At 43.3% G+C, this 144,179-nt stretch overlaps 4 protein-coding genes across 6 annotated transcripts; 3 read left to right on the top strand and 1 right to left on the bottom strand.

Annotated features, from left to right (window-relative positions):
• Positions 1-11,578: 11,578 nt before the first annotated feature.
• On the bottom strand, positions 11,579-60,841 carry LOC112223482 (wings apart-like protein homolog). The gene is made up of 20 exons (XM_024386516.2): positions 60,547-60,841; positions 58,653-59,146; positions 49,970-50,687; positions 49,339-49,682; positions 46,328-46,452; positions 41,048-41,140; positions 39,934-40,101; positions 38,149-38,285; positions 37,867-37,978; positions 37,503-37,736; positions 33,507-33,618; positions 27,752-27,849; positions 27,266-27,342; positions 20,961-21,139; positions 20,537-20,652; positions 20,172-20,336; positions 17,987-18,206; positions 17,693-17,781; positions 14,507-14,602; positions 11,579-13,866 (listed from the first exon to the last, which is right to left on the bottom strand). The coding sequence occupies exons 2-20, from the start codon at positions 59,122-59,124 to the stop codon at positions 13,801-13,803; spliced, it is 3,621 nt and encodes a 1,206-aa protein (XP_024242284.1). The 5' UTR covers positions 59,125-59,146; positions 60,547-60,841; the 3' UTR covers positions 11,579-13,800.
• A 23,901-nt stretch (positions 60,842-84,742) lies between these two features.
• Positions 84,743-88,493, top strand: LOC121840662. The gene is made up of 6 exons (XM_042305220.1): positions 84,743-85,262; positions 85,356-85,413; positions 85,746-85,902; positions 86,657-86,750; positions 87,186-87,268; positions 88,324-88,493. Exons 1-6 carry the CDS (start codon positions 85,141-85,143, stop codon positions 88,491-88,493), a joined length of 684 nt encoding a protein of 227 aa, XP_042161154.1. The 5' UTR covers positions 84,743-85,140.
• Positions 88,494-93,309: 4,816 nt separating this feature from the next.
• Positions 93,310-95,889, top strand: LOC121840661 (BTB/POZ domain-containing protein 16-like). The gene is made up of 6 exons (XM_042305219.1): positions 93,310-93,475; positions 93,677-93,788; positions 94,876-94,945; positions 95,158-95,288; positions 95,373-95,492; positions 95,712-95,889. The coding sequence occupies exons 1-6, from the start codon at positions 93,310-93,312 to the stop codon at positions 95,809-95,811; spliced, it is 699 nt and encodes a 232-aa protein (XP_042161153.1). The 3' UTR covers positions 95,812-95,889.
• Positions 95,890-104,488: 8,599 nt separating this feature from the next.
• Positions 104,489-143,616, top strand: LOC112223484 (pleckstrin homology domain-containing family A member 1-like). 3 transcript variants are annotated; one of them, XM_042305470.1, is made up of 13 exons: positions 104,489-104,637; positions 122,534-122,707; positions 125,039-125,095; positions 125,234-125,279; positions 127,071-127,168; positions 128,708-128,830; positions 129,791-129,931; positions 130,445-130,513; positions 137,999-138,063; positions 138,404-138,467; positions 138,637-138,726; positions 139,451-139,491; positions 141,593-141,969. In XM_042305470.1, the coding sequence occupies exons 2-13, from the start codon at positions 122,567-122,569 to the stop codon at positions 141,834-141,836; spliced, it is 1,179 nt and encodes a 392-aa protein (XP_042161404.1). In that variant the 5' UTR covers positions 104,489-104,637; positions 122,534-122,566; the 3' UTR covers positions 141,837-141,969. The 3 variants fall into 3 exon arrangements, with proteins under 3 accessions (XP_042161404.1, XP_042161403.1, XP_042161402.1); XM_042305469.1 differs by having other exon boundaries at positions 139,451-139,521; XM_042305468.1 differs by lacking the exon at positions 139,451-139,491 and having other exon boundaries at positions 141,593-143,616.
• Positions 143,617-144,179: the final 563 nt, after the last annotated feature.

The following is a 144,179-nucleotide window of genomic DNA, read 5'->3' as shown; positions in this document are numbered from 1 at the left end:
GGATATGCACAAACGTACATAATGCTGTGTTCATAACCAAGTGGGAAGGTGGTAATTAAAAGTGGTGAAGTCGTAAATACCAGCTGGATGCATTCACGTACTTTGAACTCATTGAGAAACGCTAATAGCCAACCAGCTGCGTAAACCAAAAACTAAAGGTACAGCTGTCATTATTGTAAACAAATTATAGTGTTTAAAAAAACATGCTTTTTTTTGGTAAAAATAAATGTAACTGCCAAAAACACTGTCAATGAGGTCATTTCCTTAGTAGGGTCCGTCAGAGGTCTGCATGTGGGAGAAGCTCAGAGATGATAGACAAGTTTCCCACTAGTAATTACCAGTTATAGGGCTGTTCAAGACTATTTTTCCCAGTCGTGTGTGGTAAATACCACCTTCCCACTTGAATGCAGCATAAATAAGGCTACAAATACATACACATACAGAGCCTTCAGAAAGTATTTATACCCCTTGACTTATTCCACCATTTGTTGTTGCTTTTTTCTCACCCTCTTACACACATTACCCTGTAATGAAAAAGTGAAAACATGTTTCTTTAAAAAAAAAGCTCGTTTATTGAAAATGAAATACTGAAATATATCATTTACATGAGTATTCACACCCATTTGCTATGACCCTCAAACCCTCAAAACCCCAAATTGAGCTCAGGTGCATCCAATTTCCTTTGATCATCCTTGAAATGTTGGTACATCTTGATTGAAGTCCATCTGTGGCCAATTCAATGATTTGGACATGTTTTAGAAAGAAACACACCTGTCTATATAAGGTCCAACGGTTGACATTGCAGGTCAGAGCAGAAACTATACCATGAAGTCCAAGGAACCGTCCGTAAATCTCCGAGACATAATTGTGATGAGGCGTATATCTGAGGAAGGGTATAAATCTATTTCTAGAGTGTTGAAAGTTTCCAAGAGCACAGTGGTCTCCATGATTGAGAAAGTCTGACTGGAGTTGACCGTCCGACCAAACTGAGCAACAATGCTAGAAGGACCTTGGTCAGGGAGGTGATTAAGAACCCAATGGCAACTCTGACAGAACTACAGAGTTCCTTCGCTGAGATGGGAGAACCTGCCAGCAGTAAAGTTTCTACAGCACTTCACCAAGTTGAGCTTGAGTGGCCAGACAGAAGCCACTCCTGAGAAAAAGGCACATCACAGCATGCCTGAAGTTTGCAAAAAGGCACATGAAAGACTCTGACATCAAACAAATGTGAATTTGGCCTGAATGCAAATGCTATGGTTTGGAGAAACCAGGCACCCATCTAACACCATCCCTACCGTGAAGCATGGTGGTGGCAGCATCAGGCTATGGGAATGCTTTTCAGTGGCAGGGACTGGAAGACTGGTAAGGATAGAGAGAACAATGAATGGAGCCAAACACAGGTGAATCCTTGATGAGAACCTGCTTCAGAGTGCAAACAACCTTAGGCTGGGGGGGCGAAGATTTACGTTCCAACAGGACAATGACCCCAAGCATACAGCCAAAGCAATGCTGGAATGGCTTCATAACAAGAATGTGAAAGTGCTTGAGTTGCCCAGCCAAAGCCCAGACTTCAATCCCATTGAAAATCTGTAAAAGGACTTGAAGATTGCTGAGAAAACCTGCAAGAAAATATTTGAGAAGATTTCCAAAACCAGATGTGCAAAACTGATGCAGACATACCCAAGATGACTCATCGCTGCCAAAGGTGCTTCTGCAAAGTATTGACTCAAGGGTGGAAATCCTTATTTAAATGAGATATTTCTGTATTTCATTTTCAATCAATTTTCAAATATTTCTAAAAACATCTTTTCACTTTGTCATTATAGGGTATTGTGTGTAGATGGGTGAGAAAAAAATATATAAACGTAATCCATTTTGAATTCAGGCTATAACATAACAGAATATGGGAATAAGTCAAGTGATATGAATACTTTCTGAAGGCACTTAGGCTGTTAGGCGCCGTTAGGTATCAATTGCTTCATAATACCATTAATCCACATTGTTAATAATACATGGTCACTGCCATAATAATCGTTTGAAAGCAAGCAGAAATTTGATCCCAGTGGATGATGTACAGACTTGAAAATTGCTTTTGCAAATTAACGACTCCTTGATGCAGCCTAAAGTAGATACAATACAGTAATCCTATATGTTTCTCAGGAGTAGGCAGAGAGGAAGAGAGGCAGAGAGAGAGAAAGTCAAAGAAAATAGTTAGGTGGAAAGAGAGAAGGGAAAGGAAGAGAGAGAGGTGGGAAGAGAGAGAGAGAGAAACCAGTGCATGCAGCAGAGAGAAAGAAGCAGAGCTCTGGTGGAAAGAGAAAACATTGATCCCCAATTTAATTGGCTTCACACCACCAGTGTGTCTTATGCCCACAGGCTAATAAATAAACCCTCCAATCTGGCAACCGCTGGCTCTCAGTATGCAGTGTTCTCCATTTATAATACATAATGTTATTTTTTATTTTAAATACAGATCTCTTCTATAAACTACAAATAGAAATGTGTTTTCAAACTAGCCTTGACTTCTTTGTGCATAAAAATATCAAAGTCTGGTTTTCAAAACGTGAAATGTCTCTTAATCTTCTTCATTTGGTTTTCAAAGAAAACCTATTTTAGTATCAATAAAAGGTATTTGATAAATGCATGGAAGTGAAAACAAGAGCTAGTAACATAAGCATTTCACTGCACCTGCGATAAAATCTGCTAAATATCTGTACCTGACAAACATTTTTTATTTGATTTGTGAAGTCTCTACTGTGTAAGTAAGACCTTCAACTGGCAATGTCATTTTTATTTCTCTCTCTCTCTCTCTCTCTCTGAATTGTTCTCTCTTTCCCCAAAGGTTGTCATAACAGTTGAGTTTCATGATGTTCTGAGAGAACCGAGGTGCTTTTCTACCTTCAGAGTATTCTCATCCTCACCTCTACTGTTAAAATAATTATGCCCTTTCGAAAAGTGCATAAATAAAAATGTTTTCATGTAGGCCTACCAGATCTTGGAATTTTAACAGCAATACTGAGAAAAATCTCCAGTATTCTGATTTGAAACCCTGTATCCAAGCCATTGGTTGCATCCCAAATGGCACTCCATTCCCTATTTAGTGCACTACGTTTGACCAGGGCCATTGGAACTGGTTAAAAGCAGTGAACTATATGGGGAATAGGGTCCCATTTGTGGCTAATCCATCTTTTAGAATATTCATGAGAGTCATCCCATTCAATCCCTATTTCTTTGGCACACTGATAGCTCAGTAGTTGATATTTGTTAGAGGGGTGTTTCACACATCAAGCTCACAGATAGCAACAGGAGGGAATCAGTGGAGCCGCTGAGGGAAGGACGACTCATCGCTGGACTGGAGTCACTGAAATGGTATCAACCACATATAAACCACAAGTCCATTGACTAAATTCCAGACATCATTATGAGCTGTCCTCTCCTCACCAGCCTCCACAGGAGGGAATACTGTGCATGTGTGTCCTCTGCTTAGCCTAATGCCCTAAAATTCAACTCTGGACATCAAAGCTAGTGCCCCAGTGTTTTTTTTAGTGTTCCCCTCTAACCAGCGACTGATTTAGACCTGGGACACCAGGTGGGTGCAATTAATTATCAGGTAGAACAGAAAACCAACAGGCTCTGGACCTCGTAGGGTCAGAGTTGAATACCACTGGTCTATATATTCTAGTCACCCAAACTCTTCTGGCCTGCTATATTGAACACGGTAATGATAGAAAGAGATATTGACAAAATTCAGAGAGAGGGAACTGTTAGATGTAATAAAAGGCTTTCATACAAAATGCATTTGCTTGGATCGCCTCCCATCTGTACCAGTCTGATTGGGCTTCATTCACTGCGGTGAAGATGGATAAAAGCACATCTCATTTCCCAGCGCGGAGGACTTGGCCAAGGCCAGCCAAACTGTTTCTTAGAAGCTGTTTCAAAGTGTAAGTCCTGGCCTCTGCACACAATTTAGCGTAATTTAACTTTGATTTAGTTAGTTCAATGGATGGGCTTTGCCAAAACAGAGTCAGATACTGTATGTTCAAATATACTGGATGGAGGGATGCAGTGATATGGATTGGTAAAAAAGGAAGATTGCACATTAGATTGAACCTACTGACTGTGCAGGTGCAGTTATAAAACACATGAACTCTGTAGCCAATATTTAAACACTATTATAAACTGGGTGGTTCGAGCCCTGAATGCTGATTGACTGACAGCCGTGGTATATCAGAGCATATACCACAGGTATGACAAATAATATTCATTTTATTATGTTGGTAATCAATTTATAATAGCAATAAGGCACCTTGGGGTTTGTGGTATATGGCCAATATACCACGGCTAAGGGCTATATCCAGGCACTCTGCGTTGCGTTGTGCATATGAACAATCCTTAGCCATGGTATATTGGCCATATACCACACAGCTCTGGCCTTATTGCTTAATTATAGTGTACCATAGACTCCACACAGACAGAGCACTGATTACTTGACATTGCACATTCACTTAAGAGGCTAACCTATTACCACTATTTTGTGGGCTTTTGTGGGATGTTGTGTCATGGTCCCCTGGAGAATTTAGTCTAGTTACTGGTTTGTCCCGGGAACACCACCTGATGGTTGCAAAGAACCCCCCCATTTTTATTCTGTTTTATACTGTTGCCAAGCCCATCATCAAGACCCTTATTGGTAAACCACTGATCGAGTCACAGCTCTTTGTCTTTTGGCAATGCTAGGGAAACCCACACGCAATGCTTTTAACATAGTGTTTTCAATTGACATATTTGACATACATGATTACATTGTGTATGTTCATTCATACATAAACTGTTATTTTATAGTGTCCTCGCCTGGGATTTGAACTCACAACTTCTTTGTTGTCTGATCTTCCTGCTACGTATCAATTACTTATTTCACCTATTGGCGTTGCACTTCAATGTAAATCTCAGATCTGTTAAAAAAATACCCTGAAGAAAAACTACTATATTTATCATAGTGATTTAGGAGTTAGCTCAAAATCGAATAACATCCAACAACATTACGAAACTATACTGAAAATCCAAATGCTGAAATAAGTCAATTAAATCAATAGAGAATAGTCAGATTAATTTATAATTAAAATAGCAGGGCAGATGGCACTATTTCGCTAAGTGCAGAGATATATTATAGGTAATGAACGTGCAGGGGACTTCTGTAATTCGACAGACTTTGTGACACAGCAGAAATCTCAGCATACACCAAATCCCAAGGACGTGAGATCAAACCCCTAGGTGGGGTCATATTGAAAAGTCAGTACAAAGTGATCATGTCGAGTGTAATCATTTCATTTCGCTGAACATACCATTTCATTACTTATAATGGTTTGCGTGACAAACACATCCAGGGGACCATAACACAGTGTCCCAAGAAAGTTCAGGGGGCATACGTCCTACAAAACGCCCTCGGGGACATCCCCAGGACAACCGTGAACGAGACAAAAGGGGACAATGACACAATATCCTAACAATGTTCAGGGGACCATGACACAACGTCCCAAGTACATCCACGGGACAAACCGGGACCTATAAAAAGTCCTGAGAACATCCTAAAAATGTCCTGACATGGTCCTCAGTGATGTCCTGATTACTTACAGGGAACTACACAAAGGTCCCCCAGAGAACGTTCCCTTGGGACCATCACGCAACGTCCTAAGGAGTAGTAGAATGAAAGTCCTGAGAACGTCCTAAAAAAAGTCCTGACACGGTCCTCAGTGACATCCTGCGAATACAGGGAACGACACAAAGGTCCCCCAGAGAACGTTCCCTTGGGGCCATCACGCAACGTTCTTAGAACATTCCCAGAACATCAGTGGGATAATGTCATGCCGAAACACAAGGTTTTCCTGTTTGCTGGGAACACTACAGCCAAACTACACCATCTTTACGCAACTGCAGAAGAATAAAAAACAGGAAGTAGTTGGTTGTTGTTAGCTAGCTACTATTTTTGACAATCCCTAATGTGACATCTTACATCCTTTGTCATCCCGTCTTTCATAGCCCTTATGCTGGCATTATCTGTTTAACTTTCCTTTATGTTTTATAACTACTTTGATGCTTAACTGTTTACTATCCCCATTGAAATGTAGCTATAAAGCTTCTGTTTTTGTCATGTTAGCTAAAAGGTATATGTGCTTGTAGGATGTTCATAATGGTATACTTACCCATTCTACTTACCTCTTTTGACCTGTGCACCTTTGTTGTAAACTTGCATTCATAGACTGTAGAAACCGCATTCATAGGTTGTAGCAACCTCATGATGGGTAAAAGGAAATGTTTGTATCATGTAGTAGCCTACACCCACCAAAGTTACATTGAGCTGGGTGAATGGAATATGAATGACACTCATTCAATATGCTGTAATAGAAATGAGGCCATGCTCATAAAGACAAAATATATCCTCCTTCCTCATCTTAATCCTCATTCTTCATTCAGTTTTGACGTATCTTCAGCAGTGGCGGACGGTGCGTCCACCACTGCTGAAGATATGTCAAAACTGAATGAAGACAAGGCCTCAAAGGGATTAACAAAAAAGTGCAAATATGTCATTTAATATGCCATTAATAACACATTTTAAAAAATGCAATTACTTTTGTATTAGCTTATTATTTGTTTGATTATATAACTACAGTTAGAAACTTGAGGAAATAACATGTTCACTAGTCTAGTAGTGACGCAGTAGTGGAACAAGATGTTAATAGTGATTTTGGTAACATTTTATTTGGATAGTCCATCTGTAGAACCTTTACAGACTATCAGTAACATTTAAACGAGGGCCTCCCGAGTGGCGCAGTGGTCTAAAGCACTGCATCGCAATCCTAGACGCATTACTACAGATCCGGGTTCGCAATCGGGATACCCATGAGGCTACGCACAATTGGCCCAGCATCGTCCAGGTTAGGGGAGGTTTTGGCCGGCTGGGATGTCCTTGTCCCATTGCGCTCTAGCGACTCCTTGTGGCAGCTGGGCACATGCAAGCTGACTTCGATCACTAGCTGTCCGGTGTTTCCGCTGACACATTGGTGCGGCTGGCTTCCGGGTTAAGTGAGCAGTGTGTCAAGTAGCAGTGCAGCTTTGCAGGGTCGTGTTTTGGAGGACGCATGGCTCTCGACCTTCGCTTCTCCCGAGTCCGTACAGGGGTTGCAGCGATGGGACAAAACTGTAACTACCAATTGAGGAGAAAAAGAGGTAAAAAGTCCCACACAAAAAAATAATATTTAAACAAACTATCTCCTAGCCCTAACCTTAAATTAAATAGAAAGGAGAACCACTTACAATGTAACACACAGCAATTGTATGTTCTTATGGAAAAGTTAATCAAATAGTTACAAGTGACAGAAGTGAGAAACTGTAAAGCAATTCAAATAGCACCCTAAAGTGGTTATGCACTAAGTGGAAAAATCATGTTGATTAACTCATTTAATTTCCATGTAACTTGAAAATGAGACAGAATGTCCACAGTCCATGATTAGGATCAAATTAGAAGGATTGGAAAGGTAAACGTTTTATGATAGCCAGACATTCTTGGTACCCACATAGCCTATGCACCATCTCTCCCTCAGTGACTGTAGACTAATTTGATAACGTTTTTAGGAAGGTACATTTTTGTTTTTATTGTATTGTTGTCGATTTAATAAATAAAATAAAAATACAAAGTTTGGACACACCTACTCATTCAGGGGTTTTTCTCTATGTCAATATTTACCAGGGTGATTGAGCTTTATGGATAAGAGCCAATTTATGCTTGATCCAAAAATGTGGTAGAGGCGCGGTACGGATAGTGTGACGGAATATTGTGTAGCCTCTGGAGGCACGCGAAGGCTCAATTGAGCTCAGTACCGCCTCACTGTGCTTCTCTTAAATTGTGTAACAATGTGGAGGGCTCCATATAGCTTGTATTGACATGACTGGTTGACGGTAGGTGGGGGCGGGAGGTCCTGTATAAACACAAACTCACTTCCTTGACAACAGCTCTGCACAACTAAACGCAAGTATGAGTGATTGCCCTGACCGCTACAGAGGCCATATCACCGTAAATGCCTTACGGCCAATGCAGATGTCGGATTGACCACGCAGAACCTTTTATGGTGGTGCACATCTGTCTGTGCCTAGATGATGGTTTTGACTAGATGGGATGCTGCTAATGTCACAAGTGACTTTTCCTAGCATGTTTGGATAATTTACGCAGTAGGTTAGAGAATTAACGTAGCAGGTTAGAATAATTAGTTTAAGGTTAGGACAAGGGTTAAGGTTTGCTAAAATTATAGGTGACGTCTAGAAGGGTTGTTGCTAATGTGAAAGTGACGAGACCCTAGATGATGGCGAGGGCTTGCTACCGCAGCCAGCACCGTAGCCTCAAACAGGTGCAAGGTTAGAAATCAACTCGGCGCCGGATTATAGACGGAATGTAGTTTACAATATTTTGACACTATTTTATACAAAATTATCAAGCAATAGCCTGGCTAGCCAATATTTTAGGAATATACTATATAATGACCAGTGGTGGAAGAAGTACCCAATTGTCATACTTGAGTAAAAGTATAGATGCGTTAATAGAAAATTACTCAAGTAAAAGTGAGTTACCCAGTAAAATAGTACTTGAAGTAAAAGTTTAAAAGTATTTGGTTTTAAATATACTTAAGTATCAAATGGAAATGGAATTGATCAAATGTACTTAAGTATCAAAAGTAAAAGTATAAATCATTTCAAATGACTTATGTTAAGCAAACCAGGCGGCACCATTTCTTGTTTTTTAAATGTATGGATAACCAGGGGCACACTCCAACAGTCAGACATAATTTACAAACAAAGCATTTGTGTTTAGTGAGTCTGCCAGATCCGAGGCAGGGATATACTCTTTACATGTGCTTGAATTTGACCATTTTCCTGTCCTTCTAAGCATTCAAAATGTAAGGGGTACTTTAATGTGTCAGGGGAAATGTATGAAAAATGTACATTCTTTTCTTTGGGAATGTAGTAAAGTAAGTTGTCATGAAATAAAAATAGTAAAGTAAAGTACAGATACCAAAAAAAAAGTCCTTAAGTAGTACTTGAAAGTATTTTTTACTTAAGTACTTTACATCACTGATGATGACCATGGGTTCTGTTTCCTCTGCTGTTATGAACTAAGTGTATTTCCAATAGGCCTAGATGAATGCCCTCTTTTTCTTCTCCCAGTAAAATGCTAATTAGGTTTAAGATTAGGCTAATTTGTGAAAATGACGGATATAGTGATGTTTTACTTCTTCGCTAAAAGCAATGGTTTATTAGCAATCTACCATGATTAATCAAATAAACATGCCGCAATTATTTTCCGTCTTAAATCAGATAGGCCTACTAATTTCATCATGTAAATTGTTTTAGGCCTATTAAAATCCGTATATTAGGAATAACTCGAATAGTTTGATCATAATTTCCAGGTAAATCCCTTTTCATTAGAATGCGCTGGTTTCATTACTTTACTCGATGCGCAGCCGAATTTAATGATTTCTGACAAGTGTGTGCCTCTCTCCAACACTTGGCTCGTGCGTCCGGTTTGCGTCTTTTGTTGGTGATGGCAAACACTGAAAAGAAGAAGCTTTTCCCCTTTTACCCTCCACCGCTAATCGCGTCAGTGAAATTTGGTCTCATTTCTTCTTGTCTTGCTCTGACAGGCATGTATGCACTCCAATTTACCCTCGTCATGGGGGGGGGGGCTCTAATCTACTCGTCCGGCGGGGTTTGATCGCAGGCCTGCCTCCTCGGTTCAATGAGACGCTTCATTAAGTTTAATATGAGGAGTGTGCCAACAACTGTCAGGACCTCCTACCACGTGTTGCTGGAGCTCGCCAACTATCCAACTCTGAGACCACTCTACAATATGTGTGTATTATTCATTTACAGATTTTTGAAGAGGCAGTTGCCAGAGTAAGGAAGGCGTGGGTTACCGCAGTGCTGATGTGCGCAGAGAAAATAGGGCCCACATCGCTTTAGTGGACAGCGCTAAATCGGATGAGATTATACACATTGCGTTTGTGGCCTGCCTGTCCGTTATCCTACTGTTCATTTAGCTTTTTACATAAATAAGTATAAATACATGTGACCCAAGGTTTTCCCTCTCTCTCTCTTTTGTGAGCATAAGGCTACACCCTTGAATTAAATGATCCAGCCTACAAATCCATTTGTGACTATGTAAATTAAGGCCTATGATTTCTCCTAAAAGTCTACTATTTCATAAAATCTATATTTTCCCATGGTTGCAATTATGAAAGCGTTGTTTTTGGGATTTGGGGGGGAGATATTAGCATATAGGATCAATCTTAATAAAACTACTAGACAACGAGCTCTAAAAAAGTGGCCTGATCGCTCTTCTGCCCAGAGCCAGGCCAAGCCCCATGCGCACAGCGATCACTCAGATGGACCTAATCCACTTTTGATGAACTTGGTTAATAAGACTTCCTGCTGACATTATCAAAGGGATCTAACTCTATTCATTACGCGCACACGACCCTTGCCACGCCCATAGCATCCTCACAAGCTCTGGCGTTTGTCAATAAATTCTCCCCCCACACCAGAAACTTTTTTTAAGCCACGGGTCTGGAAGTTCAGTAACGTCTGCACTGTTGAATCTATACCCTAGTCAGGACAATGCAACGCCGCAAAAGTCTATTTGCGCCATACATCTCCAGAAACGCAGACACTGTTGCGGATTTGAAAGTGCATCCTATAGACCTGCCACATGGAGCTCTTGTGCAGACCAGTTGGATAGAGGAGAGAGTAGAGCGGAGGAGCGAATGTGACACGTGCGCTATTGGGGAACTCAGGTTGCCAGGGCTCGGATACATCGAACAGGACAAGAGCACCATCGACAGAGCGCAAAGGCGGCGGCGCATGGCTGCAAACGCCCGGGAGAGGAGGAGGATGCTCGGCCTCAATGTTGCCTTCGACCGGCTCAGGAGCGTTATCCCTAACCTGGAGAGCGACAAGAAGCTGTCCAAATCAGAGACTCTTCAGATGGCGCAGATATACATATCGACGCTCAGCGACTTGTTGCAGGACAGACCCTCGGTAGCGGAATTCAGCACCACTGAATTTGAGAGCACGGGGAAGGTGGACACGGCCCCAACGGGAAGGCCAACAATGAACTCCACAGAAGACGCAACTGTAAAGCTACCTGGGCCAGGTACATACAATATATGTAGAGACAGTGGAAACGTGATGCGCGCGCCTTTCGAAGAACAGAAGACAGAGCTGCGAGGGTTTATGAACCTGTGGGAGAGAACTAGTGGCACAAAATAACTGATTGTATTTGTTTGTGTTTACTAATGTATTTTTTTTTCATACAAAACATGTTGATTCTTGTTTGAAACCTTATGTAGATTATCTGGCTGAAGTAAAAACATATTTACGCATCAATATGAGCTTTATATAAAGGCGTCTGCTTATTTCGCATGTCTGAAAGTTATAGGGGCAGTTTGTGCTCTGTAAAAACGGGCAATAGATTATTCCAAAACATGATACAAACGTACAGAAGTGTACAAAAATACAAAAAATATCAGACACGGTATACTGAAAGTAGCAATTTTTATTCTAGTTAAAATTATATACAGGTAACCAAAGACATTCTTGAAATTGGTACAAAGATCATGTTCCTGCATTTGGCTTTGTATACCTTTTTAATCTGACTTTCAAATAACTGAGAAATGCTGTATAAAATAAAAATAGGATTGGATTCAGAAAAGTAGTCTACAGTTTCTAATTTCCAATAGGCAATATTTACAAATGTATTTACATTATTCCATTCATTTCCAGATTTGTGAATAAAGCTCTTGTAAACTTTAGAAGTGTTGAAATAGCTTAGAAAGTACTGATGAGGGTGTGTGTCTTAGCACAGCCATGAGAAACAAAACGACACGGAAATACACACCAAATGAGAATAAATGCAATTTTAGAAAATGTAAATCTTAGCCTCAACAACCACAACATCCAAGGTAGGATAAAATGATTAGTTTTATGGGAGAAATCTATGGGAAACAGCATATGACCAATGCAGTAGCTGACACTGTTCTAAAGCCGATAGCAGTCCTAATCTAGCCTGAAATTAACAAAACTGAGAGCACCGGTTATGATGGAGTAAGGGTACAGCAACCACTAGAGGCTTGGTTCATGAATAGTCATCTTATCAGTTCTAGTGCTTAATTTAAAAAGTTTGAAATGCTACAAATATGGTAGGCTTCCAGTCCTGTTGATTTATTATGTTGAAATTAACTGAGAAAACCTCAATAAAGCAATTGAAACATTGCAGAGAAAAGGGGACTGTTTTTTTATTTATTCAAAGATAGAAGTGTTGCTGGCGAGATTGGAAACCAACAATTTGTGAAGTGTTCTACAGCCTTCAATTGGTAGGTGAAGCACTGTGGTCATTCAGACTAAGAGGCTCTCCCGTCCAAATTCAAAGGCACAAACATCCATACTTTCCTGTTGGCCATAACTAATAATGATGGGGTTAAGAATAAGCTCAATTATGTAGTTCTCGTACGTTAGTGAACACTACAGATGGAGACCATTTCAGGTCTGTCCTTGAAGAGCTAGAATCTCTGATAATATTGACTTGGACAGACCGAGAGGTGAGGGACTGACCAAACTAACAATTCTGTCTCACCCTCACCTCTTTGTGCACTTTGAAAGAGAACTCAAATCTATTCGAACTGGACAAAACACTGGTTGAATAAACGTCGTTGCCACATCATTTCAACAACAACAAAATGTATGTGATGATGATGAATCAACGTGGAAAACTGATTGGATTTGCAAAAACTCATCAACGTATTTAATCTATTGTTCACCCAACTTTGAACCTAAATCTAACGACCTAGTGAAATCTTTTTGATTTCACATTAGTTAATAACTCAACCAAATGTAACAGATATGCGTTAACGTCTGTGCCTGGTGGGTTCGACACCCCCCACTCAACTACAAAAAGAGGTTTTTAGAACACAAAAAAGAACAGTCGTGAAAGCAATACAATGGCATCAGTGCAGCGGGTCAATGGGGCTCTGGAGGCTTTCAGCATTTCAAAGAAGGCTGAGAGCTCTGGCTCCTATTCCAGTTCTGTGGGTCACTGCCCAACTCTTTCTATGGATTCAGAGGGGGGAATTCAGGCACTTCGATGACAATTGAAAGTTAACAGAAGAAGAAGGCAGGGAAAGAGCCATCTTTTACAGCAGACAGAAAACAAAACCCAAAACAAAGGAGGAAATTATGTCACAGTCTGGCCCTTCCACAAAAACATGTCCAGGCAGATAGCTGAAATAAGGAGGGGAAATATTGATTTGGAATACAATGAGTTTTTATATAAATGTACAACCTGAATAGCACAAGTGGGGAAATCAATTAAAGAAAAAAAATCATATTGAATGAATATCAATGAGTCAATCATAAATTATATTTTCACGAGGGAACATAAAAACCCAACGTTGAGAACAAAGTCAAGAATTTAACGGGAGTTTTTATTTATTTACTTCTCTGGTTATTCCACGCAGACGTCATAATAATAGGAGAGGTGGAATGCTGAAACAGTGCTTCAGGCCTCACGTGTGTGAGGGGAGACCATCACAGTTTGTATAGTGAACGTGGGGATGACAATGATGATGATGGGTGGTCGTTATTAGCAGGCTGTGTGGGTGGTCTCTGGGGTAGGGTCCACCCAACTGTCCTGGTCTCTGTGTGAGGCGAGCAGTAAGTCCCCAGTGTGACCAGTGTGGGCCCTTTCTGCAGAGCCAGGCCTCTCTAACAGTGCTCTAGATAGTCAATGACCCGAGAGATGGACTTCTGCCCTGCGGTGCCCACATCACACTATGGAGAGAGGGGGGCAAGAGGGTGAAAGAGAGAGGGTGAGTTGGTGAGTGAGAGGGAGAGAGCAGAAGTCAGTTACCACACACTGAAGCACTCTCCACACAACATCCCTATTTAAACATAAGGCTATATGAACCAGAGAGGGATACTACTCATGAGCCTGTACAAGTTCAATGACACAATGAAGAAGCCACAATAAAGATATTTAAAAACAGACATTTTGCCTCCCGAGTGGCACAGTGGTTTAAGGCACTGCATCGCAGTGCTTGAGGCATCACTACAGACCCGTTACGTCCGGGTTAGGGGAGGGTTTGGCTGGCCGAGATTTGCTTGTCCCATCGCACTCTAGTGGCTCCTTATGGCAAGCCGACTTCGGTCGCCAGCTGGATGGCGTTTCCTCCGACACATTGGTGCGGCTGGCTTCCGGGTGAAACAAGCAGTGTGTCAAGAAGCAGTGTGGCTTGGCAGGGTCGTGTTTCGGAGGACACATGGCTCTCGATCTTCGCATCTCCCGAGTTTGTAGGGGAGTTGCAGCAATGGGACAAGACTAACTACAAATTGGATATCACGAAATTGGGGAGAAAAAGGAGTTTAAAAAAAGTTATAAAAACTGACATTTTTTTTATGAGAGGGAACTTACTGTAAGATTCATGAAATTGAGGAACTTCTTGAGCATTTCTGTCATTATTGAGAAATCTCCTTTGGGCAGGCTTTCCCTCACAGTAGTCACATTCATCTGAAAGAGAAGACTATGAATCAGCATTGAAACCTTTGTTAGTTCTACTCATGTCCAATCTCTGATGATATTCAGTCACAACAGGCAGATATAGAATGTCAGCCAACAGTAATTCTAGTGATAAACTAATCTCCATGTCCAAATCATCTCTTCGAGGGAAGACGCACCAGAACCATAGTCACCATAACCAAGGATAGTCGTGCGCAGTGGATTACATGCTGAGTGTCAACGAACAGTGGTGATACAACATGTAGAATCGTTGAGAAAAGAAAATGATGGCCGATGTTCTGTGGTCAGAGGCGCTAGAATGGCCGGTCCACTCAGCCATCCATCTCTCTGATGCGGTTCCTCCATTAAAAGCCGTATTCAGTTAGTTTAGGCTAAAATTTAGGAATTCAGTCATTGGAACTTGTCCAGTCCTTCTAGTGTACCCAACTAGTTATTTTGTTTGATGTATGTTTTTGTTTTATTACAGATGACAGAGGTAGTAGCGAGTAAAAGTTGGAGAGTGCTGAAAGAACAATGAGCCGGGTTTGGACCCATTCTGGCAGCAGTATGTATTCTACAGGCAGTGCCATGGACCGCTAGACCAGCCAGGCCACAGTCATTTTGTTTTAAGACAAAAGTCTTGTTTAAAGTCTGAGGCGTGACCTTTACAAGATAGAACACAGAGCCCTGTCCAGATAAAAGCTACAGCCTGGGACTGGTATAGGTTTATCAGAGAGGGATAACGTCCATGGCACATCAATCACAACCTAACTTCCCTATGGGAGACTCAGCGAGAGTGTGTCCATTACTGCAGATGTACTGAGCTCTCAGGGCATCATTGGATCGCTAATAACATCTTCAAAAGAGAAATAGCCATTAAAGCCAGAATAACATTATCACAGCTTTTATTTTCCTTTTCCACAGTCGGGCCGTGAAACTTTTAAGATGGCAATTTTGAAGGAAACCATTGATGGTCCCTGAGAGAGGCTTTAAAATGACACAGATGACGGATGTTTATTGCAGACGTTCGAACGAGCCATCGCAGACGAGTCAACTTGTCTAAATGGTGATGTGGGTATTTGAAGTGAACATTGGGTATATGAGGAAACAACAGTCTAGTTTAACATGCATAATGGGGTGACCTCGGCACTAGCTATGCTGTACACAATGGATTAGTTTGCCTTACCTACGTTAAGATAAATGGCCAAAATGTAATGTACAGTGCATTCAGAAAGTGTTTAGACCCCTTGACTTTTTCTTTTCCACATTTCGTGACATTACAGCATTATTCTCAAATGGATTATTTCCGCCCTCAATCTACACAATACCCCATAATGACAAAACAAAAACCGGTTTTAGAAATTTTGGCTAATGTATTAGAAGAAAAAAAAATATCACAAGTATTCAGACCCTTTACTCAGTACTTTGTTTAAGCACCTTTGGCAGCGATTATAGCATTGTAGCAAGTCTTCTTGGGTATGACGCTACCAGCTTGGCACACCTGTATTTGGGGAGTTGGTCCCATTCTTCTCTGCAAATCCTCTCAGGCTCTGTCAGGTTGGATGGGGAGCATCGCTGCACAGCTATTTTCAGGACTCTCCAGAGATGTTCAATCGGGTTCAAGTCCAGGACACTCTAGGACCTTGAGACTCGTCCTGAAGCCACTCCTGCGTTGTCTTAGCTGTGTGCTCAGGGTCGTTGTCCTGTTGGAAGGTGAACCTTCGCCTTAGTCTGAGGTCCTGAGCAGTCTCAAGCAGGTTTTCATCAAGGATATCTGTACTTTGCTCCGTTCATCTTTCCCTCAATCCTGACAAGTCTCCCAGTCCCCGCCACTAAAAAATATCCCCACAGCATGATGCCGCCACCACCATGCTTCACTTTAGGGATGGTGCCAGGTTTCCTCCAGACATGACGCTTGGCATTCAGGCCAAAGAGTTCAATCTTGGTTTCATCAGACCAGAGAATCTTGTTTCTTATGGTCTGAGTCCTTTAGGTGCCTTTTGGAAAACTCCAAGTGGGCTGTCATGTGCTTTTTACTGAGGAGTGGCTTCCGTCCGGTCACTCTACCATAAAGGCCTGGTTGGTGGAGTGCTGCAGAGATGGTTGTCCTTCTGGAAGGTTCTCCCATCTCCACAAAGGAACTCTGGAGCTCTGTCAGAGTGACCACCGGGTTCTTGGTCACCTCCCTGACCAAGGCCCTTCTCCCCAGATTGCTCAGTTTAGCCGGGTGGCCAGCTCTAAGAATAGTCTTGGTGGTTCCAAACTTCTTCCATTTAAGAATGATAGAGACCACTATGTTCTTGGGGACCTTCAATGCTGCAGACATGTCTTGGTATCCTTCCCCAGATCTGTGCCTCGACACAATCCTGTCTGGGAGCTCTACGGACAATTCCTTCAACCTCATGGCTTGGTTTTTGCTCTGACATGACCTATATAGACAGGTGTGTCTTTCCAAATCATGTCCAATCCATAGAATTTATCACTGGTGGACTCCAATCAAGTTGTAGAAACATCAGAAGGATGCTCACCGGAAACAGGATGCTCACTCATAGCAAAGTGTCTGAATACTTATGTAATTAAGTTTTGTTTAGAATTTTTTATAAATGTATAAAAATGTATACAAACCTGTTTTCAATGTCATTATGGGGTATTGTGTGTAGATTGATGAGGAAAACAAATCATTTAATCCATTTTAGAATACGGCTCTAAACTTAAAATGTGCAAAAAGGGAAGGGGTCTGAATACTTCCCGAATGCACTGTAAACTGTAGCCTAAAGTCCGCATGTCTAATGAACAAGCCCAAACTAGGTCTATACAACCCATTATGTGATTCAACATGAAGTTGCTGCATCGGTTCAGGGTTAGACAGTTGTGTCGAGAACGGATCAATGATTTCACTGTTATTATCGACATTCGTAATGTTTCTTTATTCATCTCTCATCTCACCTATTGCTTGTGTTTTTATCATTTAAATGATTTTCTGTAAAGTGTGTTCCTGATTTGAACTACAATTTAAATAACAGTTTATTTGATTATGTAGAGCAGCCATGCCACTCAGAGCTGGCAGTGTGAGTGTCAGGAGTGCAAGGAGTGTCCCCTTACCGGACTCCCCTGACAGAGACAGCCCAGTAGCAGTGCTGTGTAGGAGGCCACTATGCTGTCCTCCATGTGCTTCCCAGCATGCTGAAGAGCTGCAGCAGGAAGGGATGGAGGGAGAAGGGAGAAAGTGTCAGTCACCAAAATATTCATAGAATAACTAATACAGCTCCTAACCTATAATCCAAACATGGGTTCCTCTGAATCGCTTTTCAGAGTTACCTAAATGCCATTATGCATCTATTACATTACACTCAGTTAGTTATTATTTTGCGTTTATTTAACCAAGTAGGTCATTACCTTTGGTAAGGTCTATCTCCTCGTTCTCTTCCTCTTTCTTGGCCTTCTCTTTCTCGCTGACGGCATTGGCGTTGTTGTTCTCTGAGGCCACCCATTGGATCTCGCCACCAGACTCCTGCCACTCGCCGCTCTGGTCCAGCTTGGGCTTGGGCACATCATTGATGAAGTCATCCGTCTCCGCCTCAGCCGCTATGGCCGCTTGCTCCCGCTGGAGGAAGAGCTGAGGGCACAAACACAAATCGGGTCAGAAAAGGTCACACGTACATGTAAATCAGTAATCAACCCACCCATTAAAAAAATCCAATCAAATGTTATTTGTCACATGCACCAAATTCAACAGGTGTAGACTTCACCACAAAATACTTACTTACGAGCACTTTCCCAACAATGCAGAGTTAAAAAGTTTTTAAAAATGTAGAAAAAGGAATAGTAACAATAATGAGGCTATATACGGTGGGGCAAAAAAGTATTTAGTCAGCCACCAATTGTGCAAGTTCTCCCACTTAAAAAGATGAGGCCTGTAATTTTCATCATAGGTACACTTCAACTATGACAGACAAAATGAGAAAAAAAATCCAGAAAATCACATTGTAGGATTTTTAATGAATTTATTTGCAAATTATGGTGTTATTGACCAAATACTTCATCTCAATACTATGTTATATACCCTTTGTTGGCAATGACAGAGGTCAAACGTTTTCTGTAAGTCTTCACAAGGTTTTCACACACTGTTGCTGGTATTTTGGCCCATTTCTCCATGCAGATCTCCTCTAGACCAGGCTGTGTGTGTTGGAGTGTCAGTGTAGTATCTGAGCGTGGGTAGAGTTCAGTGAGTGTGCATAGAGCCATTGCAAGAAAGATAAAAAGGGGGTCAAAGCAAATAGTCTATGTAAGGGATAATCAACGAGGGGCTAGGAGTTCTCTGGAAAATAATGAACAGCGTGGAAGGTGTGTTCCACGACGAGCTAGCGGAGTGGAACTGACCTCCCACAGAGATGCATTATTTTCCAGACAACGCAGAGCCCCAAGCTGATTATCCCTTTTATACCATGGCTATAACTTAACACATTTACTGCTGTTAATGTGTTTATTTTGCAGGTAGACGTGTTCAACATCCACTGAAGTAGCTAGCAAGTTTACTAGATAGCGACAGTAGTTGCCTAGACAACCAAAACCAGCACTAGCTATTATGAAAATCTAATTCAACAATGTTTTCAATTTGACTTTTGCTTTTCAAAAGCAGCTCAAACAGAGCATAGCCATTGAATTCTACCGTGCAAATAAACCATGTGTTATACGGAAATAATGCACATCAAGCCAATCAATATTCAACAATGCCATGGTATAAATCCATTTATAAACTGGGTGGTTCGAGCCCTGAAGGCTAATTGGCTTACAGCCGTGTTATATCAGGGGTATAACAAAACAATATTTGCGTATGTAACCAGTTTATAATAGTAATAAGGCACTCTGGATCTTCCTGTGGCGGTCCTCATGAGAGCCAGTTTCATCGTAGCACAGTTGGTTTTGGCGACTGCACTTAAAGACCATTGAAATGTTCCGTATTGACTGACCTTCATGTCTTAAAGTAATGATGAACCGTCGTTTCTCTTTGCTTATTTGAGCTGTTCTTGCCCTAATATGGACTTGGCCTTTTACCAAATAGGGCCATCTTCAGTATACCACCCCTACCTTGTCACAACACAACTGATTGGCTCAAATGTATTAAGGAAAGAAATTCCACAAATTAACTTTTAACAAGGCACAGCTGTTAATTGAAAATCATTCCAGTTGACTAACGCATGATGCTGGTTGAGAGAATTCCAAGAGTGTGCAAAGCTGTCATCAAGGCCAAGGGTGGTAACTTTGAAGAATCTCAAATATAAAATATATTTTGACTTGTTCAACACATTTTTGGTTACTACAGAATTCCAAGTGTGTTATTTCATAGTTGTCATGTCTTCACTATTATTCTACAATGTAAAAAAACAGTACAAATAAAGAAAAACCCTTGAATGAGTAGGTGTGTCCAAACTTTTGACTGGTACTGAATATATAACTCCAATAAAATATATTATTCTATATCTATGCCTATGAGATCGCATTATTGCTCATTGAAGTGTATGAGATCTCAATACGACCTATGAGCCCACAAACACACACACCCTTCAGTTCTCTAACCCACCTGCACCAGGGCAGCGATGGCAGTGAGCGATCCTTCTGTCTTGAGCTCCTCTTTGTCAGCCACCAGGACAGAGTTGAAGGGAGCTCCTCCATCCATCGCCATCTCCACCAGGCAGTAGCGGTTCCTGGCACTGTACTCCACCAGGTTGATCAGCAGGCCCAGCCCCTGGAGAATCATCACACGTCAAACTGAAGAAATACCCACCCACCCACACACACAAACAAACCTAACTATACACACAAACACCTACCTACCTACCTAACCCCACACCCAAACCGAACTATACACCTACACAAACACACACCCCCCCCCGCACGCAAACCGAACTATACAAACCCCTACAAACCCACACCACACCACCTCACCAGTACTCGGATGTCGAACCTCCTCTCCTGAGGAAGGTACTGTGGGACCCGGAGCACACAGTTCAACGATGTCATCATCATGTCCTCCTGCTCGCCTGTCTTCGTGCTTCCCCATTCTACACACACGGGGTAGAACACAGTCACTATGGGGCCTCATCAACAGTTATGTGCATAACACATTTTGGAAGCTGAATTTCTTTAGGGGTCAAATTAAAAAAGCATTAACGCACTTCTGTGAAGGAGCGACGAGTGCTGCCCAGTGCCCAAGATGGTGTAGGTATGCTTATGTCCTCAATAACCATAATCATATACGACCACCACAGTGGCATTGGCACCGTCTGCTCATTCTGTGTCCAGATGATACTTTGTGAGCCATGGAGTGTGTGTGTCTCTATATTCAAATGTGTGTGTGCGCACGCCTCACCATTGTCATGGGTGAGGTTTAGCAGCACGCCGATGATGGCCCTCATGCAGTCCTCCACGGCTTTGCCCACATTGCTGTGGCTGGCGTAGGGCAGGGCGGTGCCCGCCAAACACAAGGCGCTGTTCACTCCCATCTCCCGGCTATAGCGCTGGATCATCTCCTCACAGTGCCACAGAGCCCTGTCAATACCCCCAAACAGGGAAAATGGATTATTCATTAGTTTATGTACCAAGGACCAAGGAAGCACAACAGTATTGAACCAGAGGTAGTCAGCTATATAGCGCACTTCCATTTACGGCCCCTTACGTCCACTCAAGTTTGAAGATTCTCATATTTCAGCATTGAACTTTTAGCCTTCTGATGTTGTGCTGGGAGATAATATCCTTAATATTTGATGGGGGGATTGTTAGGCTGACAGACTGGACTGAAAGGGTCTGGAAGACAGCTCTGGAGGGACTTGATACTGAATTAAACACAATCACAACGGCAGTGTGTGTCTGGCAAATAAGCTTCAAAGATTTCTGCAGGGCAACAATTCTTCCTATTGGGTTTTTGTATTATTCAGACAACGCGGGAAAAGCTAGTGCTTTGAAAAACTGGTATGAAATTATTTGAATGCGGTAACACACGTTTACATTGTGTCTCTTTACATATACAGTGGGGTCCGAAATGATAGACTCCCTTGATTAAGATGAGCCATAATGACTGTATAAAATACACAATTCAAATACTGAGCTATATTACATGCAAAAAAGGGGGAAATTATGTTGTATACTAATACAATTGCCTAGATAGAGATTTGAGAGAATTTAAAAAGTTTTTTTTTAATTTTTTTTTTTAAGGTATTGGGTCAAAATTAGACACCCCTACAGATTCTCATCAACTGGTCAAATGTTTTGTATTGGATGTCATATTCCTAGCACCCAGCTTGGGACTCCACAAACTTGTTGGATGCATTTGCAGTTAGTTTTGGTTGTGTTTCAGATTATTTGGTGCCAAATAGAAATGGTAAATTTGTCATTTTTGAGTACCTTATTGTAAATAAGAATAGAATATTTCTAAATCCTACATTCATGTGGCTGCTACCATGATTACAGATAATCCTGAACGATTGGTGAATAATGATGAGTGAGCAAGTTAAGAGGGTCAAAGACCCTCGCCGTCCTACTTCCGGCGCCGACAGAGATGGCCGCCTCGCTTCGCGTTCCTAGGAAACTATGCAGTTTTTTGTTTTTTTACGTGTTATTTCTTACACTAGTACCCCAGGTCATCTTAGGTTTCATTACATACAGCCGAGAAGAACTACTGAATATAAGATCAGCGTCAACTCACCATCAGTACGAGCAAGAATATGTTTTTCGCGATGCGGATCCTGTGTTCTGCCTTACAACCAGTGTAACCGAGTGGATCACATGCAGCGACCAAAAAAAAAAAACTACTCAGAAAAAGAGGGAAACGAAGCGGTCTTCTGGTCAGACTCCGGAGACGGGCACATCGTGCACCACTCCCTAGCATTCTTCTTGCCAATGTCCAGTCTCTTGACAACAAGGTTGATGAAATCCGAGCAAGGGTAGCATTCCGGAGGGACATCAGAGACTAACGTTCTCTGCTTCACGGAAACATGGCTAACCGGAGAGACGCAATCCGAAGCGGTGCAGCCAGCGGGTTTCTCCACGCATCGCGCCGACAGAAACAAACATATTTCTGGTAAGAAGACGGGCGGGGGCGTATGCCTTATGGCCAACGTGACATGGTGTGATGAAAGAAACATACAGGAACTCAAATCCTTCTGTTCACCTGATTTAGAATTCCTCACAATCAAATGTAGACCGCATTATCTACCAAGAGAATTCTCTTCGATTATAATCACAGCCGTATATATCCCCCCAAGCAGACACATCGATGGCTCTGAACGAACTTTATTTAACTCTCTGCAAACTGGAAACCATTTATCCGGAGGCTGCATTCATTGTAGCTGGGGATTTTAACAAGGCTAATCTGAAAACAAGACTCCCTAAATTTTATCAGCATATCGATTGCGCAACCAGGGGTGGAAAGACCCTGGATCATTGTTACTCTAACTTCCGCGACGCATATAAGGCCCTGCCCCGCCCCCCTTTCGGAAAAGCTGACCACGACTCCATTTTGTTGATCCCTGCCTACAGACAGAAACTAAAACAAGAAGCTCCCACGCTGAGGTCTGTCCAACGCTGGTCCGACCAAGCTGACTCCACACTCCAAGACTGCTTCCATCACGTGGACTGGGAGATGTTTCGTATTGCGTCAGACAACACCATTGACGAATACGCTGATACGGTGTGCGAGTTCATTAGAACGTGCGTTGAAGATGTCGTTCCCATAGCAACGATTAAAACATTCCCTAACCAGAAACCGTGGATTGATGGCAGCATTCGTGTGAAACTGAAGGCACGAACCACTGCTTTTAATCAGGGCAAGGTGTCTGGTAACATGACTGAATACAAACAGTGCAGCTATTCCCTCCGCAAGGCTATCAAACAAGCTAAGCGCCAGTACAGAGACAAAGTAGAATCTCAATTCAACGGCTCAGACACAAGAGGCATGTGGCAGGGTCTACAGTCAATCACGGACTACAGGAAGAAACCCAGCCCAGTCACGGACCAGGATGTCTTGCTCCCAGGCAGACTAAATCACTTTTTGCCCGCTTTGAGGACAATACAGTGCCACTGACACGGCCTGCAACGGAAACATGCGGTCTCTCCTTCACTGCAGCCGAAGTGAGTAAGACATTTAAACGTGTTAACCCTCGCAAGGCTGCAGGCCCAGACGGCATCCCCAGCCGCACCCTCAGAGCATGCGCAGACCAGCTGGCCGGTGTGTTTACGGACATATTCAATCAATCCCTATACCAGTCTGCTGTTCCCACATGCTTCAAGAGGGCCACCATTGTTCCTGTTCCCAAGAAAGCTAAGGTAACTGAGCTAAACGACTACATCCGTCATCATGAAGTGCTTTGAGAGACTAGTCAAGGACCATATCACCTCCACCCTACCTGACACCCTTGACCCACTCCAATTTGCTTACCGCCCAAATAGGTCCACAGACGATGCAATCTCAACCACACTGCACACTGCCCTAACCCATCTGGACAAGAGGAATACCTATGTGAGAATGCTGTTCATCGACTACAGCTCGGCATTCAACACCATAGTACCCTCCAAGCTCGTCATCAAGCTCGAGACCCTGGGTCTCGACCCCGCCCTGTGCAACTGGGTTCTGGACTTCCTGACGGGCCGCCCCCAGGTGGTGAGGGTAGGCAACAACATCTCCTCCCCGCTGATCCTCAACACTGGGGCCCCACAAGGGTGCGTTCTGAGCCCTCTCCTGTACTCCCTGTTCACCCACGACTGCGTGGCCATGCACGCCTCCAACTCAATCATCAAGTTTGCGGACGACACAACAGTGGTAGGCTTGATTACCAACAACGACGAGACGGCCTACAGGGAGGACGTGAGGGCCCTCGGAGTGTGGTGTCAGGAAAATAACCTCACACTCAACGTCAACAAAACTAAGGAGATGATTGTGGACTTCAGGAAACAGCAGAGGGAACACCCCCATCCACATCGATGGAACAGTAGTGGAGAGGGTAGCCCTCAACCGTAAGGCTCTCCAGAGGGTAGTGAGGTCTGCACAACGCATCACCGGGGGCAAACTACCTGCCCTCCAGGACACCTACACCACCCGATGCTACAGGAAGGCCATAAAGATCATCAAGGACATCAACCACCCGAGCCACTGCCTGTTCACCCCGCTGTCATCCAGAAGGCGAGGTCAGTACAGGTGCATCAAAGCTGGGACCGAGAGACTGAAAAACAGCTTCTATCTCAAGGCCATCAGACTGTTAAACAGCCACCACTAACATTGAGTGGCTACTGCCAACACACTGTCAATGACACTGACTCTACTCCAGCCACTTTAATCATGGGAATTGATGGGAAATGATGTAAATATATCACTAGCCACTAAACAATGCTACCTTATATAATGTTACTTACCCTACATTGTTCATCTCATATGCATACGTTGATACTGTACTCTATATCATCGAATGCATCCTTATGTAATACATGTATCACTAGCCACTTTAACTATGCCACTTGGTTTACATACTTATCTCATATGTATATAGTGTACTCGATATCATCTACTGTATCTTGCCTATGCTGCTCTGTACCATCACTCATTCATATATCCTTATGTACATATTCTTTATCCCCTTACACTGTGTATAAGACAGTAGTTTTTTTGGAATTGTTAGTTAGATTACTTGCTCGTTATTACTGCATTGTCGGAACTAGAAGCACAAGCATTTCGCTACACTCGCATTAACATCTGCTAACCATGTGTATGTGACAAATAAAATTTGATTTGATTTGATTTGACCATTACCCGCCAGAAACGGTAACCTCTCACCATTACCAATAACGGGAGGGTTAGCATGTCTTGGTGGTATCATCTTTGACCCTCTAATTTCCTCATGCATAATTCTTCACGATTCATTCAGGATTATCCGTAATGGTAGCATTCACATTAAATGTAGAAGAGTTTAGAAACATTCCATTCTTATTTACAATAAAAGTGACTACAAAATGACAATACATGATTTACCATTCATTTTGACAGAGCACAAAATGCATAACCAAAATTAACTGCAAATGCATCCAACAAGTTTGTAGAGTAACAAGATTGATGTATGCAATGCATGCTAGGAATATGGCATCAAATACTAAAAATGTTTGAGAACTTTAAAAAATCTGAGCAATTGTATTAGTCTTAAATAATATACTTCACAATTTTTGGGAGCATACAATATAGCTCAGTATATTTGGGGGTATATATTTATTTTAAATACAGTCATTATTGCTCATCTTTATTAAGGGTGTCAATTTCGGACTCCACTTTAGACATACGCCTACACCATTAGGAAGACAGCATCCCCGACAATACATTTAAAAAAAGACAGTGCGAAGCTGGAGAGAACGAAGGGTGAATTTAACCATAACAAAAGGTTAGCAACAGACATACATGACTGCAGCATGGCTAACCAGCAGCAAAACAGCTTCATGCTAAATAAAAACAATAATGAGATTTGAAATAATGGGGGATCATCCGTTAAGGCAGAGAGGAGAGCAGAGGCAGAGTTAATATATTATTTGGGGGGGGGGGCTATTAATGAGGGCCACTGCGCTGCTGTGTACTGCTGTGTGGCTCGACCCCTCCGATTTCTCCCCCCGTAATCGAATTAGCCCGGCCGGCTGAATGCGGCTAATGAAGCTGCTGTGTGCGATGTCAGAGCGGCTCTTTGTTGACCCAGTCAGAGAGGCCTCCTGGCTGGGGGTGCAAGGATATTTCACCAGGGGTGACGCAGGGGTTAGCAACCTGAGCAGAGCGACCAAGGCCCTGGCTGCAGGCAACGAACCCTGCCTGGGACAGGGCTAATTCAGTTATAAAGATGGAGAACAGTGGCTGTGGTGGGACGAGGGGTTGGGGCACTGGAACGATTGGGGGGTGGCTGAACCATACGAGGGGAAAGGGGGGGGTATTGAAAGGGAGATGGTAGGCAAGGCAAACGGATACGGGGCGGAGTTAGCTTTACAGACCGGCATAGGAGCAGGACGAGGGGGGAATGCTGTGATTGACAATGTCAACACACAGCATAATGAAAACGGACATTTCCCAATACAGCTGCATAGACACTTTTGTACATTAATTAATCTTGTAACACAATGTAGTGTCGGTGAGGAGTCCAGTGCATTTCTGTAGCCAAAGAAGACTGAATTGTGTGGGTGTTAGTGGCCCACTATATGACATGCATCCAAAATGGCACCGTATTCTTATAAAGCGCACAACTTTTGACCAGGGCCCCTATGTAGGGAACAGGATGACCCCTCAACCTCATGTATTTATTTTTTATTTTACCTTTATTTAACTAGGCAAGTCAGTTAAGAACAAATTCTTATTTTCAGTGACGGCCTAGGAACAGTGGGTTAACTGCCTTGTTCAGGGGCAGAACGACAGATTCGTTCCTTGTCAGCTCGGGGGTTTAAACTTGCAACCTTCCGGTTACTAGTCCAACGCTCTAACCACTAGGCTACCCTGCCGCCCCTCATGACCAGGGCCCCTATGTAGGGAACAGGATGACCCCTCAACCTCAATGAGATGCTGTCTGGCGATACAGGTGATAAATGCAATACACAGTCTGGAGCTTAATGCACAACACACAATGTGTGTGTGTGTGTGTGCGTGCATCCATACAGACCACTTACTTGGCTGAAGAGCAGATAAGCTGGGAGTCCTTATAAGCGATCAGGTAGCCCTGGTTCTCTGGGTTGTGAACAGTTACCTGCATAGAGCAACAACAGAGTTACAGAGGAAATACAACACTATCTCAAATCAAGTGAACACATTACTGCACATAGAGCCCCTTCTAGAAGACTCCCACTGGATTCACTGACTGAGTTGATCAATAAGCGCAGGCTTAGTGCCAGGTTTGCACACACACATACACACTAATCTAGCCTCAGCAGACCTGCAATCTAAACCTTCACTCTGTACTCGGGCTGAGATTGAAACCGAGCACAACTGTAGGCTTAGGAGGCATGAGCAGCTGTTACTAAGATCAATATTTTCCATGGATACTTTATAAATGACATTAAATAAGATCTATGAAGCGCTATGAGCGGGGCCCCGATTAGGAATCCAGCCTTCTGGTGGCCAGAAGTGTTGTCCAAGACATTAGTATGTGTACTCACGCTCTCCAACACCCGTAGACACCTCTCAGCTCCCCACAGTGACGCCATCAGCTTCTCCTCATCATCCTCTTGGCGCAGGTTCTCCACACATTCTTTTACTGCAGAAACAAGGAAAGTCGGTTCAACCACAACCACCTAAATCAGGTAAGAGTTCGACCAAAACAATGGAAACACCACGTCATGGCCAAGTCCGCCCTTGGAGGATAGCTCCAACATCTCATTGCCTGCCATCAAAATTTGCCTACATTTAGGCTATTCTTTATTAGTGATTAAAAAAAAACATAATATTATTTTGGACGATATCATAGCAATACTGTAACTCAATGTAAAAAACAAATTGCTAGGTAGCGTTAGCTAGTGCTAGTCGGTTGTGCCTGCACCAAAACACCGGTATTTATCATCCTATAGCTTGTTCTCCATCTTTTTAAATAGTTAGCCAACATGTTTTCAGCACTTTTATTTCCATGACTGACCAAAATGAAATTTCTCCTGCCCTCTCATCTCTGCAGCATACATAGTGAGCAATATGTTTGGAACATCAAATCGTAGTATCGAATCGCAACACATAGAATCGTGTGAATCTCAATACATATTGGCATCGAAGTATGGTAATAATATATTGTGAAGTCCCTGGCAACTCCCGACTCCATTGTTTATATGTGTATTTCACATTACGTTGGGGTAAAAATCTGACTATAATGCTGGTATGGATGGCTCAGTCTCCATAGCAACAGCTCCGCTTGGGCTGCTCTGCTCAATGAAGAGACATAAGAGAGCAGTTAATGACTTGTCACTCAAAACTCAAGGAACATTTTCTGTGAAATAATCTCCCTCTATATTTCACAAGGTTGAAGCACTTCTTGCATCATGTTCTGATCTTAATGAGACATGACTTAACCAGAGCAACTTAAACAGACCCTACCCGGCCCTAACCTGCTGTATAATGTCGGGGTCCGTTGGGCTCGGGGAGCAGAGCTCTAATGTCAACCCCAATACGTTCATGTCATCACCACCAATCAACTGCATTACACCTAAGAACGACTTCAAATACCACCAACTTTCCAGTGGTGTAAAGTACTTAAGTAAAAAATTACTACTTAAGTCGTTTTTTGGGGTACCTGTACTTTATATTTGACAACTTTTACTTCACCAAATTCCTAAACAAAATAATATACCTTTTACTCCATACATTTTCCCTGACACCCAAAAGTATGTTACATTATGAATGCTTAGCAGGACAGGAAAATGGTTCCATCCACGCATTTATCAAGAGAACATCCCTGGTCATCCCTTCTGCCTCTAATCTGGCAGACACACCAAACACACATGCTTTGGTTGTAAGTTTTTGGAGTGCGCCCCTGGCTATCCAAAAGAAGAAAATTGCTTAATGTAAGAAATTTTAAATGATTTACAATTTTATTTGATACTTAAGAATATTTAAACCCAAATAATTTCACGCTAGTAATATTGAGTAATTTTCTAATAAAAGGTATCTTTACTTTAAGTATGACAATTGGGTACTTTTTCCACCATGGCCGAAGTCTATATCATGGCTATGCCACCAGCTTATCCGAAGAGGAGTTAGCATTTAGCAAAAAATGCTAAATCTGAAAATTACAACTTAGAAATATTATGGAGTGAAAACAGCCAAATTGGATTTTAACCAGACTGTGGCCCTCTAACAACACAAATACAGTGGCTTGCGAAAGTTTTCACCCCTTTGCCATTTTTCCGATTTTGTTGCCTTACAACCTGGAATTAAAACAGATTTTTGGGGGTTTGTATCATTTGATTTACACAACATGCCTACTACTTTGAAGACGCAAAATATTTTTTTTATTGTGAAACAAACAAGAAATAAGACACCAACATAGAACTTGAGCGTGCATAACTACTCACACCCGCAAAGTCAATACTGTAGAGCCACCTTTTGCAGCTGAAAATCTCTTGGGGTATGTCTCTAAGCTTGGCACATCTAGCCACTGGGACTTTTGCCCATTCTTCATGGCAAAACTGCTCCAGCCCCTTCAAGTTGGATGGGTTCCGCTGGTTACAGCAATATTTAAGTCATACCACAGATTCTCAATTGGATTGAGGTCTGGGCTTTGACTAGGCCATTCCAAGACATTTCAATGTTGACCCTTAAACCACTTGAGTGATGCTTGAGCAGTATGCTTAGGGTCATTGGCCTGCTGGAAGGTGAACGTTCGTCCCAGTCTCAATTCTCTCGAAGACTGAAACAGGTTTACCTCAAGAAATTCCATGTATAAAGCGCCATCCATCATTGCTTAAATTCTGACCAGTTTCCCAGTCCCAACCAATTAACAACATCCCCACCGCATGATGCTGCCACCACCATGCTTCACTGTGGGGATACTATTCTTGGGGTGATGAGGTGTTGGGTTTGCGCCAGACAGTGTTTTCCATGATGGCCATAAAGCTCAATTTGTCTCTCATCTGACCAGAGTACCTTCTCTTCCATGTGTTTGGGGAGTCTCCCACATGCTTTTTGGCGAACACCAAATGTGTTTGCTTATTTTCTTCCTTTACGCAATGTCTTTTTTTCTGGCCACTCTGTGGAGTGTATGGCTCAAAGTGGTCTTATGGACAGCTACTCCAATCTCCGCTGTGGAGCTTTGCAGCTCCTTCAGGGTTACCTTTGGTCTGTTGCCTCTCTGAATAATGCCCTCCTTGCCCGGTAAATGAGTTTGTGGGCGGCCCTCTCTTGGCAGGTTTGTTGTGGTGCCATATTCTTTCCATTTTTTAATAACGTTTTTAATGGGGCTCCGTGGGACGTTCAAAGATTCAGATATTTATTTTTATAACCCAACCCTGATATGTACTTCTCCACAACTTTGTCCCTGACCTGTTTGGAGAGCTCCTTGGTCTTCATGGTGCCGCTTGCTTGGTGGTACCACTTGCTTAGTGGTGTTGCAGACCCTGGGGCTTTTCAGAACAGGTGTATATATACTGAGATCATGTGACAGATTGCACACAGGTGGACTTTATTTAACTAATTATGTGACTTCTGAAGGTAATTGGTTGCACCAGATCTAATTTAGGGGCTTCATAGCAAAGGGGTGAATACATATGCATGCACCACTTTTCCTTTTTTAAATTTAAATTTTAAAACCAAGTTACTTTTTCATTTCACTTCGCCAATTGACTATTTTGTGTATGTCCATTACATGAAATCCAAATAAAAATCTATTTAAATTACAGATTGTTAGTCAATAAAATAGGAAAAATGCCAAGGGGGATGAATACTTTTGCAAAGCACTGTATTGACAGATTTGATTAATATCCACCTCATTTGACCAGCTTTGTTTTGAATAGGCACCAATCACTGCGTCCGTGTTCTATCCCAACAGTCTGTGTTCCATTGATCTCTTATCCCCATCCATTCTGGTATCGCTGAGCCAAAATGTCCACCCAGCTACAACTCCTTTTAAGAACATTGTTTCATTGTGTTATGGAATAGGTTAGGTAGATGGCAGACTACAGCTTACGACCACTTCCACACTCCATTCCCCCTGGTGGCAGCAGCAACCATGTCCAGACGTTGAGCCTGGTTGATAAGCACTTTAGGTGCTGCCAATTAGGGTGATCGTGACTAAGTGTCCAAGCTGTGGGTTTGTTTGGTGGCCATTTCATTTGATGTTCAGTCATGCATTGCTCTGATGCAGGAAAATGAAGGAAATTCACATGAGCACCACAATGTCTACTCCACCCATGTTCTACCAAGGTTTCCCAGCACACAGCTTTGACCCACTACAGTAGCTATGTTAGTCTATTGTACTTCAAACAATGTGTAGGCAGGTTGCGTAAGATAAACAGTCTCAAACCATTGGTCTCTCAAGTCTCCACCGTTCCCTTCTCCGTAGAAGCAAGACGTGCGCACTCGTACACACACACACACACATACCACACCACACTCCCCGTCTATAGCCACTCAACAAAGCTCTTTTAAGAGCAATGTAATAAGTGAAAATAAGCACAGACCGTGTGTGCTGGGGCTGGGAGCAGGGTGTCAAAACTATACACTAAAGTGAATGGTCAAAATGTCTCCTCCGAGAGGCAAACCCAGGACCTTCAGATCTCGGTGACAACACCCCCCACCCCCGTGTTACGCTACAAACCCTGTCATGAACGAGTTCTCTTGAAACTATTTCAAAAGGACAGTCTGGTAATGACAGGAAGCTTTCGTTGCACAATGTTTCTGTTCATTCACGCAGTACTGAATGAATGTCGATTTCTCTTGCTTGGCAAAAAATACAACAAAAAAAGTCTAAAAACAGTTGTGTTAAAAACAGTCACACAGCCAACCAGGTTACCATGCATGGCATCATCCTTTGAATACGCAAAGGTCACGCAAGCAAGCAATGTTTGTGTTGTGTAACCTGGGTGCACTCCCACCCCAAGGATACTTTTCACTTAGATGGCAACTTCAGGTTTTAGAGAACACATTGAAAAGTAACTTGACACTGATCTGATAGTCAGCGCAACACATTGATTACAATGACATTAAGAACATTGCATTGACAGAGGGAGTGTACTGAATCAATGCATAACGTAAGGGCTGTATAACATTAGCTAGCTACATGGCTAAGCAAGCCAAATTGACCAGTGTATGGAGTAACGTTAGCTAACGTAAGATGAACAACACCCATTGCGTGTTTTATACATTAGCAGCGTGGCAGTTTCCCAAAGTTTGGTGTTGACTATGAACTTTACATACTTTAGCTAGCTGGGCTTTGTGGAAGAATGTCAAAATACAGCACGCGGTAGAGCCTTGTTGGTTTCTAGCTAGCTAACGTTCCTGGCTAATGTTAGTTGGCTACATTACTGGCAATATAGCGAATATCCTTGGCTGCTCTTATTTGTGTTCGTGCTTTGATTACATGCAAGTGTCAAGGCCAACAGTTTAAACAGATGACTTCAGCCATGTGAAAAACCTTCCATAGCAAAATAAAGCGTCCTTTGCTTGTAGCTTGCCTCTCATCCAACTGGTGTTAGCTAGCTAATAGCACTGTTGCTGCGTAACCCAACTGCTTTCGTCCAGTTTTCAAACTCAGTTTCGGCTGAAAAGACCTTAGCATTGTCAGAAATGCTAAACAAAGGTAGCACCTCGTTGGGATAAATTATACATTTAATAAAAACTGTTACACCTACAAACTTAGTCAATCTAAAAAAATGAAATCCAATGGTAACTTTATGTAACGCTACATTCTCGTTTTAATTCATAGTCTAGAATTTGAGCTAAGCGAGCGCAGAAAATACTAAATTGCTCAATGTCTGGTGTGTTGTTGTTGGTAACAGCCAGACTGCTCATGACGAGAGGCAACGTGTGTTGCGTCACTCCAATTCAATTGATTTGCAAATATTCAACATTGTGTCATATTGGCTTAGATATGATGGTAGGGAGATTTGAATTTAACATTGAGCTTCAACCAATGCCATACTGAACATTAGTATACTGCCACAGTGATTCCACCATTTCTGATCCCCTTGATTTCCCCACAGGTAGTCATGAGTGAGCTTCAACAGGGCTGTGTATCCAGACAAACACAATGAAAAGTAACACACATAAAATACTAATAACATTCCATTCGAATGCATTTTTTGTCATACCAACAATGCATTTTGAATCTAATTGAAATGTCAGCTCCTAGGATCAGGGGAACAACCCTTCGGGGTGTTTGGCCTAGACACAGAACACACAGTTTCAGGGTAACGTGGTGTAGGTCTAGCTCACCTTTATCCACTATGTGGTCCAGGCCTCCCAGAAGCCTTAGCTCCTCTTTAAACCAGTCCCCGGCCCGCTTGGAGGTCAGCGATAACAAGGTCTCCATGGCTAAATGCCCCGTCTGCGTGCGCAAACACATACATAGGGAGTAATGAAAACACATTTACATCACACATACAGGGTATAAAATGGACATTACTGACCGTGTACTGTGATTCAAAGATGCCAACTATGACAGACAATAACAGGAGGAGAAACAGGAACAAAAATATGACTTCCTTCCTTCCAGTGAAGGAGGGTGCCAGGAGAAGCTAGTTTGCATGCAGGCGGCATTTGAATCCAACCAAAACAATACTGCCGTCTCTAATTACATTGTCGATAAAAATAAGCTTTCTAACACTATTAAATATTTTAAAGCAAACTGTTGAGCTCAAACGATAAGAGAATCTAATGATTAATTCAACATGGAAGCTAACAGTCTAACAGTCAGAAATATAAAGAGTGCTTAAACGAATGAAAATAAGTTGGAGGCATTGAGGTGAATGGTCAGTCTGCTCTCTGAAGAATAGGGGCTGCATCCCAAATGGCACCCTACTTTTGACCGGAGCCCTATGGGATAGGGATTAGGTTGCCATGTAGGACACCGACTACAACATCAGCAGAGAGGATATTTAGAGGATGGGAGTGAAAAAAGACAAACATCAAAAGGCCCTGTCATTACGTCATCAGACGTCCAAATTAATCAGATCAAACTGTTTAAACTCTGCAGTTTGCCAGACCCAATTCAAATACATGATTTCCATTGGCTCTACCGTGCAAAGCCATAGTGTCAGAGTCGACTGTTCATGCATTTCTACAAGGGGAAGGGTCACCATTTAAACAAATTTTTTTTTTTATGTATACATACAGTATCAGTCAAAAGTTTGGACACCTACTCATTCAAGAGTTGTTGTTTTTTTTATAACCATTTTCTATATTGTAGAATAATAGTGAAGCCATCAAAACTATGAAATAACACATATGGAATAATGTAGTAACCAAAAAAAGTGTTAAATCAAAATATATTTTTAGATTGTTCAAAGTAGTCACCCTTTGCCTTGACGACATCTTTGCACTCGCTTGGCATTCTCTCAACCATCTTCACCTAGAATGCTTTTCCAACAGTCTTGGAGTTCCCACATATGCTGAGCACTTGTTGGCGGCTTTTCCTTCACTCTGCGATCCAACTCATCTCAATTGGGTTGAGTTTGGGTGGTTGTGGAGGCTAGGTCATCTGATGCAGCACTCCATCACTCTCGATCTTGGTCAAATATCCCTTACACAGCCTGGAGGTGTGCTTTGGGTCATTGTCCTGTTGAAAAACAAATTACATCCAATCTGGTTTGCGCTTAGTGGGACTGGTGTGTCGCTGCAGAATGCTGTGGTAGGCATGCTGGTTAAGTGTGTCTGGAATTCTACATAAGTCAGACAGTGTCACCAGCAAAGCACCCCCATACCATCACACCACCTCCATGCTTCACGTGAGAACCACATGCGGAGATCATCCGTTCACCTACTCTGTATCTCAAAGACACAGTGGTTGGAACCCAAAAACTCAAATTTGGACTCATCAGAACAAAGGACAGATTTCCACCGGTCCAATGTCCATTGCTTGTGTTTCTTGGCCTAAGCAAGTCTCTTCTTCTTATTGGTGTCCTTTAGTAGTGGTTTCTTAGCAGCAATTCAACCACGAAGGCCTGATTCATGCAGTCTCCTCTGAACAATTCGGCCTGATTGAGTCTCCTCTGAACACTTGATGTTGAGATGTGTCTATTACTTGAACTCAGGGAAACACTTATTTGGGCTGCAATTTCTGAGGCTGGTAACTCCAATGAACTTATCCTCTGCAGCAGAGGTAACTCTGGGTCTTCCTTTCCTGTAGCAGTCCTCATAAGAGCCTGTTTCATCATAGCGATTGATGGTGTTTGCGACTGCACTTGAAGAAACTTGAAATGTTCCGGATTGACTGACCTTCATGTCTTAACGTAATGATGGATTGACATTTCTCTTTGCTTATTTGAGCTGTTCTTGGCATAATATGGACTTGGTCTTTCACCAAATACACTGCTGTTCAAAAGTTGAGTCACTTAGAAATGTCCTTGTTTTTAAAAAAAAGCGCATTTTTGGTCCATTAAAATAGCATCAAATTGATCAGAAATACAGCGTAGACATTGTTAATGTTGTAAATAATGACTATTGTAGCTGGAAACGGTTGATTTGTAACCGAATATCTACATAGGCGTACAGAGGCCGATTATCAGCAACCATCAGTCCTGTGTTCAAATAACACATTGTGTTAGCTAATCAAAGTTTAGCATTTTAAAAGGCTAATTGATCATTATAAAACCCTTTTACAATTATGTTACCACAGCTGAAAACAGTTGTTTTGATAAAAGAAGCAATAAAACGGGTCTTCTTTCGACTAGTTGAATATCTGGAGCATCAGCATTTGTGGGTTCGATTACAGGTTCAAAATGGCCAGAAACAAAGAACTTTCTTCTGAAACTCGTCAGTCTATTCTTGTTCAGAGAAATGAAGGCTATTCCATGCGAGAAATTGCCAAGAAACTGAAGATCTCGTACAACGCTGTGTACTACTCTCTTCACAAAACAGAGCATACTGGCTCTAACCAGAATAGAAAGAGGTGCACCACTGAGCAAGAGGACAAGTACATTAGAGTGTCTAGTTCGAGAAACAGACACCTCACAAGTCCTCAACTGACAGCTCCATTAAACAGTACCCGCAAAACACCAGTCTCAAAGTCAACTCTGAAGAAGCGACTCCGGGATGCTGGCCTTCTAGGCAGAGTACCTCTGTCCAGTATCTGTTATTTTGCCCATCTTAATCTTTTATTGACCAGTCTGAGATGTGGCATTTTCTTTGCAACTCTGCCTAGAAGGCCAGCATCCCGGAGTCGGCTCTTCACACCTATGTGAATAATCCATTAAAAATCCTTTGTTCCCAGCTACAATAGTCATTTACAATATTAACAATGTCTACACTGTAATTCTGATCAATTTGATGTCATTTTAATGGACAAAAAAATAAATAAATAAAACATTTTTAAAATCAGATTTCCTTTAAAAAACAAGGACATTTCTAAGTGAGCCCAACCCTACCTACAACCCTACCCTACAACACAACTGATTGGCTGAAACGCATTAAGGAAAGAAATTCCACAAATTAACTTTTAACAAGGTATACCTGTTAATTGAAAAGCATTCCAGGTGACTAAGCTGGTTGAGAGAATGCCAAGAGTGTGCAAAGCTGTCATCAAGGCAAAGGGTGGCTACTACAAATATATTTTGATTTGTTTAACACTTCTTTGGTTACAACATTATTTAATATATGTTTCTTCGTAGTTTTGATGTCTTCGCTATTATTCTACAATGTAGAAAGTAGTAAAAATAAAAACCCTTGAATGAGTAGGTGTCCAAACATTTGACGGGTACTATCTATATAAAAATGTTATTATAAGTCATGTTTTTTTGTTAACGGTTACAGATACCTCTGACTGAGGGTTTTCCCCCCCAACAACGCAAAAGAGACAGGGTGGCAGGTAGCCTAGTGGTTAGAGCGTTGGGCCAGTAACCGAAAGGGGTTGCTAGATCAAATCCCCGAGCTGACAAGTTAAAAATCTGTCGTTCTACCCCTGAACAAGGCAGTTAACCCACTGTTCCTAGGCGGTCATTGTAAATAATAATTTGTTCTTAACTGACTTGCTTAGATAAATAAAGGTTAAATAAAAAACAGGAAGACAGAGGGTTGCAGCTAGCCTCCAGCCTCTAAGCAAAAACCAGGGTCGTATTCATTAGGGAACCAAATGGAAAAAGAACAGACAAACCGAGAAGGACCACCTGAACTTGTCTAATAGGAAACAAAAAAAAGTGTGTTTTCCATTACATAACATTTGTAGTTGCCTATGAATATGACCCAAGGAGGACTATCTCTACGGGAGACCCGTACCGTGATGTTCTCCAGGTCCAGGTGCTTGTTGTGCACCGTGTCGCACAGCTTGCGGATCTTCTCCTTGACCTTTGACATCTCCTTGGTGGTGAGCTGGTCGTCCTTGGCCACTGAGTGGTCCCCATCCAGCTCCAGCAGGCGGATCATCAGGTCTAGACTGGCCCGGTCCAGGTCCATGTTGAGTCTGTCTCGGCTCAGTATGTACATCAAACTAGCTGTGCACAGGGACAGGTTCTAGAGGGGGGAGGACAGAGAAAGGATATGTGAACCTGATATCCTGACTTTTTAAAGTGGTGTCCACTGATCTGACAGAAACCAAGTCAAGTCAGCCACCATCTCTGAAGAGGCAGGGGGCTTTACTTACCGGGTGCTGTGGGGCGTCGTTGAGTGTCTTGAAGACCTGGGCCACCTTCCCCCTGGCCCTCAGATGCATCCTGAAGCTGGGCATGGCACACCTGGTGGCCAGGCTAATGACACTACAGGAGAGGACAGATAAATACTGTTTTATTGAATTGAACAGAGAGGGGAGGGTCACTGCCTCTGCAAGATCATCAAGCTCTTTACTGCCATGAATCATTACCTTAACCATAATGAAGATGCCAAAGAATGTGACCCTGTATCAGCAGTTAGTGGAAACTAGTCTTACCTAAGGCAGCGTGTGTTGAGGGGCTGGCCACTCTTCAGGCCGGTGGCCAGGTACTCGAAGTCGTCGGTGAACTCCTGGTTCTCTCCAAACTCCACCACGTCGTTGAAGTGCTTGACATGCTGGACTACCGTGTATAGCTGGGACAAAGAGTTGTTGGGTTCATCAAATCACATAACGTAGGTACTAGATCGAGCTTAGAGCCCAGTCCTGCTATTCCCAGCATCAGAGCTATGCACCCACCAACCGCCTGCCTTGTTGGTCAGGAGCCAAGACCACAAACACAAGACACCAAATGAAACTGCAGATGGAATTTAAAGATGTGAGATGCCCATTACACTGCTCCTGCCTATGGAACTGCCCACACTGCAGTTCCTAGAGGGGCTTTCACTGCTTAGCATGCAAGACACCGCTGTAATAAGATAAATAACTACAGATGGTTACATTAACCACTGTTTAGCGATTCAGGGATCCTGCAGTACTGTCTTATAGGAGCTATGGAGTAATCGATACACAGCCTCAGAATTCACTGATTCGTTTCAAGAGGCTATTTCTAAATAAAATGAATTACACCTGACCAAACAAGATATGTCTGATCATTATCCTTTCAGTTGAATTGGTGCTTTTGTTTAACTACATTTTCAACATTGTAAACCAGGTCCCATATTCATTAGGTGATCAAGGATCAGGTCCCCCTGTCCAAATAAAACTTATTCATTATGATCTGGAAGGCAAAACTGATCATAGATCAGCATGTTTAATCCAAGATGATTGCTACATACAGCCCCAGGACAATCGCTTGTGTTCTTATAGGCTGTACTTCATAGATACTGAGTTCCAGACACAACCTGTGTTCGAATACCCATAAAGACATACTTAATGAGTATACACACACACACACACACACACACACACACACACACACACTATGTATGAATTAGTTAATTTTAGTATACTGTACGAACGGTATCCTTTCAGTTGAGTGTACTAGCGCTACACCTGTCTCCCAGAAGTTGATGATGTCGCTATGCAACCTCTTGTTAGCATAACAAATTACTAGCTAGACATTTTACAACTTCGGGTGCATTCTTCAATTCAATCTGGAGTGCCAGAGTGCGCTCTGGGCGTTAGTAAATTCATCAGTTACTCTGAGCTCCGGTACACTCGAGAGTGACGAGAGTGCTTTGAAATTGGAGTAGCTAGCCAGGGCGAATTTACGAAAGCACCAAAATGTCCATTGAGAACACACAACTATACCACTTAAGAATGACTGGAATAATCAATAAACGTTGGGTAGTTAGTTAGATAGCATATAGTTAATATACTGGCAAGTTAAATGCATTAGTAGCAAACTAACGTTAGGTAGCTAGCTAAAATACCGGTACATAGTGCTGTAATGATATGCTATGTGGCTAGTAACGATAGCCTAGCTAACAGATTGTTAGCAAACATAACGTGTGAGGTAATTTACTTAAAAAGTCATTCTTTTATTTGTCAATTATTTACAGCAAAGAATTTTTATCGGCTCTCGTTGGACTTCAGCTGCATATTTTACGCCTTTGTCTGAAGAATTACATTACAGGCCCTAAAAACATGGAAAGTGTCCACTGTCAGTATACTTCCTATTTTGGCAAATTTAATGACATCCCCGAACTTTTGGCATTCTAACTATATCCATTCTATGACCAATAAGCATACTACATACTAAATTTACCTCAAATAGTACGGTTAGTATGAGTACTCGAACACAGCTACAGTGATGGGTTGCCAGGTAGAACAGAAGCTCACCTCCTTGTGCTCTTTCCTACATTTCAGTGCAGTGACGATGTCCTGGTAGGGCTCAGTGGGAAACGACACAGACTTGATGACTTTGGGAGGCGGGCATGGCGGCGCCTTGAACAGGCCATCGTCTTTGTGAGAGTTAGAGTCCTTGCTGCCCCCGCTTGACTGGCTAGCCTGGTAGATAGAACGAGAGAGAGAGAGAAACAAGAGAGAGGATAAGGAAGGTGTGTGTGTGTGTGAGAGTGAGAAGGGCAGAAGTAGAGAGTGGGTCAGAGGGAGACAAGCAGAACCACACAGCCACCTGCTCTCAGCTCAGTACACGGCGCTGCTGCTGCTTCATGCTGTTGAACACCAGCCAACAGCCTCCTGCCCCTTACATAAGGCCAGATAAGGCACAGTAAAAACACTCAGTTTCACACCACACACAGGCTCCGAGTCTCTTCTAGCAGTTTGAGGGAAGGCAAGGGATGAGGGAGTTAAAAGGACCTGTAATATATGGCTAACATTACGGATAAGGAGGAGCGTTCAGAGCGGTACTAACATCATTGGTAAGACGGAGGAGCGTTCAGAGCCGTCCTAACATTATCGGTAAAGAGAGTTCAGAGATGTGATGCATTTTTAAAAGGATAATGAATTCCAGGAAATGGCACGGTGCCACACATGCATCTAATGACATATGGAAAATGAATCAGACGCAGGGTGCATCCTAAAAAAGCACCCGAGTGCACTATAAAAAGGGAATAGGGTGCCAATTGGGACACAACGTGAAGTAGAGTGGCCTTAAGGTGGTAAACCACAGTGAAGAGGCCAACTGGAGTATCGTTTGTGGTGGAGGGATGGTGAGAGTGAGGATGGAAAGGGAGTGTCGCATGGAAGTTATGGGTCGAGGGCATGGAAAATTGCATTAGTGTTCACCATGTTGCTGGTACTTGAACAGAGAGAGCAAGAGAGAATGAGACAGAAAATGAGAGTTTGTGGTACAGTGTTCACCAACTGCAGAAATCACATACCACTAGCTAGCTGGATAGGCAGGCTGATGGGAGTGCCAGGTCTAGTATTTGGCGTGGGGTTGGTGGGTGACACCCGTAACTAGGGTGGTGATTAGGGGGGGGTTACTCACGGGTGCAGTGGTTGAACGGAGTAAAGGTGGCGGGGGCAGCTCCTCTGGCTCTCTGTTCCAGTGTCTGGCATTGTACACAGCTTTAGTGGGAGACTACAGGTGAAACAGAAAAACATGAGGTAAGTCCATCAGGTTACTTCACATTCCATCAGTTCAGCCCTTCCTGCTAGAACAGTGTTACTTAGAATACATCAAATGAGTATCATTGATCACCACACACGACAACCCAACTGCAACAATATGCTGTGTTTAAAAACAACTAAGCTGATTCAAAGTATAGTCAATATCTCCTAATTCGAGGTGATCTCTGATACTAGACATGATCTCAATGTCTTGGAACATAGCACCTCAATTCACTCGTCAAAGTAGAGCAGGGGTTCCCAAACTGTGGTGGCCCGTGACCCCATTTTGATAAACATTTCTTTGTGACCCCACCATGTCAAAAAAAGTGATGTAATTTTTTTAATTGGGACTATGCCAGTCTATTACAAATCAGTCTGATGGTACTTCTGACACTATTTTCATCTGAAAGAAATATGGTTTGAAGGGACTGAAATGCATCAGAAAGGTATTGGGAAGTTCAGAAGATCATCAGGCAATGATGTTGTAAGATTTTCTATGTAGAAAACAACATCATTGATTGTTATTTTTCCCCCAGTCTGATTTAGCACCTGGTCTTGTCCACTCAATTCTAACGGCTTGTGGGCATCGTAGAGGGAAACATTACGCATGAAATCAAATTAGTCACATGTGCCAAATACAACAGGTGTAGACCTTACATTGTGAAATGCTTACTTACGAGCCATTAACCAACAGTGCAGTTAAAAAAACATACGGATAAGAAAGTATGTACGTGTTCATTAGAGTTTTATCTTTCAAAATATTTTGTAGCATAAACCATTCAAAAGAAAGCCATATTTGTAGGAAGAAAACAGAAACCGCTGTTCACTGTAACCGCATCTAGCGGCTACCGGAGGTGACTGATGTAACCCCGGTTCTATGAACCAAGGACAACTTTTCCCTCGCACCCCCATTTAGAGAGAGAATATACAGAGAGCGGATTGGATACATCAGCCTTTGTTGGTTCCTATAACAAAGAAGCCCCAGGGAGAGAGAGAAACTAAATGAATGCCTATTAAACCACCAGAGGCAGTCAGGACTGCTCAAACAGCAGGACTGACTGGAGACACCAGCCAGCGCTGTGTGCATACACACACAGGCATGGGTATGCACACAGTCACACAAACCTCCTCTCTGCTTAAAGGGAGCCTATTGGCTCAGCCTGTTGCTGGGATATTAATAATGAATCAAAGAAAAAGGAGAAATAGAACAGACATTGTTGTCTGAGGACAGAGCACTGCAGGAAACAATGAACGGAGACGTTCATTTAGTCACTCTACTCTTAACAATGATCCTAATCAAGAGGACACAGACAGGAAGATTCAACGCCCACCCCGCACCCCACCCCCATGGGAGTGTGAGCTCATGACAAAAGGCATTTTCTGTAAACATGGGCACTTATCGGTCACGCGCGCGCACACACACACAAACAAACACGAGAAGGTCAGATACAAGGAAATGAACACTTGAGCCCTCCCCAACACTGCCAAATTAAGTCATGTTTGACCAAGGCCCTCTGAGACTAGTGCAAGTAAACACAGACACAGACACTTAGCAGAAGACTGAGGAGCTGTCATTTACAGCTGTAGGTGGGGTTCAATTAAACCGTTCAACCAGCCATCAGCTGTTGTGCTCCAGGACCACTCAAGACAGTAACAGCAGCCCTGCTCTGGTCTTATGAGAGATGGGCAATTCCATGATAACGGAAATACGCTGAGACTCCGATTTGTCACTTAAATGTATACCAATCAAAAAACATTTAAATCAAAGTTAAACCATAGAACAAAGGACTACTTTTAAAAACGTCCACCACTGAATATTTTACAAAAACATTTACAGGAAGAACTGTGCAGATACAAAGTTTGTCAATTGTCCAAAGTAGTCTTTGTGCATGTAGTTGTATGCTTTGTTAAACTGAAATCAATCGTTTTGGTTTGGCATACATTGAAGTGAAAAATCGGAATCCCGGCTTAGCGATTCCGATACCGTGGAACACACCACATGCAAACATACTTGTATGACTCATGACCACACCGTCTCACACACACGCGAATGCCGTTAAACCTCAAATGAGCCTTCGATTTAAAAGCTGTCGTTAAAACACCAAAACAAAGCTGTGAAAGAAAATAGAAAAAAATCCACTTAATGTTCCCGCCAGCCATCAGCCAACCCAACCCTGGAAACCAGTTCGTTTTGTTAAAGACAATCACAGAACGTGTGGAAACAGACAGAGGGCATTACTATGTATGAATCCAACATGACAACCTACACCACACATAGTGCAATACTTGTGACCAGGGCCCCTAATGTACTTCATATATAAAGGAATAGGGTGCCATTTGGAATGTACACTACCACCAGCAAGGTATCTGACGAGATTATTGCCTCGTTCTCTACTGTATTCAGCCCAGTCTTCTACGCCATGCTGTCGGTGAGCCACTGAAGTCATTAAGCCAGAGTGAGAATGATTATGATGAGGAGTGGGGGAATGCTGGGACTTTAAACACCTGTGCATCTCTACCGAGGAGAGAATTGGGCTTGACACTATAAATAACCTGTGGCGCATTCTTAGGGTTCTCTGCAGGATATTTTAACACGGTGATATGCAGCGAACGGCGTAACTGCCACATCCTGCAATATAGAGCAAAAAAGGCCTTAAAAATACAAAATATATATATATATTATTTGGGGAGAACCCTGATTCTAATTGAATTACTTTTAACCGTCTGAAATGAGTCACTACCAACCATCATTAACACCCACAACGTTAAACCCCGTGAGGAGAATAGCGCTCAAGGTAGGTTAAACATGTTCTGAGTCTTCCTGCAATCCAATGCTGCTGTTTTAATCGGGCCAGCACCACCCACCCAACCAACATGCATCCTGTTACCGACGCCTGGCCTGCAGAAATCATTTTCACGGCGCAATGAGAGCACACAAGCGCTCAGGTTCAACTGTTGCATGTATAAAAATGCCCAACATCCATCTTGTGCACAAACATTGGAGCTCAAAGCCAATCCAAGAGAAGGCAGGAGCTATAAGCCTCTCCTTAGGCAACAGGCACACAAACAGGAAGAGAGGTTGGTTCAGCAGAACCCGACACAATAACAGATTGAAAACAGGAAGAGGAATCCTAGAAAAATCTATAAAGCAATAATAGCAAGACTTTTAGGAGATATGGGCCAAATCACTGCCTGGGGACAACCACCAGGGAGATGGAGAAAAAAACAGCCAAGTTAACTAGAGGACAGAGTGAGGAAGATGGACAGACAAAGAGAGTTGAAAAGAGTGTGGGCAAAATGAGAGAGTCGGTAGATGTATCATATCCATGATTAATGTAGGAGAGCCAACCTGGCTCAGAGTCTAGAAGTGTGCTGTGAACAGAGGGGAGGGAAGGGCAGCAGGCAGCAGACAGAGCCCTAACCAGCCTGACAGAGAGCTACTCAATAAACACAACACACTCGCTGTTCAGCCACATCCACTCATCCAGACTGGAGCAGTGCTAGGTGCCCATATACAGAACTGACATGAATTAGTCAGAGACCACATGATAATGATGGTGGCCATTAAATCAACCTTGAACATCTGACAGCCGACATCAACAGATTGTCATACGGGCAACTCTACGGTAACAGAATGATGCGGAAAGGCCGATGTTTCGCTTTAAAACGTACGTCAAACAAACTCCCTGCACAAGGCACACCGAAAATTCAACAAAAACACATTTACTTTAAGCACAGTGCAGATGAAAAGCTTGGTAACAGAATGAAGGCACAAACAGAGAAAACCATCATTCTGTTACCAAACTTTGCATCTGCACTGTTCTTCAAGTAAATGTGTTTATTTTCAAATTCAGTGGAAATTGTTATAAATTGTCCTTGTGCATAGCATGTTAAACTTTACAATCATTGGTTGTTGTTTGGCATACATTTTAAAGAGACAAATACAGAGGCCCAAAATGTACACACAAATAATGCATCAAGCACAACTGGTTATGCAGAATGAGAGGGAATTGTTGGATTATTATGCAAAACAGCAGCATTTTTTCTGTCATTTGTAAGCAAACCGCATGAGAAGAAGATAGATTGTTATGCATCCAATTCAAATCGTTTTTTTGTAAGGGTTCTTTAGTTACAGGCTATGCCCCAAATGGCACCCCATTACCTACATAGTGCACAACGGGGCCCTGCTCAAAAATAGTGCACTATATGGGGAAGCGTGCGCAATTCAGGACATGTCCATGTAAACTGCATGCGCCAGAGTGCCACTTCACTGCCCCTGCAGTTGGGCCAGTCGCAATAGAAAACGCTGCCTTTTGATGACTCATGAATAGCCAGGTCCTTTTGGAGGGCTATTGTTTTTCAAATGAGTTCAGCGCTTTTATTATTTTACTTGCATGGAGTACATTACAGGGCTATGTATGAGGAATCTCTGAGCAGAAAACACCTCCAAAGACTTGGAAGGCACCGTGGCACTCCACAGGTTTGTAGTAGCCCGAATGCAAAGACAGATTTATGAGAATACACCTAAAATGTGCAAGTTGCCTTCACAAATAATGACTATATGAACCATTGTATGACCTATAACCTGTACTTAACAACCTCAACACATAAAATGTGTCGGATTCTTCCACAAAATGATTTCACATTCCATTCTAAACATGGCCTTGCTCTTAAAGATCAATAGTGGAGCACTTACAGATGAAGTCCATCTAAGCGAGATTGGAGAACGGGCATTACTAGTTCTCTGGATGAATAAAAAATTAAATAAATGACCGTTGCTAGGTATGCAACTCCAGCTAAATGAGTGGAGTCCCATAGGTGGGGGCGCTTCACACCTATTAGTACCTAGGACCAGAGACCTTCAGTGACAGCTCTCATCGCTCCATTCATCCACATACAAATAATCCAACAAGACGTTTTGGCCTGGCATCTCAGCAGCGCATACAGAGTGTAGTCTACTCATTCTCTGATGAACGTTCTGGGTCTAGTTCATTGGGCACCAAACAGACAAACAGGGAGGGAACTACCTGACCACGTCCAATAAAAAGAGCTTTTTTGTTTTCCGTTGGAAAACGTTTCACTGAGATGTGTCGCTGTGGCCTGATGAACATGATCCTGGACTTGAGTGCAGGGAGAGTTGCCATAGAACACTTCTTACCTTTTTGGGGCCACTGAAGATCTTCCTATTGGTCTCCTTGGATTTCTCCACCTGTTTTGCCTGAGGTCTCCTGGGCATCTCTAGGCCCACAGAGGCAGAGTTGTCCTCTGGGAAGTCCATCACATCTACAGGGGACATGCCAAAAGGTGTGTTAGAATAGGACGGGAACATCACAGTTCATTACCAAGTCCATAGAACTATATAAACAGAATCCTATCATGAATTATAAGATCTGTGACGAAGACATTACTAGCCTAAATCGTTTGAGTATAGTAGATTTACATTTTAGTCATTTAGCAGATGCTCTTATCCAGAGCGACTTACAGAAGCAATTAGGGTTAACTCTCAAGAGTCGATGTTGGTGCCCCGCGGAAATCTAATTAGCGTCATTAAAAAAATCCACATCAAAATCCGTCAGGTTAAGCTAGACGTGTTTTTTATTTTTTTTTAACATGGGCTGCGTCTCAATCCACTGCACTCACCTGACGCCGGTACAGATGATTTGCCAACTTCTGTCTGTAGCGCCCGAACTGTTTGGGCTACACACTAATCCCTCTATGGAAAGGTGAGTCTCTCACGTACATGTCGGTTGTTTTGCTCTAGGATGCCCACAAGCCTCTGAAGACAAGTCTAAAAGGTAGCCAGGTATCCATTTTTAAAAAATGAATGGAAGTATATATGGAGATGCTTTAGGCACTAAACTAAGGGGTCAATACATGTAATAAATACATCAATAAATGAAGTATTTCCCTCAGATATAAGACAAACACTCCCGGACAAACTTCCTTTTGCTTTTTTTGTGACCGTTTATCCCATGTACAAAGCTGTTATTCAATGCATTTCTATGGGCTAATAGCAGTAAAGCCAAATTCAAAGGTCCAAAATATTTTGACAATTTTGTATACTTACAGCAGCCCTAAAATACCAAATCAAATCACTAAATGATCATTGGTAACACAATTCCTTGTTGGCTTAGTAGAAACCCATGTGTTAGCTTTAGCAAGGTGTACACTACACGATTTTGGCCACAATTTATACTGAACAAAATATTAAAACGCAACAGAGTTCATACGGAAATCAGTCAATTGAAATAAATTCATTAGGACCTAATCATTGCATTTCACAACTGGTAATACAGATATGGATCGATTGGTCACAAATACCTTAAAGGTAGGGGAGTGGATCAGAAAAACACTATCTGGTGTGACCACCATTTGCCTCATAAATCGAAGCGCGACACATCTCCTTCACATAGAGTTATTCAGGCTGTTGATTGTGGCCTGTGGAATGTTGTCCCACTCCCTCTTCAATGGCTGTGCCAAGGTGCTGGACATTAGAGGGAACTGGAACACGCTGAACATGTCAATCCAGATCATTTCAAACATGATCAATGGGTGACATGTCTGGTGAGCATGCAGGAAATGGAACTGAGACATCTTCAGCTTCTAGGAATTGTGTACAGCAACATGGGGCTGTGCATTATCATGCTGAACATAACGTGATGGCGGCAGATGAATGATACGACAATGGGCCTCAGGACCTCGTCAAGGCATCTTTGTGCATTCAAACTGCCATTGATAAAATGCAATTGTGTTCATTGTCTGTAGCTTATGCCTTCCCATAACACCACACCACCATGGGACAGTCTGTTCACAACGTTGACAACAGCAAACCGCTGATGCACATAACGCTATAAACATGGTGTGCGGTTGTGAGGCGGGTTGGACATACTGCTAAATTATCTAAAACAAGGTTGGAGGTGGCTTATGGTAAATAAATAAACATTAAATTATCTGGCAGCAGCTCTGGTGGACATTCCTGCAGTCAGCATGCCAATTGCACACTCCCTCAAAACATGAGACATCTGTGGCATTGTGTTGTGACAAAACTGCACATTTTAGTCGTCTTGTCCCCAGCACAAGGTGCACCTGTGTAATGAGCATGCTGTTTAATCAGCTTCTTGCTATGCAACACCTGTCAGGTGAATGGATTATCTTGGCAAATAAGAAATGCTCACTAACAGGGATGTAAACACATTTGTGCACAAAATCAGAGAGAAAGCTTTTTGTGCTTATGGAACTTTTCAGGGATTTTTTAATTTCAGCTCATGAAACATCGGACCAACACTTGGTGCGTTGATATTTTTGTTCAGTGTAGCTGTCCCAGACAAGTGGGATGCTTGTTTAACGTGAGCGGTTCAGAGACGCAATCTGAGGGATCCCAATCTCGTCTTCGAGCAGTTCCAGACGTCCCAATATTTTCAAACATTTGATTTTATCAGCACAAAATCTGCAATGCTCCTGTAGTGTGAAATGAGCAACAACAAGTTTTGAGAACGGTGATCAGCAATAGCCAATGAGAGCTCGCCAAAAAAAGCCAGTGAGATGACATTGTTTCGCATCACCCAGAATGTGTAGACTCGAGCTGGAGCGATGACTAGTACAAGTATGCATTTGTACTTGCCTTTAACCAAAGCCAAAGGGTAAAATCTTTACAGTTCTGAAATGTACAAGCCATGTTATTCAATTCAAAATGTTTGCTAGATATTTCAACTCCGTATGGCAAGCGTGAATGTCTGAGAATGCTTATACTACTTTACTGCACAGCTAGTAGCTACGTTAAATCTAAGCACATCCTTGTCTTTGTGAGACAACTTGGTATCTTGAATCCTCACAACCAAGTGAAGAATCGTGCAGTGTGATCCGTCTGTGCCACATCGTTTAGTGCGCACCACTACGTTGGCAAGACAACTACAGGAAAGAAGGTTGTTTAACGCGAGAAGCTCAGCGACGTTAGGATTTTGAAAGTTGTGTAGTGTCCACCAGGCTTTAGAAGTGTGTGTGTAGAGAAATCCATGTTCTTGAAATTGACCTTGACTGAGTCTGCCCTGTACCGATGCTGGTCTGAGTGTGTGTGTGTGTGTGTGTGTGTGCTGGTCTGTGTGTGTGTGTGTGTGTGTGTGTGTGTGTGTGTGTGTTACTACTGGCTTAGCCTGAGGCCCTGTGCCTGACCTGAGTGGCTGCTGGTCCGACTGTCCAGCTCCTCGCTGGCGGACAGGGGGCTGTCCACCCTCATCTCCATGGCAGCAGCGGAGGCAGCATAAGCTGTGGCTGCAGCCGCGGCAGCCCTCTTAGCCTTCCTCCTCTCTTTGGCCTGGGAGCCCTCGTCTTCGTCGCTGTCGCTACCGCTCATATCGTCAAAGCCAAAATACTTGATCTTGTAGTTGGAGCTGCCGGATGCCACAGGGTCGGCACTGGCTTCCTCCTGGGAGGCACCACGGCCCGCTTCGTTTTCCTCAAAGCCAAAGAAGTCCAACTTGGTGTCTTTCTTGGTCTTGCTCTGTGTGGGTCTGAACCTGGTAGAGAGAAGCAGAGAAAGAAGTTAGAACAACCTACACATATCCAATGTCTGAGCAGGTGCGAGATATTGAAGGATGCATGTTTATCAGGAAAACAGAAAAATCCAAAACACACATTTGAGAGCATAGCCCATACTGCAGTGTGCAGATTATTCCCACAGGGGGAGAGAAACATACCTCATTGTTATGACTCAAAGGGAGCAGAAATAGCCCAAACATCATAATCTAACAACAACAGTGATTATCCCAGTCTAGCGGTAAGTAGGTAGGTAGCAGTAGGTCACCTGGTGGGTTTAGCTGGTGCTGGTTCGGTCTTCTTCCTCAGGCGGCCAGTCTCTCCCTGGTCTGTCAGGGGGGCAGCCACGGCGGCAGCGGGGGTGTATTCCTCCATGACCCTGTCCTGAATGGTGACGTTAAACACCGACAAGCAGGACGGGTGAAGCACTGTGAAGTCTCTCGTCCGCCCGCGGCCCGCCGGCTTGCTGCTGTTCTCTGTATTGTTGGTCTCGAGAGGGCCAGATCCGGGCCCACTACTGAAGGCTGTACTGGTGCTAGTACTACTGGTACTGTCAGACTCCCCAGCCTGCTTGCCTTTGTTGGGCCGGCGGTATGTCCGGCAGTGGGTGCTGACCCTGAGCAGAGACTGGGAGTAGTCCTGGGACTCAGAGGGCTCGATCGGGATCTCGAAGTCCCCCAGGCCCACAACGTCACTGGGAGTGGGCTCTGTGGAGGTCTTGTCCTGCCTGGCCAGACTGAGACCATAGCCCCACTCACCACTCCACATTGACGAAGGGGGGCTTCTGGGGGGCTCTGGGGTGGGGGAGGTGGGCCTCAGACCCATCACTGCGTCCCAGTTGTCGTAAGAGTCCTTGGCCTCGCTCTTTAGGGTGGTGGTCTGCGCAATAGGCTTCTTGTCACTTTCCGAGGCGTTGCAGTACCATGAATAGCTGTGTTTTTCCACAGTCGCACCCTCACTGGACCAGCAGGGTTGGCTTGGCTTGGCTGGGGGGGAAAGGCAATCTATTAACACAGTGTATTAGCACCACATTTTAAAAGTGCAATATGCCGAAATCGCTCCGGCATTTCCTGGTTACTAAAATTCTAATAATAAGACTAATTTCAGTTTGTGACACAAAACAAGTGTTTAGAACCATTGTACCATCTAAAACGCTGTGAAATATATATTTGTATTATTTAAAAATAAATATAATTCAGATGTTTGAAGGTGCCGTACAAAAACGAAAGTAAAAGACGCAAAAACTAAACTTAAGAGAAGAATAAAAATAGCACACATACAGTGCATTCAGAAAGTATTCAGACCCCTAGACTTTTTCCACATTGTTACGTTACAGCCTTATCCTAAAATTATTTAAAAGAAATACCTACACACAATACCCCATGAAGAAAAAGCAAAAACTGGTTTATAAATCTGCACAAATGAGTTAAAAATAAATTAATGACATATACATAAATATTCAGACCCTTTGTTGACCCTCTGTACTTTGTTGAAGCACATTTGGCAGCGATTACAGCAGAGTCTTGTGTACGACACTACAAGCGGGAATTTCACCCATTCTTTTCGTCAGATCCTCTAAAGCTCTGTCAGGTTGGATGGGGAGCATCGCTGCACAGCTATTTTCAGGTCTCTCCGGGTTCAAGTCCGGACCACTCTAGGACATTCAGAGACGGCCTGAAGCCACTCCTGCTTCTTGCCTGTGTGCTTAGGGTCGTTGTCCTGTTGGAACCGCTCTGGAGCAGGTTTTCATCAAGGATGTCTCTGTACTTTGCTCCGTTCATCTTTCCCTCGATCCTCACTACTCTCCCCCAATCCCTGCCGCTGAAAAACATCCCCACAGCACGATGCTGCCACCACTATGCATCACCATAGGGATGGTGCTAGGTGTCCTCCAGACGCGACGCTTGGAATTCAGGCCAAGAGTTCAATCTTAGTGTCATCAGACCAGAGAATCTTGTTTCTCATGGTCTGGTAAGAAGGGCGGGGGTGTATGCTTCATGATTAACAACTCATGGTGTAATCGTAACATACAGGAACTCAAGAGCTTTTGTTCACATGACCTAGACTTCCTCACAATCAAAAGCCACCCATATCTCCCAAGAGAATTCCCGTCGGTTATTGTCACAGCCGTATATATCCCCCTCAAGCCGATACCACGACAGCCCTCAAGGAACTTCACTGGACACCATGCAAACTGGAAGGCAACATTTATTAGAGCTAGGGATTTAACAAAGCAGACGTGAGAACAAGGCCACCTAAAATCTATCAGCATATTGATTGTAGCACTCTTGCGGGCAATAGACTGGATCACTGCTACAATAACTTCCGCGATGCATACAAGACCCTATCCCGCCCGCCCATCAGCAATTCTGACCACGACTCCATTTGGCTCCTCCGGTCCTATAGGCAGACACTCAAACAGGATGTACTTGTGATGAGAACTACTCAACGCTGGTGGGACCAATCGGAATCCACGCTTCAATGTTGTTTTGATCACACGGACTGGGAAATGTTCCGGGCAGAGAATAATATCTATTTAGACTCTGTGAGTGAGCTTATAAGGAAGTGCATTGGAGATGTTGTACCCACTGTGACTATTAAAACGACACCTATCCAGAAACAGTGGATAGATGGCGGCATTTGCGCAAAACCTAACACACAAACCACCGCATTTAGCCATGGAAAGAGGACTGGGAATATGTCTGAATACAAACACTGTAGTTATTCCCTCCACAAGGCAATCAAACAAAATATCCGTATCGGGACAAAGTGGAGTCGCAATTCAATGGCTCAGACCCGAGACGTATGTGGCAGTGTCTACAGGCAAATACGGACTACAAATAGAAAACCAGCCGCATCAATGACACCAACATGACACTTCCAGACAAACTAAACATCGTTGCCCGCTTTGAGGAAAATACAGTGTCCCCGACGCGGTCCGCTACCAAGGAGTGGGCTCTCATTCTCCGACGTGAGTAAGACATTTAAACGTGTTAACCCTCGCAAGGCTGCCATCCCAGATGGCATCCCTAGCCACATCCTCAGAGCATGTGCAGACCAGCTGGCTGGTGTGTTTATGGACATATTCAAACTGTCTCTATCCCAGTCTGCTGTCCCCACATGCTTCAAGATGGCCACCATTGTTCCTGTACCCATGAAGGCAAAGGTAACTGAACTAAATGACCATCGCCCCGTAGCACCCACTTATGTCATGAAGTGTTTTGTGAGACTAAGGATCATATCACCTCCACCTTACCTGCCACCCTAGACCCACGTCAATTTGCATACCGCCCCAATAGGTCCACAGATGATGCAATCACCATCACACTGCCCTATCTCATCTGGACAAGAGGAATACCTATCTAATAATACTGTTCATTGACAACAGCTCAGCAATCAACGTCATAGTACCCTCCAAGCTCATCACTAAGCTTGAGGCCCTGGGTCTCAACCCCGCCCTGCGCAATTGGGTCCTGGACTTCCTGATGGGTGAAGGCAGAAAACAACATCTCCACTTCGCCGATCCTTAACACTGGGGCCCAACAAGTACTCCCTGTTCACCCATGACTGTGTGGTCATGAACGCCTCCAACTCAATCATCATGTTTGCAAACGACAACAGTAGTGGGCTTGATTATCAACAACGAGACAGACTACAGGGAGGAGGTGAGGGCACTCGGAGTATGATGTCAGGAAAACAATCTCTCAACATCAACAAAACAAATTAGATGATCTTAGACTTCAGGAAACCGCAGAGGCAGCACGCCCCGATCCACATCGACAGCACAGGAGAAGGTGGAAAGTTAAGTTCCTTGGTGTACACATCACAGACAAACTGAAATGGTCCACCCACACAGATAGTGTGGTGAAGGCGCAACATCACCTCTTCCACGTCAGGAGGCTGAAGAAATTTGGCTTGTCACCTAAAACCCTCACAAACTTCTACAGATGCACAACTGAGAGCATCCTGTTGATCTGTATCACCGCCTTGTACGGCAACTGCACCGCCCACAACCGCAAAGCTCTCCAGAGGGTGGTACGGTGTGCACAAAGCATCGTTTGGGGAAAACTACCTGCCCTCCATGACACCGACAGCACCCGATGTCACAGGAAGGCCAAAAAGATCATCAAGGAAAATAACCACCCAAGCCACCATCTGTTCACCCCACCAGAAGGAGAAGTCTGTACATGTGCATCAAAGTTGGGACACGGAGACTGAAAAACAGCTTCTATCTCAAGGCCATCTGACTGTTACACAGCCACTAACACAGAGCGTCTGCTGCCTTCATACAGACTTGAAATCATTGGCCACTTTAAAAAATGGATCACTTGTCACTTTCATAATGCCACTTTAATAATGTTTACATATCCTACATTACTCATATGTATATATTGTACTTTATACCATCCATTACATCTTGCCTATGTTGCTCGGTCATCGCTCATCCATTTATTTACATATTTTTATTTATCCGTTATTTTACCAGGTAAATTGACTGAGAACACATTCTCATTTGCAGCAACGACCTGGGGAATAGTTACAGGGGAGAGGAGGGGGATGAATGAGCCAACTGTAAACTGGGGATTATTAGGTGACTGATGGTTTGAGGGCCAGACTGGGAATTTATATATGTACATATACTTACTCCACCCCTTTAATTAGATTTGTGTGTATTAGGTAGTTGTTGTGGAATTGTTAGATTACTTGTTAAATATTACTACACTGTCGGAACTAGAAGCACAAGCATTTTGCTAAACTCACAATAACATCTGCTAACCATGTGCATGTGACCAATAGAATGTGATTTTATTGGATTTGGGTGCCTTTTGGCAAACTCCAAGCAGGGCGGTCATGTGCCTTTTACTAAGGAGTGGCTTCTGTTTGGCCACTCTACCATAAAGGCCTGGTTGCTGGAATGCTGCACAGATGGTTGTCCTTCTGGAAGGTCCTTGCATCTCCACAGAGAAACTCTGGAGCTCTGTCAGAGTGACCATCGGGTTCTTGGTCACCTCCCGACCAAGGCCCTTCCCTTCTCCCCCGATTGCTCAGTTTGGCCAGGCAGCCAGCTCAAGGTAAAGTCTTGGTGGTTCCAAACTTCTTCCATTTAAAAAAATGGAGGCCACTGTGTATTTGGGGACCTTCAATGCTGCAGAAAGGTTTTGGTACCCTCCTCAGATCAGTGCCTTGACACAATCCTGTCTCGGAGCTCTACACACAATTCCTTCGACCTCATAACTTGGTTTTTGCTCTGACATGCACTGTAAACTGTGGGACCTTATATAACCAGGCGTGCCTTTCCAAAGCATGTCCAATCTATTGAATTTACCACAGGTGAACTTCCATCAAGTTGTAGAAACATCAAGGAAGATCAATGGAAACAGGATGCAATTGAGCTCAATTACGAGTCTCAGAATAGTAATGTAAATAAGGTATCCGTTTTTTTTAATACATTCAGAAAAAGGTCTAAAAACCAGTTTTTGCGTAATCATTATGGGTTATTGTGTGTAGATTGCTATGAAAATTATTTCATCCATTTGAGAATAGGGCTGTAACAAAATGTGAATACTTTCCTAATGCACTGTAGAACAGATCTACTGCTTTTAAAACTTGCTACCAATGAGAATGACCGATCGATAACTCACATTTTTTAATGTGAATTTGGTCAAGTTGCCCAAAAGTTACATATTGCTGTTTCAAGCATTAAGCAGTTAATGTCTCTGACAGTTGTAGCATACAGCAGATAAATTCAAGCCATCTTGACGCCTGCCACACTACGACATGGGTGCCATTATTACATTGGAAGGTGGTTTCAACCATGTATGAGAGAGTGTTAACTAAGTGCTAGGGCTGTGAGAGGATCAGCACACCCTGGTAAAGCTTTTGGCACAACGCTGAAAAAATGCTGAGTCAGAAAATGTCTCCAACTCTGTTGGTCTAAGTCACCACAACATCAGGAGACTGGGTTAGACTACAACGTGATGACAGTGTGGACATTGACTACACTGGCTCTTGTAATTATTTACGTGCATTTTAAAACCTACTGGGTGGGACAATAATAGCTTGCTAAACAACTATACTGGCAGTTGAGTTCCAATAGGTTGCTACATACCACTTGCATTCAGATTCTGGTATATACCCCTCCCTAAGGAATGTTTAGGCTCGCTAGGCTATATGACTAGGGTAATAGTGCACAGAATATACCTTAGGACTAGGTACCCCAACTGGCGGCCCGCGGCTGAATCTGGCTGATGATCCTTGCCTTAGTCTCCTCCCTAGGATAATTTTTGACAAGTTCCAAACTAAGCCTTCCAAGGCTCGGAATCCCAAAATCAGTCACAGAAGATAGACGGTTCATCACTGACAAGAGCTGACACCTCAGTCCAAAATGTCCATAGAATTCAAAGTTCTTCAACCAAGGAAATTGAAGAGATTCATTCTCCTGCACTTCTGTATACTTTTTAGCCAGTAGTTCTGAAAGTAGCACCCACGAGGCAAAGGTAGTCCTCAAAAATTACGTACGACATTACATATGTGCACCACATGCAAACAAAATTGAAAAGCTGTCTAACAAAAAAAAATCCTGAAAAGAGATACTTTGGCAATGAGGCCATATATCTACTTCCCCAGATTCGATGAAAATGTGGATACCACAGTGTCCAATATGAAGAAAGTTAGTGGTAGTTTCACAAGCCAATGCTAACTAGTGTTAATACAATTCATTCCAGCCATTGCGCTAATGCTAGTTAGCAATTGCTCTAGTTAGCAATTGCTCTAGTTAGCAATTGCTCTAGTTAGCAATTGCTCTAGTTAGCAATTGCTCTAGTTAGCAATTGCTCTAGTTAGCAATTGCTCTAGTTAGCAATTGCTCTAGTTAGCAATTGCTCTAGTTAGCAATTGCTCTAGTTAGCAATTGCTCTAGTTAGCAATTGCTCTAGTTAGCAATTGCTCTAGTTAGCAACTTAGTCCTAGCGCAATTATCCACGAGTTAATCTGACTCTGGGGAAGTAGATAAATGGCATTACCAAAATCCCAAGTACCCCTTTAACTGAGCTTGGCATATCAATGAGAAATATCCTATCACAAGAAAGATAGTAAGTAGACATCCTATATCTACATTTTACTTCAAAATAACTTGGGTTTTGTCATTAATTCAGGGTGGTGTGGTTTTTGCTGAGCATGCCAAGACATTTGATGAACAGGTTGTTTTGAATTACCCTTCCACCTCTGTAAATCTAAATAGTTTTTTAATGGGAATGTTTTATTTTTAGAATCTTTTGCACTAAAAAAATAATCGGACTGAGAAAATGCCTGATTAGATTTCAATCAGAGCCGTAACAGGCCTGGTTTATTATGCAGGTGGTACTTGAGGGATCGCTGTCTGGACACACTCTGAATGCAAAGACAATCACGCCATTGTCGCTAAAGACTGAGCACCTCTGAGTTAAAAAGTTTTCTACATCCAACTAAGCTTTTCAATAATTAGCCACGTAAAAAAAGGGCCGGAATGCTTTGCTTGATGAATCCTTAAACGAGGTTCAATAAGTATTAACATCAGTCTGACCGCAAGTCCCAGCAGTGAAAAGTTTCCTTTAACCCCGGATCTGCTCATATTGATTTCTACGCAAGACAGACAAGTAGAGAGTTTCTATGGGTGGACAAGTGAACACTGGTCCTTGGAGGACATCCTGGGTTTGTGTAGGAATGTGGCAGTGCTGCTGCTAAATGTGCCAATGAGTAATAGTTTCAGTTCAGTTTTCAGACTGACAGAACTTTTACTCATCATGTGACTAGCGCTAACTTGCATGACAAAGGATATGCTTGTGGCTATTGTTCCATACCTGAGCCTGCAACTTCAATGCCTACAGAAATGTGTCAAACAAGCCCATTCTCTAAGTGACTCAAAGCCTACACAACTTCCAGGGCCACTGATTTGAATGACAGAGGGCATACAGCCATATGGAGGAGTGACAAATGATGTGATAGTGTTTTTGCAGTGGACAAGGGCACACAACAGCAGGCAGCATTGCATTGAAACGGGCCCGTAACTAGAGCAATAAGTTGCTGCCTCTGGCAGTAAATAACATTCAGCGTGTCTGCTTAGCAATGCGGAATACAATCAGAACCACCTGCCATAGAGGAGATGGCCTCCTAAAACGAGGCTGCACCCGTCAAGTGGACCGGTTTCGTATTAGAGAAGAGCATCAACATAATGCAGACTGTAAATTTTGATGGGTTTGCTTCTCCCCAGCGAGTGCTTTGGGTGTAATCCACAAGAGCCACCTGCTAGGCTGACAGTTGGTGCCCATTATTCCAGTCCAGAGGGTAAGCTAAACTCACTCCTGGCAGCCTGTTGAAGCCTGCTCCAAAAACACACTGCCAGATTAGATGTTTTTCTGTTCCAAGATTTGGGCTATCAAAGTTTTCCCAAAGTCAAAAGCTTACAACGATGATTGTAAAGAGTTAAATTGCTGTTCAATTTAAATGACTACTTGTCTGAATCCTAAGGGTAGCTACCAATCTGCTGTCTAAATCAAATGGCTGGATGACATCATATGGTCCGAAATTAACAAGACGAATTGCAAGTGCATCCTAACTTAATTTAGCATTTTCCTTTTGTGGACTCACTAGCACAACTAATTTATTCTTTACAAATATTTTACTATATTGGATTACTAATATTGGATCACTAAAGACCATCAAAATATTTGGTACTCGGTCCTATAACTACCTTAAAAATAAATGTGCTTGAAATCAATGACAGGAAATAACCGTTTCAATAATTATAACCGAAGTTGGCTGACACGGCACACAACATTTGATCTTAACAAATGAGTCCGCCACATTGCAAGCAATTTATCCCTTACACCCCCTAGAAGCAAAGGTCTTCTGGCCCAAGATTTGATTCTACATTGGATTAGTAGTCCTACTTTGCAACACGAGGCTCCTCCTACCTGTTGTGGTGGTGGTGTTGAAGAACCTGGCTGTGTCCTCTGTGACCCTCAATTGGCTTCTGTCACTACCCATGCTAGAGGTAGCTTTACTGGGAACAAGGCTGCTCTGCTGGCTGCTCCTGGACTCCAGGCAGAAGCCTGGCCTCCCTGCCTGAGACGGCTCTGCTGATTCCGGCTTGGCAGGGGAGGCCTTGGCGTGTGGGAAGCGAGAGGTGACCGTCTTGGACTCATCATCGCTGTCAAAGCCAAAGGGGTCCTCAGACATCTCATCTGAGAGTTTGGGCCTCTTGGGCTGCTCTGCCACCTCACTCCAATGGCCCGGGCGCTTGGAGCTCACCTTGGCCTTGTATGTCGTCTCGCCCCATTTGGTGCTGAGCGTTGCTCTCTTGTTGGACAGGACCTCATCAAACTTGGATGATGATGATCCATCACCGCCCTTACGGCTGTAGGTTTTACCAAATCTCGATGTCATTGTGGCATCTGTTTCATATTCTCTGGGACGGACACAAAATATAAAATGCATTAGTTGCCGTCATCATAGGCCATTTCTCATCACCGCAATAACAATATTGTGGTTGAAATGTACTTTTACTGTAATGGAGGGCTAGAAGGGAGCACTCTTTCCTCTTGTCTAAAACAAATATCCTCATGCTCCAAGGCAGTGATTGGGGACATTGCCCTGTGTAGGGTGCCCTCTTTCAGACGGGACATTAAACAGGTGTCCTGCCTGTGGTCACTAAAGTGCCCATGGCACTTATGGTAAGAGTAGGGGTGTTAACCCCAGTGTCCTGGCTAAATTCCCAATCTGTCCACCTAATCATCCCCAGCTTCCAATTGTCTCATTCATCTTCAAATGGGCATAGAATACAACCTTTGTGTCAACTAAGGACCCCTTACACTTCATGTCATTGTGTTGAGACAGCCTTCGGGACCAAAAATTGTGTGAATAATAACACACAGCTTTAACTAGGGAACAAAATGTTTCCAAGTGAGGTATGCTGCATTTTCTAGTTTAAATATGTAGTTGTGCAGTAAAAGTTAGGGAACCCTTGCGTTAGTGGGATCTTTATTATCAGCTTGAGTAAACTGAGACTACTGCCGCGTTAGCATACTAACCGGAACCAGAAAACTCGGAAATGTCCGACTTTCTGAATCGTGGAACGCAGCACGTGTATGACAACAACCAGTTAACAAGTCGCAGTTTCCTCGTTCCGATTAGCACTTTAATGCAGCATCAACTGCTCTGGATGTGGCTAACGCAATGTGTGTACAACTAGCTAACGTTAGCAACAATACACCACAATTAGCTTAGCCACTATACAGTTAGCTAGCTAAATCAATCAGCTGACGTTATTGAAGAAAATATAGGGTGTCTAGCCGCAGTACATAGAAGCAAAGTTAACGTTATCTAACTAGCCTCGATAATATCATGATATTGACCTAGGGAGTTGTAGTATTAATTTAGTGTTGATACCAAAACAGACCCATATGGCGAGCTAGCTAGTTGCGACGTTAGCTAGCTAACCAACTTAGCCATTAACGTCGTGTGATAGTGCGCTGGCTAGCTACCGTTAGCTAAATAACGCCAACGCCATCTGCAAAAAGTTAAACGTCCTGTGCTTTGTTCATTAATATAATAATAGTTGGCTAACACTAACAATTTACTCATCACATTATAGTTGTGGCTAGAAAGTGAGTAAAAAACAATTTAGCTAGCTAAGTATAGTAACGAAATAGCTACTTGGCTAGTTAGCTATCAGGTTAGTATCAACAGACGAAACATGATTGACGAACATCCACTTTTCACATTGATTTGAAGGTTTAAAGTAGTTTGAAAATCACTGTATATTTCATAAAACGTAAGTGAATACAACCATACAACAGCCTCACTTACTAGGTGCGCGAAAAGACCGAACCACTCAACAACACTCCGAAGGCGTCCGCTTCCCGCAGCAGATTGGGCCTCCCTTACAATATAAACAAGGCTAAATTGCCTGTAGTAATGAAAGCTAGAGGACAGTCAACAACTGCACAAAGTCCTGTGTTTTTTGTGTAACAAAGTTATTTTGATAATGTTGGTTTTACGTCTGATATATTCCCTTTTTGAAGCTATCTCAAACTCAATTGTCTCCTCTTGTGTTACACCGATGGCTTGCATTCGGGTTCCCCCTCCCTTTCGCTTACAACCGCACTGTCACCTAGCCGCTAGTACACTGTGGTCCAATCAGGAAGCTACATATTTGGATGTGACAGTGAACTAGCGCTGCGAAGCAGTATTCTTCGTTGTGATTGGTTCAAAAGCCGACAAGACCAAACACCTTCGCATTTCATTGGACTGTTGGTGAGAGGCGTCCTCTTTGGGGGGTGTCGAAGCCGTTCATATATCGCTCATTCAGTGGTTGAAGCTCCTGGAATGTAAATAAATGTGCAAACTGAAGGCAAATTGTGTGCTGAAATTAATAATAAATCAATCAATAAAATTGCATTTATATTGTACATTTGACTAGGTGCTGGCCAATATCCCAAAGGAACAATTAGCCAAGAAAAACAAAAGTTGAAGACCCTATCAATTGCCAAAATTGGCCCAAACTCAACATGCAACAATTTCATTGATTTTACCGAGTTAAAGTTTATTAGGCCCAAATCTATGGATTTCACATGACTGGGAATACAGTCTGGATGCAGTTTATCACAGTGCCATCCGCTTTGTTACTAAAGCACCTTATACCACCCATCACTGCGACCTGTATGCTCTAGTCGGCTGGCCCTCGCTACATATTCGTCGCCAGACCCACTGGCTCCAGGTCATCTACAAGTCCATGCTAGGTAAAGCTCCGCCTTATCTCAGTTCACTGGTCACGATGGCAACACCCACCCATAGCACGCGCTCCAGCAGGTGTATCTCACTGATCATCCCTAAAGCCAACACCTCATTTTGCCACCTTTCCTTCCAGTTCTCTGCTGCCTGTGACTGGAACGAATTGCAAAAATCGTTGAAGTTGGAGACTTTTATCTCCCTCACCAACTTTAAACATCTGCTATCTGAGCAGCTAACAGATCGCTGCAGCTGTACATAGTCCATCGGTAAATAGCCCACCCAATTTACCTACCTCATCCCCATACTGTTGTTATTTATTTACTTTTCTGCTCTTTTGCACACCAGTATCTCTACCTGCACATGACCATCTGATCATTTATCACTCCAGTGTTAATCTGCTAAATTGTAATTATTCGCCTACCTCCTCATGCCTTTTGCACACAATGTATATAGACTCTTTAAAATAAAAAAAATCTGTGTTATTGACTTGTTAATTGTTTACTCCATGTGTAACTCTGTGTTGCTGTCTGTTCACACTGCTATGCTTTATCTTGGCCAGGTCGCAGTTGTAAATGAGAACTTGTTCTCAACTAGCCTACCTGGTTAAATAAAGGTTAAATAAAAAATATAAAAAATAAACAGATATACCTCAGTTGGTCACAGATACCTTAAAAAAAATGGCCTCACAATGGGCCTCAGGATCTCATCATGGTATTTTTGTGCATTCCAAATTGCCACCGATAAAATGCAATTGTGTTCATTGTCCATAGCTGATGCCTGCCCATACCATAACCCCACCACCACCATGGAGCACTCTGTTCAAAATGTTGGCATCTGCAAACTGCTCACCTACACAACGCCATACCTGTGGTCTGCAGTTGTGAGGCTGGTTTGGACATACTGCCAAATTCTCTAATACAACATGGTAGAGAAATTAACATTCAATTCTCTGACAACAGCTCTGGTGTTGTCAGAGCTCTCCCTCAAAACTTGAGATATCTGTAAGTGCTGTTATTGTAAAGTGTAAATGTCTAGGAGCAACAACAGCTCAGCTGCGAAGTGGTAGGCCACACAAGCTCACAGAACGAAATGACAGAGTGCTTCTACATCTGCATTGCTTGCTGTTTGGGGTTTTAGGCTGGGTTTCTGTATAGCACTTTGTGACATCGGCTGATGTAAAAATGGCTTTATAAATCTGTGGCATTGTGTTGTGTGACAAAACTGCTAATTTTCGAGTGCCTTTTATTGGCCCCAGCACAAGATGCACCTATGTAATGATCATGCTGTTTATTCAGCTTCTTGATATGTCACACCTGTCAGGTGGATGGATTCTCTTGGCAAAGGAGCAAAGCTCACAGACAGGGATGTAAACACATTTGTGCACAAAATTTGACAGAAAATATATTTTTGTGCAAATTAAACATTTCTGGAATCTTTTATTTCAGCTCATGTTTACATGTTGCGTTTGTATTTTTGCTCAGTGTAAAATGAAAGCCACTGGGATTGTTTCAGTGGTAAGGTGAAAGCAAACGACTGTAGATGAAAGTCGGGGAGGTGCATCTGCGACATGCAAAAGTTGGACACTAATGTCGTTTTCCAACAGCAAGTCTTAGGTCAACATGGCAATATTGCCATTGTCCATACAAGTTGTTCTTTATAATGTCTAATTAAAAATGTCTCTAACCTGCATATCACACACTCATGAACTGAAATCATATGTGTGTTCATTGTACAATCAACTACTGGGAGAGAGACTCAAATATTACATTCATTTGTATATAGGCTTTTAAGTGTATGAATTACGTAGGTTCCTGTTTCAGTCATGTCTTTGGTGACATTCGATTGGGTCAAACAAAAACAATCTAACGACTGATTAACAATAGAGCCTCCGACAATGCAAGCTAGGCTGCAGGCGGAAGTTGGTGAAGAGCAACTGCAGAAACTTGGAGTCGACTGCAGTCTAAACTTGATGATCTTTGATCACATCATTTCTGTAAAGTTCATGAGGTCGTCATGCAAGTCAGACAATTTTTATCCCCATAATGCATAATGCAACACGCGTTGAAAGGCGGTCTTGAATAACGTGATATGGACGAATGTGCTCAAAATAGGGAAGACCATAGCCCAAGACCCCTAGAGGGCGGCGTTCTTCCTGATGTGGTATACAGCCCCACAGTGGAGGTGTCACAATACGCATAAAACCTAGCAGTCAAACAGGGAAATAGTTCCAATTGTTTTTCCACCATTCATTTTTCCCATAGGGGATTTATGAAAGACTTAAAATAAGGGCTGTGTTTCTGTAGGCTTACCCTGGCGTGATGTGTTGATAACCATTTTTACTTTCACCTCCAAAACACATAAATTCCCCTTACCTCAACGTTTTGTCATGCTGACATGAATTGACTAGGTGGATGAGTTCTTTCAAATAATTCACAAATGTTAAAGCTTAAAAATTCTACACATCACCACTTACGATTGGGAATAATTAGCCCTGTGACAACCAACCCTTAAAACAACCAAGCTGGTCCCCCCTAGCCTGAGCATCTGCTAGTGTGCACTATGGATCCTCACTATCATCTGGTATTCATCTGGGATTAATGCGCTCCCGGCGACCGGTTCATACATAAAGCGCCCTCCATTCAGGCTGCAAAGGCGCTGATTTCCTCCTTAACTCAATTTCAATCTAATGGCTTGTCGGTGGAAAATAAATTTGGGAAATATGCATACTGTCTTAATAGAACACAATTTTCCACCACCATTTTGGGATTTTCTGACAATTTACAGATGTTGCACACCGCATGAGTCTGTTGTTTATCCCCTGTTGTTTACCCCCCACCATCAGGAAGTAGCATTAGCCCCCCTAGCATGGTGGTGGAAAATAGTGTTTTATTAAGACAGTACGCATATTTTCCACTTTTATTTTCCACTAACAAGCCATCAAATCGAGTTAACAAACCGATGCCTTCGCAGCCTTCCTTCTTCTTCATCTTCTTCTATGAGGTTTAACGGAGGTTAGCATCCAATTTGTTGCATTACCGCCACCTACAAGACTGGAGTACAACTCCCTTATACTTTGCTTGAAAAGACATCTAACATCTAAAACTACACTTAAAATTAATATAAAATGAAATTAACAAAACAAATGAACACTACTCCACTAATTAAATGTATTTATTCCTACCTCATGCCATCATCCTGAAAGGATGGGGCATCACCACTTAACACACCCTGTAACTCTTCTGATGTCAAGTCTCACACACCCAAATGCCTCTCTGCAGCTTCCACCACAACCTCAATTTTCTGGGACTTTCGTTCCATCCCTGCAGTACAGTTGATAACCATTGCTATAAAAGCTAAAAATCCAATCTTACTGAAACTTATATAACGTTTTGGCCTATCCCTCTACACTGGGATATCTCTACTACTTTCACCACTCTTCCCCCTTAACCCATCGTCCTCTACTTTCCCCACTGCCTCAGCAGAAGACAACTTCTGCACTACTCAACCTGCCTCTCTCGCACGGGACATTTCTGATCCCCAGCTCCATGGGCACCCCTACAATTAACACATTCCACTACTTTCCCAAATACTACACATTCCTTTGTCTCATGCCCTTCTGCACACTTTTCACACCTTAGACCCTCCCTCCTACACACTGCTGCCACAGGCCCATAAGCTTGACACCTGTCATGTATTCAGCACATACGCTAGTACAGGATAACTTACATAACCAAACTTCACTTTGTCGGGCAAAGACTCTTCAAAACTCAAAAGAACAGACAATGACTCTTCTGTTTCCCTACTCTCGCCACCCTGTTTGCCTAACATCAAACAACAAGCACCACATACACAGGGAATCTTTCCCCTCAGCTGGTCAACTTTTAAATTTACTACTACCCCAGTTATCACTCCTTCCATTGGTGCCCTTTTCTTGAGAGCAAAACAATTAACTTTTCTTGCCCCCATTTGTTTTACTCCGAGCGCCTTCTCCCTCTGACCAACAGAAACACAAACAATTATCACTAGACCACTTCTGGTTACCCTCACCGATTCCACATTACCCAATTATTTTTTCACCCACCGTGAAACCACAAATGGATCAGCCAAAAGGCAAGAGTCCACTTTTTCCATAAACTTCACTCCTACTGTCACAGACTTATCTTTTTCCTGACACTCTGTGCATACCTCGGTCTCCGATAACTTCACCACACCTACCACTTCCGATACTTCACCCTCATTCACTTTGTCAGTCTTCTACCGAAGTTGGTCCCTCTCCTTGTTCGGTGGTGTTCAGCGGTCGACATAATCCGGTCTTCTAGGCATCACCAATCCATATTTCATGTTCCATTTGTTTTGTCTTGTTTTCACACACACCTGATTTCAATTCCCTAATTACATGTTGTATATTTTCCCTCTGTTTCCCCCATGTCCTTGTCAGGAATTGTTTATTGTAAGTACTTGTGCTACTGGTGCGCTACGGGTTGTGTACCCATGTGTTTGTTGTTTTGTATGCTGTTAGTTTTATATATTAAACTGCTCCAGCTATTCACCAAGTTCTGCTCTCCTGCGTTTGACTTCCCTGCCACCAGTTACGCACCCCTTACAGAATTCCCGACCACTTATGGAGTCAGCAGGAACAGATACCCCTGGTATAGGGGTCGAGGAGCGCATCCAGGAGCAAGCGAAAGTAATCCACCATCTCGGCGCCATCATGGATCAAGTAATCCAGACCCTGGACCGTTGGGAGAGACAGGGAGGTCCTCCAGCGCCTTCAACAATGCAACCCGAACCTCCACTACTCACTCCCCCTGCAACCGGTCCCAGTGGGATGCGTCTTGCCCTTCCCGGGGAGTATGATGGGACGGCAGCACGGTGCCAGGGTTTCCTGTTACAGCTGGACCTATACCTGGGCACCGTTTACCCGGCTCCCTTGGAAAGGGAGAGGGTGACGGCCCTCATCTCATGCCACTCAGGGAGAGCTCTGGAGTGGGCCAAAGCCGTGTGGGGGAGAAGGAGATGTGGCGTTGGAGGACTTCACAGAGTTCACCTGTCTTCGACCACCCGCCCGAGGGTAGAGAGGCGGTGAGCGCCTCTTCCAGCTGAGGCAGGAGACGAGGAGCGCCCAGGAGTTTGCCCTGGAGTATAGGACCCCTGGCTGCAGATGCGGGATGGAACGACAGGGCCCTGATCGACCACTACCATTGCAGTCTGCACGAGGACGTCCATCGGGAGTTGGCCTGCAGAGACACCACCCTCACGTTGGATCAGCTGGTGGACCTGTCCATCCGGCTGGACAACCTGCTGGCTACCTACGGACGTTAAGATCAGGGTCTGGTGGTTCCATCCACTCGCACCCCCTCTCCTGAACCTATGGAGCTGGGAGGGGCGGTGCGTAGGGAGACCGGAGGGGGTTCCAGTTCGTAATATATTTTTCCATACACGCACGCATACATGTACATATACAGTGGGGAGAACAAGTATTTGATACACTGCCGATTTTGCAGGTTTTCCTACTTACAAAGCATGTAGTACACTTCAGCATAGGTACACTTCAACTGTGAGAGACGGAATCTAAAACAAAATTCCAGAAAATCACATTGCATGATTTTTAAGTCATTAATTTGCATTTTATTGCATGACATAAGTATTTGATCACCTACCAACCAGTAAGAATTCCGGCTCTCACAGACCTGTTAGTTTTTCTTTAAGAAGTCCTCCTGTTCTCCATTCATTACCTGTATTAACTGCACGTGTTTGAACTCGTTACCTGTATAAAAGACACCTGTCCACACACTCAATCAAATAGACTCCAACCTCTCCACAATGGCCAAGACCAGAGAGCTGTGTAAGGACATCAGGGATAAAATTGTAGACCTGCACAAGGCTGGGATGGGCTACAGGACAATAGGCAAGCAGCTTGGTGAGAAGGCAACAACTGTTGGCGCAATTATTAGAAAATGGAAGAAGTTCAAGATGACGGTCAATCACCCTCGGTCTGGGGCTCCATGCAAGATATTACCTTGTGGGGCATCAATGATCATGAGGAAGGTGAGGGATCAGCCCAGAACTACACGGCAGGACCTGGTCAATGACCTGAAGTGAGCTGGGACCACAGTCTCAAAGAAAACCATAAGTAACACACTATGCCGTCATGGATTAAAATCCTGCAGCACACGCAAGGTCCCCCTGCTCAAGCCAGCGCATGTCCAGGCCCGTCTGAAGTTTGCCAATGACCATCTGGATGATCCAGAGGAGGAATGGGAGAAGGTCATGTGGTCTGATGAGACTCCACTCGCCGTGTCTGGAGAAAGAAGAAGGATGAGTACAACCCCAAGAACACCATCCCAACCGTGAAGCATGGAGGTGGAAACATCATTCTTTGGGGAGGCTTTTCTGCAAAAGGGACAGGATGACTGCACTGTATTGAAGGGAGGATGGATGGGGCCATGTATCGTGAGATCTTGGCCAACAACCTCCTTCCCTCAGTAAGAGCATTGAAGATGGATCGTGGCTGGGTCTTCCAGCATGACAACGACCCAAAACACAGCCAGGGCAACTAAGGAGTGGCTCCGTAAGAAGCATCTCAAGGTCCTGGAGTGGCCTAGCCAGTCTCCAGACCTGAACCCAATATAAAATCTTTGGAGGGAGCTGAAAATCCATATTGCCCAGCGACAGCCCCGAAACCTGATGGCTCTGGAGAAGGTCTGTATGGAGGAGTGGGCCAAAATCTCTGCTGCAGTGTGTGCAAACCTGGTCAAGAACTACAGGGAACGTATGATCTCTGTAATTGCAAACAAAGGTTTCTGTACCAAATATTAAGTTCTGCTTTTCTGATGTAACAAATACTTATGTCATGCAATAAAATGCTAATTAATTTCATAAAAATCATACAATGTGATTTTCTGGATTTTTGTTTTAGATTCCGTCTCTCACAGTTGAAGTGTACCTATGATAAAAATTACAGACCTCTACATGCATTGTAAGTAGGAAACACTGCTGATTTTGCAGGTTATCAAATACTTATTCTCCCCACTGTATATACTGTACATACACATACCTATATAGACATACAAACTTTAAAAAAAGAGTATACCTTTATTATTATTTCTCGCAAACCCTACTGCCGATCCCCCAATTGGAGTAAACTAATAAACACTTCTGCTTTTACCTTCAATTTATGCATCTTATACACATTTTACAGACAGTCTACTTTACAATAGTTCTCTCTTGTTTGTTCTTAGTCCTTCCTCTATTTCTGATGTCCATCCAGTTTGATTTCTATTTGTAACTATGCTATTTCACAAAAGTTCCGAACCTATAGACATTTTACAGATCCCGTGTGCTTTACATTGTTTATCTTGTTATTAGTCCCACCCTTCAGCTTCACTCAACCCCTCCCATCTATCTCTCAACATCATCCATTTCGGATTTCTATTTGCCATATATTTTTCAACTGTGCTGAGATGATTCACAAAATAATTGAAACTTCCTAATCTCATAGCTTCTACAGATTATTTTTAATTTACAAACATTTTTGCTAAAATAATGATTATATTATTGATTGATTATGGCTTTTCAAATCACCCAGTATTGCTATCTGTAATGTTAGTGCTAGGCAAATGTTGCAATTCTTCAGCCATTCCTGGAACTGTGACCAAAAACGAGCTACATATGGACAATACCAAAATAAATGATCTAATGACTCTGCCTCCTCACAGCAGAATCTGCAGAGCTGGGAAGATTGTATCCACCATACTGTATATATATTCTATTAGTTGCAAGAATTTTGTATAGTAATTTAAATTGAAAAATTCGAAGTTGTGAATCCGGCGTTGTTGTGAGTATCAATTCATAAACCATGTGCCATGGAATGGGTACATCGCAAATCTCTTCCCAACTATTTTGCAATTTATATGGCACAGCTGTCAGTTTTTTGGTCCTTAAATGAAATTGGTATATGTTTTTATTTATCATACTTTTCTTTAACCATTTATGTTCTTTAATACAGGGCCGACATACAAGTTCCTTACTTTTTTCCCCTTCTACTTGCCTTTCCATTTTTGTGGTAATGCTGCAATAAATTGGTTGTAATTTTGGGTAGAGCAGACATGTCCATATGTCTGTGTTAGCTGCATGTGTGACATAACTCCAACAGTCCTATTTATGATATCATTCACTAAAATTATACATTTATTAAAAAATGTATTTGATAAATAGTTTTTTAAAATCAATTAGTATGTTTGAATTTAACCACAATATTTGTTGTACTATTTGTTCCGTCCTTTCAGGTGGATTAAACTGAAATTGCAACCAACTTTCTAAGGCTTGTTTAAAAAATAAAGATATTTTGGAGATTATTTCCTTTTCAAACAACCGAAAGTGAGAAGGTGTAATCTGAATAAAGGGGAAAAGGCCCTTCTTGAACATAGGATGAGACATTCGTACCAATTGACTAGAGAACCAGTTTGGATTTAAGTATAACTTTTGTATGACTGATGCCTTTAGTGAGAGGTCTAATGCTTTAATGTTTAATCATTTCTGCCCACCAAATTCATATTCATTATATAAATAGGCCCTTTTAATTTTATCTGGCTTGCCTTTCCAAATAATATTGAATATTTTTTTGTTCATATAATTTAAAAAGCAGGTCACTAGGTGTAGGCAAAACCATAAGCAAATAGGTAAACTGTGATATAACTAAAGAGTTAATCAGGGTGATTTCTCCACAAATAGACAGGTATTTTCCTTTCCATGGGAGCAAGATCTTATCGATTTTTGCTAACTTTCTATAAAAATGTATTGGAGTGAGAATTTCTTTATTTTGGGATTTGTATACCGAGTGTATCCACATCTCCATCAGACCATTTAATTGGTAAACTACATGGTAATGTAAAATGTGAATTTTTTTTAGTGATCCAATACGTAATATGGTACATTTATCATAATTTGGTGAATTTAATTTTTTTTAATCCAGAGAGGATAGCAAAAGTAGCGTACAATGACACCTTAGTTTTTAAGCCACGGATTTTGAATCCCTTAATATTATTTTGATCTAATCTTAGCAGCTAACATTTCGATGGCAATAATAAATAGATATGCCGATAGTGGACAACCTTGTTTTACTCCTCTAGTTAGTTTAAAACTTTCTGAGATGTAGCCATTATTTACTATTTTACACCTAGGGTTACTATACATAACCTTAACCCATTTTATAAGAGATTCACCAAAATTGAAATGTTCTAGGCATTTATATATAAACTCAAGTCGTACTTTATCAAAAGCCTTTTCAAAATCAGCTATGAAAACCAGGCCTGGTGTCCCCAATATTTCATAGTGTTCTATTGTTTCCAGTACTTGTCTTATATTATCTCCAATGTATCATCCATGTAAAAAAAACCTGTCTGATTAGGATGAATAATATCTGACAATACTTTTTTAATTCTATGTGCCAAGCATTTTGCTAGGAATTTTGCATCACAACACTGAAGTGTAAGAGGTCTCCAATTGTTTTAAATGGACTGGATCTTTATATATACCACTTGGGTCCTGTTTCAGTAATAATGATATCAGACCTTCTTGTTGCGTGTCTGATAATCTACCATTTATATAGGAGTGGTTAAAACAAGCCAATAATGGTCCTTTGAGTGTACCAAAAAAGTTTTGTATACTTCCACTGGTATGCCATCCAGCCCTGGAGTTTTCCCATCCTTAAAGGCCCCAATTGCCTCAAGCAGTTCCTCCTCTGTAATTTGGCCTTCACATGAGTCTTTCTGTACAGATATTAATTTTACATTATTATTAGGAAAGAAATCCATACAATTAGTTTCAGTTAGTTGAGATGGAGGAGCCTGAAATTAAAACATATTCTTAAAGTACTTCCTCTTTCAAAATATAATTTGGTGAATCATGCGTGACTCCATCATTTGTAACAAGCTTTAATACTTTTTTTTGTAGCATTTCTATATTGAAGATTGTAAAATAATTTTTCCCCCATATTCCATCAAGTTCGCTTTATTATTATAATATATTACACTGGATCTTTCTTGAATAAGTTCCTCCATTTCTTTTTGTTTTTCCTCTAACTTATTCTGTGCCTCTATAGTACCGTTTTTATTGCTATCTAACTGTACTGTTAGTCCTTCAATTTCCTTTGTTAATATGGACTCTTTTGTTTTATAGATGAGTACTGAACTGCATTGCCTCTAAAGGCACATTTAAGTGTCCCATACAATAAGGGGATCTGCTGTACCTATGTTTTGTCTGAAAAAGTCAGTTAAAAATTCTTCTGTCCTAGTTCTAAACAATTTAATCTAGTAGGCTTTGATTAAATTTCCAATGTCCTCGCCCACGTGGAAATTCTGTAAGAGTAATATATATGCCAATTATGTGATGATCCGACACAATTCTGTCCCCTATTAACACTTTTTAAACATTTGGTGCCAGAGAGAATGATATAAGAAAGTAGTCAAGGCGACTAGCCATGTATATCTCACTAGGTCAGGGTATTTAAGTCTCCATATATCCACTAATTCCAATATATCCATGACATTCATTATTTCCTTAAGTGTCTGAGGGTGTAGTGTAGTGTGATTTCCTTTCCGGTCCATAGAGGTATTTAAGACCATATTAAAATCTCCCACCATAATAATAGAGTCTAGTGTTGCTTGTAGAGTTGATAAATTCTTATATATATTTTCAAAGAAGCTTGGATCATCATTATTCGGACCATATAGGTTAATAAGCCATATCTGTTTATTGTCCAATAACATATTTAAAATAATCCATCTACCTTGAGGATCTGTTTGGACAATTTGCACATTTGGATCAAAAGTATTGTTAATTAAAACCATCACACCTTTTGAATTTCTTTGCCCATGGGAGAAGTATATTTTGTCCCCCCAGTTCTTTTCCACAAAACTTCATCTACAACTGTTGAATGGGTTTCCTGTAAACAATAGATTTTATATTCATTCTCTTTTAGCCAGGTAAATACTGATTGTCTTTTCTTATTATCTGCTAGGCCATTACAATTGTAACTGGCTATACTTGTTTCACCACAACTTTCAATTCTTTTTATCAAAATATATGTTTGTAAACATACCATTAAAAAGTAACATGATGATTGAGTGTCTATATAGCTGTACCATGATCTTTGCATTTCTACTAAGTAAACCTCCAATTGGTCCCTACTATTCCACCCGCTAAAAGCCCTCCTCATCCCGAGTTGGGTTGTCATCCCAATGCCCGGCAGACCACCCTCGACCCCCTGTATCCCATAACCGACTGGGATCCATCCTTTGAAAGGATCACACGCCATTTACCGAATTGAAGTAGATTAACTGCCAAATGCATTTCCATCGCCCTCACCTCGATTTGTATTATATATAGCTGTGCATCATCCTCTATTGTCCCTAACATATTTTTCTCCTTCGCAACAGTTGTGGGATACACACATACACCCACACACACTCAACCCATACCCCCACACAACCATAAGCTCACTTACTCAACAATTGCACCACCCCAGAGCACAACTCAAGATAGGTCTTGATTTACAAATGCACTTGCAGTTGCAGCTGCATGAGAAGGCCTGCAAGACCGCACAAAAAATAGGCAAAAATTGAGAGATTTTATTTACCATTGTCACATCCTAGATGATGGAGGTCAAATGTACACCTTTCCCTGAAACACCCACAATACGGTCACCCTTATTGACCATATTCCCAAGCATCTCCATGCAGTCCGACTTTGATTCTGTGCCACTAGGGTCACAATAATATACCCCCTCTCTGAATGTCTGAGTGTGACCCCCTCCCCATGGGTTACTGCAGCTAGTGTTGCCAGCACTGCCACTGCCTGGGTGGGGTCACCCCACCAGAATCCCCACCGGCTAGGTACAAGGTCATCAAGGTTCTCATTAGCAGCTTTGAGAATATCCTTGTGTAGTATGCTCTCCCTTTAGGGGGCTTTGGCTTTGCAGGACCAATCCTGCCAAGCAGGCTCAGAATCTTGAGGGGGCAGTGCTGCTCTTGGTCTCTGACCATCATTTTGGCTGCATACAGACCGCTTACAGCATGCACATAAAACAGTTAGGGACTTCTCCTTAGTATCTGGGTCATTCAGGTGGGTGTCTAGGGTATAGGGTCATGGACCGTACCATTAAAATAGGATCATAAATAAATAATTAGATATAATTTATTTTTAAAATGTAGTTCCCTATTATAGGACAATAACACATCAAATGTATCATCTATTTTAAAACTGTTCCACCATGATAGGACAATAGATAAATAAGACGTATAATTAATGATAAAAGTATATCCATCATCTGAACAACATTGAAAGCTCTCTCATACCCCGGCCCACAGCAATACATTGGCTCTGGGATATGCAATCATTTCATTACTCACTCACTCAACTTACAAACATAACAAATCAAAATAAACACACACCACACCATCCACACATACTGTGCCTTCTGTTTACATAGTTTTTATCTTCACTATGTTGAATTAGTGCTTGTGTGTTCAATTAGTTATATGTGAATATACAGTATATATAGAAAAGCTATATTTGTTTTATTGTATTGTTACAATCCATAACCGGGCTCGAATTGTGTTTATTTTCCTCATCTATGAGAACTTTGTCATTTTTAAAATAACCATGGAGTAGTCTTTGTGTCTCTGAAAAACTGGTTATCAATATATAGTTTATCAACGACGAGAGCTACTCGTTTCGCTTTTAATCTATTTTCTTTGAAAATTGGATACAGAACTTCGCGCCGTTCTGCAATTCCCTTCGGAAACTGATCATTCATGCCAATTTTGGTCCTAGCAAGTCTTTTACCCAGGCTTTTAACCAATATTTTATCTTTAAATTAAGCAAATTTGGCAGCGATTGGGCGTTCATACCTTTGGCCTCTCTGTCCGAAGCAGTGTACACGTTCAAGATGGATTTTGTCGACAACTTCGCGTGGGATCTGAAGCGCTGTAAGGAGGAACTCTCTAACTACAGATTCAGGAACTTCCCCTTCTTTCTCCTGGATACCTGTAAGTACCAGATTCTCTCTCATTGATCTAGTTTGTATGTCCAGTAAAGGCTTCCCTCAGAACGGTGTTCTCCTTTTTAATTTAATTCATTTCGGTTTCAATCTTATTGACTGTCCCTTTTAGCTTGTGTGTTTCCTTCTCCAATGTTGCAGCTTTTTCATCACTCATCTCGAGGCTTGCCTTCAACTCTTTTACATCCTTACTAACTAATTCAAGTATACCCAGTTTGTCATTTATTGATTTTAACAGATCGGTTTCGACCTTTACCATTCCCGGTGGTGAAAATATGAAATCGTCTGTGTCTGTAGAAGAGTCACGTTTCCATTTTGAAATCCGTTCCCCCGTCTTACTCTCCGTCATGTTTGGGTGTTGCTTGTTTTCGTAATATTTGTCAATAAATGTCTCTAGTCTTGAGATTTGTTATGTGTTATTATCCAGATTGAAGGTTATCACCCACCAGATTATGTAGTGCTAATATTTTAGTCTAACTTGCCAATATTGAATATTACGTTTTATCTTGAGGTGCTCTACATACAGTGCCTTGCGAAAGTATTCGGCCCCCTTGAACTTTGCGACCTTTTGCCACATTTCAGGCTTCAAACGTAAAGATATAAAACTGTATGTTTTTGTGAAGAATCAACAACAAGTGGGACACAATCATGAAGTGGAACGACATTTATTGGATATTTCAAACTTTTTTAACAAATCAAAAACTGAAAAATTGGGCGTGCAAAATTATTCAGCCCCCTTAAGTTAATACTTTTAGCGCCACCTTTTGCTGCGATTACAGCTGTAAGTTTTGGGGTATGTCTCTATCAGTTTTGCACATCGAGAGACTGACATTTTTTCCCATTCCTCCTTGCAAAACAGCTCGAGCTCAGTGAGGTTGGATGGAGAGCATTTGTGAACAGCAGTTTTCAGTTCTTTCCACAGATTCTCGATTGATTCAGGTCTGACTTTGACTTGGCCATTCTAACACCTGGATATGTTTATTTTTTAACCATTCCATTGTAGATTTTGCTTTATGTTTTGGATCATTGTCTTGTTGGAAGACAAATCTCCATCCCAGTCTCAGGTTTTGCAGACTCCATCAGGTTTTCTTCCAGAATGGTCCTGTATTTGGCTCCATCCATCAATTTTAACCATCTTCCCTGTCCCTGCTGAAGAAAAGCAGGCCCAAACCATGATGCTGCCACCACCATGTTTGACAGTGGGGATGGTGTGTTCAGGTGATGAGCTGTGTTGCTTTTACGCCAAACATAACGTTTTGCATTGTTGCCAAAAAGTTCAATTTTGGTTTCATCTGACCAGAGCACCTTCTTCCACATGTTTGGTGTGTCTCCCAGGTGGCTTGTGGCAAACTTTAAACGACACTTTTATGGATATCTTTAAGAAATGGCTTTCTTCTTGCCACTCTTCCATAAAGGCCAGATTTGTGCAATATACGACTGATTGTTGTCCTATGGACAGAGTCTCCCACCTCAGCTGTAGATCTCTGCAGTTCATCCAGAGTGATCATGGGCCTCTTGGCTGCATCTCTGATCAGTCTTCTCCTTGTATGAGCTGAAAGTTTAGAGGGACGGCCAGGTCTTGGTAGATTTGCAGTGATCTGATACTCCTTCCATTTCAATATTCTTGCACAGTGCTCCTTGGGATGTTTAAAGCTTGGGAAATCTTTTGTATCCAAATCCGGCTTTAAACTTCTTCACAACAGTATCTCGGACCTGCCTGGTGTGTTCCTTGTTCTTCATGATGCTCTCTGCGCTTTTAACGGACCTCTGAGACTATCACAGTGCAGGTGCATTTTTACGGAGACTTGATTACACACAGGTGGATTGTATTTATCATCATTAGTCATTTAGGTCAACATTGGATCATTCAGAGATCCTCACTGAACTTCTGGAGAGAGTTTGCAGCACTGAAAGTAAAGGGGCTGAATAATTTTGCACGCCCAATTTTTCAGTTTTTGATTTGTTAAAAAAGTTTGAAATATCCAATAAATGTCGTTCCACTTCATGATTGTGTCCCACTTGTTGTTGATTCTTCACAAAAAAATACAGTTTTATATCTTTATGTTTGAAGCCTGAAATGTGGCAAAAGGTTGCAAAGTTCAAGGGGACCGAATACTTTCGCAAGGCACTGTAACTTCGTTCAGTCCGCCATTACCTTTACGTCCGCCATGGTGCCACTTGCTTGGTAGTGCTATGTACAATGTTGCCTCACACTCCCTGTGCTGGTGGACTGTTGACCTTTCTAAGAGCGCTCGCTCTTAGTTTAGCGATCCCCATTATTCCTGTGGTTAGACAGTTCCCCGTACACGCTCTGGATAGTCGACCATTGGGCACCGGGCTAATCAGAGAAGCCACTATCTCCCTGGCCATAGTGATGCAGGGGAGTCACGAGGAGAGAATCAGTCTCTTTCTCATTGACTCTCCTGCGTTTCCCGTGGTACTGGGTCTTCCCTGGTTGGCTCGTCATGACCCCACCATTTCATGGCAACAGAGGGCTCTTGCAGGGTGGTCGCAAGAGTGCTCTGGGAGGTGTGTAGGGGTTTCAGTTGGTGCTACTACGGTGGAAAGTCCAGACCAGGTCTACACTGTGCGATCACCCCCGACTATGCCGATTTGGCTCTTGCCTTCTGTAAAAAGAAGGCGACTCAATTACCCCCCCATCGATGGGGGGTTTGTGCGATAAATCTCCTGGTGACTCCTGAGAAGTGCAGCGTTTACGTGTATCCTCTGTCACAGGAGGAGACGGTGGCTCTGGAGACATATGTCTCCGAATCCCTGCGTCAGGGGTACATTCGGTCCTCCACTTCACTTGTCTCCTCAAGTTTCTTTTTTGTGAAGAAGGATGGAGGTCTGCGCCCGTGCATTGATTATCGAGGTCTCAATCAAATCACAGTGAGGTACAGTTACCCGCTACCATGGCGATTGAGTCAATGCGCGGGGCGTGCTTCTTCACAGAACTGGATCTCAGGAGCGCATACCACCTGGTGCGTATCCGGGAGGGAGACGAGTGAAAGACGTCGTTTAGTAACACTTCAGGGCATTATGAGTACCTCGTCATGCCGTACGGGTTGATGAATGCTCTATCAGTCTTCCAATCCTTTGAAGATGAGATTTTCAGATACCTGCAGGGTGTAGTGGTGTATATTGATGACATTCTGATATACTCCGCTACATGCGCCTTTTACATGTGTCTTTGGTGCGCAGGGTACTTGGATGACTGTTGGAGCATGACCTGTACGTCAAGGCTGAGAAATGCCTATTCTTTCAGCAAGCCGTCTCCTTCCTAGGGTATCGCATTTCCACATGAGGGGTGGCGATGGAGAGTGAACGCATTTCAGCCGTGCGTAATTGGCCGACACCCACCACGGTAAAGGAGGTGCAGCGATTTTTAGGGTTTGCCAATTACTACCGGAGATGTATCTGGTGTTTTGGTCAGATGGCTGCTCCCATTACCTCACTGCTGAAGGGGGGTACTGTACGTCTGCAGTGGTCAGTTGAGGGGGGCAGGGCTTTTGAGCAACTAAGGGCTCTGTTTACATCGGCACCCGTGCTGGCCCATCCTGATCCCTCTTTGGCGTTCATAGTGGAAGTAGACGCGCCCGAGCCCGGGATAGGATCGTTGCTCTCTCAGCGCTCGGGTATGCCACCGAATCTCCGCCCCTGTGCCTTCTTCTTGAAGAAGCTCAGCCCGGCAAAGCAAACCTATGATGTGGGGGACTGGGAGCTGTTGGCTGTCGTCAAGGCCTTGAAGACATGGAGACATTGGCTAGAGGGGGCTAAACACGCTTTTCTCATCTGGACTGACCACAGCAATCTGGAGTACATCCGGGCCGCAAGGAGACTGAACCCTCGCCAGGCAAGGTGGGCCATGTTTCACCGGTTTTGTTTTTACCCTTTCGTACAGACCAGGTTCCCAGAACGTTAAGGCACTGTCCCGGGAGTATGACAGAGGAGCGGCCCATGGATCCTACTCCCATACTCCCTGCCTCTTGCTTGGTGGCGCCGGTAGTGTGGGAGCTGGACACAGACATTGAGCGGGCATCACGTGCAGAGCCCGCTCCCCCTCAGTGTCCAGCTGGGCGTCTGTACATTCCGTCTGCTGTACGCGACCGGCTGATCTATTGGGCCCACATGTCACCCTCCTCTGGTCATCCTGGGATCGGTCGGACGGTGCGCTGTCTTAGTGGGAAGTACTGGTGGCCCACTTTGGCTCAGGATGTGAGGGTTTATGTTTCCTTCTGCTCGGTGTGCACCCAGTGTAAGGCTCCTGGGCACCTGCCCAGAGGTAAGTTACAACCCTTACCCATTCCACAACGGCAGTGGTCACACCTGTCGGTGGATTTCATAACCGATCTTCCACCTTCACAGGGTAACACCACGATCCTGGTCGTTGTGGATCGTTTATCTAAGTCCTGTCGTCTCCTCCCTTTGCCCGGTCTCCCTACGGCCCTACAGACTGCGGAGGCCCTGTTTACTCACGTCTTCCGGCACTATGGGGTTCCTGAGGATATAGTGTCTGATCGGGCTCCCCAGTTCACGTCGAGGGTCTGGAGGGCGTTCATGGAACGTCTGGGGGTCTCGGTCAGCCTTACCTCAGGTTTTCACCCTGAGAGTAACGGGCAGGTGGAGAGAGTTAACCAGGATGTGGGTAGGTTTCTGAGGTTTTACTTCCAGGACCGGCCAGGGGAGTGGGCAGTGTTCAGAGATCGCCCAGAACTCACTCCGCCACTCCTCCATTAACCTCTCTCCTTTCCTGTGTGTATTGGGGTATCAGCCGGTTCTGGCTCCTTGGCATCAGAGTCAGACGGAGGCTCCTGCGGTGGATGACTGGTTCCGGCGCGCGGAGGAAACATGGGATGGCGCCCTTGTCCATCTTCAGCGTCACCGCAGTAAGGCCCCGATGTTCGCACCGTGGGACCGGGTCTGGCTCTCGACCCGAAACCTGCCCCTCCGCCTGCCCTGCTGGAAGCTGGGTCCACAGTTTGTGGGGCCATTTAAATTCCTGAGGAGAGTGAACGAGGTATGTTATAGGTTACAGCTTCCCCTTGATTACCGCATTAACCGCTCGTTCCATGTGTCTCTCCTCAGGCCGGTGGTGGCTGGCCCGCTCCAGGAATCTGAGGTGCGAGAGGTTCCTCCCTCCCCTCTGGACATTGAGGGGGCACCGACGTACTCCGTTCGATCCATCCTGGATTCGAGACGTCGGGCGAGGGGCCTTCAGTACCTCGTGGACTGGGAGGGGTACGGTCCGGAAGAGAGATGCTGGGTTCCGGAGGAGGACGTGCTGAACCCTTCTATGCTGCGGGAATTCCACCGTCTCCTTCCGGATCACCCTGCACCTCGCCCTCCGGGTCGTCACAGAGACCGGTGTCGGCGCGCTGCTGGAGCCTCGCGTCAAGAGGGGGTACTGTCACGACTTCTACCGAAGTCGGTTCCTCTCCTTGTTCGGGCGGTGTTCGGAGGTCGATCACCGGTCTTCTAGCCATCTCAGATCCATTTTTCATGTTCCATTTGTTTTGTCTTGTTTTCACACACACCTGGTTTCAATCCCCTAATTACATGTTGTATATTTTCCCTCTGTTTCCCCCGATTTCCTTGTCGGGAATTGTTTATTTGTAAGTACTCATGCTATGTGTTACTGGTGCGCTACGGGGTTTGTACCCATGTGTTTGTTGTTTTGTATGCCGTTAGTTTTATATATTAAACTGCTCCAGCTATTCACCAAGTTCTGCTCTCCTGGGTTTGACTTCCCTGCCACCAGTTACGCACCCCTTACACACTTTCATTTCTCCTCCTGTCTTCCGCTCCCTCTTCTTACACTTTCTACCATTCTTCTTTAACAAACCATCTCCATTTTTCCCACCATTTTTATCCGACTCAAGCTCACCCTCTTCAAGCTCAGTCTCTCTCTTAGACCTCCTCTCCCTCTCCTTTTCCCTCCATTCCTCCTCCGTTTTCCAAGTGTACATCTCCTTATGATAATACTGCACTACTCCTGACAACCATCTTCTTCTTGCTTTCCCTAGGGAATCCATTTCCCTTTGCAGCCTGAATGGAGGATGCTTTATGTAGGAATCTGTTGCCAGGGGACACAAGTATATTACCGGCTGGGCTGACTGCGTTCACACCTAGAGGAAATACCAAAGACAGTACAGTACGAAGGCAGAAACTGCTTCTCCAATAGAAATCCCAGATCACTCTTGTAGGTGATGTCATGGTGATGTTGACTAGCTGAGCTCATGCGCAGAAACACGTCATCGGGTTTAACGGTTGTCTCGCAACAAACTGCACATGTGCAGGTCTTCAAATCAAAGGCACACCTTCGATATCGAGTAAAGTTGTTTTTGACGAAAATGAAAATGTGTCAGTTTGCTACTTTCACGAGGTTGGAGTAAAAACATGTTCAACTACTTAAGACATGGCTCAAATCTAGGTTGTGCCTTATATTCAGAGAAAATTAACAACTAAAGAATCATTTTTCACTTCTCTCAGTGACTTCTTAAACCCCAAACCCACGCCTGGTCTGCTTGGTCTATTTCGCAAGCGTTCCTGGAAGTCTGACGATGTTGCACCTCTGGGTTTAGAAACTCTGTGGTAATAGCACAGATAGAACAAGGAGAAAATTATTTCACACAATGTATAAAGCTGAAGCATCCGGTTGGAATTCCACTCGCCACCAAATACGGCCTGCAGTGGGAGAGTATGGAGTGAGACGGAACTGGGACGATATTCAGCATATTTTCTCATCAATTAATTATTTGATCTCAATACAGTTTTCTGTGCCCAAAACAATAATCTGTTATGAACAGAGTGGATGACATTTTGCAGACTTGACCATTTGCCAAAGTTTCTAAAAAGGTTTTTGTTTAGAAGGAGTGCAAGGGCGAATTGGGTAATTGCACGAGCACTTCACATAGTAGGTGTTCCCTAACAGAAATATGCAAATACATGCTAGAACGCACCAATAGGATCTCGCTAGCTCGTGCTTGGCTCTGCCCACCTCCTTGCTTGATCTGCCCACCAAGCTTAATTTTCTCCAAATGGAAAGGACAGGCTGTGGTATATCTTGGGATAGTAATACAATTATTAGAGTATCACAGTATGAGTCATACGTGAGCTGTTGTAACTACTCAAGGGATATGTTCTGTGTTGGACTGTGACTTTTTCCACATTTTGTTACGTTACAGCCTTATTATAAAATGTATTACGTTTTTTTTCTCTCTCATCAATACAGTACCCCATAATAACAAACCAAAAATAGGTTTTTAGAAATGTTTGCTAATTTATTTTAAAAAATAACTCATATCACATTTACATAGGTATTCAGACCATTTACTCGGTACTTTGTTGAAGCACCTTTGTCAGCGATTACAGCCTCGAGTCTTCTTGGGTATGACGCTACAAGCTTGGCACACCTGTATTTCGGGAGTTTCTCACATTCTTCTCTGCAGATAATTTCAAGCTCTGTCAGGTTGGATGGAGAGCGTTGCTGGTTCAAGTCCATGCTCTGGCTGGGCCACTATAAGACATTCAGAGACTTGTGCCAAAGCCACTCGTGCCTTGTCTTGGCTGTGTGCTTAGGGTCATTGTCCTGTTGGAAGGTGAAGTAGGGAAGAAGGGAAACTCTGCGTACACTGGGATTTGCAGCCATTGTGGTTGCGGCCATCTTCTGGATGGTAGCAGACTCCGAGCTAGTAGCCTCTCCCCATCCTCTCTGCTCCAACGAGGCCCGGCTTCCACAGGGGGAAGGCCAGAAGTAGACTACCCCGCTGACCTGAACCTTGACCCGATGACCGCGCCGACCAGAAGAGAAGAAAAAGAGGACATGAACGTTATGGGGTTTTCCCAGGGTCAAACACTTTCTTAAAATGAGCTAGTAATATCTCTGCACTACAGAATGGATCAGATTGTTGGGGTTGTGGATTGTTACCAGACAGTGCTGAGACTATGCCGTTACTAGCGATACCCCTAGGTGCTTATGAAATATTGATGTAGACCAAAGCAGGTGACCTTACAAACAGAGCGCTTGATTGGGTGGAGGATAGGGTGTTTAATATGAGAATATTTGATTTTAATAGTCCCACCTCTCTGCGCAAGCAACCCATCACCCTGGCCTAATCTCCCCCAGGTTATTTGTGTTATATAGCAAATGGAACCGGTCTCCAGTTGGGGGAAAGTATACTATTATCTGCCTACGAATTGGTCAGGATCCTGCTATGATGCCTATGTTGTTCCTGCTGTGCGTGCTACCCCAGTCCCCAAAATCACCCTTTTCTCATTTGTATAAGGAGAACCCTTGTAGCTGGCACCACAAAACAGGTTTTCTCTGCATTACTTCAAACGATGGCATGACAACTGTGCTTGATTCCATTTGAGAACTAGCCAATGAAGTAGAAAGATTGGGTAATGTTACTGCCACTGAATTGAAAGCATTAACTGCTGAACTTGTAGCTACACGTACCATGGTCTTACAAAATAGATTGGCTTTGGATATTCTCCAAACGGATAAGGGGGAGGCTTGTGCGGTGGTGGGGACAGAGTGTTGTATTTACATCCCAGATTCCTCCATTGGGGTTGCTAAGTCTGTGGCAACTATCAGGCAGGTGGTAGCTACTGTAAACAAGCGAGATATTGAGTGGGGTTGGGATCTGTTTGCATGGGTGAGAACTAGACTGGGGCACATTGGAACTCTCGTGTTGCAAGGTATCTTAGGCCTGGTTGGAGTCCTTATGCTATCACTCTGCCTGTTCTCATGCCTGATGACCTTGGTGAGGAGATTGTGTGAAACAGCAGAATCTCTTCCCAACCAGATGGTCATGACCACCGAAGTCAACTTGAATGACCTGACGGATCTCGCCACTGATTCACCCTTTATTGGGAATCCAAATTGCCCTATTGGAGATGATAGTGCCTACTGCCATCGAAATGACCCCGATCCCTACGAACCTCCCTTTTCCCTAGATTGTTATTATTAAATTACCTTTTCGGAGTTTCATTCAGACCACCCTTTCTGTGTAAAATGCCAATTTCCCATCAACCAGAAGGTTTTCAATTCTGTCGGACAGCTCAGATACTGTATGTCATGTATGATGATGCCTACGGTTTCCATGGCATCAAAGTGGGAATTGTGGAGGCAGAATTTGGGGTGAGCTGTTGTAACTTCTCAAGGAATATGTTCTGTGTTGGACTGTGATCTTATGCCTTTCATAGACTCCTGGTATGTCTGCCACCTAACACGATTGTCACAAGTGGACAGAGTGTGTTTGATGGTTTATAACTCTATGTTGGGATAAGACAAGAGGATAAAAAGGGTCCCCATTTCAACCCTTGACCTTGGTCTTTCTCCTAATATTGAAAAGAGTCCTGTAAGATATACTGGTGCTGAGAAATACACATGCGAGTAAAACGTGTGACAACCAACCCTGGTCTCCCCTTCCATTCTGTAGGCTTGTTGAAAATGTCTTCACCTGTTCTAGAAAAGTCTAGGTCGCCATCAAATAAGCAAAAGTTTGAAGGCACAGTTTGATGGACCAGTTGCATGAAATGATGCCTCCGATCAGAAAAAAAAGTGAATGTAATTTTTTGAATGTCTGGTTGGTGGTCATGTGGGCGGGTACGTTTTCAACGTAAATATTTACTGTTGTAGGTTCCCCATGGAAGGCGCTGACTAAACTCAACTCTAACGATGTACTTACAGTACTTCGTACATGAAATACATGTTTACTGTATTTACAATATTTGCTGTTGTAGAGTCCCATGCACCTTGCTGACTAAACTGAACTCCACTATGTGCTTCCTTTGATGTGAAGTACATCGTGGAATTGACTTTAATCAGCACTCGGCAACCTTCACCCGGACCGATTTATAACAGTAGATGTTGGTTAACCTTTATTTTATCAGGGAGTCATACAGTAAAGATATTCTGTGATTCCGTAGCCTCTTCGATGTGGGAGACCTGGAGCTAAGAGGCTGGCTACATGTAGCCTACATATGAGATTATTGCCTACATCTGATGTGTGAAGTTGTATTGTATCCACACCCACTGGGTGTATCATGCATGTAACGTTAAATGTAATTTGGTTTGAAATGTGAATTTGGGTATTAGTGCACTTCTATTCTGTTTGACTTGACGAAGATCCCGCTAGTTGGTAATTATGTTATTTTCAAATTAATTGATACACAGCAGGTGATTGACTTGGACATAATATCTCTCACTCAATTAATTTCTGGACTGACTGGGGTTTTTGGGCACATAGATTGTGACTTTCAATTGAGAGTCAAATTAATTCATTGACATCTACTGGGAAATGCTTTTTAATGTGGGGCCTAACGTATAGGAATAGACGTAATATATCTTGTACAGATTCACTTAACGGCGAAGTGACCATTTTCGCGATAATTTTACTTCTGGGTAACGGATATTAGCCTAGACGTGGTCCCTATGATAATGTGGCAGTACAGATCAATTTCAATGGTCAAGGAATCGGACCGTGTGTGCGTAATAATCACCTGTCACTTGTAGAACATCTTGATTCTATTTCGAATGAAAGATTTTGACAGTTTTTTGCAAAGGGTCCCTTTTCTGTCTTTGGTGTGAGAGGGGATCCCGTATGGCGACGATGACACATATATTGCCTATGAATGGAGGTGGATGCAGCTCGGGCAACTCTATTGGAAAAATCTTCGGAAACCCTCTATTTCATAGGGGTGTGACGTCTGGCTTTCCGCCCGTGTAAGTCAGAAGACATAAAAATACTTAACTCTGTGATTAACCGTTATTAACGACACTTTGCTAAATGCACATTCCCGATCTTGATGTGCATAGATCAGTGTTGAAGGCTCCGGTCAAGGCATTCCGAGGCCATTTGTCCCTAGAGAGAATGGTGAGAGAGACATGTGGAGTTATACTCCCCAGTACTGATAGTTCGACATTTTTATTTTACTTCTAGCAGGGTAGTTGAAGGACTAGAACAGAACCACGATTATTGCTGTGTCAAATTGAGTAGGTTAGAGATACATCGTAAATGTCCTAATCCTGACAGGCAACCAATGATTTATAGTAATCAGTCTTTACCTGAGAGCTGCATGAGCTGGTGCATGAAGGGACTATAGGGATAAGATGAGCATGAATGTGTACCAAACATTTCTATCTTAACCATATGGTTATATTTTCTATCATATCTTGTTATTTTGACTGGTTACTATTTGTGTCCAGCTGTCTGCCTCCTCACATGGCCGTCAAAGGACACAAGCAGGCCACACCAACCGCTGGCAGCTGCGCCACCCCCTTGGCAGTGATCTGCTGGGGCAAGCACAAGCTGAGAGAACCATGAGAGTGGCCCTCAACACATCACTCAGGACCATAAGGACAGGTGTGTGTGTGTGTGTGTGTGTGTGCGACCTATGTGCTACAGTTTGACAGAAGTTTATTATCCTAAGATAAAGGTCTTGAAGGGTACAGTATTAACAGTGTTAAGATTAGTTGAGGTTGGCAGAGGGCCTTGGTTCTTCAAGAGGTACTCCTCCAATGTTACCACAGAGCTCTAAGCCAGCCGAAATCTGTACGTGGCATGCTGTGTCCACAGTGCCAATGTCAGTGTGACCCAACCAAGAGCCCTGCCTACCAGGAGGGGTGCTAGACCCGATTGATGCCAACCACGCCAACCTGGTGTTGAGAAACTGGCAAAGTTATGGGGAGATTGGCACCTGGAGAGATCTGACAGCAGCCGGTTTCCAACTAGACTGGCAGTGCCATCCCAGAGACAATTAGGCCTTTGACATCTTCCAGATACGCTGTGTGCATCTGTGAGAGCAGAGGAGAGTCACAGGGGAAAACAATCGCTGATAAACTAAACTATTATGAATACTTTGTAAAGGTTACATTGGGATGCAAAATGCAGAGTAAAGTTGAACACGAGAGGTTTTTATTCAACACGGATCATTTGGGGAGGGGGGCGTTTACAGTATCACAACAATTTCAATGCCAATCCATCATTGCACCTCCAAACTTAACGTGAAAGTCTGCCATTGTTACTGTCACAGAGTCGTATGTGTCTACTGTTGAGTCCAAACCCCCCTTGTGTATCACCCCTCTCCTCACCCCTCTCCCGTCTGTTTGTTTTCCAGCTGACTCTCCACAGCCCTGCACTCATGATGAGCCCCCCCTGCCACGGCTTACCCTCCCAGCGAGCACCAGCCTGCCCAGAAGCCCCAGACGCTGGTACGCTGCCAGGCCCGCAAGGGCAAACACTGACAACCATAGAGAAGGAGAGACAGAGGGAGGACAGTTGATCGGACATTTGGGGCCTGCTGCCAGCCGCATGCAACCAGTGTGGAGCAGGCTGCATGCCACATTGGAATATGATTATCTTTCATTTGGTCTGCTTTTGTGTGGAGCACAATGGCCACCATAAAGGGGGCAGACCCACCTGTAGAGTTGGTGAGATGGTCACGCTGGGAGCGTTTGGGCTGGACGGGAGGGGTGACTTCTGATTGGGACAAAATGGTTGTGTTCTGAAGGGCTCACCTTGTGTTAGTTTGCCTTTTCAAGTTGCTGACAAGAGTTAGATGATTTTCCATGAGTTAGGTGTTTACCATTTGAGTTTTTGATTTGTGTGCTTAGGATGATGTGTTTTTGTGTGTATTTGTTATGTAGTGTGCCAGGTCATCCCAGCAAGGCTACGCCAGAGGACCTGTTCTACCTCCTGTCCCGCAGTGTTGTCCATTACAACCAACCAGGTTTTTCTTCGTGCCTGTCCATCTGTTTCTCTCTCTCTTTGTGTCTCTCACTCTCATTCTCTCTCTCATTCTCTCCCTCTCTCTCTCTCTCTCTCTCTCTCTCTCTCTCTCTCTCTCTCTCTCTCTCTCTCTCTCTCTCGCTTTCTCTCCCTCTTCTTCTCCCTCTGTATGCCTTTCTCTCTTGCTCTCTCGCTCTCGCTCTCTGTCTTTGTCTCTCCCTCTTTCTCCCCTCTTTCTCTCTCTCTCTCTCTCTCTCTCTCTCTCTCTCTCAATTTTCAATTAAATATGCTTTATTGGCATGATGTAACAATGTACTAATTGTCAAAGCTTACTTTGGAGATTTACAATATTAACATAATTAAAATAATAATAATCAATCTTGTCAACGTGACAACAGTAACAACAATAATCAAGGGTCAAAATAACCATACATTGAACAATAACAATAAGCATAGAGGACATGTTGCAGGTTGGTTGGTCTGTCAGATGCTGTCCCTCATCTTATGGCAGGCAGCAATGTAGTGCGCTGCCAACCCACAGCTCTCTGCGTTCTCCCCCAACAGGACGGGTAGCCTATTCTCACCAGAGAGGTCTTTGAAACCTTGAATAAGGGGTTCAAATTTGGGGAAATGACACTCAATTTAAAACATTAAAAAAAAAACATTTTGTCAGGAAATGCAGCTCTGTCTCTCTCCGTCTCTCCCTCTTTCTCTGTCTCTCTCTCTTTCCCTCTCTCTCTTTCCCTCTCTCTCTTTCTCTCTCTCCCTCTTTCTCTCTCTCTCTTTCTCTCTCTCTCCATGAATGCTGTTTCCATTTATTTTCTCCCCTCTTGCTCTTTTTAATAAGGTGAAATATGTAATGTACCATTTTTAAAGTAAAGTAACAAAATGCTTGGAGGGTGCTGTGTCACTGAAAGGTTGACGACCCCCAGTTAAAAAATGTGCCATGAAAGGTCATGATACCGTAGCAGTGGGAGCTGTCAGCATACGTAACGTCAACAACAACAACAAAAGCAAAAACTTGCCTGGCTCAGTGTGTTGTCTGTTTGTTGTCAGACGTGGTGCTGGAGTGCCTGGGAAGCCAGTGGGAGCTGCACTGCCCTAATCTCACCAAGTCAGGCACCCTAAGCAACCTCTACATGTCAACCAGACAGCACAGGGCAAGGAGCCTTCAGGACAGAGCAGGTGCACTTCTTAAATGTGTCTCCCAGAGGCCAGAGTTTTGATCTGATTACAGTATCTCTGCATCTCTTACTGACTTTACTATACTTTTTAGCGTTATCTGTGCTGTGTGCTGGAGATAAGAGTATTACAACCCTAATGTCTCTGCATCCTCTCTATGGTCTTCTGTGTTGTGGGAGACGGACTTCCCAGCTAGCACATTTGGCTCCTTGGAAGTTGTGGAAACGTACATTTTCCGTTTCCCATTGGATCTAGGAACGAATCCATAAGTTTCCTCACCGGAAAAACGGAACGTTTTTTTTAAACGTTCTGAGAACTGAAGTGAAAATGTTGTCTGTTCTGTGAAGGTTTATTTTAAGTTGCAGGGAAGTTCTGAGAACATTTTACTCTGGTTCCTTTGAAAGTTTTCCTGGGAGGTTTTATTAATGTTCTGAGAATGGAACTTATAGGTTATTTGTAGTTTTTTAATAACTTCCTTAAAACATTTGTGGAATGTTCCAATAAGACTTTTAATAACACTGCTAGCTTGTTTTGGGGTAACTTTTTTGAACTCCAAGTACAGATATGACACATAGAAATAATTTTCTTTTGGCATTAATTACACAAACACGTGTATTTTTTTTATTGTGACACGGCATCAGTGAGATTCAAACCTATAATCTACTGTCCTCTATCCATGGAGTCCACTGTGTCACTAAATGGAGCTGAACGCACTAAACAAAGAAAGAGGATAGTGTTTTGTTGATGCTGAGAACATAATGTATATGTTTTTAAATAACATTCTTAGATTCTGACCACACCGCCCACGTTGCGTGCGTTGCAGAATAAATGTACACATACATGTTATTCAATCATTGCACCCACACTGCTCGCGCGCGCCAACAAGTGTCTGTGTTGCCAAGCGCTAAAATAGAAGTCAGTTCTATTTGTGACGCTGAACGCGGTGCAAGTCCCTCTCCCATCTTCTCATTGGTTTATAGAAGCATGTACCCACGTGCCATCTCCTCATTGGTTATACCCACATGGGTAACTGAAAGATGAACTGAGGTCAGTCGGTCAGTTGTGGTAAATCACCTCATTATGAAAGTTAGATGCCATTCGCCGTATAAAGTCCAAAGAAGAAAAAGCCTGGAAGGAGGAGAGATGACTAGAAACTATTCAGTTGACCGTTTTATGTGTGGATTAATTGTTGGAGTAGAGGACCTTGTGCATTTCAGGTAAAATAACAACTCAATGTTTATATCCTAGGACAAATTGACTAGCAACAGCAAGCTAGCTAAATAGGACAAATTAGCTAGCAACTGCAAGCTAGCTAGCTAAATTGCCATAAATGTTTATTGCTTTTCGACCTGTCCCCAAATTAATATAATTTGTTCAGAGTTTGTTTTGATATTTCAACCTGCGTGTCGTGATCGCGTTTGGTGTGGGGGGACAAAATCAATTTGTGCACGATGGCGCATGTGATCGCACGCACGCGCCCGTTGTGGGCATGGTGTTAGAACGTTCTCTGAACGTTACTAACGTTTTCTTGTGGTTTTTATGGAAAGTTTTCTTATAGTTCTCAGAACAATTTGAGAACATGACTTTAACACTTAGAGTCGGTTTCCGTGCAACACGAAAATCAATTAATATTCATGAATATGCTATTCAATGCATTTCTTTGGGCTAATAGCAATAAGTATTTTGTGGTTTTTTTCTTTTTCTCAAAGGTATTTTTATTTGGCATTTTTTATGATAATACAGATAATACAAACAGAACAGGTAGAGGACAGAATACACACAGATCCCCTACCAAATCAAACCCACCCTAACCCCCCTTGCTCCAACAGAACACACACAGATTAAACCCACCCTAAACCCCCCCTCCCCATTCTCCAACAGAGCCCCACCCCAATACCAGACTTAAAGAATTTAAATATAATTTTTATAATATAATATAATATATAATATAATAAAAAACTCAAATATAATCAAACAAAAATTAAAGAAGAGTAAAAATAGTGATACAAATTCTAACTTGGGTTGGTTTATGTCGTCCATGTCTAACTGGGTCCATGTCTTCTACAAAGGATAGGAAAGGTTGCCAGATATTATCAAATGTAATTGCAGATCTCCTAACGGAGTAGTGCATTTTCTCTAGTTTGAGATGTTGCATAACTTCCTTTATCCAATGGTTAAAAGTAGTAGGAAACCTATCTTTTCACTTAAATAGTATAAGAAGTCTAGCTAGAAGAGTAGTTAGTACATGTCAGTATGATGCCCACAGAACTGTTTAGAGGGGCCTCCTGTGGTGCCACTCCGAGTAATGAAAAAAAAAGCAGATTGTTTATAGGCCTCTCCACTAAATTAGAAAACGTCTAAAAAATGGATATCCAGAAATCTGTCACTTTTGTCCAAAACATGTGCGATAAAGTAGCAGGAGCCTGCTTACGTTGGTCACACGTAGGATCTATTTCTGATCTAGTCTTGGATAATTTTGCCTTTGACCAATGCAGCCAATTAATAATTTAAAAAAAATCTCTGGTAGACAAATAGATGAAGAATGTATTCTCTGAAGCATATTCTGCCAAATTTCATCTGAAAGTTGCTCACCTAAGTCCTCTTCCCATTGGTTTTTAAGAGATTATCAAATACTTTTAAAAATATATATATTTTTGATACTTACAGGGGTCAATAAATCCCAAATCAAATAGCTAAATGATCGTTGGTATGACCTTCTTAAAACAATTCCATATGTTAGCTTAGTAGAAACTCAGCCCCGGGCCCTTAGATCTTGTGAGGAAACTTGTAGGAAATGTTAGAAACATTGTTTCTTAATGTTCTCTGGACTATTTGAGAACATTCTCAATGTCAAATCAGTTGGCAAACGTTCCTAGAACATTACCAAAATTGAAATGAAATGTCACCATGTTTGAACGTTTAGTAAACGGTCTGTTAAGTAATGAAATACCAAGAAAATAACATATTTTTTGTCAAGTTCCTTAAATGTGCTGACAATGTTCCAAAGCCAAGCAACTAACCTGCACCATTCCTAGAACGTTGTGGGAAGGTTGTATGCAAAATAACCATTGGACAACCACGCTCTCACCAAGCTCTAAGAAACATATGGTTCTCAGAACAAAATGTGCTAGCTGGGTTGGCCCTATTCACAGAAGTTAGTGCCAAATGCTTGTCCTCTGACGCCATTTTTAGGAAATTTGTGAGGAATTAACACCTCTATATAATGTTTTATAGAGACAATCCGGAATTCAGACAGCTGGTTTCCATTAGTCCCTTCCGCAAAGACATACAGTATGTGATTAGATTATTGTGTTCTCCCTCAGCATATAGGTCTCATTTTTCTCATTCAGTAAATAAAACCAATAAATTGGTCCTTTCAAGTGTTGTGTAGTTGATGTTTTCTTGATGTTTTTCTTTTTTTCACTGCCTTATCATTGCTATATTTGCACCTTAGGTGTATCTTTAAGTGTGTCTTTGTGTACAGTTGTGTAAATATCTACAGTTGAAGTCAGAAGTTTACGTACACTTGGGTTGGAGTCATTAAAACTTGTTTTACAACCACTCCACAAATTTCTTGTTAACAAACTATAGTTATTTCATGTCAGTTAGGACATCTACTTTGTGCATGACACAAGTAATTTTTCCAACAATTGTTTACAGACAGATTATTTCACTTATAACTCACTGTATCACAATTCCAGTGGGTCAGAAGTTTACACTAACTTGACCATGCCTTTTAAAAAAAGGTTGGGAAATTCCAGAAAACGACGTTATGGCTTTAGAAGCTTCTGATAGACTAATAGACATAATTTGAGTCAATTGGAGGGGTACCTGTGGATGTATTTCAAGGCGTACCTTCAAACTCAGTGCCTCTTTGCTTGACATGATGGGAAAATCAAAAGAAATCAGCCAAGACTTCAGAAAAGAATTGTAGACCTCCACAAGTCTGGTTCATCCTTGGGAGCAATTTCTAAACGCACAAAGGTACCATGTTAATCTGTACAAACAATAGTACGCAAGTATAAACACCATGGGATCATGCAGCCATTATACTTCTCAGGAATAATGAACATCGTTATGTTTGGAGGAAAAAGGGGGAGGCTTGCAAGCTGAAGAACACCATCCCAACTGTGAAGCACGGGAGTGGCAGCATCATGTTTTTGGGGTGCTTAGCTGCAGGAGGGACTGGTGCACTTCACAAAATAGATGGCATCATGAGGCAGGAAAATTATGTGGATATATTAAAGTAACATCTCAAGACATCAGTCAGGAAGTTAAAGCTTGGTCGCAAATGGGTCTTCCAAATGGACAATGACCCCAAGCATACTTCCAAAGTTGTGGCAAAATTGCTTAGGGACAACAAAGTCAAGGTATTGGAGTGGCCATCACAAAGCCCTGACCTCAATCCTATAGAAAATTTGTGGGCAGAACTGAAAAAGCGTGTCCGAGCAAGGAGGCATACAAACCTGACTCAGTTACACCAGCTCTGTCAGGATGAATGGGCCAAAATTCACCCAACTTATTGTGGGAAGCTTGTGGAAGGCTACACAAAACGTTTGACCCACGTTAAACAATTGAAAGGCAATCCTACCAAATACTAATTGAAAAATGTTGACCCACTCGGAATGTGATGAAAGAAATAGAAGCTGAAATAAATCATTCTCTCTACTATTATTCTGACATTTCACATTCTTAAAATAAAGTGGTGATCCTAACTGACCTAAGACAGGGAATTTTTACAATGATTAAATGTCAGGAATTGTGAAAAACTGAGTTTAAATGTATTTGGCTAAGATGTATGTAAACTTCCGACTTCAACTGTATGTAATCTGATTACTTCAGAAGTACAGTAGTTGTAGCATGTGCCTCTTCTTGCATGGACCAGGAAGTGGTAAGAATGGGAAAGACAAGGCATACAGCCGACCTGGCAGCAGCGACTCCAGCAGAGACAAACAGAATGGGAAGAAACCCGCAGGCCCCCTGGTCCTCCAACTCTCTGTGAAAGAAGCCACCGTCACCAAAGAGGGTAGCTACAAGAATCATACACCCATGACATACATCCAAGACAAATTTCCCCCTCGGGGACCAATAAGTAAATCCTAATTCCCATTGACAAACAGTACATTTGGTTCAATGACAGTTCATGTACCCATATCCCTCATACAGTATACTCACGGCTGATGAATGAAATTAATGGTCAGACTGTTAACCCTGTGGTTTCCCCCAGCCCTCTCCTTTGCCCTCAGGACCCTCTATAACCCAGAGGCATGTCCTGAACACTGGGGAGAGGGGGTGCTCTCTACCGCCGCCCTGCTGGGCCTGCCACACCTTTTCCAGAGGTGAGCCGGACTACCACACCACACTACTAGTCCTGGGGAACCCATAGGAGTGCATATTTGTAACACTAACACACCTGATTGAACTAATCAAGTGCTTGATGAGTAGTTGAATCTGACATGCTAGTGCTGGGTTAGAACAAGTACGTGCACCCCTGTGGGTCACCAAGTTCCATGTTTGAACGTCGCTACGCAACACTGTCCAGCAACACCGTTGGGAGGATCACTGTGTTGTAAAACAATGCTGTGGCGTGCAACAACGGGCCATCACTCAGCCAAAACGGGTTAATCCTCTTTTCAACAAAAACAAGGTTAAGGAGGAACAGGAATGAACTTTTCCCTGCTTGTATACATGTATGTCACATTGGATAACTTGTGATACTATGATGCCTCCAGAATACACGCCCATCTCTTGTGGGACCTAATTTGGCCCAGTTGAAGTGGTTGATTCATGTCCATGAAACTGGGTGGGGATGGGTTTGAATGAGATGAATCCATGTCGACATTGGCCTTATTTCCTCAGCTTGTCCTGAATGTACTGTAAGCTTGAAATCACCAACACCCTTACAAGAGTCGCACCCGGTCACTTAGTCACCCTGGGTGCCCACATAAAAAAAAAAAACTACAGTTTACAATAGAATACTACACTACTTACTATAGAATTCTGTAGTAAACTGTAGAGTACTATACTACACACTGTAGTATCCCTTGTTCAGTACTTACTATTGAATTTTATAGTATACTGTAGAATACCATTGTAAATACTAGAGTATTATCCACAAAAAAACACTGAAATTTCAGCAAAAATATTATAGTCCACTATAGTAAATACTACAGTATTTAACTGGCATATACCCATTCCCTTCCCTCACATCCCAATTTGTGCCACCCGTAAGTGAGAAACCTACAAGCCATGTAAAGACCATATATTGTATTTCTTATAGCAAACTGTAAACACTACAGTAAAGTCCATAAAAACACTACATTATTCCTACCATAGTATTTACTATAGTATGTTTTCATGTGGGTGTATCGTAAATAAAGCAGAAGTTTATTATGAGGTGACAGACAATATGTCTGTGATTGACAGGTGCCTAACAGAGATGATAAATAAGATCAGCTCCTCCACTGTGTGTATCTTTCATCGCGTGTCCTGCAAGGTAAGCTGCACTAGCTACAGGTGTGTGAAGTAGTACTAAAAGTTAGTGCTCAAAAATATACACTAGGGGGAGCCAAATCACCTCAAACACATTAATGCACTGCTGTCTGAATATGTCCATCCACGTTTGTCTATGTTGTCTATGTGACGTTTTGCATGATGGTATATGTTTTTGTGTGTGTGTGTGTTTGCCTATTTTTCCGTGTGGTTCAGTTTAAGGAGACCAGTCTTCAGAGAGCGTGTGAGCGATGGTTGGAGCTTTACCTGGTGACTGAGTTGACATGTTTCATCTACCTGAGAGACTTACCCTTTGAACTCCTCCACAAGACCCTAAGTTCACCCAGGTAGCTGCTAGAGTAAGGTCCAACTTAAACAACACCCTATTCTAGTCATAACTCACAATGTTGGTTTTTAATCGCCTTCTCCAGGGTCTTTGCTGCCTGTGAGTACCAGCTCCTGAAGACAGTGCTATACTGGGTATTCCTACAGTTCAACCCTGCAGCTCAGATCCTTCCCTCTCATCGGTTCATTATGACCTTCTTCTCCAGGTGCTGATCACACAGAGCTCAAGGTGGTAGTCATCAGGCGTAAGTTTATTTGTATGTCGTTCAAGTGGAGGGAATTCGTAGACTACCGGTACTGTCCGTGAGTAACATGTTAGGCCTGTTTGTTTGAACATTGACTCTGGTAGACATATAACTACACTGCCCCACAAGCTTATCTCTCGTTATTTATCTCTCTCACGCTCTCTCACTCTCTTACTCCAGTTGGCCGAGGGCTGGCGTCTTCTTGGAACAGCCTGTGGGACAGAGGTTCACCGTTCTCTTCCGGGCCCTTCGCTTACACGGCATCACTCAGCGTGAGTGACAACGCCAAGTCCATCGACCTTTCAAAGCTCCATGACGTAACACTAAAACCTAGAAAACATCAAGTCTGTTTTGCTATTGTTCCGTTTATTTGTTAAGTTTGTGCATTAGTTCATGTACACAAGGCCTTTCATAGTACAATGTGTTCATCATTACTATGTTGCAATGGTGTAAGGGGAAGGACTCTAAACTAAAGCCAGACCTGTTGGCCGTGGCCTCGGTATGTGACTACATCACTCTGGCACCCGTGTCCGAACCATCATGCAGCTGGAGACACATAAAATGTGTTGCTGCCTGTTGCCAGAAGACCAGCGGCCCATAGGAGAGCAGCCAGTTTAAAAAACTGTTTGATATTAAAGAACCACGCAACGTGACTCTAACCAGTATGATTCTGATAAGCAGAACTGATCAAATCATACACAGTACACACCCTGGGCCAAGTGGGCATGTTCCCAGGCAAATAACACGTTTTCATCCTTTGCTTAGATGGATTCTGATTCATTCTGAAACTGCAGATGTCTTTTCCGTTTTTATTGACTTGAGGAACTGATTGTATTCATTAAAATTAAATACATCTCAGACGAGTTGCAATAGATTATCATTGGTGGGTTATTATTATGTTTAGGTATTAACTGTTTTCACGTAGTTACTTTTGAATTGTTAGGAATTCATTTGTGTTAGAGTGAAAGGTTAAATGTGAGTGATATTTTGGCGAGTGAGTGTTTGCTTGATGGCGAACCCTAACCTTTGACCCCCTCCAGGAGCCCACCTAGAGGAAATGCAGCAGATCCATGTCTTTCCTCAGTCCTGGCTGCTCCTCATCTTCTCCAAGCACTACTACACTGTGAGTTCATGTAGACAGGCACACCTAAGAATACAGTGCCTTGCGAAAGTATTCGGCCCCCTTGAACTTTGCGACCTTTTGCCACATTTCAGGCTTCAAACATAAAGATATAAAACTGTATTTTTTTGTGAAGAATCAACAACAAGTGGGACACAATCATGAAGTGGAACGACATTTATTGGATATTTCAAACTTTTTAACAAATCAAAAACTGAAAAATTGGGCGTGCAAAATTATTCAGCCCCTTTACTTTCAGTGCAGCAAACTCTCTCCAGAAGTTCAGTGAGGATCTCTGAATGATCCAATGTTGACCTAAATGACTAATGATGATAAATACAATCCACCTGTGTGTAATCAAGTCTCCGTATAAATGCACCTGCACTGTGATAGTCTCAGAGGTCCGTTAAAAGCGCAGAGAGCATCATGAAGAACAAGGAACACACCAGGCAGGTCCGAGATACTGTTGTGAAGAAGTTTAAAGCCGGATTTGGATACAGAAAGATTTCCCAAGCTTTAAACATCCCAAGGAGCACTGTGCAAGCGATAATATTGAAATGGAAGGAGTATCAGACCACTGCAAATCTACCAAGACCTGGCCGTCCCTCTAAACTTTCAGCTCATACAAGGAGAAGACTGATCAGAGATGCAGCCAAGAGGCGCATGATCACTCTGGATGAACTGCAGAGATCTACAGCTGAGGTGGGAGACTCTGTCCATAGGACAACAATCAGTCGTATATTGCGAAATCTGGCCTTTATGGAAGAGTGGCAAGAAGAAAGCCATTTCTTAAAGATATCCATAAAAAGTGTCGTTTAAAGTTTGCCACAAGCCACCTGGGAGACACACCAAACATGTGGAAGAAGGTGCTCTGGTCAGATGAAACCAAAATTGAACTTTTTGGCAACAATGCAAAACGTTATGTTTGGCGTAAAAGCAACACAGCTCATCACCCTGAACACACCATCCCCACTGTCAAACATGGTGGTGGCAGCATCATGGTTTGGGCCTGCTTTTCTTCAGCAGGGACAGGGAAGATGGTTAAAATTGATGGGAAGATGGATGGAGCCAAATACAGGACCATTCTGGAAGAAAACCTGATGGAGTCTGCAAAAGACCTGAGACTGGGACGGAGATTTGTCTTCCAACAAGACAATGATCCAAAACATAAAGCAAAATCTACAATGGAATGGTTCAAAAATAAACATATCCAGGTGTTAGAATGGCCAAGTCAAAGTCCAGACCTGAATCCAATCGAGAATCTGTGGAAAGAACTGAAAACTGCTGTTCACAAATGCTCTCCATCCAACCTCACTGAGCTCGAGCTGTTTTGCAAGGAGGAATGGGAAATAATTTCAGTCTCTCGATGTGCAAAACTGATAGAGACATACCCCAAGCGACTTACAGCTGTAATCGCAGCAAAAGGTGGCGCTACAAAGTATTAACTTAAGGGGGCTGAATAATTTTGCACGCCCAATTTTTCAGTTTTTGATTTGTTAAAAAAGTTTGAAATATCCAATAAATGTCGTTCCACTTCATGATTGTGTCCCACTTGTGGTTGATTCTTCAAAAAAAAATACAGTTTTATATCTTTATGTTTGAAGCCTGAAATGTGGCAAAAGGTCGCAAAGTTCAAGGGGGCCGAATACTTTCGCAAGGCACTGTATAAGAGGATCATTGGTCAAACATACTGTTTGACAATCTGCTCCTGGACGTAGCCCTTTTTTCCCTCGTTCGCCCCCATCCCAGCTCCACAGTGGAGGAGACATGCAAGTAACAGATTTCTCCCAACAAGCAGTGCGCTTCGGCATGGTCATTGAGAGGGTAAGCCATCTCACTTAACTCTGTAACTGCAAAATGGTGCAAGTTGAAAAGGAATCAGTTGTGTTAGTCATTGGCGATATTGTCCTGGTGTCGTCCTACAGGAGCCTCAATACTGCACGCGAACCATTGGACTGTATGGCTTCTACTTCCTGCTTAAAGCAGCCAGCATGGGAGAGCTGGACTCACATGGCTTCTCTCTGCAGGTCAGGGTGCATCAACACTGCATCTCAAATCGGGACATTTGCTCTTGAGTGCCTATGGCACGGTTCAGAGGAGGCTGGTGGGAGGAGCTATAGGAGGATGGGCTCATTGTAAAGACTGGAATGGATTAAATTAAAAGGAATGGAAACCACATTTGACTCCTTTCCATTAATTCCATTCCAGCCATTACAATGATCCCATCCTCCTATAGCTCATACCACCAGCCTCCTCTGGCAGGGTTATAAGTAATAACCAGCAGATACATTACACCAGAAAACACTGCAGAGACTGACGGGTGAATGGCTGTGTACCTGTGTATCCACTGCAGAGACTGAGACACTGGGACCCTGCCATGTCTGTGCGGGCGTGTGAGAGGCATCCTTTCAGTATGATGACAGAGCGGGCCTTGTCCTATCAGATCAACGTGCAGGCCCATGTGCACGGCCAGTGGCAGGAGTTCAACAGTGGTCCCATCAACCAGGAGTTTGGCCTGACCAAACGCACCTGCAAGAGCCAGGTATGGAAGGTTAAGGACGGATTGATGCAGGAACAGGGAGGAGGGAATCGGTGGCTGTGTGATTTCAGGACAGGAGATAGGGTCTAGTACTTTAATGATATGAGAATTGCAATGATGTGATTTTTCACATTCGTTGGATACAAGTAAATTGCTATTTCTGGGGGGAAAATGTAGCAAAGAAACTTCACAAGGTTTGACTTGGATACTAGCTAACAGGGCATTGCATTTCTGTTGTATTTAGAGGGGTCTACTATCTGAACTGCTGTACCTCTTCCCTCTGTGTGCAGGTGTTTAAAGTGAGGGGCCTCAGCTTGCCCATCTTTGTGACCTTTGCCCTGGCCTTCGCTGCAGTCTGATTCCCAGCCAGACAGTCACCATGGTGCTCGTTATCACATGTAAACATCATACTTCCTGTCTGATTAAAAGTATCCAGGAGGACTTGTCTTCGTGGGGTAGCCTTGATAGCAAAGAAGAAAGCCACTTCAGAGACGATCTGTTAGGCACGCAGCCTGTTTTAACCCAAACCATGCTAAATGCTCTGCCCGTTGACCAAATCCGGTAAAATAGTAGTCTTGGACACTTGCTTCTTCCACTGAGACAGGTAATGGTCTGTCGAGGTACAAGGGACACAATTATAGTAATATGATTCATGCACTTTCACATCACTTGGCAGTATGAGGTTGTGTCGCAAATAGCACCCTATTCCATATATAGTTTGATCTGGGTCCTATGGGTCCTGGTCAAAAGTAGTGCACCATAAAGGGAATAGGGTGCCACTTGGGATGCAATCTGTGCCAGCTGTAATGTATCCTAACCACAAGGGGTGTTGCAAACCCTGCCCTGGAAGAGAGCTCTTTGAAGGAAGTTGTTGGCCAGTAGGTTGTCTGGAGGTTTTATAACTGTTGCTCCTTGTGGTTCAGGTCTCTACTCAACCAGGAAGCAGAGTGATGAGTCTCTCTGTGTCCGAAAAATGCTGACTGTCAGTGGGCAACATTCTGACCAGTGGAGGTACTGTAGGGTCATGTACAGCTGAGAAAACACACAGGTAGAGTTGCCCAGGAAAGCAGAGGTTTATTGGCGAACTCTAGTGAATGATAAACATGGTTTGTATTTACAGTACCAGTCAAAGGTTTGGACACACCTACTCATTCAAGGATTTTCTTTATTTTTTTTACTATTTTCTACATTATAGAATACTAGTGAAGACATCAAAACTATAAAATAGCACATGGGATCATGTAGTAACCAAAAAAGTGTGAAACAAATCAAAATATATTTTATATTTGAGATTCTTCAAAGTAGCCACCCTTTGCCTTGATGACAGCTTTGCACACTCTTGGCATTCTCTCAACCAACTTAATGAGGTAATCACCTGGAATGCATTTCAATTAACAGGTGTGCCTTGTTAAAAGTTAATTTGTGGAATTTCTTTCCTTAATGCATTGTGTTGTGACAAGGTAGGGGTGGAATACAGACGATAGCCATATTTGCTAAAGTACCAAGTCTATATTGTGGCAAGAACAGCTCAAATAAACAAAAATAAATGACAGACCATCATTACTTTAAGACATGAAGGTCAGTCAATCCGGACAATTTCAAGAACTTTGAAAGTTTCTTCAAGTGCAGACGCAAAAACCATCAAGTGCTATGATGAAACTGGCTCTCATGAGGACCGCCACAGGAAAGGAAGACCCAGAGTTACCTCTGCTGCAGAGGATAAGTTCATTAGAGTTAACTGCACCTAAGAAATTGCAGCCTAAATAAATGCTTCACAGAGTTCAAGTAACAGACACATCTCAACATCAACTGTTCAGAGGAGACTGCGTGAATTAGCCCTTCATGGTCGAATTGCTGCAAAGAAACCACTACTAAAGGACACCAATAATAATAAGAGACTTGCTTGGGCCAAGAAACATGAGCAATGGACGTTAGACCGGTGGAAATCTGTCCTTTGGTCCGATGAGTCCAAATTTGAGATTTTTGCTTCTAACCACTGTGTCTTAATGAGACGCAGAGTAGGTGAACGGATGATCTCTGCATGTGTGGTTCCCACCGTAAAACATGGCAGAGGAGGTGTGGGGGTGCTTTGCTATTGACTCTGCCAGTGATTTATTTAGAATTCAAGGCACACTTAACCAGTATGGCTACCACAGCATTCTGCAGTGAAACGTCATCCCATCTGGTTTGCGCTTAGTGGGACTAACATTTTTTTTTCAACTGGACAATGACTCAACACACCTCCAGGCTGTGTAAGGGCTATTTGACCAAGAAGTAAAGTGATGGAGTGCTGCATCAGATGACCTGGCCTCCACAATCACCCGACCTCAACCCAATTAAGATGGTTTGGGATGAGTTGGACCATAGAGTGAAGGAAAAGCAGCCAACAAGTGCTCAGCATATGTGGGAACTCCTTCAAGACTGTTGGAAAGGCATTCTTTATGAAGCTGGTTGAGAGAATGCCAAGAATGTGCAAAGCTGTCATAAAGGCAGGGGGTGGCTACTTTGAAGAATCTCAAATATAAAATATATTTGGATTTGTTTAACACATTTTTGGTTACTACATGATTCCATCTGTTATTTCATAGTTTTTATGTCTTCGCTAGTATTCATGTTTTATTTTTTATTATTTAACCTGAGTAGGTGTGAGTAGGTGTGTCCAAACTTTTGACTGGTTCTGTATATACACCTGGCAGGAGCACATGCTGTGATTGGCTGTTTGTAAGATGTAAAGTTTTACACTGTCAGCAGGTCCTTAGCAGGGCCTGCCAAGACTCCAAATCTCTCATTTCTGTATTAGTATGAGTGATGCGAGTTCAACTAAAATGCGACACGTACATCTCAATTCCAAATGCTTGTTTGATTAATTTATGGCAAATCGCACCATTCATAAAACACTTATTGTTAAGCTGTCCACTGACCTAAACTTTCTATTGCTCAAAATAGAGTACAGAACCTCTGGCCCTTCAGCTCGCCAACTCAGGAAATACAGTATGTTCCATGCATGGATATTGTTTTCAAGAGCGCTCCAATTGGATGGGGAAAAGGGAAAAGCATGGTTTCTCTGTAGTTGATGTTTTTTCACATGGGCAGACTGCCCTGAAGGAAGCAACAGTTCAATCCAGTAGCTCCTATCGTGGACCATCCCATCCCTGGTCCAGCACTGAGTAGTTGTTTCAGACCGGACCATTGCAGATTCAGAAGTGGTTACTCTGCTGCTCCATGCTGCCTAAGGCTGTGCAAAATTTCCCCCACCCACTTTGTGGCTCTGGTAACCAACAACTCCACATGAACAAATACAATAGTTTACTATGGTATAAATACTGTGGTATTACTATATCAATTCAATACTGTAGTGTTCCCTGTAGTGTTTTTGCAGACATGACTGTAGTATGCTGTAGTATTTACTATAGTTTTTTTGTTTTATTATTTTTTATATGGAAATGGTGTCTTTGTCCATGAGGAAACCGACCTGACAAATACAACAACATCAAATTGTCCATAACAAGTAGGTAGGTCTGGAGTCTAAACAGAGAGTTTAGCACTTCTGGTCCTTTCAATGATCTTTAGGAAGAAAAAAAACATCAGTGTTGTCTATTCTTGGCATGTATGTTTCTCATTCATGGGTGGCAGGAATTGGGGGATGGGGGAGGGGAATGGGTGGGGTATATGCAAATTAAATACTGTAGCATTACTATAGTAAAAAAAAACTGTAGTGTTTTGATAGAAACTGTAGTGTTTTTGGCAGACATTTCTGTAGTATTTGCTACAGTCTTTTTGTGGATAATACTGTAGTATTTACTAAAGTATTCTACAAAATTATGTAGTAAGTACTACACATGATTGAGGGACACTACAGTGTGGAGTATAGCATTCTACAGTGTACTACAAAATGATATAGTGAATACCACACATGATTGAGGAATACTAGAGTGTGAAGTATAGTTTTTTTTTTTTACAGTATACTACGGTTCACTACAGAATTTGATAGAATTCTATAGTACGTACTATAGTATTTTAGAGACAACTGTAGTATTTTATTTTTCACTCTCAACTACTGTGCAACACCCATCATGTCAGGAATGGATGCTGTGCATAATTTACTGACCACTTCGGTGAGCTAATTGCCATAGAAAAACGGGTGTCTGCAGTCTTTTCCTCAAATCACAAGGGACTGTCATGGACTGCTTAAGCGATGGCTCAAAAAACACATTTCATCTACAGTATATCCAGATCTCTTCTTTTGAACCTGTGATCCCATTTTTAGGTTAGAGAGACTAGAAATGCACTGTAGTGGAAATGCAGTGCACAGCTCCCACGGTGAGTGTGAGTGGGTACGAGAGGGTTGTAGGTCACACTGTCTGCCCGTTTTAGCATGAGTGTGCATTTTGCTCACATCGTTAAACTCTCTTAAACTCACATCTTCACAAAGACCCTACTGTCTAAACGCGGAAATGCTCGCCATCCAAGAGCAACTCGCTGCACATTAAGGACCAGTTAAGGGCTAGGAAGTTCCCCTGTGAAATGTAAAATGGTAAACCAGATGTTGTTTTCTTTTTTTGCATTCATCCAGTCCCAGGTTCCACCCCAATTAGTGACAATAGAGAGGGATATATGGCACATATTTCCATCAAAGTGCATGTCCTCATCTGTCAGGAAAGTGTTGATCAGGAAATTACTGGGGTACTCTGGCCAAGGATCAAAGGATTGGATCTCTTGCAGGCATCCTCTTTTACTGGGAGGCTATGTGAAAGAGTTTATTTAGAGGGGATATAAGAGCCTTTAATAGGTTTGAATTCTGCTGGCAAATGACCTTAGTGGCTTTTCAGGGAACATAATAGAATATAAGGGATCAGAATGGAGTAGAGTAGAATAGAATAGAAGTCAATAGAATATAATATAATAGAAGGGATCAGAATGGAGTAGAAGTCAACAGAATAGAATAGAAGGGATCAGAATGGAGTAGAATAGAAGGGATCAGAAATAGAGTAGAATAGAAGTCAACAGAATAGAATGTAAGGGATCAGAAATGGAGTAGAATAGAATAGAAGTCAACATAATAGACTAGAATATACAAAATATGCGAAAGTATGATAGGTTTGATTTAATCTGTGCCATTAGAAGTTTGAAATACAGTATATGCCATTCAACAGACACTTTTTTTTTTATCCAAAGCGATTTACAGTTGAACTAAGGCAGTTGAATACAATTGAATAATGTGGCCTCATAGAGGTTGGCCTGCTGCATACAAATATTAATACTACTCCTACCATAATTCTTTGCGGCACCCAAAAAAAATTGTAATCGCTCTGTTCCACGCCCCTGCCCTCTACCTAAGCATTGGGATATGTAGGAAATATCCGTGGAGAGATGGGCTGAAACTCCTTTCGGTTCATCCTAAAAGATCTCTCAAGCGACCTATAGGATTTCCGAAAGAACATAAATATGTAAGTATTCACAATGTTCTTTATTGTGGGAGCATTCGATGTTGGGATACAATGTAGATTGGTATGCGCATGTAGCGCGCGCGAGGCACTATGAACGCAGCCTGAATGTAAATATTCTTAGCCACTTTTCCAGTAGCGGACTTCAGTCGATCATACACAATATCAAGACACGTAATCAGCAGAATATATCTTTAGAATTGAAGTTACTTCATAAATTATCATGTTACACTCTTGTTTATTGAATGATATAAATCGATGTGTTGCTCGTCATATCAGGAAAGTATTATGGTTGTGTGGAATGCTGAACTATCCTCCGTCTGTTATTGTTACGAACTGCTATATAACAGTAGACTGACTATACATCCTACACATTCACAAACAACACGTTCATGCGCTGTAGCTTAGGCTATTTAGGCTACTATACTTACAGTATGATCTGTGTTAGCTTATCTGATATCAATACCAGCCAGCCATACCTCAATCTGTATCAATATGCCAGATTCTCCCCCTTTTAAATGTCAATTGGTAGATTTGTTTCTCATAACAAGAGTTTGATTAAATATCATGAGCTCCAGATGTTTCACTTGTGTAATAGCATAGTTAGGCCTATTGTAGCTAAAATTATTATGGTAAACATACAGGTAACTGACAAAATAAAGGAAACACCAACATAAAGTGTCTTAATAGGACGTTGGGCCACCACGAACTGCCAGAGCCGCCAGAACAGCTTCAATGCACCTTGGCATAGATTCTACAAGTGTCTGGAACTCTACTGGAGGGATGTGACACCCTTCTTCCCGAGAAATTCCATAATGGGAGTGTTTTGTTGATGGTGGTGAAAAATGCTGTCTCAGGCGCCACTCCAAAATCTCCCATAAGTGTTCAATTGGGTTAAGATCTGGTGACTGAGACACACACGTGCACACACAACTTTAAACCCCCTATGCTCCTTTGAGACCCCTCTTTCAAAGTCTCTGTGACCTCTTCTAGCCATGGTAGCCAGAATAATGGGCAACTGGGAAATTTTATACATTATATTTTTTTATTTTTGTATAACTTTTTTTTTATACAGGTCTCATTAACAAGTGAACATGACCCTAAACATTATGAGATGTTAATTTGTTAATTTGTTAATTAACTCAGGAACCACGACTGTGTGGAAGAACCTGCTTTAAATATACTTGGTATCCCTCATTTACTCAAGTGTTTGCTTTATTTTGGCAGTTACCTGTAGTTGTGATGTTTTTCTAGGTGATTGGCCTTTAATGTTTATGGTGACACCAACCACCCACTCATACAACTGGTTCACATTCAAGGATGTGTTATTTCCCTTTCCTGTCACCGAATACAATCATTGGCTTAGTTGACTGTATTGGAAGACTTACTGCTACTGCTGGCTTTGGAAGGTTTGAATTACCTCCTAGGTGCTCTCGGGGCAGTGTGCTATGTAGGCCTTCATAAAGGTGTGCAAATTCTGTGGTTTTCATTGCACCCAGCTCCATACAATGGCAGAGAATGTTAATCCGTTTCAGGTGATAGAGGATGGCTACACACAAGCCTTCTCATTGGTTGATTGCACACATTGTATGAATGTGTGTTTTTTTTTTTTTTCACTCTCCCACTTCATGCCTAGCAACTCACCGTCTCCTATTTGTCAGAATGATGAGATGGTCTTTAAAATGTATGACATCCATTTCCCTATTGCTGTCTTGTTGTCATACAGCTCAGAGTCAGACCCATGTTTGTTTTGGGCTTGTGGTTAGTTTGCCTAAACTCCAAACACTCACACCCTCTCCCCATGTTTATAATGTCAATACGGGGGGTGCTACTTTTGACCAAACCCTATAGTGCATAATGGGAAATAAGATGTCATTTGAGACAGGATTGCTGTCAGATTATTTTTTTATTTTTTTTAGCTCACATTAGATTAGATCACATTAAATTAGGTCACACATTTTGCAGTCCATAGACTTGTGTTTTTGCGGACATAACTGTAGTATACTATAGTATTCACTGTAGTGTTTTTGCGGACATAACTGTAGTATACTATAGTATTCACTGTAGTGTTTTTGCGGACATAACTGTAGTATACTATAGTATTCACTGTAGTGTTTTTGCGGTCTTTACTGCATTATTCACTGTAGTGTTTTTGCGGTCTTTACTATAGTATTCACTGTAGTGTTTTTGCGGACATAACTGTAGTATACTATAGTATTCACTGTAGTGTTTTTGCGGTCTTTACTGCATTATTCACTGTAGTGTTTTTGCGGTCTTTACTATAGTATTCACTGTAGTGTTTTTGCGGACATAACTGTAGTATACTATAGTATTCACTGTAGTGTTTTTGCGGTCTTTACTGCAATATTCACTGTAGTGTTTTTGCGGACATAACTGTAGTATACTATAGTATTCACTGTAGTGTTTTTGCGGTCTTTACTGCATTATTCACTGTAGTGTTTTTGCGGTCTTTACTATAGTATTCACTGTAGTGTTTTTGCGGACATAACTGTAGTACACTAGTATTCAATATAGGGTTTTTGCGGACATGACTGTAGTATACTATAGTATTCGCTATATTGTTTTTGCGGTCTTTACTGCAGTATTCACTGTAGTGTTTTGCGGACATGACTGTAGTACACTAGTATTCAATATAGGGTTTTTGCGGACATGACTGTAGTATACTATAGTATTCACTGTAGTGTTTTTGTGGTCTTTACTGCAGTATTCACTGTAGTGTTTTGCGGACATGACTGTAGTGTATTGCAGTATTCACAAGTGTTTTTGAGGGGGTGAATGTAGTATACTGTAGTATTATTATTTTCTGGTCCACAGATGCCACTGCTTGTCTTTGTACCAGCAGTGCACAACTAGCTAGGCCTAAACAGCAATGTAATCTCTTCAACATTATAAGCCTCCTCCTCGGCCAGAGGTGTGAGGATTCGGTTAGCCTCAGCAGAATTCAGCTGCATAGCGTGCCGTCTGTATGTAATTAACTACCAGTGTAGAATTGAACAGTATTAGAGCAGATATCCTTTTTCCTCTTTCTACTCTGTGACGGTATTTGGGGCAACCTCGCTCACAAGGAACGAACCAATGTGTTCAGCTCAAAAGACAAGACTTGAGCATTCTGTTGTTTGTCTCAATTCAGCATTTTGTCATCTGAGATTTTGAGTGAATTAGCATTTATTCGATTCCGAATTGTTCAATTGTTTGTTGTATTTTAAAGACGCTTCCAGTTGATCTGGAAATACAAATCTTGAGGCACTATTCAGAGCAGAGGTGTCTTCTTCTAGACCCCAAACATGCACAATGCTATAACATAGTAGACGCACCACTGTTATGGTTTGGGGTTTTCAGTTATTCAAAGAGTCACGGTGTGTTTTTTGGCCAAAGAAATGAGCAACATACTAGTGCAGGTATGAAGTAAGAGGAAATGGAATTTGGCCGAAATACCCTCTTCACTCCCTTCAGTGTTGCATTGATTGGCCCTGAGCTTATAGTATATACTGTAATTCATAAACCACACCTTTTATTGCGCTGTAATTCCTTTTCCCTTATACTGTCCCTATCAGTGACAAGCCAAAGTAAGCATGTGACAATGTAGGAGTGTGTGTGTTGATAGGTATTGGTTACAGAGCGGTTGGAAACAAGAACATGAGTAAAAGTTCAGTGTGTGTGTGCCTTGTACGTGTGCTTTGGGTGTGTGCGTGTGTGTGTATGGTCGACTATGAAAATGTGGAAGGTCACCTCAGCCACATATTCAGGTTCTCTATTTTCTTTTTTGCTCTCTCTCTGTTTTCTGGTCCTAAAAATAATACCAAAAGCCCAATCCCCTAGAGCGCATGTGTTCAGGCAACCATGAGATTTGGGAGGCTAGGACTGAGTCACAGCTGTACACACACCACACACACACACACACACACACACACAGACAGACAGACAGACAGACAGACAGACAGACAGACAGACAGACAGACAGACAGACAGACAGACAGACAGACAGACAGACAGACAGACAGACAGACAGACAGACAGACAGACAGACAGACAGACAGACAGACAGACAGACAGACAGACAGACAGAGGTGTAAGTAGGGATAAAGTCAGAGGGAGGAGGGAAGCAGATGGAGAGAGGGAAGAAGTGAGCTAGCCCTCTGAGTGCCAAGGGAATCCAGTGAATCCAGTGAATGGTCCATTAACACCCGAGCTGTAATGGATCTGTGCTGTTAGCATTCATCCCCATATCCAGAGACCCAGTCAAGGAGCATCATGTCACGACTGAATGGACACATGGAGTGGTTTTATGGTTTCACGTATCTGTCCAAAAGCCTCATACCTGTCTTCTTGACACACTAACCCCGTAGAAATGTCTGGAGAATGAGAACGACTGAGCTCTGGGCAGTTCCATGTGAAGGAGCCATGAGCACCAACATGGGAAGTTCATAGGAGCATATCTAATTGGGTGTCAAATGAAAGCTAAGAATTTATTTTGAGGAAATTAAGGCATAGATACATTCTTCAACCATTATACATCTTAAAAATGTGGCATAATTAATGGCTTTGATTTCTGGTTGAACAGATTGAAAAGGGTGTTGTGGAAAAATAGAAAGAGAACAAATGTGAACGAAGATGGTCATTGATTAAGATGAGTCTAGCGACTTGCAGGTGCCGAGGCCCAGCGTGAGGCCTCAATCCCGATTTATGGCATTGTCTGGATGGCAGACTATATGATGGATATCATAAAAGTTTAACACAACCTTATCCATGGCTTTCTCCGAGGCGGGAGGTTCCCATAGATCCCTGGGAGCACGGACACCTTCGGGTGTGTTAAGACCGATGAAAACTTGAATTGACTAAATTAATGTTACTTTGTGAATTAAATTGTCTTGTTTGGATTGTTTCAAGAGTTCATAAAGTGCTACGGATTTATTTTTGCAGAGTTACTGTGTTATTCTGCCCATCGGACAGCGGCAGAGGTGGAAACAGTACTCAATTGTCATACTTGACTAAAAGTTAAGATATCTTAATAGAAAATGAAAGTCACCCAGTGAAATACTACTTGAGTAAAAGTCTAAAAGTATCTGGTTTTAAATGTACATAAGTATATTGGCAGAAAAAAGTAATCAAGTGTCATACTTGAGGGAAAGTAAATGGTAATCAAATTCCTTATATTAAGCAAACCAGATGGCAGTATTGTGTTATTTATGTTCATTAACGGACAGACGGGGGCACATTCCAACATGCAGACGTAATTTACAAAAGCAATATTTGAGTTTAGTGAGTCCACCAGATCAGATTCAGTAGGGATGACAACACGTTATTTTAATAGGTGTGTGAATTGGACCATAATTCTATCCTGCCTGAGCATTCGAAATGTAACAAGTACTTTTAGGTGTCAGGGAAAATGTATGGAAGTAAAAAAAATGACATATTTTCTTTGGCAATGTGGTGGAGTTAAAGTAAAAGTTGTCAAAATTATAAATAGTAAAGTATAGTAGATACTAGAGTTTGACCGATTAATCGATTAAATTTAAAAAATAAAAAATATATTTTTTAATACTTTTTATTTAACTAGGCAAGTCAGTTAAGAACACATTCTTATTTTCAATGACTGCCTAGGAACTGTGGGTTAACTGCCTTGTTCAGGGGCAGAACGACAGATTTTCACCTTGTCAGCTCAGGGGTTTCAATCTTACAACCTTCACAGTAAACTAGTCCAATGCTCTAGCCATTGCACTCCACGAGTAGCCTGCCTGTTACGCGAATGCAGTAGAAGCCAAGGTAAATTGCTAGCTAGCATTAAACTTATCTTATAAAAAACAATCAATCATAATCACTAGTTACAAATACTAATCCAGTATAGCAGGCAATATTAACCAGGTGAAATTGTGTCATTTCTCTTGCGTTCATTGCACACAGAGTCAGGGTATATACAACAGTTTGGGCTGCCTGGCTCATTGCGAACTAATTTGCCAGAATTTTACGTAATTATGACATACATTGAAGGATGTGCAATGTAACAAGAATATTTAGACTTAGGGATGCCACCCGTTAGATAAAATACCGAACGGTTCCGTATTTCACTGAAATAATAAACGTTTTGTTTTCGAAATGCTAGTTTCCAGATTCAATCATATTAATGACCAAAGGCTCGTATTTCTGTGTGTTATTATGTCATAATTAAGTCTGATTTGATAGAGCAGTCTGACTGAGCAGCAGCAGGCCCGTAATCATTCATTCAAACAGCACTTCTGTGCGTTTTGCCAGCAGCTCTTCGTAAGCACAACGCTGTTTATGACTTCAAGCCTATCTGCCTAATGGCTGGTGTAACCAATGTGAAATGGCTAGCTAGTTAGCTGGGTGTGCGCTAATACTGTTTCAAACGTCACTCGCTTTTAGATTTGGAGTAGTTATTCCCCTTGCGCTACAAGGGCCGCGGCTTTTGTGGAGCGATGGGTAACGATGCTTCGAGTGTGGCTGTTGTCGATGTGTTCCTGGTTCGAGCCCAGGTAGGGGCGAGGAGGGGGACGGAAGCTATACTGTTACACTGGCAATACTATAGTGCCTATAAGAACATCCAATAGTCAAAGGTATATGAAATACAAATGGTATAAGAGAGAAATAGTCCTATTAATACTATATTAACTACAACCTAAAACCTCTTACCTTGGAATATTGAAGTCTCATGTATGTTGAATATTGAACCACCAACTTTCATATGTTCTCATGTTCTGAGCAAGGAACTTAAACGTTAGCTTTTTTACATGGCACATATTTTACATGGCACACATTTTACATGGCACATATTACTTTCTTCTCCAACACTTTGTTTTTGCATTATTTAAACCAAATTGAACATTTTTCATTATTTATTTGAGGCTAAATTGATTTCATTGATGTTTTATATTAAGTTAAAATAAGTTTTCATTCAGTATTGTTGTAATTGTCATTAATACAAAAACATTTTCGTGAAAAAATCGGCATCGGCTTTTTTTGGTCCCCCAATAATCGGTATCGGCATTAAAAAAATCATAATCGGTCAACCTCTAGTAGATACCACAAAAAAAAAATGTCTAAAGTAGTACTTTAAAGTATTTTTTACTTAAATACTTCACACCACTGAATGGCATCCAGTTCAATGGGGGAGTAACAGAGATGTGCGCCCCTATCATTCAGTTAAGAGTTCTGCTTATTGTTTTGGCCTAGCATAGTGATGTTAATTAGACAATGGGAGATACTGAGATTTGGCGCTCTGGGGAAAATAAAAGATTGGTGGAAACTTTGTTCTTGGAGTCATTCTAAACCAATCTCCAGTGTCTGCTAAATGACTAAAGAATATTTAGAATATTGTGTATTCTTTTGACATTGAAGACTTCTGTTATGCCATTGTATTCTTATTGCATAACTGTAATAAATTTGATTACTTTTAAATGGATACGAATGGTTGTCCTCATATTTCTGAGTAATATTCCTTGAATTATTATTTTATGTATGATGTAATGGTAAAAGACTACACATAGCATATATGCTCGGCCTCTAACTGTGCAGCTCTGAGCTGAGGTTAACTCAATCATTTAATGGTGGGACATTGATCGCAAGATATTAGCTCTTTGTCTCTCAGCCTGTTAATATTAGGGTTATGTTGGACACATGTAACTTATAGTATTCCGAGTGGTGACGCAAGGCTCGCTACTTTGACTAGAACCTTCGGATTCGCTTACGGGCCTATAGCATTCACATGATAATGGAGTCCGATTGAATATTATATTATGGTCTTATTGCTCCTACACTCTGTCATCAGACGGAGTGGATTGTCACTCTTTTACAGGGGTCTTAGTAAACATCGATCACAAAAAGTAATAAAAGGTATTAGAAATACATCAAAACACAATAATGTGGAAGTAAAGAACCCTTCTAACTAATATCAACACTTATTATTTCGCTTTGGAGAAGTGTTTTGGAATATGGGTTGGAATAATACATTATGGCCTTTCTCTTGCAGATTTTTTTCTTCTTCTTTGTATTATCTTTAACCAGATCTATTGTGTTACATTCTACTACATTCCTTTCACGTTTACACAAACTTCAAAGTGTTTCCTTTCAAATGGTACCAAGAATATGCATATCCTTGCTTCAGGGCCTGAGCGACAGGCAGTTGGATTTGGGTATGTCATTTTAGGCGAAAATGTTGAAAAAAGAGTCGGATCCTTAAAGATGCAGTAGGCCCAGAACAAAGAGGCACGTCTTACTCTTCATTGTAAGGGTGAATATCAATAGTATGCATGCCAGTCTCTCTTGGCGAAGAGTTGAGGGAAGCCTGCATCGCTTCTTGTTTGTATTAGAAACATGAATGTGTTGGAAATTCCAAATAGTTTGCATAGTCAACTTACACACATCACTGACACACACACTTTCCCTACCAGACATGCCACCAGGGGTCTTTTTCACAGTCCCCAGGTCTAGAACAAATTCAAGGAAATGTACAATATTATAAAGAGCCATGGATCTCCCTTTCATCTCATATGGCACAAGTGAACAACAAACCTGGTTGCAAAAAAACAAATAAGCATCACCTCACGGCACAACGCCTCTCCCCCATGTGACCTACTTGTTCTATGTATGTACTGACATGTATAATATACAATATAAGCATTGCCTTATACCTTGTAATTCCATTAGAAACTTCCTCATATCTTTAAGCTGAGGAGAGAGGATAATGAAAGTCCCAGTAACAAGTAAATGTAGACCTACCAATTAGTTAGTGTTTTTACATTTTATTTTATTAATTAGTAAAGATGCACTATACGGAAAGCGCTAATTCTAATAGTTTGCACAATTTCAGTTTGTGACTAAACAAGCAGTATTGTAGAGAATCATTGTACCTTCTAAACCTCTGTGAAATATCTTTTCCATAACCAAAAATATTGTATTTTCAGCTGCTTGATGCTGGTGTACAAAACCAAAAGTAAAAGACGCAAAAACGAAACTTAAGCATGGGAAGCATAAAATAGAGCACATAGAACAGACCTACCACTTCTTAGACTTGCTTTCAATGAAATGGCGGATCTATAACTCACATTTCAATGTACATTTGGTTGGGTCGCCCAAAAAGTTACATATTGCAGCTTTAAGTGATTAAAACTCGTAATTGGTAACAGAATTTCAGAAAAATCTGTAACGGAATTACTGCAATTGAATTGGCTAAATCATTGTAGTCACAAACTACAGTTGGGTATCTGCTGTCCTCTCTTCCACTGGCATACTGTTATGTTCAGCTCATAACTGTTTTCTTTCTCTAACTGTCATCTGTCGGTCAAAGCAAAACTGGGAAAACCGTATGAACAACCCCTTCCTCTCACTCTGCCTCTCTCTCTCTCTCTCCATTTAATGTTACCTCTCCAGACTCGTACTGACACCGACCCATGAGCCTCCTCTCTTTCCATTTACTGCATTTGCGCCCACTGAGCACCGACCAACACCGGACGTCCATGGACATTGAAAAATAGTTTACATTTGGTCAGTTCGCCTTGGCTTTGATTTCAACGTCGTCAGATGTTTTTTTGGGTCGGATCGGCCTAGATTTCCATGTTCACCCATGTTGATTTTTGGTCCGTTCCAGCCTTGATTTGGTGCGAATGTAGACGTCCATGATTGGTGACCGGAACCAAATCTGAACCAATCAGAGATGTCTATGTTTCACCAGTTTAGACATTAAAGTACAGCACAGCACACTAGAGTAGAGTACAGATAATGTACTGTATTGTACTGTACTCTACTGTATTGTTTTGTACTGAACGATACTTTACTGTACTCTACTCTACTGTACTGTCCAAACTTGTGAAACATAGACGTCTAGGACTGATTCAGATTTCCAAATTCGGTCTTGTTTAGGGGCGGAGCTCATTAGAATAATACCCAAATATGCAAAGGAGAATATTGCATATTTTTACCTTTGAGGACCTATTCAGATACATCACCATGAAGAGAATGACATTCATATCCACAATTATACAGATCAGCGACCTATGATGTAATTCCTTTTCGGTAATTCAGTTACTGGGTGTAAATCCATTCCACTTACTGTAGTTCAATAACCAAAATATATTTTTTTAAGCTCAAGGTGTCATGTCATAGCTGACACCCCATTCCTTCTACAGAAATCTTTGAATCTTAATTCGGAGCAGATATGGCCAGATGGTGCCGACAGAAATGGTCACCTCGCTTCAAGTCCTGAGGAAACTATGCAGTAATTTTGTTTGTTTATGTATTATTTCTTACATTGTTAGCCCAGAAAATCTTAAGTGTTATTACATACAGCCGGGAAGAACTATTGGATATAGAGCAACGTCAATTTACCAGCATTACGACCAGGAATACGACTTTCCCGAAGCGGATCCTTTGTTCGGACCTCCACCCTGGATATTGGATCTAATCTCAGAGGCCAACCAAAAACAACGTTGTCACCGCAGGAGAAGCAGATCGAGTGGCCTCCTGGTCAGACTGAGAAGGCGAGCACACCACCCACCGCTTCCGAGCATATTAGTCGCCAATGTCCAGTCTCAAGACAACAAGGTGGACGAAATTAGGGCACGAGTTGGCTTCCAGAGAGACATCAGAGATTGTAACATTCTCTATTTCACGGAAACATGGCTCACCCGGGCTATGTTGTCAGAGTCGGTACAGTCACCGGGGCTCTTCATGCGTCGCACCGACAGAAACGAGGGGTGTGTGCCTCATGATTAACGACTCATGGTGTAACAATAACAACACACAGGAACTCAAGTCCTTTTGTTCACATGACCTGGAATAGCTTACAAATACATGCCGTCCACATTATCTCCCAAGAGAATTCTCTTCAATTATACTCACAGCCGTGTATAGCCGTGTAGAACTTCCCTGGACTCTATGTAAACTGGGTGCATTTGTTGTAGCTGGGGATTTTAGCAAAGCTATTTTGAGAACAAGGCTACCTAATTCTACCAGCACATTGACTGTTGTACCCGCTCGAGCAAAACAATGGACTACTTCTACTCTAACTTCCGCAATGCATACAAGGACCTCCCCCGCCCTCCCTTCAGCAAATCTGACCATGACTCCATCTTGCTCGTACTGTCCTTTAGGCAGAAACTCAAACAGGATGTACCCGTGACTAGAACCATTTAACGCTGGGCTGACCAATCGGAATCCACGCTTCAAGATTGTTTTGATCACGTGGACTGGAAAATGTGCCAGGAAGCCTCAGACAATAACATTGATTTATACACTGACTCTGTGCGTGAGTTTATTAGGAAGTGCATTTGAGATGTTGTACCCACTGTGACTATTAAAACCTACCCCAACCAGAAATCGTGGAAAGACGGCGGCATTCGCGGAAAAATCAAAGCGCAAACCACCGCATTCAACCATGGAAAGAGTTCAGGAATATGGCAGAATATAAACAGTGAAACTATTCCCTCCGCAAGGCAATCAAACAAGCAAAATGTCGGTATAGGGACAAAATGGAGATGCAATTCAATGGCCCAGACATGAGACCTATGTGGCAGGGTCTACAGGCAATTACGGACTACATAAAGAAAACCAGCCACGTCAAGGACACCAACGTCTTGCTTCTAGACAAGCTAAACACCTTCTTTGCCCACTTTGAGGATAATACAGTGCATCCGACACATCCCACTATCAAGGACTGCGGGCCCCCCCTCTCATTCTCTGTGGCTGACGTGAGCAAGACATTTAAACTCGTTAACCCTTGCAAGGCTGCTGGCCCAGACGGCATCCCTTGCCGCGTTCTCAGAGCATGCGCAGACCAGCTGGCTGGTGTGTTTACGGACATATTCAATCACTCCCTATCCCAGTCTGCTGTCCCCACATGCTTCAAGATGGCCACCATTGTTCCTGTACCCAAGGCAACGATAACTGAACTTCTGTCATCATGAAGTGCTTTGAGAGACGAGTCAAGGATCATATCACCTCCACCTTACCTGCCACCCTAGACCCACTTCAGTTTGCATACCGCCCCAACAGGTCCACAGACGATGCAATCGCCATCACACTGCTCACTGCCCTATCCCATCTGGACAAGAAGAATACCTATGTAAGTATGCTGTTCATTGACTACAGCTCTGCATTCAACACCATAGAGCCCTCCAAGCTCATCATTAAGCTCGAGATCCTGGTTCTCAACCCCGCCCTGTGCAGTTGGGTCCTGGACTTTCTGACGGGCCGTCCCCAGGTGGTGAAGGTAGGAAACAACATCTCCACTTCGCTGATCCTCAACACTGGGGCCCCACAAGGGTGCATGCACAGCCCCCTCCTGTACTCCCTGTTCACTCATGACTGTGTGGTCATGCATGCCTCCAACTCAATCATCATGTTTGCAGACGACACAACAGTAGTGGACTTGATTACCAACAACAACGAGACAGCCTACAGGGAGGAGGTGAGGGCACTCGGAGAGTGGTATCAGGAAAACAACCTCTCACTCAACGTCAACAAAACAAAGGAGATGATCGTGGACTTCAGGAAACAGCAGAGGGAGCACCCCCCATCCACATCAATGAGACAGCAGTGGAGAAGAAAGTTTTAAGTTCCTAGGCGTACACATCACGGACAAACTGAAATGGTCTAACCACACAGACAGCTTGGTGAAGAAGGCTCAACTTCACCTCTTCAACCTCAGGAGGCTGAAGAAATTTGGCTTGTCACCTAAAACCCCCACAAACTTTTACAGATGCACAATCGAGAGCATCCTGTTGGGCTGTATCGCCGCCTGGTACGGCAACTGCACCGCCCACAACCGCAAGGCTCTCCAGAGGATAGTGCGGTCTGCACAATGCATCACCGGGGGCAAACTACCTGCCCTCCAGGACACCTACTGCACCCGATGTCACAGGAAGGCCAAAAGATCATCAAGGACAACAACCACCCGAGCCACTGCCTGTTCACCTCGCTATCATCCAGAAGGCAAGGTCAGTATAGGTGCATCAAAGCTGGGACCGAGAGACTGAAAAACAGCTTCTATCTAAAGACCATCAGACTGTTAAACAGCCATCACTAACATAGAGAGGCTGCTGCCAACATAGAGACCCAAATCACTGGCCACTTTAATAAATTGATTTAATAAAGGTATCGATAATCACTTTAAATAATGCCACTTTAATAATGTTTACATATCCTACATTACTCATCTCATATGTGTGTATACTGTATTTCATACCATCTATTGCATCTTGCCTATGCCGTACGACCATCGCTCATTCATATATTTATATGTACATATTCTTATTTCATCCCTTTATGGTAGTTGTATAATGTAGTTGTTGTGAATTTGTTAGATTACTTGTTAGATATTACTGTGCTGTCGGAACTAGAAGCACAAGCATTTAGCTACACTCACATTAATATCTGCTAACCATGTGTATGTGACAAATAAAATTTGATTTGATATTTAAGTTTTTGGAAAATGTGGTCGCATAAGAAACTGAGGGAGATTTTACCATAGTTCTCTTACCAAATTTTTATCTGCACAGTTCTTCCAGTCAATGTGTTTTTATGAAATGTTCTGTGCACATTGTTCAAAATAGTCCTTGTGCACAGAGTTGTATGGTTGTCAAACTTTGAAATCAATAGCTTTTGTTTGGAATGCATTTTAAAGTGGAATTGCCCTTCTCTTTCTCTTACCTCTTACTACACATGCCTCTGCTTCCTCATCTCACACACACACACACACACACACACACACACACACACACACACACACACACACACACACACACACACACACACACACACACACACACACAAACACACACAAACTGAGCTGCATTGTTTGTAACCTCACTGCAGACTCTTTCTTCCTCTTTTTCTTCATTAACTTCACCCAGTGGTGGAAAAAGTACCCAATTGTCATACTTGCGTAAAATTAAAGATAACTAAAATTACTCAGGTTAAAGTGAATGTTACTGTCATGTTCTGACCTTAGTTGTTTTGTTTTGTCTTTGTTTTAGTATGGTCAGGGCGTGAGTTGGGGTGGGCAGTCTATGTTCTTTTTTCTATAATTTGGGATTTCTGTGTTTGGCCTGGTATGGTTCTCAATCAGAGGCAGCTGTCAATCATTGTCCCTGATTGAGAACCATACTTAGGTAGCCTGGTTTCACCTTTGAGTTGTGGGTGATTGTTTTCTGTTGAGTGTTTGTGTATTCACCAGACAGAACTGTTTCGGTTGTGTTCGTTCACTTTGTTGTTTTTGTTCAGTGTTCTTTTACTTTATTAAAAAGATGGACACTTACCAAGCTGCGCATTGGTCCTCACCTTCTTCCACCGACGACCGTTACAGTTACCCAGTAAAATACTACTTGAGTAAAAGTCTAAGAGTATTTGGTTTGAAATATACTTAGGTATCAACAGTAAATGTAATTGATAAAATATACTTAAGTATCAAAACTGAAAGTAAAAGTATAAATAATTTCAAATTTCTTTAAGCAAACCAGACAGCACTATTTTCCTGTTTTGTTATTTACGGATAGCCAGGTGCACACTCCAACACTCAGACATCCTTTACAAACAAATAAGTTGTGTTTAGTGAGTCTGCCAGATCAGAGGCAGTAGGGATGACCAGAGTTGTTCTCTTGATAAGTGTGTTAATTTGACCATTTTCCTGTCCTGCTAAGCATTCAAAATGTACTTTTGGGTGTCAGGGAAAATGTGTGGAGTAAAAAGTACATTTATTTTATTTTGGAATGTAGTGAAGTAAAAGTTGTCAAAAATATCAAAAGTAAAGTACAGATAACACTTTTTTTTTTAAACTTACAGTGCATTCGGAAAGTATTCAGACCCCTTGACTTTTTCCACATTTTGTTACGTTACAGCCTTATACTAAAATGGATCAAATAGTTTTTTCCCCTCATCAATCTACACACAATAGCCCATAATGACAAACAAAAACAGTTTTTTTTTTTAAATATCACATTTACATAAGTATTCAGACCCTTTACTTGGTACTTTGTTGAAGCAGCTTTAGCAACAATTACAGCCTTGAGTCTTCTTGGGTATGACTCTACAAGCTTGCCACACCTGTATTTGCTCTCCCGTTCTTCTCTCAAGCTCTGTCAGGTTGGATGGGGAGCATAGCTGCACCTCTATTTATAGGTCTCTCCAGAGATGTTCGATTGGGTTCAAGTCCTGGCTCTGGCTGGGCCACTCAAGGACATTTAGATAGACCACTCCTGCGTTTTCTTGGCTGTGTGCTTAGGGTCGTTTCTCCTGTTGGAAGGTGAACTTTCGCCTCAGTCGGCGGTCCTGAGCGCTCTGGAGCAGGACCTTTGCTATGTACTTTGCTCCGTTCATCTTTCCCTTGATCCTGACTAGTCTCCCAGTCCCTGCCTCTGAAAAACATCCCCACAGCATGGTGCTGCCACCACCATGCTTCACTGTAGTGATGGTGCCAGGTTTCCTCCAGGCATGACACTTGGCATTCAAGCCAATGAGTTTAATCTTGGTTTCATCAGACCAGAGAATCTTGTTTCTCATGGTCTGAGAGACTGAGGAGTGGCTTCTGTCAGGCCACTCTACCATAAAGGTCTGATTGGTGGAGTGCTGCGGAGATAGTTGTCCTTCTGGAAGTTTCTCCCATCTCCACAGAGGAACTCTGGAGCTCTGTCAGAGTTACCATCTGGTTCTTGGTCACCTCACTGACCAAGGCCCTTCTCCCCCGATTGCTCAGTTTGGCCGTGCGGCCAGCTCTAGGTTGAGTCTTGGTGTTTCCAAACTTCTTCCATTTAAGAATGATGGAGGCCACTGTTCTTGGGAACCTTCAATGCTGAAGAAATGATTTGTGAATGGTGTTGTAGAATAATGTAATAAGATACTGTAGTATGATGCTGTAGTAGGATGGTGGTGTGTATGTGTGTGTGTGTGTGTGTGTGTGTGTGTGTGTGTGTGTGTGTGTGTGTGTGTGTGTGGCATCTCCAGGGTGCCTGACCAGGATTAATTTATTAATCCCAGTGTGTTAATTTACCAGCACTATACTGTTCCTGTCCATCAGCCTGAAACCTCAACCTTAACGCTACATGTTAGTTATTCCCCCTGGACCAAAGGTCACGTCATTACCTAGCAGAACCTCTGAACACCAAACTATCCTCCAATGTGGGGGGGCGACATGGGAAACTGGCCTTGGAGTGATACCATGGAGCGGCTTGTTTGTATATAGGCCCAGGCCTTACCCATGCTCACACTTCCTCCCCCTGGACGGACCAAGGCGGCAGGAAATGTGGACCGTTGGTCTGTGTGCCAACGTTGTGTGTGTGTGAGTGGGTGGGTGGGTGGCTGGGACTAGCTTTGAGTACCATTAACCTCTCAACACCACAAACAGGAGCTGGGGACTCAGGGGCCTGGGCCCTTTGATGTCTAAAGGCTTTGGATGGTTTGGCTATACAGGGCCACATTGGTACACAACACCACAGGGACACCATATAGCATTTTTTAAATTGTTTTAATCAGTTTCGTTGTTGTACATAAAACACTATAAAATCACCAGGAAATGAGCTGTGAAAGGAGATCTGAAGTGAAAGGAATTCTGTTCCCAAGGATACCCACGCATAAATAGAGAGGCATATGCGATCGTATCCCAATGTAATCACTAATCAAGGTTAGAAATGATTCTGTTTTTGTTTCCGTTGTAATTGGGATTCTTGCAGTCAATTTTCAGTGTACAAATATTTATAACTATGTTTCGACCCCTCAACCATCCGCAAAAGGCAAAATCAGCCCACGACTGAATGTAATTGGGGATCCCTGCCATATAGGCTACCCCACCTGAATGGCCTCACTACAGCACCGTGGTCATGTTCTTGGCCACATAAAATTTTAAAACGTTTTGCAACTAAAATGAGCATGTCTTATTGGACAGTTCCAGGTAGTCCCTCCCAGTTTGGTCTGTTTTCTTCCATTTGGTACCTAATGAACACGACCCTGGTTTGGACAGCCTCTGGTATTCAGTGTCATTTTAAAACCAATGCATTTTTGGGGAATCTAATCGCCAACATATCATCAAGATCATCAGCAGATGCACTTCTTAAATCTTTACACAGTGAGACAAGGACAGGGACTGTGCCGGGAGAAGTTGGGCCGTAGTTCGTTCGACTAACCTAAGGGGGAAAGTGGAGAAGGTCACTGAATGTTACCACATTAACATTTAGATGACCTGTTTTTCCTGCACTTCCTCTATACTTTATGGACAGAAACAACTTTTCCAGAGAGGAAATTATAAAGATAGTTGGGCTTAGCCTTTGTTGAACTCATCAGTGGGGTGGAGTGATGGAGGGAGGTAGAGTCTGATGGAAGTGAAGGAGGGAGGGAATGTTGACTGTGCATGTCCCATAAAGAGTAGGAATGATGTAGTAGGATGTTGTTGTAGAAGGCGGTTGTAGAATGATGTAGTAGAATGATGTAGTAGGATGGTGTTGTAGAAGGCGGTTGTAGAATGATGTAGTAGGATGGTGTTGTAGAAGGCGGTTGTAGAATGATGTAGTAGGATGGTGTTGTAGAAGGCGGTTGTAGAATGATGTAGTAGGATGGTGTTGTAGAAGGCGGTTGTAGAAGGCGGTTGTAGAATGATGTAGTAGAATGGCGTTGTAGGACGGCGTAGTAATCGTGTACCCCTGACAAAAACTGTAGATGACTCACTCATCTCTTCTTTGGCTGCTTAGCTGAGAGACAGACTCTCACTCCTGCTCGCTCTCTTGTCTCTCTCTGGCTCTCGTCTATCTTTCTTCCACCCCCCTCTCTCTCTATCACCCCCACTCCTCTTACACTTATCGTCTCATCTCTCTCTCTTTCTCCACGTCCACTTCTCTTTCTCTCATCTATTTATCTCTCTCTCCTCCTTTCCTTATCTCCTCAGCATACAGTGGAATGAGCAGGCTGAGGTGGGGAGATGCCTTACGTGGATCGGCAGAACCGGATCTGTGGCTTCCTGGACATTGAGGAGAATGAGAACAGTGGCAAGTTCCTCAGACGCTACTTCATCCTGGACACCAAGGAGGGTAGCCTGGTGTGGTACATGGACAACCCACAGGTAGGACAGCAGGGTGACACACACACACACACACACACACACACACACACACACACAGAAGCTGACAGAAGCACACACACAAATATGCAGAACAGACATAGTGTAGTTATTGACTACATACAGTACCAGTCAAAAGTTTGGGCACACCTTTAGTTTTACTATTTTCTACATTGTAGAATAATAGTGAAGACATCAAAACTATTAAATAACACTTGGAATCATGTAGTTACCAAAATAGTGTTAAACAAAACAAAATATATGTTATATTTGAGATTCTTCAAAGTAGCCACCCTCTGCCTTGATGACAGCTTTGTACACTCTTGGCATTCTCTCATCCAGCTTTATGAGGTAGTCACCTGGAATCCATTTCAATTAACAGTTGTGCCTTGTTAAAAGTTAATTTGAGGAATTTATTTCCTTCTTATTGCATTTAAGCCAATCAGTTGTGTTGTGACAAGGTAGGGGTGGTATGTAGAAGATAGCACTATTTGGTAGAAGACCAAGTCTATATTGTGGCAAGAACAGCTCAAATAAGCAATTACTTTAAGACATCAATACTTTAAGACATAAAGGTCAGTCAATCCGGAAAATTTGAAAAAATTTGAAAGTTTCAAATGCAGTCACAAAAACCATCAAGTACTATGATGAAACTGGCTCTCATGAGGACCACCACAGGGAAGGAAGACCCAGAGTTACCTCTGCTGCAGAGGATAAGTTCATCAGAGTTACTGGCCTCTGAAATTGTTGCCCAAATAAATGCTTCTCAGAGTTCAAGTAACAGATACATCTCAACAATCAACTGTTCAAAGGAGACTGCGTGAATCAGACCTTCATGGTTGATTTGCTGCAAAGAAACCACTACTAAAAGACACCAATAAGAAGAAGAGAATTGCTTGGGCCAAGAAACACGAGCAACGGACATTAGACTGGTGGTAATCTGTCCTTTGGTCTGATGAGTCCAAATTTGAGATTTTTGGTTCCAACCACTGCGTCTTTGTGAGACGCATAGTAGGTCAACGGATGATCTCAGCATGTGTGGTTCCCATCGTGAAGCATGGCAGAGGAGGTGTGATGGTGTGGGGGTCCTTTGCTGGTGACACTGTCTGTGATTTATTTAGAATTCAAGGCATACTTTACCAGCATGGCTACCACAGCATTCTGCAGCGATACGCCATCCCATCTGGTTTGCATTTAGTGGGACTACCAGTTGTTTTTCAACAGGACAATGACCCAACACACCTCCAGGCTGTGTAAGGGCTATTTGACCAAGACGGAGCATGATGGAGTGCTGCATCAGATGACCTGGCCTCCACAATCACCCGACCTCAACCTATTTGAGATGGTTTGGGATGAGTTGAACCTCAGTGTGAAGGAAAAGCAGCCAACAAGTGCTCAGCACATGTGGAACTCCTTCAAGACTGTTGGAAAAGCATTCCAGGTGAAGCTGGTTGAGAGAATGCCAAGAGTGTGCAAAGCTGTCATCAAGGCAGAGGGTGGCTACTTTCAAGAATCTAAAATATTAAATATATTTTGATTTGTTTAACACTTTTTGGGGGGTTACTACCTGATTCCGTATCTGTTATTTCATAGTTTTGATGTCTTCGCTATAATTCTACAATGTAGAAAATAAAGAAAAAACATTAAATGAGTGGGTGTGTCCAAACCTTTGACTGGTACTGTACATTTCACGGAGGAGATCATGAGTTAGGCTATGATGCTCTCACCTCCCTCAAGTCATCAGTCTCTCATGTCTGTGTGTTTAATCAACACATGCATTTAGGCTGATGTCATTTCTTGAGTGGGCAGCAGCTGACACGGCCCTATGTTACTTACAGTATGCACTGGAGTAGAACATTAGCGGTAGGATGAATTTAATAGTTGCTTCTGTTTGGACTGACCTAATCTCATAAAGTATTGCACTGGATTGATCCGTCTGGTCTGGCCAGACCACTCTGGGCCATCAAGAGGAAATGTGTGTGTCGTCGGCTGGGGAGATGATGCTACGTCTGGGGAAACCGAGTCGAGTTACACGTCTGCCCAGACGTCCGTCCGTCTGTCTGTCTTTCCCTCCCCCAGATATTGGCGTGAACAGAAACAATCAGGCGTAATGTTTTACAGGTCTATTAAATGCATGTCATCTGTTTGGTGGGGAGTGGGAGCTCAGTGAGGAATACCTGTACAAAGACAGACTTGGTTATGCCCTCAAAAAATGATATCATTTATTGATGCTGCCCTGGGCTCTGAATTATTCATATCAGTTTAGTTTCCATCTCCTTCTCCAAGACTTGAAAATCGTTTAATGTCTTCATCACTGTTCAATCCTCTGTTTAGAACCTGCCCAAAGGAGCTGAAAATGTTGGCTCCCTCAAACTCACCTACATCTCCAAGGTCAGTCAAGTTGTCCAATAATGTTATTGAATTAAATCCTGTCTGAATTAAATCCTGTCAGACATGGCCAACCACAGTCTTAGGTGTGAACATCTGTCTCATTCTCTCTCTCTCTCTCTCTCTCTTCACCCCCTCTAGGTGAGTGATGCCACAAAGCTGCGACCAAAGGCGGAGTTCTGCTTCGGTAAGTCCTAAAACCTTTGGATTTGATTCAGTGTTTGTAAAACATTACTGCTAGTTGTGTATATGAGTATGTTTATGTATTGTCTCTCTAGGAGTGTGCTGTCTGGGGGTTCTGTGAAGGAGGAAGCATTGGGAGGAAAGTGGGGGCACTGGGCAGGGAGTGTGGGGGGTGGGAGTAGGGGGCAGCTTGTAGCAAAGACACCGTTGACCTTTAGCTATTGAACTAGAATGATTTTATTTAGTTCACTAAGGTCGATGATGTGAGCCCCCCATCAGTAATTGTTTCACTGTTCACCTGTCCCCTCTTTCCATAGATTCCCTCCCCCCTCCCTCCCTTGCGGGGGTTTGAAAGGGACCATTTTCTGTATGACGTGCTGTTGTTCAACAGGCCCTTTGTCCCTCAGCGGCCCCAGTCAGGAGTATACAGTTGCTCCCCCACTCAATAGAAGGAAGCAGTAGGATGACCCACCGGTGACCGCCAAGAGCTGGCTCGACCCAACCATGTTGTTCGATGAGCGGGGTGTCGAGTTTGGGTCATGGGTGGGGGTCTTTCCTGCATGACAGGATGCTGGAGTCCAAATCGGAACCCCCCTCTCTAAAACTCTGGGATATTTTTAACCTAGGTATTTGCATGATCCAGGTCCACTTTTGGATAGTCTCATCAATCTATTCCAGTACTGTAGTTTTAGGATTACCTGACTGTCCAAGTATGAGGAAAACCTACCTCAGCCCTGACTGAGTCTAGTGTGTGTATACACGTGCATTTGCATTTGAGTGTGTGGGTTGGTGCGCTTTGGTGAATCATTGTGAGGATCACAAAACTGAGACGTTGAATAGGACAGTAGAGGACAGTCCACTGGTATTATGTCTCCTTGAATAGGACGGTGGAAGACGGTCCACTGGTATTATGTCTCCTTGAATAGGACGGTGGAAGACGGTCCACTGGTATTATGTCTCCTTGAATAGGACAGTAGAAGACAGTCCACTGGTATTATGTCTCCTTGAATAGGACGGTGGAAGACAGTCCACTGGTATTATGTCTCCTTGAATAGGACAGTAGAAGACAGTCCACTGGTATTATGTCTCCTTGAATAGGACAGTAGAAGACAGTCCACTGGTATTATGTCTCCTTGAATAGGACGGTGGAAGACGGTCCACTGGTATTATGTCTCCTTGAATAGGACGGTGGAAGACGGTCCACTGGTATTATGTCTCTGTTAGGGATGGGAAACATAATACTGCCGGACAAAGGTTGTGTTCCAAATGCCACCCTATTCCTGATAGGGAAAATGGAAATGTCTCTCTCTGGATTCTGAACATGGGACTCAGCTGAGCACTCTAAACAGCATGTGTCAGACTACTTAGCAGAAATATGTTACTGAAATACAGTGATGCATAATTAAACTCTGCTAATGGGCCTAACTGACAGAACTGCTGCTGTGGCGCTTAAAGGCGCTGCATGATCAATCCAACGTCTGCATTGGCCATGCAGCGTTTACGGTGATAGTGCCTCTGCAGAAGGCAGGGCAGAGGTGTTGTGAAGGAAGTTGTCAGGGAAGTGAGTTTGTGTTTATACAGGACCTCCCGCCCCCACCTACCGTCAACCGTCATGTCAAAGCGGAGCTATTGATTTGGGAGGCGCACGGCAATGCTGTACGGAGCACAATTTGGCCTCTGGAGGCGCCGCAATTGTGTCACACCATCCATGTGGCAGCCCAAACACATTTTGGGACACACACCTTGACTTTTCTGACATTTAGTTACATCTCTCTGCCCCTCTCTCTCTCCCCAGTCATCAATGCTGGTATGAGGAAGTTCTACCTCCAGGCCAATGATCAGCAGGATCTGGTAGAGTGGGTCAACGTGCTCAACAACGCCACCAAGATCACAGTGAGTCCCCTGCTCTGTCTCTTGTCATAAGTCTCCCGTAGTACAAGACCGCTTCCATCTCAACGCCGGCTAGGAAAGGACCTGTGATTCAGAATTAGGATGTGTTATCCCAGTTCAGCTGGCGTGAGTGAGTGGGATGGAGGAGGATGACAAGGCCGGCATACCTCACGTGTGTCTACTGTCAAGTCAACAGTGGAGAGAAAGACATTATGAAGCACTCATCTGCTGGGCCCAGGAACTCCTGTTTGTTTCCTACAGGGCATCCAAACCCCTCTGGGCGGGGGATCTTTTCTCTTACTGTGTCACTGAGGGCCCATCTGACTAGCCCTCACAGATACAGACACACACACGGACACAGACACACACACACGGACACACACACAGGCAGGCACGTACATACACACACACACACTCGCCTTGCACAAATGTAAACGCAAACACACACACAGGCAAGCAAGCACACAGGCACACACACACACACACACACACACACACACACACACCAAAGCACACAGGACAAAGGGGAAGGCGAGTGCTCTGAGTCACGGACTGTTGCTACAGAAAAGGAAGTAACGGGACAGAACAGAACGGGACAGAACAGAACAGGGCAGAACAGAACAGAACAGGGCAGAACAGAACAGGGCAGAACAGAACAGGGCAGAACAAAACAGGGCAGAACAAAACGGGGCAGAACAGGACGGAACAAGACAGGACAGGGCAGGACAGAACAGTGTGCTTTCACTGGGATTCACTGGAGAGGATGTTCCACTCTAATTCCTCTTATAAACTGGGTGGTTTAAGCCCTGAATGCTGATTGGCTGACAGCCATGGTTTATCAGACCGTAACAAAAAAAAACATTTTTTTTATTGCTCTAATTATGTTGGTAACCAGTTTATAATAGCAATAAGGTACCTTGGGAGTTGCGTCGTGCCTAAGAACAGCCCTTAGCCTTGGTATATTGGCCATATACCACACCCCCCCGTGCCTTATTGCTTAATTAAACCACATCCATGTATGGAACATGGACTGGGCGTTAAGTATAAAGTAACATAATAATAAGTTATGTAATAACTTCACAATACACGCACTATATTGAAGTCTCATCAAACTCTGTTGACTCATGTTCTCTTTACTGAGTTTAGTCCTGCCGCTGACACTGCACCACAGTCTCACAGTCCACTCAACAAGGTCACGCACACAGACGCACACACACTCACACATATTGTACCACACACTTCTACAGACGGCTGTCAATGTTTGACTGTGTGTGTGTGTGCACTGGAGTGTGATACCTGGCCTGAGCGCACACACACACACACACACACACACACACACCAATCGATTACCCCAGTCACCACTCAGTGTAGCAGTTTCTCTCTGAGCCCCCAGGCTAGAGTTGATGGAAAATAGACTAACGAGCAGGCAGGGAGTACATCATCATGTCACTACAGAGACCGCTGAGGGACACATCTAACAAGGTTTTGGGGCATGTTGGCCCGATGCACTCTGGGAGTTGATGTTTATTTGACATGTTCCAGGTGCCAAAGTCGGGGGATGGCCAGCCCAGTGCAGAGATGACCCAGGAGGGGCTGGGTGCCACAAAGCAGATCTCCTATAAGACAGAGATCATAGGTGGAGTACCCATCATCACTGCCACACAGGTAAGGAAGATGCACCAGTCTGGCCCAGCACTAACCAGGCCCTAACCAAACATGAATAAGGTTGCAAACATTCAGGAAACTTTACCAACATTCTCAGATTTTCCAGATGTCCCGGTTGGGATATTCCTGGAATCAAGAAGGAATAAGCAGGATATCCTGGATTCCCTCACCTGGGATTTCTGGAAAACCTGGGGGAGTTTCTGAAAATCTGCCACCCTTAACATGAGTAAATAGACATATCTGACATATGTTTGAAGGCCATTTGCTCAGCTGTGGCTTGGAACAGTTCAGTCAAATCTGTCAAATTGGGACAGTAACAAGCAACATTCCATAACTGAGTTTTTGTTCCCTTAGTAACTTGATTTCAGCCATGTTAATCAGCTATATAAATAGATGGTCTGACTGAATAGAAATGTCCACGGATCAGGTGATTTTTTTAGATAGTGACAGACATTGAACTTAATGTTCCTCTGAGGAGGAGCTCACTGTATGGTGTGTTTTCTGGTACGTATGAGCGGTACCAGTCATATCCTGTCTTGTGCTGGTATATGGTATGTAGCAAGGCCTGTTAAAAAACACTGGCTGAAAGTGAAAAGTTACATCCAGATGGACAAGCTCTGATGTCACTTCCTGTGTGGGCAGTGGCGGTGCAGTGGTCAGGCCTCAACTTCAGATTATGGAACAGCCAGTGAATTCTCTATCATTATTGTTTGCTGTGAACACACATTTATAGTCACTGGAGATGAAGATATGGTGGGGGGCTTGCCACACACACGTATGGGATTGTGTGTGTGTGTATTTTTGTCTGTCTGTTGTGTGTGTCTGTGTGTGTGTGTGTGTGTGTGTGTGTGTGTGTGTGTGTGTGTGTGTGTGTGTGTGTGTGTGTGTGTGTGTGTGTGTCCGATATACCCCCTGCGTGTGTGTGTTTCTACACTTACCTGTGTGTGTCCTGCGGTGCAGGAGCAGGGCGACGGGGGGCAGAACGGAGCAGATCGGGGGGGCCAACGGAAGGCCCACAGCCAGCTGCCCTACTTCCTGGGGCGAGGGGCGCAGGACCAGGCGCTCATCAAGGCTGGATACTGTGTGAAGCAGGGAGCCGTGGTGAGTAGAGACGGTACAGACAGTGGGAGAACTCTTCCCGGTGCTGTAGCACTAGAAGCCCGCACTAGGACCATGGTCGCGTTCGTAACGGAACGCAATGGAAAATGTTTCTGCCCGTTTTCTTCCGTGTGGTTCCTAATGAGTACACCACAAGCTCAGAGAGATTCTCCCTCAGCTACAAGCTTTTTATACTAGCGGAATTCCTGGCTGTGTGTGTTTGTCGACCTATAGGATTATGATGTGTTGGAGTTGGATAGCAGCAGGCATCTGACCAGCTGTTTCATAGGGTGAATTATATCCCTCATCGTTGTCCTTGCCTTTGACCTAACTTCTCTTAGCTAATCTATTAATGGAACATATTAACCACAGTAATCCAGACATTCTAAAGCAACCAGTGGCCCTATACAATGTCGGAATAGCTATCAATTAGCAGAATTCTTAGCAAGTCAAAAGGATTTTGAGGAGCTGGAAATGTTGCCAGCCATCTGTAATGTTTTACTTTCTCTTCCGCAGATGAAGAACTGGAAGAGGAGATACTTCTTACTGGAGGAGAACGCAGTCAGCTACTTTAAGTCAGACCTGGTTAGTGGGAATGTGTCTCTGTCCTCTCCTCCTTCTGTGGGCGGCTGTGAGCAAGGTGACACACACACCACACAAAATTACCTTGAGCCGCCCACGCCAACACACACCCACACACAATTCAAAGGAGCTGCCTGACCCCGTTGGCTAGCAGTTCGTCTTTGTTTTGCACCTGTGTTTCACAGACCCCTCAAGCTCCGGACAGACACACACAGATTAGATAAGAGCCGACTCCAGGTCTGTGCATTGTTGCAGGCTCCCAAAGCTCTTGGCACAGCTACTAATAAATAGGAATTCCAAATGGACAAGCTGGGTTTTGATTCATCATCCATGCTGGCCCAGATTCTCAGCATTTCTATTCTGTACTGTAGCTAGATGAATGCAAGATTGTTGATAAATCTGTTTGTCCCACTCACATTCTGCACCTCCTCTCTCATGGTCTGAGAGGTAGGGAACGAGTTCAGACAAGAGGGACAAGTTTTCTCCCTCCTTTACTCCCTACGATTTTAGGATAAGGAGTGACTTGTGTAGTGAATGAGCTTGTCTCCCATTGGCCCTAACAGATTTTTGGACAATTTAGAATGTTACACACCACGTATAGCCACGGGTATGCAGCATTTTAAATGTATAAGGGCATAAGGCGAGACCCAGATGCAGACACGGGAGGCAGATGGTTTGAGTCTTTGATATTTATTATAATCCAAAAGGGTAGGCAAGAGAATGGTCATGGATAGGCAAAAGGTCAAAACCAGTTCAGAGTCCAGGAGGTACAGAGTGACAGGCAGGCTCGACGTCAAGGCAGGTACAGAGTCCAGAAACAGGCAAGGGTCAAAACCGGCAGGACTAGCAAAAAGAGAATAGGAAAAGCAGGAACACAGGAAAAACACGCTGGTTGACTTGAACATACAAGACGAACTGGCAGAAGGAGACAGCAAACACAGGGATAAATACACCGGGGAAAATAAGCAACACCTGGAGGAGGTGGAGACAATCACAAGGACAGGCGAAACAGATCAGGGCGTGACAGTACCCCCCTCTAGGGACGCCACCAGGAGTCCCACCTGGGTGCTGACCAGGGTGTCGGCGATTAGGGCCGGGTCTAGAATGTCTTTAGCAGGAACCCAGCACCTCTCCTCCGGGCCATAACCCTCCCAGTCAACCAGGTACTGGAAACCCCTGCCCCGTGGTCGAACCCTCAGGAGGCGTCTGACCGTATGCGCTGGCTGGCCATCGATGACGGGGGGGGGAGCGATGGGCCTAGAAACAGAACACTGTGAGACAAGGGCTTAATCCTGGACACATGAAAAGTAGGGTGAACACGGAGGGTACAGGGCAACAGCAGTTTGACAGCAGTGGGACTAATGACTCTAGAAATGGGAAAAGGACCAATGAGATGGGGGAATGTTTATGGGCTTCTACCCAGGTGAGTAGGTCAACCATACCATACCCCCGAGTGGACAACCATACTCTCTGCCTGACAGTGAGGAGCCAGAGTCCGGTGGCAGTCCGCTTGTTGACAATACCTGGAGGTGGTCTTGAGAAGAGCCGCCCAAGCTCTTTTCCAGGTATGCCGACAGCGGACGAACTTCTGGGCTGGAGGTATGTTGACCTCAACTTCTTGCTCTGGGAAGAGCGGGGGCTGATACCCCATGGAGCATTCGAAGGGGGATAGTCCAGTGGCGGAGCAGGGGAGAGTGTTCCTGGCATATTCCACCCAGACCAGTTGCTGACTCCAAGTGGTGGAATTACTGACAAGACACCGGCGTGCCATCTCCATATCTTGATTGGCTTGCTCCGACTCGCCGTTAGATTGGGGATACGAGTACAGAACACCATCCAGAACTTGGACGAGAACTGAGGACCCTGGTCCGAGACAATCTCAACCGGGAGTCCATGGATTCGGCAGACGTGCTGCACCATAAGCTGGGCCGTCTCCTTGGCTGAAGGTAACTTCGGAAGAGGGATGAAATGGGTGCCCTTGGAGAATCTGTCAACCACCATCAGGATGGGGGTGTTGCCATCTGACAGAGGAAGCCCAGTGACAAAATCCAGGGAAATATGGGACCAGGGGTGATGAGGGACAGGGAGTGGCTGTAGGAGGCCAGACGGAGCTTGCCTTGGAGTCTTGCTTTGCGTGCACACCATGCATGCGGCGACGAAGGCCGAGACATCAGGAACCATGGTGGGCCACCAGAAGCGTTGACGAAGGAAAGCCAGGGTTCGACGAGTACCAAGATGACAGGTAAGCCTGGAGGAGTGAGCCGGTTCCAGGACCCGAGACCGGTGCATTGCGGAACAGAGCCTCAATTCCCCAAACAATAGAAGCCGTCAAATAAGAGGCCTGGGAGGATGGTCTCAGATTCAGAGGGTGTGGCAGTGGAACTGTACAGACTGGATAGAACGTCCGGCTTCACGGTTTTTGACCCTGGGCGGTAGGAGATGGTGAAATTGGACCTGGTAATTAACAGAGCCCAGGTAGCACGAGCCTTGCTGAAAACCTCCAGGAAGTCATGATACTCTGCGGGCATGGCAGAGAGATCCAAGACCGTACTTAACCCTGGAGGCAGACGTTTTGGAGAAGGCTGTGACGCCTTTAGGCAGTGTTAATGGCAGAACAAGCTCCAACCCAGGATGGAACCCGTAGTCCAGTCAATATCTGGGTTGTGCTTCTGGAGCCAAGAAAACCCCAAAACAACAGGTAGGTGAGGGGACTCAATGAGGAGGAGCTGAATTGACTCACTGTGATTTCCAGATACCCGCATATTAATGGCAACTGTGCTGTTTGTGACGCTACCAATGGAGCGGCTCTCTAGTGCCCTGGCATCCATGGGAACAGAGAGGAGTTGAGTAGGGATACTTAGTTCTGATACCAAGGTAGCGTCCATGAAACTCTCATCTCCGCCAGAGTCAATAAACACCCGGAGAGACTGAGACTAGTCTCCCCACAGCAAGCTCACATAAGGAGTTTGGGTAATGGTACTTAGAAGGTTCCCAGTCAGATTCACCAGAGTAGTTGTACCTACTAAGGCTTCAGGTCGCTTTACTGGGCAGGTGGCTATGTAATGCCCTACAGCTCCACAATACAGACAACAATTGGAGCTTAGCCTGCGGGAACGTTCCCTAGGCGATAACCTAGCCCTTCCCAGTTGCATAGGTTCTGGTGTATCAAGCTCACCCGTCATCGATGATTCTCAAGGGAGCTTGGGGAGCTTCGGATCCTCTCTGAAAAATAGCCTTCGGGGACATCCGGATTCCTTTGAAGATGAGCGAGCCACTGCGGATGAACGATTGTGACCTAAGCCAGACCTCCTCTCACTCCTGCATTCCCTTAGATGTCCATCAATTCTAATGATGAGGGGTGATCAGGGAATCAAGGTCCACCGGTAATTCCTGAGCAGCTAGCTGATCTTTTATCACCTCAGATAGTCCGTGAAGGAAGGTATCGAAAACGGACTCCGGATTCCAGGCACTCTCAGCGGCCAACGTGCGAAAATCAACAGCCTAGTCTGCCACACTACGGGAGTCTTGACGTAATTCAAGAAGATTTCGGGCCACCTCTCTCCCGGATACCGGAGAATCGAATACCTTCCTCACCTCTGCCATGAAATTCTCCAGATGACAACAAATGGCGGATTGTTGCTCCCAAACTGCCGTAGTCCAGGAGAGCGCCCTTCTTGACATTAGCGTAATAATATACGGTATCTTCGAAAGTTCTGAAGGAAACGAAGATGGCTGTAGCTCAAAAATAAGGGAGCAGTGAGAAAGAAAACCCTGGCAGGTACCAGAATATCCTTCCGGAAGAGGTAAGCGGGGTTCTCGGGGAGCTGGGGGATGCTGTACAAACTCACCACTAAAGAGAATAGAAAAAGCAGGAACACGGGATAAACACACTGGTTGACTTGAACATACAAGACGAACTGGCACAGAGAGACAGGAAACACAGGGATAAATACACCGGGGAAAATAAGCAACACCTGGAGGAGGTGGAGACAATCACAAGGACAGGTGAAACAGATCAGGACGTGACAAAATTGTCAGAAAATCTGAAAATGGTGGTGGAAAATTGTGTTTTATTAAGACATAGTGGTGGGAAAGTATCCAATTGTCATACTTGAGTAAAAGTAAAGATACCTTCATAGAAAATGACTCAAGTAAAAGTGAAAGTCATTCAGTAAAATACTACTTGAGTAAAAGTCTAAAAGTATTTGATTTTAATATACTTAAATATCAAAAGTAAATGTAATTGCTAAAATATACTTAAGTGTTAAAAGTAAAAGTATTAATAATTAATTAAATCATTCATAATTAAGTAAACCAGATGGCACCATTTAAAAAAATACATTTTTACGGATAGCCAGGGCACACTCCAACACTCAGGCATCATTTATAAATGAAGCATTTTTTTTAGTGAGTCCCCCACATCAGAGCCAATAGGGATGACCAGGGATGTTCTCTTGATAAGTACATGAATTGGACCATTTTCCTGTTGTGCCAAGCATTAGAAAGGTAACAAGTAATTTTGGGTGTCGGGAAAAGGCCAAAACGGCATCCCCAGCCGCGTCCTCAGAGAATGCGCAGACCAGCTGGCTGGTGTGTTTACGGACATATTCAATCAATCCTTATCCCAGTCTGCTGTTCCCACATGCTTCAAGAGGGTCACCATTGTTCCTGTTCCCAAGAAAGCTAAGGTAACTGAGCTAAACGACTACCGCCCCGTAGCACTCGCTTCCGTCATCATGAAGTGCTTTGAGAGACTAGTCACGGACCATATCACCTTCACCCTACCCGACACCCTAGACCCACTCCAATTTGCTTACCGCCCCAATAGGTCCACAGACGACGCAATCGCAACCACACTGCACACTGCCCTAACCCATCTGGGCAAGAGGAATACCTATGTGAGAATGCTGTTCATCGACTACAGCTCAGCATTTAACACCATAGTACCCTCCAAACTCATCATCAAGCTCGAGACCCTTGGTCTCGACCCCACCCTGTGCAACTGGGTACTGGACTTCCTGATGGGCCGCCCTGAGGGTAGGTAACAACATCTCCACCCCGCTGATCCTCAACACTGGGGCCCCACAAGGGTGCGTTCTGAACCCTCTCCTGTTTGCCTGTTCACCCACGACTGCGTGGCCATGCATGCATCCAACTCAATCATCAAGTTTGCGGATGACACTACAGTGGTAGGCTTGATTACCAACAACGACGAGACGGCCTACAGGGAGGAGGTAAGGGCCCTTGGAGTGTGGTGCCAGGAAAATAACCTCACACTCAACTCGACAAACTGAATTGGTCCACCCAACAGACAGCATTGTGGAGAAGGCGCAGCAGTGCCTCTTCAACCTCAGGAGGCTGAAGAAATTTGGCTTGTCACCAAAAGCACTCACAAACTTCTACAGATGCACAATCGAGAGCATCTTGTCGGGCTGTATCACCGCCTGGTACGGCAACTGCTCCGCCCACAACCGTAAGGCTCTCCAGAGGGTAGTGAGGTCTGCACAATGCATCACCGGGGGCAAACTACCTGCCCTCCAGGACACCTACACCACCCGATGTCACAGGAAGGCCAAAAAGATCATCAAGGACAACAACCACCCGAGCCTCTGCCTGTTCACCCCGCTATCATCCAGAAGGCGAGGTCAGTACAGGTGCATCAAAGCTGGGACCGAGAGACTGAAAAACAGCTTCTACCTCAAGGCCATCAGACTGTTAAACAGCCACCACTAACATTGACATAGACACCTTGCCCTGATTAAAAGCAGTGGTTCGCGCTTTCAGTTTCACACGAATGCTGCCATCAATCCACGGTTTCTGGTTAGGGAATGTTTTAATCGTTGCTATGGGAACGACATCTTCAACGCATGTTCTAATGAACTCGCACACCGAATCAGCGTATTCGTCAATATTGTTATCTGACGCAATACGAAACATCTCCCAGTCCACGTGATGGAAGCAGTCTTGGAGTGTGGAGTCAGCTTGGTCGGACCAGCGTTGGACAGACCTCAGCGTGGGAGCCTCTTGTTTTAGTTTCTGTCTGTAGGCAGGGATCAACAAAATGGAGTCGTGGTCAGCTTTTCCGAAAGGGGGGCGGGGCAGGGCCTTATATGCGTCGCGGAAGTTAGAGTAACAATGATCTAAGGTCTTTCCACCCCTGGTTGCGCAATCGATATGCTGATAAAATTTAGGGAGTCTTGTTTTCAGATTAGCTTGTTAAAATCCCCAGCTACAATGAATGCAGCCTCCGGATAAATGGTTTCCAGTTTGCAGAGAGTTAAATAAAGTTCGTTCAGAGCCATCGATGTGTCTGCTTGGGGGGATATATACGGCTGTGATTATAATCAAAGAGGATTCTCTTGGTAGATAATGCGGTCTACATTTGATTGTGAGGAATTCTAAATCAGGTGAACAGAAGGATTTGAGTTCCTGTATGTTTCTTTCATCACACCATGTCACGTTAGCCATAAGGCATACGCCCCCGCCCCTCTTCTTACCAGAAAGATGTTTGTTTCTGTCGGCGCGATGCGTGGAGAAACCCGTTGGCTGCACCGCCTCGGATAGCGTCTCTCCAGTGAGCCATGTTTCCGTGAAGCAAAGAACGTTACAGTCTCTGATGTCCCTCTGGAATGCTACCCTTGCTCGGATTTCATCAACCTTGTTGTCAAGAGACTGGACATTGGCAAGAAGAATGCTAGGGAGTGGTGCACGGTGTGCCCGTCTCCGGAGTCTGACCAGAAGACCGCCTCGTTTCCCTCTTTTTCAGAGTCGTTTTTTTGGGTCGCTGCATGGAATCCACTCCGTTGTCCTGTTTGTAAGGCAGAACACAGGATCCGCGTCGCGAAGGGAGTAGCTGTTCTGTGAAGGGAGTAGTACACAGCGCTGTACGAGATCTTGAGTTTCTTGCAAAAGGGTTTTATAGTGATCAATTAGCCTTTTAAAATGATCAACCTGGATAAGCTAACACAACGTGCCATTGGAACACAGAAGTGATGGTTGCTGATAATGGGCCTCTGTACGCCTATGTAGATATCCCATTAAAAAATGTCTACACTGTATTTCTGATCAATTTGATGTTATTATAATGGACAAAAAATGTGCTTTTCTTTCAAAAACAAGGACATTTCTAAGTGTGTGTGTGTGCGTGTGTGTGTGTGTGCGTGCTGCCGTTGTGCCAGAGCCTCTGGAGGCTTCCCCTGTGTAACTCTACCCTGCTTTATGGTTTAGCAGGATGAGAGAAAGAATTGCATACAGTTATTAGGCTTCAATCTGGACAGGGATCCTATTAGTATAGCATAATGCCAATTATCATGAATACTCCCCTTCTACCTTCTCTGTGTCCTCTCTATTCAATGAACATCAGGAACTAGCACTTGGGTTGTCATGCTCCATTAGGCTTTACTTTTAGTTGTTGCCATGTTGTCATGTTGTCAGGTGAATTACTTCTTGTATAAATGTTCTGTCTCTCGCTCTCTCTCTCGCTCTCAGGAGAGGGAGCCTCTGCGTGTGATCCCGCTGAAAGAGGTTCACAAAGTTCAGGAGTGCAAACAGAGGTCAGTGTCTTTTTCACGTTAGTCACTGAGCTGAACAGGTTGGCTATTGACGTTGACAGGCATAGTGCCAAAGTGAACTGACATGGCATGTCTCCCAAATGGCACCCTATTCCTTATTTAGAACACTGCTTTTGACCAGGAATAGAGTGCCATTTTTGGACGCAGACATGGCTAACAACTGTAGCGTGCTCACAGATAGGAATACATGTTGGACATGGACCAACAGAGTGAGCTTACCGTCGCCCTTTGATGGCGATGCACTCTTGCATTCACACCCAGTGATTCCTGTCACTGGGATGTTGGAATATTATTGAAAGTGATGTCATCTCTTTCCATCCAGTGACTTAATGCAGAGGGACAATCTATTTGAAGTCGTCACAAGCTCAAGGACCTTCTACATGCAGGTGGGACATGTTCTTTCTCAGGGTAATAGATGAACATATAGATTTCATTCCAGCAAAACTGACGAAGAGATACAGTCAGTGTTCCTTGCCATTGTCACCCAGTGACCTCCTCCTTTTCTCTCTGTTTCCTACGTGTCTCCTCTTCGTCCTCCCCATCCTCCCTTTCTAGTCGGACAGTCCAGAGGAGATGCACAGCTGGATCAAGGCCATCTCAGGAGCCATTGTGGCCCAGCGGGGGCCTGGACGCTCAGCTGCCTCTGTACGTATTCAGTCTGGGGCTGGGCCTGAGCCACTGGTTCTGCATGACCAATGGGGTGTCGACACTTTAGTTGTAGCCAAGGGCTTGATGGTTAGTTGGATCAGGTGTGTTTGTGCTGGGTCAGAGTAAAAGCCTGCACGTCCTGTAGACCAGTATTGGAGATCTCTGCTCGGAGGGGAGATACTTTACTGTCTTTGGAGGAAATCCATGTTTGAGTCTACATCCGTGTCTCTAGTTTCCAGATGTTTCTGTCTGTTGAAGAGCAAACATTAAAATCTGGTTTGGATGTAACCCATTCACACACCCACCAACCCAGCTTACAAACTGGACATCACAGTTAGATTTCTGTACCTGTGTGCAGCCTTGCTTTTCCTAATTGTTTTGTTGGGTTTCCATGTTCTATTTTTGCATTGACATAATTATAGTACACAAGGCAGTATTCAATCTCTACTCACAACCAGGTGATGCAGCTAGATCCACACTCCAAACCCCCAACCAACGGGTACCCTAACACACACACACACACACACACACACACACACACACACACACACACACACACACACACACACACACACACACACACACACACACACACACACACACACCCCAGCCCCTCTCCTGTTCTCTCTCTAATCCCTTCCTCTCTCAGCCGGAGTGTCCTCCCCCTCCTCCTCCCATTCTTTCTCTTCTAATGAAGATGTGCACTACTGTGTTCTTGCAGATGCGTCAGGCCCGTCGGCTGTCGAACCCTTGTATACAGAGGTATACATTCCGCAATGGTGAATGCAGCACGTATGTGAGCCCCCGTGTCAGTCAAGCAGCTTCCTCTGTTTGTTTTGCAGACGTAGTGCTAGGTTGCATCTGAAATGGCACCCTTTTCCCTATTTAGTGTACTGCTTTTGACCAGGACCCAAAATAAGTGCACTATATATGGAATAGGGTGCCATTTCGGACACAGCCCTAGTCTAATGTAGTGGAATGGAGCTTTGATGATTGCTTAATCCCCTCTGAAACTCTCAAGCAAGCCCATTTAATAGATAACTTCCATATCATGCTTGAGTGCTGATCATTAGCCCCTCCCCCTTCTCCATCCTAACTGGTCTGGACAGGCATAATCTAATCTGCCATTGATTGGTCAGACTAACTTGCCTGGTCCACATGACCTCACTCCTCCTCTTCCTTCCGGAGCTTAGTATGGTCTGGTCCTGACCAGGCTTCTTTGAAAACCCCCTCTATGTCATTGTTGGTTTTCAGTACCTTCTGCCTCTTCTTCCTCCATCCTCATCCGGCAGGTAGCATAGTGGTTAGAGCGTTGGGCCAGTAACCGAAAGGTTGCTACTTTGAATCCCCGAGTTGACAAGGTAAAAATCTGCCGTTCTGCCCCTGAACAAGGCAGTTAACACACTGTTCCTTGGCTGTCATTGTAAATAAGAATTTGTTCTTAACTGACTTGCCTAGTTGAAAAGAAAAATCCCACTTTATTGCATATATAACTGATTTTGTGACCTCCAGTCTGCGTGTCTGTTCCTTTATACAGATAATACAGTCATCTGGCCTCCTTATGCAAGAAATTATTCCATATAGGAACGTCTTGCGTCACTGGGTTCCAATGTAGCTTGGGAAGCTGTAGTGAAGTAGCCTGTAGTACAGTTACCGGTAGCTGCTAGCTAGGTCTGGTAGCTGCTAGCTAGGTCTGGTAGCTGCTAGCTAGGTCTAATAGCTGCTAGCTAGGTCTGGTAGGTGCTAGCTCGGTCTGGTGATGCATGTTCCCCCACCTCTCCTAGAAACACACAGCAATCCTCAAGGTTGACCATTATATCTTCATTCATTCATTCATTCATTCATTCATTGGCTTCAACATCTTACACTTGCCAACTTTGAGACTTTTTAACATTGCCACATTGCTTTTAGAGTCTCTTGTTACTAGCACTGGCTGCTAAGGGGAGGACGGCTCATAGTATTGGCTGAAATGAAGTGAATAGAATGACAACAAACACATGGAAACCACATGGAGTTCGATTCCATTGATTCCGTTCCAGCCATTACTATACCATTCCATATAGCCCGTGCTCTCCATTTAAGGTGCAACCAGCCTCCTGTGATGTCTAGTAGTTTGAAGCCTCTCATGTTCTCTAATGACCCAGTAATACTGTGATTTCATGTCAACATGTCCTCATGCACCCCACCCCTTCAGCACATACTTATGTTCTCCGAGCTCTACCCATCTATTCTAAATGTCATCCCTCTGCCCATTTTTCCTGGATTCTCGTGCTGTGTCACTTTTTCCATCTCACTTCCTCATCATCTACTATTTTCACGCCCTTGCTAAAACTAGATACTCCTAAACAGTTTTTTCGCTCGCTGTAACTGGTCATCTTTTCACTAACTTTTGGGCGTCTGTTTTCGTTGTTGTGTCTTTTCTCCCTGTCGTGTTTTTCAGAGATTAAAATGTGACAGTGAGTTACTAACATTCCCCAAGTGAGCTCTACTGTACCATCCCTTCTGCTGCTGCTGCTATTCTGCTTCCTCTTCCTCCAACTACATCTGCTGCCTTTGTTTCACTCCTGCTTCCACTACTGTAACCCTTTGCACCAGCACCACTGTAGATACTACTACTATTACTACTACTACTACTGCTGCTGCTGCCCTGCCCTGCCCTGCCCTGCCCTGCCCCCTGCCCTGCCCTGCCCTGCCCTGCCCTGCCCTGCCCTGCCCTGTCCTGTCCTGCCCTGCCACCCTGTGCCACTGCCCTCACTACAGCACTGTGACTGACCTGACTGAGTCCCCTGCGTCCAGTGCTTCTGAATCTGAATGACTTTGTCCCCCTCCTCCGTCCGTTCCCTCCTTCTCCTACACTATGCAGGAGCACAGCGACCACTCTACCACCAGCATCCCTTCCAGCTTCTACTGCAGCAGCAACCACGGGGGACCCCCCGCCCCTCGCTCGCCAGTCCAGGCAGAGCCACCCTACCCACAGCCCCAGGGGGGCCCGGGCCCTTACCTGGGACAGCCAGGACTTCATGGGCCTGCTGCCCTGGCGAGGCCACCCGGGGGCACCACCCCGCTCCCGCCTCTCCCTCCAGGAGACCCCCCGCCTGTCCAAGTGAGCGCCTCGTCCCTGTACCACACCAACGCCGACCGGGAGGACCTGTCGCCATGGAGACGGCGCAGCGAAGTAGAGGGCGACCAACCGGAAATCTCCACCCTCAGCTTCGAGGACTCAGACCTGCATGTCAGCCAGGTGTGAGCCTCTAGTCTAACCCCTGACCTTTGACCCCTAACCCCTGCCTCATAGGACACCGCAAGCTCTCACCCATAACCCCACTCCCCTATTCCCTCCACCACCTGACCTTCACTCCCCATGCACATAACCTGCTCATTGGATGTGGATGCAGGTGGATTCACACTGACACAAAGCGGACTGGACAGTTATCACCAACGACAAACGGAAAGCCAATCAGAAGTTACCAAAAAATGGAGCTGAACCAATCAGAGCCGACCTGGCCCTCAGGAAGACAGGAAGTGGTCCCTGGTTGTGATTGGTGATCGTCTACTCTACCCCTGTATCGAGAGCTTCTCTTAACACAGCCAATGGCGTGATGTGTCAGGGCAAGGAGACCTCGTCAGGTGTTTGGTTTTAGTTCAGTCTCTTTTGTTGTTGATATTTCTGTTGGGTGTTGCTCTTTCTCTTTCGTTGTTGATATTTCTGTTGGGTGTTGCTCTTTCTCTCTTGGTGTTGGCATTGTGTGGTATGATTCAATAACATCATCCCCTGTCCATTGGCTAAAGAGGTTACTGATTTGGCTTATTCTGCTGAGAAACTCACTGCTCACGTTTCTCCACCTTCTCCTCCTTCTCCCTGACGTCACGTGATTTACTGTTATCAGGGTTGTTGGGCCTAATTTAAAGAGGTGCTAGATGTTATTTTTATTGACAGTTATGTAAACTAAAAATGTGTAACTGTCGACAATGAGACAACCCCACTCATACACACAATGGGTTAGATTTGTATGTACTTTTAAGATGTTAAATATATTTGATTTTAAGCAGACCATTTAGTTTTTATCCAAAGCATGCCGTTATGGAAGCACCTGATGAAATATGAAACCAGAATCTTAAAAATAACCTGTCGAAATTCCGTGCGCCATTCTTGCTTTCAGGTGTTTTTTGGAGTGAGTGAGTCTTGTGTATATTTATGTTTTTAGTAATCCTTTAGAAATGCTTTGAGTCCTTATGTTCTAATGAAAGTTACACCTGTTGTGTTCGTTCAGACTCTCGCTTTCTCTCTCAATCAGTCACACACACACACACACACACACACTGTCACACCTATGTGTTTTGCCAAATGTAAGTCCTGCACTGTAATGTTATGGGCCTGTCAACGTGAGCATGCATTTGTATAGTGACTTCTCCCTCAGGAGGACAGATATGCACAGTTACAGTACATCTATAGGCCTGTGGGTAGGGCCTTTTAACTGGCACTTTGTGGATACAATTTGGGCAGATAATCTGCCCGCTACACTTGATCTGTTTTATGGGTGTTTCTTCGACATCCTCTTCTCTTTTCTACTGTATGAGTACTGTACTACTTTTCTCAATGCTGTGACGGTTTGTTTGTGTGTCTGTGGGGGAGACATAGGGTACCTGCGTTGCCAATATGGTGGAAGACGGGAGGAGGGTTTGACCTTTGGCCTCAGCTGTGTGCTCTTCCTGTTTTTACTGTGTTGCACAACTCTTACTGTAACAGCTGCTAAAGTGCCTGCGTTCTTTCTATAGAGGAAAAAAAAAACAAGAAGCTATTTTGACCCTTTTAATTGTGTACCTGATGTTCTTAAATCGTGTGCATTATTTATTAAGTGGAGTTTGAAAATAAATCAATGGATTCAAGTTGGTGTGACTTTTTTGCTTCATGTTTGATTTGACTCAAGTCATGTAAATAGTGTAATTTTTGTGTTGGCTGTAGATTGACACTATGTACTGCTGAAGGAAATAACTACATGTCCTTATTTGATCAAATATTTGTATTGCATTCAATACAATGTCTGCTATGTTCTTTTGTAACCCCACATTTTCCAGCGTGTAACTAGATTGCATTTAGAGGTGTCACCAATTTACAGCGTCAACAGTTGCCATTTCAAGGCCTGGTAAGACCATAGGAAAGAACCCGGCAAAGCAGGGTTCTAGCGCCATCTATTGGCATTGTTTATAGGCATCTATGGTCAACTGAGATGGTTGATAGAGGTTTACTGTCAATTGGAATTATTTGTCTTATTAATACATCTTAACCTAATGTAGCAGACTTTTTAAAAAACGCCTGAGCGGCATCCCGACATCCGTTTTTTAGGAGAAACGGAAGTAAGGTTGAAAATACTGTATCCCTGAAAACCGGAAGAATCTGCTTTCTACCGACCCCATGGAGAGTGAATACATCTAAATATTTAGTAAATATC

The sequence above is a fragment of the Oncorhynchus tshawytscha genome, linkage group LG24 (assembly GCF_018296145.1).
Source record: "Oncorhynchus tshawytscha isolate Ot180627B linkage group LG24, Otsh_v2.0, whole genome shotgun sequence".
Taxonomy (NCBI): Eukaryota; Metazoa; Chordata; class Actinopteri; order Salmoniformes; family Salmonidae; genus Oncorhynchus; species Oncorhynchus tshawytscha.
This window is presented reverse-complemented; position numbering and strand designations above follow the sequence as displayed.

Excerpts from the sequence above, each read along its gene's own strand:
- LOC112223484 (XM_042305468.1), top strand. The coding sequence starts at position 122,567 with ATGCCTTACGTGGATCGGCAGAACCGGATCTGTGGCTTCCTGGACATT. Across the intron at positions 129,932-130,444 it reads GTGTGAAGCAGGGAGCCGTG|ATGAAGAACTGGAAGAGGAG; the intron begins GTGAGTAGAGAC and ends TCTCTTCCGCAG. Across the intron at positions 138,727-141,592 it reads CTGGACGCTCAGCTGCCTCT|GAGCACAGCGACCACTCTAC; the intron begins GTACGTATTCAG and ends TACACTATGCAG.
- LOC112223482 (XM_024386516.2), bottom strand. The coding sequence starts at position 59,124 with ATGACATCGAGATTTGGTAAAACCTACAGCCGTAAGGGCGGTGATGGA. Across the intron at positions 49,683-49,969 it reads GCACCAGCTAAACCCACCAG|GTTCAGACCCACACAGAGCA; the intron begins GTGACCTACTGC and ends TCTCTCTACCAG. Across the intron at positions 27,850-33,506 it reads GGACCACATAGTGGATAAAG|TAAAAGAATGTGTGGAGAAC; the intron begins GTGAGCTAGACC and ends TTGTTTCTGCAG.
- LOC121840662 (XM_042305220.1), top strand. The coding sequence starts at position 85,141 with ATGGCGACGATGACACATATATTGCCTATGAATGGAGGTGGATGCAGC. Across the intron at positions 85,903-86,656 it reads ACTCAGGACCATAAGGACAG|CTGACTCTCCACAGCCCTGC; the intron begins GTGTGTGTGTGT and ends TTTGTTTTCCAG. Across the intron at positions 86,751-87,185 it reads CCCAGAAGCCCCAGACGCTG|TGTGCCAGGTCATCCCAGCA; the intron begins GTACGCTGCCAG and ends TTTGTTATGTAG.
- LOC121840661 (XM_042305219.1), top strand. The coding sequence starts at position 93,310 with ATGTGCCTCTTCTTGCATGGACCAGGAAGTGGTAAGAATGGGAAAGAC. Across the intron at positions 94,946-95,157 it reads TTCATCGCGTGTCCTGCAAG|TTTAAGGAGACCAGTCTTCA; the intron begins GTAAGCTGCACT and ends CGTGTGGTTCAG. Across the intron at positions 95,493-95,711 it reads ATTATGACCTTCTTCTCCAG|TTGGCCGAGGGCTGGCGTCT; the intron begins GTGCTGATCACA and ends CTCTTACTCCAG.